Genomic DNA, 138,918 nt, shown 5'->3' on the forward strand with positions numbered 1-138,918 from the left:
GTTGATGCTAATATTGTTGTTGCTCTATTAGTGATTTAAGAAGTTCAGACAGAAGCTACTAAACTCGTAATCATTAGCATCATCATCATCAGTTTTTATTACAGCCAGAAGCTAAATTTTGTTGCTGTTGATGTTTGGAACAGGCCCATTATTTGCTTGGTTATAATACCACCTCACCTTTTGCCTAATATAAATTAATGAAAACATTTTCATTATTGATTTTTTTCTGGAGGTTTGAAATCTATTAAACTGACTTAAGTCAGCTGTGATTTTGTATAAAATTAAAATAATATTGTATTTTATACACAAATTATTAATTTATAATATTGTTTTAGTAATGTGTATTATTTAGTTGTTGTGATTTTGTTTGGTTTTTGAATTGTAAATTTTTTAGGACCCTATGAGAAATTTTGAGATATTCGGATATATATTTGTCCTATACGATGTCCAGCAAATTGCAACTTGGGAACTTAAAGTATTTTTAATGCGCAAAAAGTTAACGGAAAGTTTTGCATTTTCGTCACTATGCGGTTCAGACTTGGCTAGTTGGTTATTATCTTATAAGAAAAAGGATGTAACAGGTTACATGTCTTATTTCGTCTAGCCCTCCATGTAACCGCAACCCTCGTATCTTTATTTTATATGCTAAGTTTAAAATGATACTGCCAATTTTGTATCGAGCGGGCCTCATTTGACCCTAGGCCCAATACAAAAGTGTCCTTCAAAATTTCAAATTACATATATTCCAGAGCTTTTCCAATTTCTAATTATATTTCAGAAGTTCTAATTCTATCTCAGAATTTTCCAGTTAGTTAATTTGATAGTTAGTTAGTTAGTTAGTTAGTTAGTTAGTTATTAGTTAGTTAGTTAGTTAGTTAGTTAGTTAGTTAGTTAGTTAGTTAGTTAGTTAGTTGTTAATTTGTTAGTTAGTTAGTTAGTTAGTTACTTATTTAGTTATTAGTTCGTAGTTTAGTTAGTTAGTTAGTTTAGTTAGTTAGTTCGTTGTTCGTTCGTTTTCGTTCGTTTTTTTTCGTTAGTTAGTTCGTTCGTTAGTTAGTTAGTTAGCGTTGTTAGTTCGTTAGTTCGTTCGTTAGTTCGTTCGTTCGTTCGTTCGTTCGTTCGTTCGTTCGTTCGTTCGTTCTTCGTTCGTTCGTTAGTTCGTTCGTTCGTTCGTTCGTTCGTTCGTTCGTTCGTTCGTTCGTTCGTTCGTTCGTTCTTCGTTCGTTCGTTCGTTCGTTCGTTCTTCGTTCGTTCGTTCGTTCGTTCGTTCGTTCGTTCGTTCGTTCGTTCGTTCGTTCGTTCGTTCGTTCGTTCGTTCGTTCGTTCGTTCGTTTCTTCGTTTTCGTTCGTTCGTTCGTTCGTTAGTTCGTTCGTTCGTTCGTTCGTTCGTTGTTCGTTCGTTCGTTCTTCGTTCGTTGTTCTTCTTTCGTTCGTTCGTTCGTTCGTTCGTTTCGTTCGTTCGTTCGTTCGTTCGTTCGTTCTTCGTTCGTTCGTTCGTTCGTTCGTTCGTTCGTTCGTTCGTTCGTTCGTTCGTTGTTCGTTTCGTTCGTTCGTTCGTTCGTTCGTTCGTCGTTCGTTCGTTCGTTCGTTCGTTCTTCGTTCGTTCGTTCGTTCGTTCGTTCGTTCGTTCGTTCTTCGTTCTTCTTCGTTCGTTCGTTCGTTCGTTCGTTCGTTCGTTCGTCGTTCGTTCGTTCGTTTTCGTTCGTTCGTTTCGTTCTTCGTTCGTTCGTTCGTCTTCGTTCGTTCGTTCGTTCGTTCGTTCGTTCGTTCGTTCGTTCTTTTCGTTCGTTCGTTCGTTCGTTCGTTCGTTCGTTTCGTTTAGTTCGTTCGTTTTCGTTCGTTCGTTCGTTCGTTCGTTCGTTCGTTCGTTCGTTACGTTCGTTGTTCGTTCGTTCGTTTCGTTCGTTCGTTCGTTCGTTCGTTCGTTCGTTCGTTCGTTCGTTTCGTTCGTTCGTTCGTTTCGTTCGTTCGTTCGTTCGTTCGTTCGTTCGTTCGTTCGTTCGTTTCGTTCGTTCGTTTCGTTCTTCGTTTCGTTCGTTCTTTCGTTCGTTCGTTCGTTCGTTCGTTCGTTCGTTTTTGTTCGTTCGTTCTTCGTTCGTTCGTTCGTTCGTTCGTTCGTTCGTTCGTTCGTTCGTTTCGTTCGTTCGTTCGTTCGTTCGTTCGTTTCGTTCGTTCGTTCGTTCGTTCGTTCGTTCGTTCGTTTCGTTCGTTCGTTCGTTCGTTCGTTCGTTTCGTTCGTTCGTTCGTTCGTTCGTTCGTTCGTTCGTTTCGTTCGTTTCGTTCGCGTTCGTTCGTTCGTTGTTCGTTCTTGTTCGTTCGTTCGTTCGTTCGTTCGTTCGTTCGTTCGCGTTCGTTCGTTAGTTCGTTCGTTCGTTGTTCGTTCGTTCGTTCGTTCGTTCGTTCGTTCGTTCGTTCGTTCGTTTCGTTCGTTCGTTCTTTCGTTCGTTCGTTCGTTCGTTAGTTCGTTCGTTCGTTCGTTCGTTCGTTCGTTCGTTTGTGTTCGTTCGTTCGTTCGTTCGTTCGTTCGTTCGTTCTTTCGTTTTCGTTCGTTCGTTCGTTTCGTTTCGTTTTCTTCGGTTAGTTCGTTCGTTTCGTTCGTCGTTGTTGTTTGTTCTTTTGTTTTTCGTTTCGTTTTCTTTCGTTCGTTTTGTTTTACGATTTCGTGTTAGTTTTTTTGATTTCTCCTACCGTTTGTTGTGTTTTTTTGTTCGATTTTTCGTTTGGCTTGTTTTTTTTTTTTGTCTGATTTAGTTTGCAATATTAGAATTAATTTAATATTTATATTATTATTTCTCATACATTGTTGTTGCTATTTTTTTGTTCGATCGATCGTTTGTGTACACAAAGAAATATTTCAACAGTTTTGTTAAATGAAAATTAATTTCATTTAAAAACAACTACAACAAATACATATCTATAGTATATCGATATTTTATGCTTATTTTAATTTAAAATATTTTTTGGGCCACCAACTAACATTTTTCGTTTTTTATTATTGATTGAAAACTCATTTGAATTTCATATTTATTTTACTTTTGTACTTCTGTTTTATTTTTTCATCTCAAAATTCAATAAACAATAAAAATATTTATCATTTTATATAAATTTTATATTAAAAATGTCTGTTGTGTATGTAGTTGTTGGAAATAGTCAGTGTGTTGATATTTTATTACTTATGTTTTAAATTTAATGATTTAATTTACATTTACCACTAATAGAGTTGTCTTTCAAATTTACATTAGTTTCTCCTTAACAGACAAAACAACAATTTTATGAAAACATACATATATGGACAGACATTTTGGACAGTTAAAAGAGTTGCTTATAGAGTCATTAAGTTGTAAAATATTTATAAGTTTCCGCTGTTGTAAATCAGTTAAATACATTTTTTAAGAGCTGGTTTTCTGCTGCTGGATAAGAAGTGAGGGGCTTTGAAATGTAACACTAAAATTTATGGAGAGATTTTTACGATTTTTGATTTGAGTTTTAGTTGTTGTTTAGATTTTTTAGCAGATTATTTGATTTTTATCAGTTTTTTGGATTTTATTATAATTGTCAACTCATAATAATTTTATGTGTTAAGTATTATTAACAATACATCACTTTTAAAAGACATAAAATTATTATTATGGATATATGTTTTAGATTAGGAAACTGTAAAATCATTGATGGAAATCTATTTGGCAATAAAATATTATAATAAAAACATTTAATAATCCCAATTAATTATTTCACAATCACAGTAACAATATATGAAATATATTTGTAAGAACCTAAGGATCTAATATAATTTTTCAAGTAAGAACTTAGTAGATTATAAAACAGTGTATTGTGTATGAGAGAGAAATCGCTCTCCAATTGCTTTAGTGCTTATTCTCTCACTTACAGATATTATGATAATCGCATTTGAAAGCAAGAAAAAGCCGAATGATGGAATGGAAGAAGAGGCAAAATTGCATTCTTTAATTTAAATTTATAAATTTGTTTTATGCTAAATTTATATGTTATTATTTTCTCCTTTTCCCATCAATTCCATACTAACATAAGCGAAAATACTAATTTGTAACAATTGAAAACTACTCAAGTTTTTTTAAAGTATTTTTCAGGAAACAATGGAAAATGTGTTTGGCTTGTTTTAACCTCTAATTGGCAGTGTGTATTTTCAATAATTTCCTAATATTTTTCTATAGGTTTGTTAGTTTATAATTCTTTTTTTGGTTTTTAGCTGTTTTGGTACTTTATGGAAACAATTGTTTACTTGAAAATTGGCTACTAACAAGTACACGTGAAGAGAGACCCTTAAGACAAATCAAACTTTTACCCCCATCAATAACATCATCATGATGTTGCAGATGCTGATGTCGATGTCGATGCTGATGTTTGTTTTTTGTTTTATGAATAGCTTCAACAGCAACAACAATGCAACAGAACAATGCAAGTTTATACTGTGTTGCATTGTTCACTTTACAGCCTGGCTCTCTAATGCTTACATACAGCAACAACTTGCAACAACTACAATAATAACAACAACCAATCAAGCTGAAAATTCAAATACAAACAATACAATACAGACCGACATACATACATACATCCAGCCAACATTTACAAATAATGGAAACTGAAAAAAGCGCCTCAAGGAGAATAGAATACAGTGTGCAAAGGTACTTCACTAAATAAGAAGAGTTTGTTAAAAGTTCAGTTTTGGTAAAAACCTAAAGTACACCTATTCCACATAACTGCAACTACAACTACAGCTTCATGCAACATATCAATTGCATATAAATTTTAGCTTTAAAACTGTTGCCTTTTTCACAACCAACACTTCCCTCCCTCAACTAAAACAACAACCCACCACCAGCACTAACAACAACAAGATGAACAGCAACGACAACAACATAAATTGCTTTAACAGCAGGAGTAACTAACAACAACATCATCATCAACATTATGTTTTTCTAACAATCCACTTATGTCAAGAAATTTGTTAACACAAGAGCCTACGCATGTCAAAATTACAATATTTTATTTTGTGTTTTTCTTCGGACCACTTTTCACCCAAAATATACAAACAATTTACACATCCATTCCCCTCACTTAACTTTGCTGCTCCATCCAGGACACACACATTTATATTTTCTTCATTATTTTGTGAGGAATAAAAATATTGTATAATGACGTCTATAAATTGGCATTGTTTATAACATTTCTTCTCTTTCTCCTATAATTTTATACTTGCTGCCTTTTTTGTTGTGAAGATTGTTTAAGGAATATTTATAAAATGGTACTAAATTTGGTACTTTTTTAAAACAAAGCAACAAACAGAGATTGTATTTTTGCATATTAAATTGTTTTGATGGTCTGACTTAATGATTTGTGCAAATTATCATCCTCTTAGCGTTCGCGTTTTAATTAAATTTGCATGTCGGTTAAAGCGATATTATGTTCTGAAATATTCAAGGCCGAATTGGTCCATTCTTAATATCAACAAATAAAATTTGTTGGAAAACTTAGCTCAAAGTTCCTTTCAGCTGAACACTTCTATAAAAATCACGAAAAACTCGAATTTTAATATCTATCTATCTATCTATCTATCTATCTATCTATCTATCTATCTATCTATCTATCTATCTATCTATCTATCTATCTATCTATCTATCTATCTATCTATCTATCTATCTATCTATCTATCTATCTATCTATCATCTATCTATCTATCTATCTATCTATCTATCTATCTATCTATCTATCTATCTATCTATCTATCTATCTATCTATCTATCTATCTATCTATCTATCTATCTTTATTAAAAGTTTATCTTATATTCCGAAGGTACTATCTACGTTATCGGGTACGTTTTATTAACTATGTCTTCTGCTAAAAAACTCAACATTTATTTACCAACCACATACACACATTCATCCTTCCTCCCATCCCACAATGTAGACGTAAATACAATAATGAAAATTGTATTCATTGATGATGAAAATATTCATATTGTTATGAATGCAATGTATTGGCCTACGGCTCATTTCGCTTGGAATGTTGACGATGTGAGTTGTGTTGAGTTCAGTGCAGTTGAATTGAATTTGTGAAAATTGTGTTCTAGATGGATGGAATAAGGAAAGGGTATAAAGAATGGGTTTGGGTTCACTGCAGCATTAAGGTTTATAAACATGCAACTAAGAACAACAACAAATTTCAACAATTTTTATATTGTGAGAGTGTATTCATATGGCATGTATTTGTTGTTGTTGATGCTATTTGCTTTTGGGGTTGCAACTTTGTGCGTAGGAAACAAGTAAACATACCTACAGAAAAATAACAATAAAGCAGCACAATAGTATATTGCAACATATATTCATACAAACATACATACATTGTTAACTACGTACATATGTATATGCACATATGTTTGTAGCACATTATGAATGCCTGCCCATATTCTTCCCCAATTTGCTGCACAAATTGCATGATGGGGCTGCAGCACACTCATGTGTATTTACTTTTCAGCATTCTTAATCTACATACATACATTTGTACTAACACATATACATATGTATGTAAATTTTTATGTTTGTGAGTGTTTTTGCATCTGAGTAGATGTGACTGTTACAAAATTGCAATTGAATTCTATTCAAGCGTATGAATGTACCACATGCTGCATACTATTACTTACTCTGCCTCTCTATCTCAATTTAACAGAGAAAGATGCATTTTGCTAAAAGTTCATAAAGGTAGTTTGGGGGGCCTTAAGGTAACTAATTGTTTCCACGTACATGCCTTCTTCTTTTTTTGGTATTTCTTGCTATTTTTTATTCATTCAACATTTTGCGTGAAATAATAACAAACTGGGGGAGTTATTTATACTTGCAAAATATTAACACTGAAAGAAAATTATGGTGAAAATTTAAAGAACTAAAATCTAATATTATTGTCTTAATTTTATGGTTCCTGTTAGATTCCAGCTAAGATGATATGAAATGGTTGTCTCTCTGTATGTTTAAGACATGAGTTGGTCGAAAGTAATATTTATATTGCTTCATGAGAGCCTCACATCAAAAACGATACTTGCTTATTAAGTTAATAACTTAATAACTTACTAACTTACTAACTTACTAACTTACTAACTTACTAACTTACTAACTTACTAACTTCTAACTTCTAACTTACTAACTTACTAACTTACTAACTTACTAACTTACTAACTTACTAACTTACTAATTTACTAACTTACTAACTTACTAACTTACTAACTTACTAACTTACAAACTTACTAACTTACAAACTTACTAACTTACTAACTTACTAACTTACTAACTTACAAACTTACTAACTTACTAACTTAATAACTTACTAATTTACTAAATTACTAACTTACTAACTTACAAACTTACTAACTTACGATCTTACTTACTTACTAACTTACTAACTTACTAACTTACTAACTTACTAACTTACGAACTTACTAACTTACTAACTTACTAACTTACTAACTTACGAACTTACTAACTTACTAACTTACTTACTTACTAGCTTACTTATTAACTTCAGAAAATTACTTTTAAAATGGTTTTCATACAGATAAAAGTTCGATGACTCAAATTCACTACCAATTTTTTGTCAGTGTATTTAATGAAAAAATTCACGTATGTTGAGTTTTTATCGAAAAAAATTAAAACTGACGACCTTAAAGTACTACATATGCACTCACACAGAATGGCACAAAATCATACACACTTCCACCCACCCAACGTTAAACACAAGTGTTTTATGGGCACAGGCATCCTTAATAAACATTCCTTCAATTTTTTCCAACATATTCCTTAATACAAAAATGTAATTTACAAGCTTTAAGCTTAACAAACACACATACATACTATATACATACATATGTATGTATGTAGATACAAAATACTCATATACAAACATACAGATACTTTGCTTGCTTCTTAGTACAATGTTGTAGATATTTTGTATGCATACGTTTCAAGGCTCATTGAGCATGTTTATTAGCCAGCTTTTTGTGCTAATTAGCTACAGTACTTCATGGTTATTAAGATTGTGGCAAAGTGGTTGCAATTCAGCCAACAACAATAACCATATCTCTTCTCATTCTGTTTATCATTCTTTCTTTCTCTCTCTCTCTTTATGTTTATAAAATGTTTCTACGTTTTAATAAACTTTTTCTGTTTTTTTTTTTTTCATTCGACCTCCCAGTCATACTAGAAATATCGTATAAGTAGAAAAAGGAATAACTGACTGAATGAATGAATACTTACTCGTAGAGTCAGTCATAATCATAATAATATGTATAATAGTATAATAATTTAATACTAAAATTTTGTTCATAATATGTACAACAAATTATGATGATTACGATGATGTTGATGTGTTGCTGATGATAATGTTAAAAATTGCATCTCCCTTTTTTTATATATTCATACGTACGTTCGTTCAACAACAGCAGCAGCATGAGCAAAAAAAATCAGCATTCACAGTGTAAGGCACTTGATTTGTTTTGTATTATTACTGGGTTCGTTTTTTTAACAAGGTAAAAAAATACTTTAAATACTCTTCAGTATTTAAATTACTGCGGGAAGAAGGTTTCCCTAATAAACATTTTACATATTTTAAACCCAAAAATGTATAATTGATGTATACTAAAATGTCCATTTTTGCTATTTTGGAATTATATGAATCTTACTTTAACTCTTCCAAAAACAGGAATTACTAACTTAATGAGGCATCCTTCCCCTTCACGTGCTTATCTATTTTATTTACTTACTTTGCTACATCGCAAAAAACGCAAAAAAATCCTAATTATTTATATATACATTTATACAAATATTTATTTTACTTAAGTCTCATTCACGGATATTTGTGCAATAAGTGAAAGCGTTATGTCAATTCTATCTAATTACTTACTTTATAAAGTTATTAAATATTTAATTTTATTCTACAATTTATAATTTCATGAATTTCCTGTTTTATTAACTTAATTTTTTTCTTTGATATTTTATTGCAGTTTTATCAACACGGAAATGGGAAACAAGTTTATTTGTAACATGATAATAATTTTTTGCTGCCTTAAGGTATGTTATACTTTTGAATACTTTTATTTTATAATGAAGATCACTGCTGATTAACAGGGTGTTTAGGAGAAGATTTTAAATTGTCTCTGAGCTAAGATTATGTACATATTTTTTCTTTTCTCTTGACTGTAACTTTTCAATAAATTTTCTTTGACAGACATTTTTCAATCAATTTTCATTAACAGAAGTTTTTCAACAAATTTTTCTTTTATAGAAGACCTTCAATGAATTTACTCTGCTCAATCAATTTTATTTAATATAAATTTGTCGATAAAGTTTCTTTAATAGAAAATGTTCAAAAATTGTCTTTACTAACAATTTTCAATAAATTTGAATTGACAGAATTTTTTTCTTTAAAAGAACATTCTGAATAATTTTTTTTTTAAAGAACATTTGCAATAATTATTTTTAATAGATTTTCAATAAATTTTCTTTAATAGAAAATGTTCAATAAATTTTCTTTAATAAAAATTGTTCAAAATATTTTTTTTTAATAAAAAATTTTCAAGAAATTTCTTTAATAGAAAATATTCAAAAAATTTTCTTTAACAAAAAATTTTCAATAAAATTTCTTTAATAGAAAATTTTCAATAAATTTTCTTTAAAAGAAAATTTTCAATGAATTTTCTTTAATAGAAAATTTTCAATAAATTTTCTTCAATAGAAAATTTTCAATGAATTTTCTTTAATAGAAAATTTTCAATGAATTTTTTTTAATAGAAAATTTTCAATAAATTTTCTTTAATAGAAAATTGTTAATAAATTTTCCTTAATGGAAAATTGTCAATAAATTTTCTTTAATGAAAAATTTTCAATAAATTTTTTTAATGGAAAATTTTTAATAAATTTTCTTTAATAGAAAATTTTTAATAATTTTTTTTTAATAGAAAATTTTCCATAAATTTTCTTTAATAGAAAATTTTCAAAAAATTTTTTAATAGAAAATTTTCAAAAAATTTTTCTTAATGGAAAATTTTCAATAAATTTTTCTTAATGGAAAATTTTCAATAAATTTTCCTTAAAGAAAAATTTCAATAAATTTTCCTTAAAAGAAAATTTTCAATAAATTTTTCTTAATGGAAAATTTTCAATAAATTTTCCTTAAAGAAAAATTTCAATAAATTTTCCTTAAAAGAAAATTTTCAATAAATTTTCCTTAAAAGAAAATTTTCAATAAATTTTCCTTAACAAAAAATTTTCAATAAATTTTCCTTAAAAGAAAATTTTCAATAAATTTTCCTTAAAAGAAAATTTTCAATAAATTTTCTTTAATAGAAAATATTCAATAAATTTTCCTTAATAGAAAATATTCAATAAATTTTCTTTAATAGAAAATTTTATATTCTTAAAAGAAAATTTTCAATAAATTTTCTTTAATAGAAAATTTTCAATAAATTTTCTTTAATAGAAAATTTTCAATAAATTTTCTTTAATAGAAAATTTTCAATAAATTTTCTTTAAAATACAAAATTTTAATAAAATTTTTTTTTAAAGAAAATTTTCAAGAAATTTTCTTTAATAGAAAATTTTCAATAAATTTTCTTTAATAGAAAATTTTTAATAAATGTTCTTTAATAGAAAATTTTCAAAGAACTTTCTTTAATAGAAAATTTTCAATAAATTTTCTTTAATACAAAATGTTTAATAAGTTTTCTTTAATAGAAAATTTTCAATGAATTTTCTTTAATAGATAATTTTCATTGAATTTTCGTTAATAGAAAATTTTCAACATTTTAAAGAAATTTTCCTTAATAAAAATTTTCAATAAATTTTCCTTAATAAAGATTTTCAATAAATTTTCTTCAATAAATATTTTAAATTTTTAATAGAAAATTTTCAATACATTTTCGTTAATTTCTTTAATAGACAATTTTCAATAAATTTTCTTTTATAGAAAATTTTCAATAAATTTTCGTTAATAGAGAATTTTCAATAAAATTTTCAATAAATTTTCTTCAGTAGAACCTTTCAATATTTTTTTTTTTTTTTTTTCAATAAATTATCTTTAAAAAAAGTGTTCTCTAAATTTTATTCAATAGAAAATTTTCAATGAAATTACTTTGACAAATACTTTGTTTCTAAATTTGTTGAAATAATTAAAAAATCTTGAGTATCTTGCCTAAAAGTCCAGTAAGAATTTTTAAATTAACGGATCATTCATTCTAAACACCCTGTTATTTTTCACTTACCATTCCATATCAGCCGTAAATTTGATCATTTCCGCTTAGTACTGCCAGCATAAAATAAATCACTTTTAAACAACACAATCACACAGTTTTCCTCTACAACAACCGGATGTGTTGTCTTGCTACGCACAAACACACAACTGAACCATACATTAGCAGCGTCCTCGACACAAGACCGGAAATCTAATATGTTTCAAACACAAAATAGAAACAGGTTGCCTCCTATCGAACATGTTGCATGTTGCCTAACACCAAATTTAAGGCGAATTGTTAAAAGGACATATTTTTTAGGTTTAATACACGTGTACTAAGTGCAACATGTTGTAGAATTGCTAAAAGTAAAACGGGAGAAGAATTTCAAACATTTGTTTATTTAATTAAGTTAAATCTTTGCTTAGATTTGGTTGTGTGATGACTGGCTGTAAAAATTTCCAGAAAGTTGTTGGTCTAAAAACATTCACATCAAATTAAATTCAATGAACCATTGATGGCAAAAATAAGTTGTTTTCTTCTACGTCTATCTGTTGTTTTCTGTCTTTTTATATGAGTTTTTGTGTATTTTTCTACATTTATACGCTACATTACCCCCAAATTGTTTAAGCAAACGTTCTCATTATTATCCTTGTTGTAAGGAAAAACAACAACAACAATAAATGTTTTGTCTAGTTAGACAAACACTCGCACACACATTCGTTTAGTATTAAGGAACAAACATGTGATAGTTTTTATTTGTTTTTGTTATTTTTTATTATTGTTGTTGTTTTTTGTATATGTACCTTATTATTTGTATTTGTAAAATATTTGGAATCCTTATTATATTTGCAAATACTATGTTTATTACCATCAGCTTAACAATATCCAATGGAGATCCTCTTTGGACCTCCTTTAAAGAAATCTGTTGTTGCTGTTGTTTTTACAGTATTCAGCAAAAACATGGTGAATTCTAGTTATTGTAACCAATATCATTGCTACTTACCACTTGCCTTACCTAGAAGCAGTGTAGTAATAGAAGTACATATTGATTTACAAAAAAATCTGTGTGATTTGTTTGTAAATAAATTTTAAACATCAATTAAGTTTGGGATGGGCGAACAGTTATACATTCATTGGTAAAACTTTTACAAAATAATGAACCATCTCATCATGAACCAAATCACCATCTCGACATCGAACTTCTACTGTTAAAGACATGAGAAGTCCTTTCAAAGCAACTAGTTACTTCAGTGACCCCAAAATAATCTCATATAAAAAAATTTTGCCTTCCACTGTATCTAAATTGTACAAATCAAGTACTCACCTCTATTTGTATAAATATCTTCTCGTATTTGATATTTATATGTATGTCCTTTGTTATTCTCATACACATGAATAAGTCCTTCCTTTCTTATATATATATTTTTTTTCGTTTCGTTACCTTTAAGTAGTGCTATAAAAATGCTTCTTTTTCAGAGGATGTATTTATTTCCTTTTCTTATACAAGATAAATGTGTTGAAATATCTTTCGTCGATTTCGTTCGTTTATTTTTTTTTTTTTTTGCAAATAAAATAAAAATACTAATAAAAACGAAGAAACGGTATAATATAAATGTATTTTATTCGTCTGGCATGAGTTGAGGTATCATTGTACGCATAATTTTTAATCCAGCTGAGCCCTTTCTATGCTTCATCCATTCATTCATTCAAACGTTCTTTATTTCTTTTCACTTCATAGCAAAGTTTATTTTTCAAAAATACCTAAAAACAGTCAGAGATATATGTATGTATATAGATAGTAGTTGGAAAAAACATCTTTTAGTTTTGTTAACTATTTATTGGCCTTATAAAGATTCCTTTTAGATTTTGTGTAGTTTATTTTTCTTTCTCCTTTATTGATGCGATTAGAAGAGATACAATGGCATTTGACAATAAACATACGCTTGACATTTCATTTAAATCGGATCTTTTTTTCACTTTGCAAGACTTAAAGCTGATTTTTGTTTAAAGTGTTGTTAATAAATTAAAGTGCAATTTTATTAAGAAAAAGAAAAACAAGGAAATTTTTTTTAAATGATCCTAGATGGAGATCATCTTAGATGGCTTGATTTAAGATCTTCATAAATGTCTAAAAGGTGGAATGATTAGGAGATTCTAATATTGTATGAATTTTAGCTGGTTTTACTCATATATTTTATGTCCAAAGAATGTCGAGTGCTTTACGTGAACACCTGGCCTATATCACGGTGGTCTTTTTCAAGCACTGGATGAGCTTCTGTGAGGACTCACCCATTGCGTATCTTATACGCATTTGGCAATTTACGTATATGGAATTTCCGGTCCAGTATACGTGCACTTTGCTCAAGTATTTGAGCTATCTAATCTCTGACCATTACTGTTTAACTTCCGAGATGCAAAAACATCACTTCCGTTTACAACCACGCAGATGGGATGGCCTCTGTTGAGACGGCAACAACACCTAGAGAAGTAACCGTTAGACCGAAGTCAAATAAGCCGATACTATGTTTTTACTCACATAGATAGCGGAGTCGATTAAGCCATATCCGTCTGTCTATCTGTCCGTCTGTGTGTCTGTTAAAATCAATTTTCTGAAGACCCCAGATATCTTCGGGATTCAAATCTTCAATAATTCTGTAAGACATGCTTTCAAGAAGTTGCCTACTTAAAATCAGCAAAATCCGCCTATAAATAACAAGGATATAAGCAAAAGTCTGAGACAACCTCTGAAAAATTTATCAAAAAAGATAATGATATAGAAACCAACAACAACATAACTTAACGCTTATTGAAAAAACGTATGTGTGTTTGTATGTTGGTTTTATTGCTTTGCGTATTTTGTGGATTGTTGTGTGTTTTGTTTCGTTTGGCGTTAGTTGTTGTTGTATGTTTTATTATTGCTAAAGTAGAGTTGAAATATGTAAAATCAATTGAAATATTATAAAATTAAACTTATTTTAAGCACGCTATGCTGAAGGGTATATAAGATTCGGTAAAGGAGAATTTTGAACTCTTACTTATTTAATTTAAAAATTTGTTTAATGTTGTTATTGTTAGTTATTCCTTAAAAACTTTCACTCGGTCATTTATACCACTAGACTTGAGGGTGTTAGCAAATATGTCCAACAAATCATCATTATAATGTTCAACAATTTACACTAACAACATAATATGTAGTTATTTACAAGGACAAAAAAAAAACAAAAACAAAAGAAAACTTAAGGACTTGTGGCATGTGTGATTCATGCTAGACACGTGAATGGGTTAAAATACTCAAAACTAATTTAAAATGCCACAATAGACGATGGTAATAAAAATTCAAATTATTTTCTAATAGTTAAAGTGACTCATGACTTGATTTATTTCAATTCCAGTTAATTTCAAATAAATCACAAAGCCAGCCTAAAATAAAAAAAATAATTTCCTTTTCTTTTGCACTTTTTCCTTTCAAACATTAATTCGACCACGACAACGACGAGCCACAACAGGGGTTCATTGACTTTGTTTAATGTAGCAGAAAATTGCAACAAAATAAAATATAAATTTAGCTTTTATTAAAAGTTCCAGTTCTAAGCATATGAAACATTAATATTTCGATTTTTAACCCTTAACGAAATATGACAGTGCTTTCTAGTAACAAAAAATAAAAGAAAGCGGAAATATTTATATTTAAACTAAAGGAAAATGTTTAAATGGCACGCATTTAGAACATAATTTATAAAAAAAAAAACTAAATTAAAACAATCAAACCAAAATAACCAGAAAATATTTTTATAATGAGGTAACCAACAAAAGTCAATGTTAAATACCAGAAATGTCAAAATATATTAACAAAAAGAGAAAGAGAACTAGATGTTGTCTGTCATAAATGTCGAATACTTAAGATGACAACAATAAATTTCATTTTCAAAATGCCTAAATGGCGTGTTTAGCAAACGTTTAAAATCTCCATAAAGTCCACATTTACCAAAAAATTTCAATATAAATTGTACTTAATTTTGGGAAATTTTTGGTTACAAAATAAAAAAAGCCGCAATAAAAGAGAAATTTTCAGCTAGAAAATGTGTTAACATTTTATTTCAATTAAAAAAGAGTAAATATTTAACTAAGAAATTAAGAAAACAATCAACTAACAAAATCTGTATTCAGAGAATAGGAAGGGGTTAAGAGGAAGTGACCAAAATTTCCTCTTTAAAAAAATATTCATAAAAGTATAAAATAAATCTTAATGGTTGTATGATTGAAAATGCACTCAAGTGTCTAAATATTGTTACATACACCTGTCAGCATAAATGACAGATGTTTCTTTATTTAAAGAGTTACTTATTATACTCTTATTTACATTTCAATTTCTGGGAAAAGAAACAACTTTATAATCAAAATATTATGGCTAATTTTTGATTACAAGTTTGTATATTTGTGTGTGTGGTAAAAGAGACGCCTTTAAGTGTTTTAACCCAAAATGTTTTACTCTACGTAATGTAAATAAAAATAATTCATTAAAATTTTTCCTTTGATCATATTAGTGTATTTATGTAGTCTTTTCTTGTTGTGTATTTGTTAGTATATTGTAACTTATTTTCCTAATAATTTCTTATTCTTTATTATTGTTTGCTCCAATATCCCCAAAACAAATTATTTGTTTAAGAATTTAATGGTTTTTCTTAATATTTGACTCGTTTCGAATTCTGTTTTTATTGCTGTCCATTGGCTTGGAATATGGTAAAGAGTTCAAGCAAAATGAACTAAACTTATGCGTCTTAATGAATGAATGAATTAACTATGAATAAATATTATTTTATTATATTTACATACACTTATTTTATTGATACTCAAATTTGTTTAATTAATTTGTTTCATGGTTATTAAAATTTTAGAATTAATAGGTTATTTTTTAAGCTTTAAAGTCTATAGGCTAGTCAATAGTTTAGTCTGTAGTCAATAGTCTAGTCTATAGTCAACTGAGTAGTTCATGTAACAGTCAATACTCTAGTCTATGGACTGGCCTAGGAGTAGCCAATAGAATAGTCCATAGACAAGTCAATACTCTAGTCTATAGACAAGCCCATAGACTACTCAAAAGTCTAGTCTATAGATTAGTCAATAGTCTATAGACTAGTCAATAGTCTATAGACTAGTCAATAGTCTATAGACTAGTCAATAGTCTAGTCTATAGACTAGTCTAGTCTATAGACAATGCAATAGTTTAGTCTATAGACTAGTCGGTAGTCTTTTCTATAGACTAGTTAATAATCTAGTCTATGGGCTAGTCAATAGTCTAATCTATAGGCTAGGCAACAATAGTCTAGTCTATAGTCTAGTCTATAGTCTAGTCTATAGTCTAGTCTATAGTCTAGTCTATAGTCTAGTCTATAGTCTAGTCTATAGTCTAGTCTATAGTCTAGTCTATAGTCTAGTCTATAGTCTAGTCTATAGTCTAGTCTATAGTCTAGTCTATAGTCTAGTCTATAGTCTAGTCTATAGTCTAGTCTATAGTCTAGTCTATAGTCTAGTCTATAGTCTATTCTATAGTCTAGTCTATAGCCTAGTCTATAGTCTAGTCTATAGTCTAGTCTATAGTCTAGTCTATAGTCTAGTCTATAGTCTAGTCTATAGTCTAGTCTATAGTCTAGTCTATAGTCTAGTCTATAGTCTAGTCTATAGTCTAGTCTAGTCTAGTCTATAGTCTAGTCTATAGTCTAGTCTATAGTCTAGTCTATAGTCTAGTCTATAGTCTAGTCTATAGTCTAGTCTATAGTCTATAGTCTAGTCTAGTCTAGTCTATAGTCTAGTCTATAGTCTAGTCTATAGTCTAGTCTATTGTCTAGTCTATAGTCTAGTCTATAGTCTAGTCTATAGTCAAGTCTATAGTCTAGTCTATAGTCTAGTCTATAGTCTAGTCTATAGTCTAGTCTATAGACTATAGGACTTGGACTTGTCCAAGTCTTGTTAATGAAATAGTCACTAAACAAGTCCATGGACAAATCACGAGTCCATAGATTAGTCACATACTAAGCAGTCACTAGAACATAGCTAGAATAGTTCCTATTTAATAGATTAGATCCTTTTCAATAAACTAGTCCTTTCAAAATCTTAATAACGCATAATATAGTTTTATTATTAAAGCTACACAAACTTTCCTAGACTAAGACATTTATTCTTAAAATGCAATCAACTTTGGTTCTTAATTTTTGCTACACATCATTAATTTCAGGTACTTTTTCTGTTACGAGTTAAATGTACTTGTAAAAAAACAAGCGAAAATTTCTTTCGAAATTCATTAAACTTGCTGTTTGTTGGATTAAAATAAAATTAAACACATACATACAAACCCCCAGCCAATAAAAAGTTACGCATTTTCATTGGGTTTTCCACTTTTTTCCACTTTTCCCCATATCATACACTGCATTTAACATTGAAACCATTAAATGCAAGTAATTTTTGCCAAGTTTGTTGTGTACGACGTTACGTTCATACGAGTTTAAGAGTTTGAAATTTTGGTTTGAGTTTGTATGTGGAAAAAATTTGTATTTTTGCGTTATAAAATGTTGGATTTTATAACCCTCCCAAAAAGAAACATAAAAAAATCAAATAAGAAAAGTCGTTTCAAATCGATGGTTATAAATGTGTGAGTAATAAATACGTGTATGTGTGTGTGTGTGGAGTATTAAAAGTACATTAAGTTTTAATTAAAGATTTCATTTATACGATTTTTTTCCATTTCATTATTCAATCTATATTTTTATTATTTTATTATTATTATTATTTGGATCGTTATTTGTAGCGTAATGTTCATTATTTTTATTTTTTTACTCCTCATACGTTAATGTTTTAACAAATAATTGGAACTCTGACTGAGAAATGTATCTGGAGCTGAATGTATCTGAAACAGAGTGTTGAACGTATTCGTTGTTGTCGCATATTAAGTTTTTATTGCACTTTTTTTATTCATTTCTTCTGTAAATGATTCATTCATTTCGTTTTTTCCCTTGTCCTGGTTTTCAGTTCAGTTTTAGGTTTAGGGTTTGTTTTTATTGCTGCCAGTGTGTGTTGTATGTATTTAATATTTTAGTAGATGAATTGGATATTGAGTTGTAGACATTATTTATTTTTCTGTAATGAAAGGCAAAAAATACAAAAATACTCATGTGTATGAAAATAAAAATTTTTTATAATAAACATAAAAAATTATTATGATCCCGCATGTGCTGTCATCAATTTTGTAAAAAGGAATAGTAATAATAATAATCATGTCAATTGTGGCAGTATGGATTTTTCATAATATTTACGCTCATCATTATGGGGTTGATGTTCGTGATGACGACTGCAATGATGGTGATGAAGTCCATAAAGTTTGTCTGTCATAAAACACCCGCATTTATTTTGATTGCGTTTTCGAATTTCAAGAGCTGTCATAATTGTTTATAATAATTATGACATCTTTTACCACTAATTTTGGTTTTTAAGCATTCGTTAGTTTTTTTTTTTTTTTCTAAATAAATTCCACAGGTAATAAATGTTATTTGAGATGTTCTTTATGGTGTTTTTTTTTTTTCAAATTCAGGAATGTATGGTTTTAATTGCAGATTATTTTCAATCATATTGTGCAATTTTCCTTGGTACTGCACCAAGTTTATAGAGGTTGTAGCAGATATTATTCGGCTGCGACGAATCTTATGTATCCTTCAATATATTCATATCCCTGTCTACCGTTTATACCCTACACCACTATAGCGCTTGCAACATACAAAAATATTGGTGCTACACCCACCTTGATAATCACTTTATCACTTTATGAGTCGATTTAGTTATGTCCGTCTGTGTGTCTGTCCGTCTGTATGTCTGTCTGTCTGTCCGTCTGTGTGTCCATGTAAACCTTGTGCGCACTCTACAGGTCACAATTTTCAAGATAATTTGATGAAATTTGGACAGAACATGGTTCAAATCTGCCCATTATATAGCCCCCATACAACCGTACCTCCCGAATAGGGCTTTTGAGCTCAGAAATATGTTGTTTAATTGTTTTTAATTAGGAAACTTTTTGAAAGCATGACTGCTAGACTTGTATTAGATTTTGATCCCGGAGATATTAGGGGAATTCAGAAAATTGCTTTCAACAGACATACCTTCAGACGGACGGACATATGAACATAGCTTAATCGACACTGTTATTTATAGTGTCGGAAAATTTTATTGTGGAAATTATAAAAGGAGTGACCTTTACCTTCTCACGAAGGTGAAATTTATAAATATGGTTTTCACTAACAAAAAATTTTAATTAACTAGGAAACCAAATTTTCATTAAAAATTTAATTTTTATTCGAAAATTAACATTTCAATCAAATTTTCTTAAAAAATCGAGATTCATTAGAAAATCGAATTCTTACTAGAAAATCTAATTTCGACTAAAAAATTTAATATTTTTAGAAAATCGAAATTTTAATAGTTAACTCTTTTATCAATAAAAATTCCTCTGAAAAAAACGAAATCTCCAAAAATTTTGTTTTTCACTAAAAAAATTTTTCAAAATGAATCGGATATTTATTGAAACAATTAATTCCCTAACCTTACTTAACCTTGTTGTTTTGACAAATCAAATCAAAACTGAAATCTCAAAACATAATACCCGGCTTATTCATAACTAATAATCTGAACAATGAAACCTAAATCATCAATCATAAATAAATCTTTTCTAAACACGAATCAATTCTGCTGTTCAAAATCACAGATAAGGGAATTTTGTTAGAATTTTTTCTCTCCCCTCAAAAAGAAAAAAAAAGATTGTTTAAATAAGTGTTAATTGAGCCAAGCAGCTGTCACATAACAAAATGTCAAATATACATATAAAGACCCCAGTGGAGTGGCGTCTATATTCCCAATTCACACTCAAACATTTAAATACATACACATAATGTATCGATTTATTTGATTTAATCATGCTTTTTTTTAACCGTAAAATGCGGCATCTCTACGTCAACACCTTGACATCAAAAGAAGTCCTAGAACAGCTAGAACAACTACAACAACATTAGGAAAATGTACGTACAGATTAACAACAACATAATGACAACCATGTGACATGAATCATTAAATGAGGGAATCATACAACGAACACGGTTTACGAGCTGTAGAGGTGTTTTTTTTTTTTGGAGAAATTAAATTTATTTATATCTATTTTTTTTAATTTGTTAATTAACTATTAATGATTATAGATTTTTTATGATTCCTTGGGAGAGTTTTGGAAATAGAAATGTAAATGTTATCTTTATAATTCTACACATTAGTTCGTTTATCTCGTTAAATGTTATTGATTAAAATAGATAAAAGGAAAAATGAAATTTTAAGTATAAGAAGTTGTAATAAACATACGTGGCTGTATTGATAAGTTTTCAAAATTGCTTTCTCGTAGAAGACATTTTTTGAGGAAACAAGCGTCATACCTTGTAGAAGTCTCCGATCGATTAGGCATGAGTATATTTTCTTCTTATTTGTATTCCGTACGATCAAAAATATTGTTTTGGCTTCTTTTATTGAAATCAGGGCGCCACACATCTGAAAATTTCCATAAATATATCCCATTAGTTTGGTATTAAAAATGAGCAACATCGGTCCACGATTTCACGATCTAGACATGTCCGTTTGTCTGTATCTCTTTCAAAAATACGGGCCCACACGAGATTGTGAGCTGTCCATGGACGTTATGTCAATTCTTAAAAGTGTCATAATGACCATTGACATTGTGACACTTTAAAAACAGAAATGTATTGGAAATTTTTTTAGGATTTTAATAAAGGGACATTGTTATCCCGAAAAGAATTGCTCCTAAATTCGATGTATGTTGAGTTTTAGATTCCTTTAAAAAAGTGTCCTGGCTTTAACTCAGGCGCAGATCCACGGGGGGATCCGCGCCTTTACAAAATGTAAAAATGAGGAAAAAGGAAAAAAGAAAATAAGTAAAAAAAACTAAGTTTCCCCCCCTCCAAAATCTCGAGCTAGATCCGCGGCTGGACTATTTTAAATCCCTGCACTTATTATTATTATGCTCATAGACATTGTGACACTTTTGAAATTGTCATAACTTCCAAGAACACTATGACTCAATTTAGTTTGTCAGTGGACATTATGACACGCCACCAACTTTAAAGACCATAACCGGCTTATAACTAAGTCAATGAAATTTGACATTAACACGTTTTATGAAACCAAAATCTCTCCCCATACAACCCGTCTTACAGAATCATGTAGATCAAATTCTATAGAAATAATAATAATAAAATCCCATAATTGACCAAAGCCCCATAAAAGGCTTCCTGCCAAAAATCTCCTTAATGTTACTTCATGAAAGTATAATTGAACTGCTCTGTGAACCAAACCAATTTTCAAAAGTCGAATGGGGACTATAATGCGGATGAGGCAAAACTTCTAAATAGTTTTTAACAGGTCGCAATAGATATAATGTTATTATTTTTTGTCTGAAAGCATATTTCGGACATTTTAGCCCAATATTCGCTTGAAATGAACCACTTGCTATCGCTATAGGTGACCTGTAATGGTCTGGTCAGATTTCAGCAGCTTTTAATATATGGGAGCCTTTTGGTCCAACTAAATACGCAATGAATATTAGGCTATAGTGTCGATTCGGCTGATTGACAAGGCTTCACATACGATCTCAAGGCTTCACATACGATCTCTTATTAGGCTATAGTGTCGATTCGGCTGATTGACAAGGCTTCACATACGATCTCTTACACTTCGTGTTATCGTAATTGATCCATTTTTCTGAAATTCACTTTAAATTTACTGCGCATGTTCTGATGTTGAGTATTTCAGATTCGGCATAGTCAAATGAAACTCTCTTGTTCATCATAATATAAAAGTACCTTCTGGATCAAAGTACTACCTATTATTTTGTTTTTCCTATTAAAAACTATTTGTTACATAATAACGCTCATATACTTATAATACAAACAAATATTTTTTTAAAAATTCCTAGAATCGAACATGTATTGAACTTTTCCGATAACTGTTTACACAGTTTCTTTAGGCATTAAATTAAAAACACTTAATGAATTTGATATGCACTCTAATTTAAAAGACATCTTGACTTTAGTCCTTTTTCATAACTAATGAAGTATTAATTTAAGATCACATTTTAATGAGACTTCTCACCACATGAGTTCTTTAACAAGATACTTATCTTTACTACCACGTACTAAGTATTTCGTACAAAACGCACACATACACTCACTTAAAAGAAAAACTTACCCCAACACTTGTTGTAAATAGTAGTTCCCTGTTTACCGAGTGAGTTAGAACGTGCGATAGTGTAACTTTGTGGGTATTTAGATATCAGACAAGCAGTTAGTAATGCACAATTTTTTTCCATTACGATTTGGATAATTTCAAATTGTATGTCAACAATATGAAATTAAATTTTGAAAAAAATCTAAAAAACCATAAAAATAATACAAATATAAATTACCCAAAATAGTTTTCTTAACCTAATAGATACCAGATATTAGGCATAACGTTGACGACAACGATTATAAACCAAAAGTAAACAAATCAAAGAGTAAGGACCAAAAAAAAAATAAAAAGGTTTAAATATAGGAAAAGCCTACAGATTTGTCTACCAAATAAATATTTTCCCTTATAAACAAGAAAAAACATTAATAAAAATCTCATTTACAAAGAAAAATAAAAACGATTTTTCTTTAAATCTCTAACGACAATACAAAAACTCTTAAAAGTATTGTTTACTACAAACAATGAATGAAAAATTCCCAAAATAATACGCCTAAAACTCTTTTAATGATCGTCAGCTTGATCAGCGTCATCAAAACGAGATTATTGTCAAAGAGAAAAGTGAACGATCGCATATTAAATGATACAAAATTAAATCTTATTTCAAAAGTAGGAAAAACATTTTTTACTACTTACTCCTAAATAAAAAAGATACTTATTCCAAATAAAACTACAACTACTGACTTTATATCAATTATCACTCAAAGACTAGACAGCAAGACAATTTAGACAGCCAAGTTGAATAGAGTTGAACAAAACTGTCAGTGTAACATGAGCATAAATAAAATAAAAAAAATCCATTTAAATACAATTTCATAGATACAATGGATCATATTGTAGCGTGTGTTTGAAAGTGTATTTCTTAGTTTGATGATATCCAGAGCACTTTTTCGTCACTTTGTCAATCACTCTCCTCTGTGTTGTTTGTAGCAGATGGAAGAATGATTTCATCTGTTTAGGCATTCATGTCAAACAATTTCAATGTTTCTTTCTTTCTGTTGGCTATTGATCTATTATTGTTTATGCATTATTTAGCAAATGATCTCCTGCAATCATTTAGAAAATTGGCTTTCTTTTTCATTTGTTTTCTCTTAAAAATGTAATTTAAAATGAACAATTTTCACCCATAACTGGAGGGTTGTTTTCATTTTGTGAAAGTGATCTTTAGTGTTGTGATTACAAAAGTGAAAAATTGTAATTTAATGATAATCCTTAAGGGGGTTTTCAGTTTAATTGTTTTCTTTGATCTTTCCCGTTTAAAATGGGGTTTTGATCTACGTATTAGTTGTCTAATATTTGAGTAGAATTCTGATCTATTTTACTAATGTATCATAAAAAGCTGTACTCTAAATACACGCATAAGCTCAACTACCATTATGTTAGAAGTCTCTTTCTCCCACTGTTCTCGGTTCGCTTGACGCCTAAACTTTTCGTTAACGCAAATATGGAACCAAAATATCATCATCGATGCTAATGTTGTTTAATATATACTTTATAGATGTCGAGGTCTGATACATCACATCTAACTTTTTAAAAGTTGTTTGTCTTAAAACATCGGAAAAAAGATAATGCCGATGTAATTTTTCAGACAACTTCGAACAATCAGACTTGACATCCGTCTCAACTACATGTATCGTCCTTCTTTCAATTGAAAGTTGATAATATCAAATTTGTCTAGTCCGACTTTACCATCAGACCTATAATCACCGATTCCTCTATAGTTTCTAAAAGAGCTCTTTCCGACAATACTTTACTAACTTCAGTTTTATCCAAAATGTTGTTCTTTAGAATGTTTGAAGATCTGAAGCTCCTCTAATAGTAAAATATTTGGATTGCATTTTCAAAAAAGACATTTTTTACATGTAGGTCGAAGTTGGAAAATCAGAATGGACGCTTTCAGGTATCACATATTCGACGAGAGATATTCCTCCCCTGATAAGATACAGTCTTCCAGAGCCAGTTTAAAATCGCTTCTTTATCAAATTTATTGGGAATTTAAAATGCATTGGGTGGTCCCAGGCCGATATATTTTCTATTCGAAATATTGGTTAATGTCATACCTCAGTCAACCAAAATTTGTCCCTTTTCGCATGAACAACTTTATGAAAAATTGTAAACTTATTTTCAAAGTGTGTTTGTTTAAATAAAGGTTTGTCGGTGCGTATCGATGAGAATATGGCCGCTGTAGCCGAAAGTGTGGAACTCACTAATCAAAGAACATCGACCCGTCTTCGATTGTTACATCTCAAGCGTAACTGATAAGTGGCTGAAATGGAAGATATTCTTTGCTTTCAGTAGGATAACGGGCCATGACACACAGCTTATCAACTATTCAAACTATTGGGTAGGAAGTCTGAGTGATATAGATTGAAAGCCTCAGAACACCAATTTAGACTTCTTTATAATTTTTCTACGCTAATCCGAAAACAGTTCTAAAGCAGTTTACATTTTTTGAAATTTTTGAAGTTCTTAAATTTATTCTACTTAGATTTACGAGGTTATTCGGAATGAATGTTAATATTCGGGAGTTGCACAATGGTTTTCGTAGTTTTACTGTCGAACAATGAGATTCGGAAGAGGATCGTCGCACGGTGAAGTTGCACTGAGGTGATGTTGATGGTAAAATTAACGGCTGGGTTGAACAGTGAATTGGTTTGACGGAGCTAGCTGAGAATCTGGTGGAATTGGTTTTAGGAAGAAAATCAAAGAAAATTGCGGTCTCTTTGGTGGGATAATTTGGTAATTTATACTCGTCCGATTAGTATGACCTTTGCAAATACTTTTCTAACACGAAGAAGACTAAGAGAATTCGGAAGTCCTTAATTAACTGCACAAAGTCAAGAGGAATTCATTAGTTCTCAATTTCGACTAAAAGTAAGAATGAAATACAATCGGCAATATTGACAGAAAGTCAATAGGAATTCTGGAGTTTTTGATTTAATCTATGAATATGAATGTAATATAATCGACAATACTCCATCCGTCTATACAAACCTTCGAGTATAAAATCTCCTGCGATAATTTTAATATCAGTGAAGGGATGCTTTTTGATATATTCGTCAACTCGATGTACATAGCCACCCAAAAACATAATTATAACATTAGCTGAGTTTAATCATCCTCTTGCACTTCTCAGTAGTTCGACAAAGAGTCAATACATACGAAAAATACATTTTCACTAACGACAAACCACCAGGTTTGTCGTGGACCCTGAGTAAAGATACCAGCAGACTCTAACCTTAGAAGTTGTTGTAACAAGTAAATGGATCTTCGAGGAAAGTAGATTTCTAATTAGGCAAATAACGCACAAAGATATAAATGGTTTCTTTTGGATTGATATCTAAAGTGTTTTCCTAGAAATAAAAACAATTTCGAAGTTGCCAAAGGTTGTCTGTCCAAAATTTATGATCAAGTTCCAAAAATTTTTCTACGATTTAATTGAATATAAGAATCGTTTACATCAAACAAGTTGCACAACAACACACAGTCAATGCTAAAATAAAAGCAAACAATTGCGCATGCAACATACCGCAAACTAAACACAACAACAAGCCAAATGTAAACAAACAAAAACACAAAAATAAAAACAAAAAAGAAAACTGAAATGTAAACATCAACTAAATATTGAGACGAAAAAAAAACTAAAAAAACACAAAAACGAATAAAAGAAAAAAACAACAATTAAAAAAAACACCCACCCTCCCTCTACACATTTAGGAAAATTATATTCATTACAAATAACAGCGTTCTTTAAACACCTTAAAGGGTTAAATGCAGCAACAGTATTGTTTTTACAACACATTTGCTGCATGAAGCAAATGTTGTACAACGAATAAAGGAACATGGTCAAACCAGCAACAATCAAACATTTGTGTTGGAGTTCGATGTTAAAGAACATCATAATGATGTTGTTAGAAAATTAAACAACAACAAAACAAACAACAAAGAAACAAAAACGAAGTTTTTCATTCTAAAACGATTGTTGGCCCAATACGAAATTGTCAGTCGAGTTACGAACGAGCAACGCGATGAACGTGTTATGTGCCAAGCGCGGAGAATTTTAAATAGAAATTATTTGAAAATTTTGTGAATTCAAAAAAACATAAATTGCACTTAAACTATAAAATTATTTAAAAAAAACATAATTTTAAAAATTTGTTTAATATTTTCCAAAAAAAAAAACTTTTTAAAAAATCTACTCAAAACTCTTTATAGGGAAGTGCGTTTGAGAAATAAAATTAATTTGTATGGCATATAAACTGTTAAAACTTTGCCCCCAAAAGGGCCTGAAAAGTGATTTGTTTTTGAACTGATGGCTGGATTTATCATTTGATCGATTTAGACTTTATTTACGTTTATAAAAGTGATTGGTCGTCGGTGTGTGTTTCGATAGCAGTGTGGACGCGGTAAAGTGTGCGTAAAATTATTATTTTTTTTTTGTGAATTTAAAGAAAACAAAACAAAAGCCGCTTCTTGCCGGTCGGTCTAAATGGATTCACTGATAGTTGTTTTGTTGGTATTTTTATATTTAAACGTCTGTGACTGTGAGTTAGTTTTACCGCATTGAAGTTTTTTGTTGTTGCTAAAATACAACAACATACCACCGAGTCCAATATAGTAGCCGATAAACGGATAAATGTGGCATTACACTACTACGACATTGATGTCGACATTCAAACTCACTTAAATACTGTTGGTTTGTATCGTCATCATATCTATACAACGTCAGAGACGTAGTCAATGACGACACTGACTACACTGAGTTTCGTAGTTTCAAGATCGTAACGTGTTTCCCCTGGCTGCACAAGTTCTTTATTTGCCTGGATATTGTTGTCTTGCTGCTGTTGTTGTGCGTCCATTGCTTACATGCCTGGATGTGTTCGTGTGTTGGTGTGTTTAAACGTTTTAGTCAAGTTAATGCGCGCATATTGTCGGCCTTTTGATCTTCAAAAAGGCTTTTTTCCCTGCTGTTGTGTTTAGTTGTTGTTGTTGATATTGTGGTTGTTATTCTCCGATCAAGACCAAAACATCAGGCTGAAAAAGAAAACTGAGCAAAAAAAGTTAAACAACAACAACTGTGTGCAAATTGAGTATCTGTGAGTGCGTGTTATCTGTGTATGTGAGTTTTAATATCTATCTGTGTGTTCAGGGAAGTGATCATATTAGTTCGAACATTTGTCGGTTCGTTGGGTAACATTTTGCGAACAAGTGCCGCAAAAAAAAACCGAAAACTATAATAAAAAACATAAACACAATCAAACCGACCGACAGACGGACAAGCAGACAAGGCGGTAAAATGTAATACAGCCAACTAAATAAAAGAAAGAAAGACCTTCTGCTGTAGTACCACCATCCATGTCCGTTTCATAGGAAAACTAAACAACTTGAAATAGTGTAGAAGAAAAGTGCAATATATTTTGCCCGATTTATAAAAGAAATATACAAAGTATACAAAAAGAAAATCTTTGAAAAGCAATACAATCTAAATCCAAAGAGGCTTTTCTAAAGAAACAGGCCATCATCATCATCAGCAGCAACAATAATAATAAAATAAATGAAATATATATATAAAAAAACTGCACAACAAAAACAAGTTGAGGCAGATCATTAAAACCAGATAAAAAACAAACAAAAATCAGAAGCTAACAAAAATTGTGTCAAATTAATTAACTAGAAAGTATTAAAACAAAATCGCCACCAAAAACCAAACAAAACAAATTAATTCAATTAAACAAAAATCAAGTTTTTCTCTAAATAATATAAATAAAAATCTCAAATATATTTTAATCTAAAATAAGCTACCAATTTTTTACAAAGTCTAATAGAGTTTAAAATAAGTTTTTTTTTTGCCCTATAATAAGTAGTAATAATTTAATTAAATATAAAATTAAAAAATAATAACCGTTAAAATTAATCCTAAAACGAAAACGTGTACTTAAACAAATAACAATTTTGAAAATTAAAATAAAATAAATAACAAATATTCAAACTCTTTAACTTCCATAAAAATCCAAGAAATATAAACAAAATGCATTTATTGTGGATTATAACATTGGCCTCTATGGCCATTTGGCATTTGCAACTGATTAATTGTGATGATCTCTCCATGCACTCTCAAACACAAACCACCAATGGAGGCTTACCGAATATGGGTGTAGGCGTAGCCAGCCAAAGCTCTATCACCAATCCCTCTAATCCTTCTCTACACAATCAAAATCCCTCGGCCACAAATCTCAATCAATTAGCTGGTAATAGTTCACTTTTAAATACTCTTATGCAAACATCTGGCAATGTGGGTATGGTTGGTCTAAATGGTAATATTGGTGCCATGGGTGCTATTGGTGGCCTGGGTGCAGTAGGCAGTGGTTCGACTGGTTTAATGGGTCATTCTGCTGCTGGTGGCGCTACTCATGGTGTTGGTCAAAGTTCGGGTGTTCATCATCATGGTCATGCTTTGGCCGGTTTGGCTGGTTTGGGCATTATAGTGCCTGGTCATCGAGGCAGCAGTTCAGCGGATTCTGGCGGCCGTTATAATCCCCCTTATTTGGGTTCTAGCAACATGGATATGATGGGTGGCGGAAATGGTATGCAGCAAGGAGGTGTTGGCGCCGGTGGAGGTTCTCAATATTAGTAAGTACAAGTCAGAGATTTTTTATCTAATACTTTGTAATACATCTTTAAATAAGAAAAGTGTAATTGAATAGTAAACAGTTTTTGAAAGAAATAGTCTGATTTCCATTTCCGAAATATGAATAGAAACTTTTCATTAACGATTTATAAGGTTTCAGACTTATAATTTCTAAAAACTTCATAGCAAAAATCTGAAATTTTATTAAAATAATTGGAAAATTAAAGTTTCGAAAAACATTGCATGTGTTCAGTTTACAAAGTCGATATTCGAATCGAAGTATTTAAGTAAAATCCTTACCTTCTTTGCAATTGTCAATATGTTTAATTGTGGAACAAATTCTGTTTCAAAGTGTTTCCAGCCTGTAGCCCCGAGAAATCTCAGGATTTTATTAAGCTAAAACCCAGATATCTCATCAAGGTTAGAAGCATTTTCTCTTAACAGCTAGAGCAGGGCATTCGCAGAGAAGATGGAAGACCGGTTCTTCCTTTTCCCTGTTTTTGCAACTGCAACAGTGTTCATTGAAGGGGAGTCCAAGCCGATTTGCATGTCTCCTGTTTTTACTGCTATCAACCACGATATATCTCGTCTGCTCCGGTTTATAAGGTGTCATGTGCGTTTTTCATCAAAGTAGGGCCACAATAACTTGGCCCCTGATTATTCCACCTGTTTTCAGCCTTCTGAAGAAAGAATCTGAAAATACTACTCTTGATTAAACCTAACGGAGTTGTTACTGAAACGACGTTGGACATATGAAGAGCAGATCCCATTCTGGCAAGAACATCTTCCTGTTCATGTCAATAATAGTCCCTATGCGCAGGGTCCCAAACAAGGGTAATTTGTCTGATTAATAGGGAAGTGGTAGTATAAGAATTTAGTGAGAGAAGTGCCTCTTGACTATCGACCAACAGGCTGACATTATCGCAAATATTTCAGCCTGAAAGACACTACAGTTGTTGGGAAGACAGTTGTTGGGAAGACACCAGAACCGCAGACACCGCAGTTCACTTTAGAACCATCTGAAAAGATTCTGGTGGTACATTTGCTCTGTAGGTTACCCCTATACCACTCGCTCCTGGAAGGAACTCTGATTTTGAAAACTCTATCAAAGTCCGTGTGTGGGGTAATATTGACGGATGGTTGGTTCAAGATTGGAGCTAATAGGCTTGAGAGAGAGGCTGAGTGTAAATATGCTATGAAGCCAGGGGCAAAATACCATCTGGTCCTGGTGATTTGAATCAAGAAATTTGAAAATTTGATAAAAAATCTCAATGACTGTAAATATTTGTAACGGTATTCACATTCTTTTAAAACTTAATTTTCAATTTAATAAATGTTTAAACAAAAGTTGTTTATTGACCATTAATGTGCATTTACTGCGCTTATAATGTTTATAAAACTCATTCCTTCTTTTTTTTTGCATTTTTGTACTTTGTAAAAAGAGTAACAGCATTTTTTTGACATTTGATTGACAGATTGTGTTGATGTTGTGTTTACAAAGTCATTTTTAAATTTCCAACAATCACGCTCTCATGATTTTTAAGGAAGAAGAAAAGTTTTCATGATTAATGGTAATTTGTTTAAATTTTTTCGAAATTTTAATTATAAGAATAAGAAATCAAGATCAAATTGATCAAAAAGTCTTGGAATCTATGAAAATCAAATTTCATGCAAAATAATAAAATTTACTAATTTTGTAAACAAATTAAAAAGTCAAAATAGGATTTCCAACCACAACGATATTGAAAATGTTTGAAACGGAAAAATATTTTCTCATTTAATAAACACTTAAGTTTTCCATTTTGTCAAATGACAAATTTGCGCAAATTTTTCATGATTCTTAAAGCTTTTCTGCATCTTAAAGCTTTAATAATTTAAAATATTTAAAATTTGTCCAAAATATAAACAATTGTCATCCCTTGCGAAATCAAGAAAAAAAAATATTTATTACTTTCACCAAAAGTGACACACACAAAGACAAAGCGTTGTAACAAACAAAAAAATAATAAATATTCTGTAATGCATTAATTTTGATGTAATAAAAAACAATATGAATATTTAACATTAATAAAACAAAACACACAGACACATACAAAATAGCAACAAATCCATCCCCCTTTCCCAAATTATTAGAATCTGTGACTACTGCAGCCTTACAAGCAGTTATCTATTGTCTCAAGGGGAGGAGGAGGAGGAGAAGTTGAGGGGGCGGAAAATAAACGTTATAGTCTAACCAGAAAAATAGGAAAGTGGAGAGTAATAATTTATTTTCTTTGGGGAATTTTAACGTTTAATGCGTTTGTACGTTCGAACGTATGTACGTTTGGTTACACCGTCAATGTTGCAGTTTTATTACCATGATTATTCATAACAAAAAAACAACAACAACAAAACCAAAAGCTCTAGTTTTAAATCAACACTGCTGGCTGGCATCCACCCACACACATACACACGAAAAAGACACCGAAAGGAAAAACCACAAAATACAACAAAATGCGAAAATTTTTTATGATTATTATTGGTATGTTGTTGTTGTGGTTTAAGAAACAAACCAACAACCTAAAAGGGCGGGCGGTATGTAGTTGTATTTATTGTAAAAAAAATTTAATACGAAAAGTGCACATAATTTACATTTTACAATGACAACAACAGCAGCAACAGCAACATTAAATTGTCGGCTATAAAAGTGAGTCGTCGTCATCAGCAGCAGCCATCATCGTCATTGTTGTACTCATCAGGTTGAATAATAACAACTGGCAGTCAGACAAACTGCAGGTACAATATTGTTTTATTTCTTTCCTCTTCCGTAAGTTGGAATTTGAATGTAAATGGATCATTTGTTGGATTTAGAACACAGAATCAAACTGAATAGAAAGAACATCCCTGTTTTGTAAATAAGACAACTAGTTGTACTAGACTTGTTGTTATACATAGTAGTTGTTGTCTTTGGTAAACAAAAATGTTTGTATGAGTTTTTTTTTCCTGTTGTAGTACCATCATCATCATCATTATTTGTCATTACATTGTTGCAACAAATCTTCTACACAGATACAAAAAACATAAGCAAACAAACAACAAACCCAGTAACGCCACACACATTCAACAAACAAACTCATATACAATGTGAAAGAATGAATGAAATGCCACCCACTCTTTTTTTTATTGAACGCTGCTTTTTTCGATTTTTTTGTAAATAATTTTTTATTATCTGATGGATTAAATGACTGAAGAAAATAAATAAAACTAAACGCTTGCTAAAATACTTTTTTTCTGTTGAATACATCTTCTGCTTGTTGTTTTATGATTTTTCAATGTTCTTTTTTTTACAATTGAGCTTGTAGACAAAACTGATTTGTGTAAAAAAGAATTTGCACAGTGGATCTAGTATAAAATGAAGCTTTTAGGAAAGGTAAACTTAAAAGTTCATAGTTAGCTACTTAACTTGAAAGGTGGATGTATTTATAAACACATGTCCACAAAATCTTTAGAAATTTACCTAGGCCTCTAACGGCCCTATTGTGCGCTCCTTTATTTATTTGTTTTTATTGGACCAGCACTCAGGGAATGACCTGATTGATGAATGATGCGAAGCATAAGTAGGGGTCATACATGAGAGTTGGTGTAAATAGTAAGAAGATCAGATGGAGTGAAGTATGTCTTACACCGTTTCAAAAAACCGAGACACTTGAATGCTTCTTTCCACTTGAAAAATTTGTGCCTCAGGAGGGAATCGAATCCAGTCTAGAACACTAACCACTTATGTGGCTATCGAAGGATACACCTTAAAAACTTCGGCAGAGGAGAATTGAAAATTCTCATTCAATTTCCTTTCTGTTGGTATATAAATATAATGTTTTTTATTCCCCGGTAAATAAAAGAACCTAAAGATGTTCAAACTTTAAACACAGGCCAACAAATTTTTGACCCAAAGACCAAAGTTTACTTTTCTAAAAGACTAAACTGAGCTAATTCTGTCTACATAACATCTGGTTTTTGAGATATTGTGTCTTACATTTCTTAAGAAACCCTATTTTTATTCCTATATTGGAGGTGTTATAACAACGAGAAGATACCTGTATTTGTAATTTTTGTTATGTCATTCGAAAGTCCAATTTATCGTCTTCAACCTCTATAATATCTTCATTCGTTTTCGAGATATTTTAACTTAAAACCTCTATTTCGGATATCCTCTTCTGAAGTTAAGCGTGTCCCAAAAGGAGAATTCTGCAAAGTTCCAAACAAATATTATCGGGTCGAAGCAAAGTCTGGACTATAAGGAGGGTGTGATAAAATGTCCCAAACATTTCTTGTTAAATAGTTTTTAAGAGATATAGCAGCAAGTGACCGAGCTTTGTCATGATGCAATTTTATGCTTTCACGTCTGTTCGCATATTCTTGCCGTTTTTCTGCCGATCACTCATAGATGGCACTGCTTAAGGTATAATAGATCATCAGAAAGGAAATTGAGTCTACATTTGAAAGTAATTGAAAAGTAATGAGTTAAAAAATCAGCTTTTCACTGCTTCCTCATTAGCTTACTCATTATTTAACACGGTGATTGATTACATTGCTGGCAAATACTTATCATGCTCGCTTACAAATAACTACTCAAATAGGGAGTTAAAACATTTCTTAAAAATGTTCGTTCTGTGTGTGTGTAAAAAAGCAGTTCCTAGAACGACTAAACCCAAAATAAAGTTCTTACTCAGAGTGTACATACATATGTATATGTATGTATACTCAGATGAAGTACTTGCTTAGAAGTCATGTAAGCAGTAAGTAATAGTCATTGAAAATTAAGTGGTTGTGTAAAAACAAGCCAATACCAAGTTTTTACTGGATAGTTTTAATATCCAAAAATATGAAATTTAAAAAAATATCTTCAAACTTCTTTTTTCTTATATAAAATACTTTTATATTAAAGAAAAATTAACACAAACATTAATTAGACCATCTAATCAATTATTTACATAATATTTAAACAAATGAATGCATTTTTTTCTATTACTACATAATAACATATAGAATTACTTACATTTTCCTTTTGTCAACGATTTTTGACCTTTCCGACAACACACTCACTCTCTTTGTCACTTCGCACAAATGTAAAATACTCAACCAGTTACATATGTTTTTACACATTTTACACATTATGTCTCAGCAAATTACAAACTAATCACTGTTAATCAGCTTAAATACAAATTAGCAAAAGTTGCATTTTCATAAAAGAGAATATTTAAGTCAGTTTTTTTTACACACATAAAAAAGGTGTTGACATGACTAAGACGACAAGAAAAAGTATAAATAAAAACTCGGGGAACCAGAGGGTCAAAATAATCAAATAATTTTTTAAATAAATTAATTTTCAAATTTAACTAAATTTAATTGAATTTTTTTTTTAACAAATTTTATTTTGTCATTCCCCCTCAAAGAAAATTGTTTTTTTGTATAAAAAATTCTTGCCTTTTGAGTTTGTTTAAGTGTGTGTAGTAAAAGTATCTGTGATTTTATAAAATACCACAAAAAAGACATTGACTTGATTTAAATTGACACGCCTCAGACACATAAACTACTTTGGCGAATACAAAAGAAACGAAACTCTTTTCTTTTTTTTGTATTTTTTGCTTTCGAAGACATTGCACAGGAATATAAAAGAAGATTTTTGTATATTGATAACAAAACTATTAATGAAAATAATGTTGTTTTTTTTTTGGTTACTTTTTTGTTGTTGTTGCTTTCAAACATAAAAGCGTATGTACTTCTTTAGTTAGTTGTACTTGTGTTCTTAAAAGGGGGAAAATTTACATTTTTAGAGTATTACAAAAGATCTTTTAGAAAATTGTCTAGATAATAGAATTTAATTTATAGTTTCATTTTATTATGTTAAGAAGATAATTTTAAAGGCACGAAGGTATCATAATTTGTAAAGAAATTTTGATTGGATTTTAAAATTATTACTCGAGTTGGCAGCAATACGGTAATTGAAACAACTAGGAAAGTCTTTGGTATAAAAGTGACTTATTTTGCCAATATGTATGTATGTCTGGCAAAACTTTAACTTATCTTTCTACTTATGCATGAGTAAAGCACATATTCTTAACTAAATGAGAATTGTATGGTTTTCTTCTTTTTTAGTTGTTGTTTAGGTAAATTAAGGAAAAACTTGTATATTCATACTATAGACTAGACTAGACAATAGACTAGATTATAGAGTAGACTATAGACTAGACTATAGACAAGACTACAAACTAGACTATAGACTAGACTATAGACTAGACTATAGACTAAACTATAGACTAAATTATAGACTAGACTATAGACTAAACTATAGACTAGACTATAGACTAACTATAGACTAGACTATAGACTAAGACTATAGACTAGACTATAGACTAGACTATAGACTAGACTAGACTAGACTATGACTAGACTATAGACTAGACTATAGACTAGACTATAGACTAGACTATAGACTAGACTATAGACTAGACTATAGACTAGACTATAGACTAGACTATAGACTAGACTATAGACTAGACTATAGACTAGACTATAGACTAGACTATAGACTAGACTATAGACTAGACTATAGACTAGACTATAGACTAGACTATAGACTAGACTATAGACTAGACTATAGACTAGACTATAGACTAGACTATAGACTAGACTATAGACTAGACTATAGACTAGACTATACACTAGACTATAGACTAGACTATAGACTAGACTATAACTAGACTATAGACTAGACTATAGACTAGACTATAGACTAGACTATAGACTAGACTATAGACTAGACTATAGACTAGACTAGACTAGACTAGACTATAGACTAGAACTAGACTATAGACTAGACTATAGACTAGACTATAGACTAGACTATAGACTAGACTTATAGACTAGACTATAGACTAGACTATAGACTAGACTATAGACTAGACTATAGACTAGACTATAGACTAGACTATAGACTAGACTATAGACTAGACTAAATAGACTAGACTATAGACTAGACTATAGACGAGACCTATAGACTAGACTATAGACTAGACTATAGACTAGACTATAGACTAGACTATAGACTAGACTATAGACTAGACTATAGACTAACATAGACTAGACTATAGACTAGACTATAGACTAGACTATAGACTAGAAACTATAGACTAGACTATAGACTAGACTATAGCTAGACTATAGACTAGACTATAGACTAGACTATAGACTAGACTATAGACTAGACTATAGACTAGACTATAGACTAGACTATAGACTAGACTATAGACTAGACTATAGACTAGACTATAGACTAGACTATAGACTAGACTATAGACTAGACTATAGACTAGACTATAGACTAGACTATAGACTAGACTATAGACTAGACTATAGACTAGACTATAGACTAGACTATAGACTAGACTATAGACTAGACTATAGACTAGACTATAGACTAGACTATAGACTAGACTAGACTAGACTATAGACTAGACTATAGACTAGACTATAGACTAGACTATAGACTAGACTATAGACTAGACTATAGACTAGACTATAGACTAGACTATAGATTAGACTATAGACTAGACTACAGACTAGACTATAGACTAGACTATAGACTAACTATAGACTAGACTATAGACTAGACTATAGACTAGACTATAGACTAAACTATAGACTAGACTATAGACTAGACTATAGACTAGACTATAGACTAGACTATAGACTAGACTATAGACTAGACTATAGACTAGACTATAGACTAGACTATAGACTAGACTAGACTAGACTAGACTATAGACTAGACTATAGACTAGACTATAGACTAGACTATAGACTAAAGACTTGACTCGATTTGAGTTAAATATTTAGAACATTTCTATATGGTTTGGAAGTGCCCCATGCTTAAGAATATTTCCCTTTTAATTCTTGCTTCATATGCTCTATATAAACCGATGTTATATGTTGAAATATTTCTTAAAAGTTTTATAAATAAAATACAATACCAGTAAGTCAATCTGATGAATATGTTAAATATTTGTTTATTTATCTTAAATTCTACTGGAATTTTATTTGCTTTGATTAATCATCATCATCATTATTACGATAATATTTGTAAAGAATTGTGCTTTTAATATGGATTTTTGCTTATTACGCAAAAAATACGATTATAAACAAATTAAACGATTGCCAGTGAGTCAAACAAACAGTAGTTAAAATAAATAATTTATTACAATTATATTGATGATATTAATAGCATTTTAATATTTCAATATTGTATTCGATAATGTTGGGAAACCGGATTTGATGCCTCTAATGCGGGTATCGGTAGAAAGTGTCAAATAAACTTTTACTTTAGTTTAGTTTGTTTTCTTATGTGAAAGCTTACGTACGCGTGGGAGCAGTAAAGCTGTTATCTAGAGCAGATATCGGCAAAGGTCTCACTTGCCTTAACAGTTACGATCTTTAACCAATCCAAGGACATGTCTATTGACTTATATGTATGGCTTGGTTTTTTCTCTAGTCCATTGCCTATATATATATATTATTCAGAAACGATCTGGTTCGGTTTTAGAATAATCTGTTTCATAGCTGGGTTTCAAAATTGTGACTTGTTGTAATGAGAAGTCATGCAGTGTAAACGTTGCTTTCTTGTTTCATTTAACAATTTATTTTGAGCAAAAAATCTTTTCTGTGTCTACAGGTTCTTTTTGCACATACATATGTATTTGTGTAAAATTCTTTGGCATTTCAAAAATTTATTTAAATTACTAAAAGGCCAGTATGAATAAACTAAAAAAGTTTTCTTAAAAAAATTTCAATATTTTTTATATTCTTGTATTTTTTTTTCAAATGATAAGATATTTAATAATTTTCTTTTCTTTTAAGTTTTATGCACATAAAGAAAATAACAAGAAAAAATAAACATTTCTCAAAGGAGAAAAAAGTCTAATAAAAATCACAACAATACACATTTACAAAGAAAAAATTAAAAAAAAAAAAATAACCAAGAAACAGAAACACATCTAATAAGAAGTTTTTTTGTTTTATTTTTGTAAAACTCAAATTTCACAATTTAGGATTTTTTTTTACTTTTTGTATATTTATTTTATAAAGAAACACAAGCAAGAATAAAATAAAAAACGAACTTCTGAATTAAAATGAAATGTTCAAGTACTTTGATAAAGAACAAAAAAAAAATTAAAACACAAATACGAAAATATATAATTTTTTTCCTCGTTTTGGGAAGCTGATGATGATGAGTATTTTTTACTATTAAAGTTAGAAACTTTGGCTATAAATGTTAAGACAATAGACAAATACATACATACATACAGTCATCATGTACATATACATACATCCCCATAAGTACACAAAAACAGTCTGACTTTTTTGTTCGCCTTTAACTTAGGAATATAAAATTTAACGAGGTACCAAGAAGCATAAAGTTTTGTTGTTGTTGTTGTTGTTAGATATCAGTATCAAGATATTAACATTAAACGGGGGAACGAACTAAGCTAAAAATAAATAAATAAAATAAGGAAGAAAGGAGCCAATCCTGAAGTTTAAGGATTCGCCCTGAAGATAGCTTTTTTGTATTAGAAAAAATCAACAACAACAAGAAAAATTAAAATACTTAAATGAAAGAGTATGTTTGTATGTATGTACTTTTTAATAAATCAGTTGCTGCGTATCAATTACAATAGAAATTAGCTTTCTATTGAAATTTAAGATGTTTAGAATAGTAAAAGGTTTTTAAAAAAATGCAAAGAAACATTCTTTTCATTTTATATATTCACTCATTTATTGATGTTGTTTGTTTGTCTATGCAGAACTTTTAAATAATTGATTTTTCTCTTTCTTATTATATTATTCTTTTGTTGTTAAAAGCTGCTTAGGGGAATGAGAGTAAGAGGCTCAAATAAATAGTAACATGTACTTAAAAGTTATTATGAAGTTTTAAAGTCAATTAACCCATTAGGTAATAGTATATATGTTATGTTTTGTAACTATTTAAAGGTACTGATGTAAAAAGCTAATTTTAAAAGCTTTAAATTTTTAAAGCATATAGCAGGCATAGGCAGGGTGTAAAAAATTAGTTATATTTAACTGAATTTGTTTGCTTGAAACTAATTATTTTTGCATTTAAAGCCGTAATACCTTTGGACGTTCTTTTCGAAATGTCCCGATTTTAATTTGTCGAAACATTGTCAAGACAGCTGCATCCATCTACAATGTTTCCCAGAGAAGAACGTCTGGCGTTAGCAAAACTTTTATAAAAACAAATCAAAAATCAATTTAATTTAACGAGATTGGATGGGGTTTAAGGGGAGTTTAAAGTCTTGAACTCTTTTTTAGATTATAAATAATAAATTGAGTTTGTATACCATAATCGATTCGAAAAAAGAGACCGCTGTTGTGGGCTTCTTAAATGGAAATCTTTTTCGGAAGAAAAAACCTATATTGTACTCTATGAAAGTTCTTCGACATTAAAAAAACTCAAATTCCTGGAAGTAGTGCCCTAGAATTTTCCATTTAGTGTTCCTTATATGTATCTTCAGATCTTCAGATATTTGGGTCTACACCGTTGGCGCCATATGTATTTTAGTACTGTTATACATTCCGTTATTGCTAATGTGATTAGGTAGATGGTAGTGTACTTCTATTTCAGGATTCTCGATATAGAACCCAATGCTCGTTTTGTCCCGCAGTTTAGAGCAACGGAATCCTACGGATATTTGATGTAATGTTCATGATATTCTATCTGGCATCAGTGCCTTAAATATGTTCGACCAATGCGATCGGGGACGTCCGATCGCCTTCCAATGTATCCAGTATACATTGATTAATGTAGGACCCAAAGCTTGTTTTGTCCCCCATTTTAAATTCATTCGTATTGCAGCGGATTCCTTCAGGAATTTGTTCTAATGTTCCGCTTAACCATGATATTTTATCTGGCATCAGTGGCATGAAAACGTCCGACACATTATGTGCCTGATATGGGGGGACGTCCATCGTCTTCTAATGTGTCCGATATACATACATTACTGTCCTACAACCGCCAATGGTTAAATCCGCTAAAGTAGTTAGATTCTCTTTGGCCTATAATCTCCTGTAATCGCTAGATAGAACCAATACGATAGGGGACGTCCGATCGCCTTCCAATGTGTCGAGTAAACATTTATTAATGTACGACCCAAAGCTCGTTATTTCCCCCAGTTTAAATTCATTCGTATTGCAGCGGATTCCTACAGGTATTTGCTCTACTGTTTCACTTAACTATGATATTCTATATCAGTGACTTAAAAATTTCAAACTAATTATGTGCCTGATATGGGGGGACGTCCCATCGTCTTCTAATGTGTCCGATATATATTGATTACTATCCTACTATCTTAGACCCATAATCTCAATCTCCGGTAATCATGTAATCGCTAGATATTCTGCCGATCACGAATGCTGGATTTTAGTTCTTACGAAATAACTCCTTTCAAATCTGCCTTCAAAATATCGAAGACGATAATGACGATGTTGCAACATAATAATTTGATTAGTATGTATGAGTTGGTACAACATTTCAGCAACATATACATAAATACGTTGTCTGTCAAACATGATTATTACATTATTTGTTTAATATTGTTGTAGTTGTTGTTATTTGTTTGTTGCTTTCTCGTCAAGCCTTATTCTATATTTTACTCCGTATTTGTGTTTTTTTGTTGTTCTGCCTAAACCATGACTACTATTAGGTTTACGAAAAACAACAACTTCATTCTCTAATTAAAACTAATGTTTTTGTTGCTAAAATGTATGTAGTTCTTGTTGTTGTTATTGCTATTGTTATTATGTATTTTCTATTTGTATTTTGAATTTGAAATTGAAACCAACCCCTTTTGTTTGTGAAGAGGTCGTTCGTTCGTTCGTTTGTCGTAGTTGTTTGCATGAACGTAACCCCCCTTCTTAAAGGGCAATTATTAAATTTTCATTACATCCCTTAATCAGCTTTTGAACAAAGTGATTTTGTTCTCATTACATTACACATGTATGTATGTATAAATGTTTGTTTGTATGTAGATGTGTTGTATGTGTTTGTATTATTTCTTCAACTGTTATTTTCTGGTATTCAAATACTTTGTTTGCTTAAACTTAATAATGGTTGTTAAATTGTAATCGAACCCTGAGTTTTGTTTTTTTGTTTGTGAAACCAAGACAAATATTGATTTACAAAAAATACACACTCACACACTCATAGACAAAATAATGTAATGCATAAAATTCAATTATTTTATTTACGTTTTGTATGTGTTTGACAATCAAAAGGAGTTTGAACTTGAGCTGCTATAAAATATTAAGAAACAAAAGATTTCGTTATTGGGAATAGAAGGGAAATAAAATCTTTATGAATATTAATAGAGTCTTATGGGTAAAAACGATTCTTTATTATAATTATAAATTATGAGACAGTTAATGACTCGACTTTTTTTAGTAAAGGTGACAGATTTTAACATATTTAAACAGTTAAAGAAAAGGTCGGATTGTGTTATTCTCAGGGAATTTATAAGAGGCTTAGATAGTAGGGTGGTTAGGGCAAAAAACGTTTTTGCTGAAATATTTAAATATCTAATGGTAAGAAAAAGAAATGATATTAAGTCAACCGAAAAAGTATTATCCATTCTTTAAGTTAAGCATATGTATCTTCATCGATATTCAAAGTTTGGTGAATGGTTAACAAGGAAAGTAAATTAAAGTATTAATAAATAGATTAAATCTTTAAGAAATTGAAAGAAATCAGAAATCGTTTGCAAAAATCTTAAGTTCTTAATGTTGCTCGGGACCAGGAAATAAACCTTAACCCATTCAAAACCGATTGTCAATTAATGTTCGTGACGTGATGTGACAAAAAATATACTTTTCGCTGGAAATGCCCATATATCGAGAAACTTAAACCCTTTAAAAACCGGGGTCAAATTTCAACATTTGAAAGAATTTTAATGAAAATTAAAAAAATTCCCAAATTATATTTATATTATATATACTATTGGATAGTAGGCCAGACACAAGTTTTCAGCGCTATCGGTCCAGAACTGCCGGACATAGAGAGGGTCAAATTGGACATTTTGGTCACACAGGGTTTTATTTCACATATTGGTCCCAGCAAAAGTTGTCCAAAAGTGTTCTGATAGCTATTTCTTAAATGTTTCCATTTTTTTTTTAATTTTTGAAATTTTTTGTTAAACCCTGTTTAACAAAAAAAAGCGTGGACCGATATTGCCCTGAAAATGGGCAATATCGGTCCACGCTTTCGCCTATCACCCATATAATGTCCCCTTCAGAAAATGACTTTAACGCTCATAACTGATTAAAAGAAGCAGCTATAGCGATGAAATTCGACACGAACATATTTTATAGGAACCTTATTATCATTGTAAAATTTTATATGGATCGGTCCATAATTGACCCTATCCCCCATATAAGGTCCCCTTCAGAAAATGACTTTAACGCTCATAACTGACTAAAAGAAGCAGCTATAGCGTGAAATTCGACATAAACATATTTTATAGGAACCTTAATATCTTCGTAAAATTTTATAAGGATCGGACAATAATTGACCCTATTCCCCATATAAGGTCCCCTTCAGAAAATGACTTTAACGCTCATAACTGACTAAAAGAAGCAGCTATAGCGATGAAATTATGAACATATTTTATATGAACCTAAATCGCATTGTAAAATTTTATAAAAATTGGTTCATAATTGACCCTACCCCCATATAAGTTCCCCTTCAGAAAATGGCTTTAACGCTCATTACTAGCCTAAACTAAAATCGTTCTAGAAAATTTTACGAGCATCAGTCCATAATTGACCAAACCTCGGGTTCAACTCTTCTAACATAGACTGACGTTTCAAACTCTTAAAGATTTGCGGAGCTAACTGAGATAGTGGCGCAATCAGATGATAGTTTATAGAAGTTTAAAATTTGAAATAATTTTGTCATTAGGCCAATACTGAAGTTATTATTTAAAGCAAGCTAAATATTCGAACCATTACTGGATTTTCAAGAGATTTTCTATGTTAAGCCTTATAAAACCTATTCACTGTAAAAATTCGTTTTAAAACGAAACATTTTAACCAAGAGTTTTTTTATGTTTAAAAAAACAAGAATATCTTCTTTAAAAAAAATGTTAAACCCTTTAAACCATAAAAGAAGCGTACAAAATTACTTAGATAAAAGTCCATGATAATACAACAGCGTATCAAAATTTATTTTTTACTTAAACCTTATTTTTTTTAATGCACAACAAACTATTGTAATCTTTACGTATAACTTGTCTAAAAATAAACGAAAAAAACATTTTAAGTCAAGACAATTAGAGGTGTAAACTGTAATACAAACGTGACGAAAAAATTAAAAGTGCTAGTACCTACAGAGACAAGGAATCAGTTAAGAAAACCGGTAGAATTCAAAAAACAACAAATTTTTCAAAACAACATTCAAATGTTTTTTTTTTTTTTTTTGTACAAGTATTTTGTTACTTATTGAAATATAAATATGGATGGACTGGCTGGAATGACTATTTAAATGTAAGGTTGTTGCATTTTAAAAAGTCCCACCAATACTGGTATTCGTTTGCTTAGACAATTACCACATTTATTAGATTTGTAAAGATAAAGATAAAAAAAACACACCCACAGTGTAAATGTATTTATTTGTTTATAGGTATGTGTGTATATCAAATTCTCATTTCAATATAAAAATTGCCTTTGATCTTGACGAAAATATAAAACTGCCGGTGTTAACTCCGATAATGATGCATCATCATCATCAGAAGCAGCATCAACAGCAGCAGCAATGTTTTCATCATCATCATCAATGAACAAACGACCGACCGACCGACCGACCGAACGGCTTGAGCAGACAGACATTCAAATAATAATTTCTTCCATGATTTAAAACGTTTTTTTTTCATTATTTCTGTTGGTTTTTTTATATTGATTTTAATTTTAATACAATTTTCAACTTTTATTTATACTCTCATACACATATAAACTTATAAAAGTGTAGCTGTGTGTGTGTGTTGGTTGGAAATGAATGGAAAAATAAGAAAAATCATAAAATTAACGAAGAAGAAACAAAAAATGCTTTCAATCATAAACACCATAATAAAATCTTAAAACAAATATGTTTTTTTTTTCTGTAATTTTCTTCTCATTTCTTCAATTTAAACTTACAACCAACCAACCAACAACCAGCCAACCAAACTGAATGAATGAAAAGAAATAAAGTTGAAGTCGAAACAAAAAATATAAAGAAATTAAATGGAAAAAAGAAAATTTATAAAAAAAGTAAGAATTTCTTGGTTTAAATACTCCGTCTATCTGCCCGTCCGTCCGTCCCTCTGTCCGTCTGTCTGTTTATTTGCTAGTCAATATGCAGGTGCATTTTAGCACTCAAAATACAAATATTAAACGAGTAGATTGAGTTTTATTTGTACGTAACATTTTGTATTTATAAATTGAATATAAAAAAAATCACAATACAACTAAGTATGTGTAGGCTGTATAGGAAAGATGTAAGAAATGCATCAATGAAATTACAATTTCCATCTAGGAAATAAAAAACAATTTGCTGTAAATGGACTCCGACCCTAAAACAATGAGGCAGAGAAGACAGGAGTAATAAAATTTTGAAAATTATTTTATTCATTGTGATTTTCATAAATTATGAGACATTTCTTGCTGCGTCTTCACAGGTAACTGACGGATCCTTTTTTTATGAATGACTGCACTGCAGGTCCTTTGCTTTCATATGTTTTTGTTAATTTCAAGTATGTACTTCAATAATTGTCATTAAGGTTTTTGAGACAGTAGAAATATTTATGGTTATGCAATTCTACTTTAAATAATATATAGTTTTGGAAAACTGTCGCTAATATCAAAAGACTAATTTTCTAATAACAATGGAATGAAAATAAGTGAAATAATTTTCAAGTTTTTCCTAGAATTTTGAAGGCTCAGACCATTATAAATAACAAATTTTCTGAACAGTTTCTGCTATCTCAGTTCGATATGAATTTCATTGTGAGAAAAACAAATTTGGTATATGACAACACGGGACACTGCTTAACTACAGATCAAACAGTTCAAATCATTTCGATTTTAATTATAACTCAATATAGATTTGTCAATATTTTTCCAGAAATTTATTAAGTTCTGGTTTTTATCTTACAACTCTGGAATATTATTTCCAATAATTCCAGTTAAAATTTAAAAAATACAATTCATTTACACCAAATTAGTTTTTACCACACAAAATTCAAAAAATCAAACATCTGTTGTTTGTAAATTTTTATGCAGTAATGTATTTAACTTCTTACACTCATGAAAATAACTCAGAATAATTGAGTCGAGAGTTCGATTTAGCATATGCACATCTTCAAAGAGTTTTGTAATGATATTTTGGATATACTTTTAAATGATCGATTGGTATTTCGATCCTCCAAAGTCGCCAATCCACAAGTTGTTTACATTTTTTACAACTACTGTAGAAATCGGAATTTTTTTCAAATCATAACTTTTTATCGAGAGTTACTTTAAAGTTTTTTGATCGCGAATGCGATGATCTTAGATGGTTTGATTTATGATCTTCATAAATGGCTTAAAGGTGGAAAGCAGATTCTAATATTGTATGAATTTTAGCTGGTTTTACTTATATATTTCCTGCCCAACGAATGTCGAGTGCTTTACGTGTACATCTGCAGTGTTGGCCTATTTCACGGTGGCCTTTTTCAAGCGCTCGAAGAGGTTCTGTGACGACTCACCACCGCCCCATTGTGTATTTCATACGAAGATGGCAATTCAGTTATATGGAATGTTCGGTCCAGTATACGTGCACTTTGCTCAAGTTCTTGAGCTATCTAATCTCTGACCATTGCTGCCCCTTTGCTTAACTTCCGAGATGCAAAAACATCACATTCGTTTTAAACCACTAAGATGGGAATGATTTCTGTTGAGTCGACATCGAAGTGCGAATCCGTCAAAAAAGCCGAAAACTTTGTTCTTTCTCACAGATAACACACTGTGCTAAATCTGGTATGAGTATAGTTTTCACTGAACATATCTGAACAATGAAGAAAAATTCAATGGTATCACTTATGTAAGATACCTTTCATCCATCACCATTCAACCCTGCACACTTCTCATTCATCCGACACACTCATAAGAGAACAACATACGACAGACTCACTCTAGGTATACGGACGATTGAGATCCGTATACCCCTACATTCATCCTGTATCATATACATTTAACACCAACTCATTTCCAACGCTTAGTCCTACAGTCACTCCTCTGTGGGGTATCTCTTGACATTCGGCAACAGCACCGAACTTATCCGAACTTAGTCGTTTAATCGCAACATTTTCCTACCGCGAATTTGGGTTTAAACCACAGCCACTAGGTGGATCCCGAAGGAACCTCAATCAACTGACTAGCCAGGACAAGTCCTGCGGGCAACAATGTGGTTCTCTGGTTCGACCCCATGTTAAATCATTCCAAGGAAAGTCCGAGTAGTGAATTGACATCACCTGGCAGACTAGTGGTACTGGTATACACCAAGATGAGGGTCTGTCATCAAGGAATCATGCCCCTGGGGGATTTCCTATACAATGAAATAATTTACAGGCTTATATATCAGACGTTAGTAGAGACATGTTATATGGAATACGATTTCGTTTAAATGTCCGCCACTATGCGCTCTAACTAGTGAATGTCATGGAATCAATGTTCCATGACTACAGCAATATTATCAAAATCATATACCCAGACACCAAAGTATACTTTTCTAAAGGATTGAGCTGAACCCGAATCTGGCCTCAGAACTAACACTTCAGACTGTAAGTTCTTAAACTAAGGTCCAAGATTTTCCTTGAAAGTTTTTAACGTTTCGTTAACTTTAATATAAAAAAAAGCTTAAGTTGCAGAAACTGATCCGATCAGACCAGTGATCTTAATAGGTCCCTAATATGCGGATTCTTTTAAATAACATTTTCCTGGCGGTAATGTTTTGTGGAGATGAACGTTTTATTGTCTTTGGATTTGATCAGATTATTATTAGAGTTTTATTCCGAATATATTTTCTTCTGAAATAACAAGTCAAACCGGCAGCATCCATTTTTGGAACTGGCACATTTCTCTGGGTGTACTTTAAGTATTTATTTCATTCTTTTTCGTGATGTATTATGCGCATATTTCTTTTTATTTTAATTTTTGTTTTCTTACTGTGGCAGTAACACTTTCAGCTGTTTGCCAAGTCTTTATTGCATCGACACACACACAAACCATACAACACACATACTTTCGCACTAAAGCAGATAGACGACAGTAATAAAACAAATACATATGAGCAACATGCTAGAGAAAGAAAAACTTTGGCCACACGCCACAGTTAAAAAACAGAATGTTGCAAAAAAAGGCGGCAATTATTAATGAAATGAATGCAGAAGAAGAAAATGAGAAACAGACAAAAAAAACTCTAGCTTTGATGTTGACAGACAGACAAAATAGGCCTACAAGGCGGTCTTTGAAGTATGAAAATGTTGCTAGAATCACACACACACACACACACGTACATGCAACAAGCAACAACGAAAAATCTTACTTGAAGACTAGAGAGATTTTTTCATAATTTTGTATTTTTTTTTTTTTTTTTGTTTCTAAATACAAAAAAAAGTTGGTAAAATGCATTTTGCGGTACTTTATAGACCGTGCATAAAAGGCGTTTAGTAAAGTACTAGATGTTGTTAGACACACACACATACACACAAAAGACGTACAAGTGTTTGGTTCATATGGTGTTGTATGCAACAAAAGAAGGTACAATTTATGAGTATTTACAGTTGTAATTGTACAGATTTAGATGCTTATACATAAGTTGTTGTTGTTGGTGTTTGCTTATAAATTGCTAACTTAAGTCGAGCAGTTTTTGTGAAAAAAAAAAACAGCAACAGCTTGTTGTTTGTTGCCTTGGTTACTTAAAGCAACAGCTTGCTTCAAAGTCAGCGCAATGTAGGCTTTCCTGCCTGTTGCAGAATAACTGCATGGATGTTCGGTTGTTGCGCTTGTCAGTCAACTGACTGACTGGTTGGTTGTTTGGTTGTATTGTTTTCTGTTACAAGTGTGAGTCTTTAGTTGATCTTGAGTTGAGATGAAAGGTGCACTGGCTAAAATGCCGCTGCTGTTTTTAAGTCTTTGTATTATTATATGTGGAACATTTTATTTTATTGACTGATGTAGGTATAATCATACCTAGATGCCAACATACATACATACTTCACTGCAAGTGTGTGAACGAATAATACTTCACGTACACTTGTGTGCAGTAACAAAAAAAGGTGTGACTAAAAGCATAAAATGACACTTAAGTTAATTGTTGTCTAAAAATGCTTAAAATGTGTTAAAAGGCAATAAATTTTAATAATGAATAGGACAATAATAATCATGTATGTTTACAGATGTATTTCCTCATACCCCTACCTTTGCATTAAATAACCATTGGTATTCGAATATATTTTCTTAAGAAAAAGCAATACAAATTACTAATCCCCTTAGAATAAGAAGAAAAACTTTAGGTCGTATTTTTAAATTAAATTAATAATTTATAGTTCAATGGATTCCCCATAGATTTAGTTTAATGTTTTTTTTTTTTGGAATTATAACCGGTAGCCGGGAGATTAAGTGTTTTAAAGGTTTGTTCTTATAAATCATTAAGATTGATGGAGGAGGTTTCACTTTTAAGATATTTTAGAAATATTTCAAAAATTCACTACTAAAGGAAAAAAAATGTAACATTAATATCCGGAAACAAAACTTCTTCGAGATCACAATGTATCTCGTTTTTATATAACTTTATAATCTGAATTCGAAACTACCTCTGCCAAATGTCAATATTGGCTCATTACTATCTGCCCTTCCTTTATTTTCTAGTCAATGGTTTTTCTAGTCTATGTATTAGCCTAATGTCTATGTACTAGCCTATTGCTTATTATATGGACTAGTCTATGAACAAGTCAATTAATTAGTATATGCAATGATCTAATGGCTAGTCTATGGACTTGTTTATGAACTAGTCTATGGTCTAGTCTATTAACAATTCTTTGGGCTAGTCTATGGAACAAGTCTATGGTCTAATCTGTTAACAATTCAATGGGCAAGTCTATTGACTAGTCTATGGACAACCCTGCTGACTGGTCTATTCACTAGTCTAATGGACTAATCTATTGACTAGTTTATGGAATAGTGTGTGGACTAGTTTATTGACTAGTCCATCCACTATTCTATGAACTAGTCTATTGTCTAGTCTATGGACTGATCTATTATCTATTCTATGGACTAGTCGATTGACTATTCTATCGACTATTCTATGCACTATTCTATTGACTGGTTTATTGACTAGTCCATTGACTAGAGTATGGAGTACAGTTTGGACTAGTCTATGGTCTAGTCTATCGTCTATTCTATGGACTAGTCTACATACTAGTCTATGGACTAGTCTACATACTAGTCTATATACTAGTCTATGGACTAGTCTATTGAATAGTTTATGGATTAGTTTACTGGCTAGTTTATGGACTACTTCATAGACTAGTGCATGGACTAGTCTATACCCTAGTCTATTGATTAGTCTATGAACTAGTTTATTGACTAGTCCATTGTCTAGAGTATTGAGTAGAGTTTGGACTAGTCTATTGTCTAGTCTATCGACTATTCTATGGACTAGTCTATAACTAGTTTATATACTAGTCTATGGAGTTTATGGATTAGTTTACTGGCTAGTTTATGGACTACTTCATAGACTAGTGCATGGACTAGTATATTGACGAGTTTATTAGTTTATTGACTAGTTCATGGACTAGTCTATGGTATAGTCTATGGACTATATGGTCTAGTCTATGGACTAGTCTATGTACAAGTATGTGGTCTAGTCTATTGACTAGTCTATCGACTATTCTATGTACTAGTGTTTATACTATTCTATATACATGTCTATGGATTAGTCTATTGAATCATTTATGGATTAGTTTAATAACTAGTTCATGTACTATTTCATAGATTAGTTCCTGGTCTAGTCCATGGACCATTTAATTCACTTGTCTATGGATTAGTCTATTGATTAGTCTATAAATTAATTTACTCACTAATTTATGGACTTGGCTATTGACTATAGATACCCCTATGGACTGGTTTATGGACTAATCTATAGAATATCATGGAGTTTATGGAGTAATAAATGGGCTAGTCTATGGACAAGTTTATGCACTATTTAGTCTATTAATAATTCGATGAACTTGTCAATGGACTAGGCTTTTTATTGCTTAAGTATAATTGTTTTCGTTTTTCTTCCCATAGTGCAGATTAATGTGAAAATCTTTTATTCTTCATTCATTTGTACTACTTTTCTTTCACATATTTAAATTTGTCTCTCTTTCGATTGTCATTTTGCTCGCCTTTTTTCTGCTTTTTCTTAATCATTTTATAACATAAACATGTCAATTTAAATTTTTCAGTTGTACGACACAATGACAATAAAAATTTCTTAAATTACATCTTTTTTTATTTCCACGCCAATGACTTCTCTTACTGTACACTTTCAAACAGAACAGACGGAAATTTTAAACACCCATACGAGTTACAAAAAACAAAAAATACAACAATTCATTCCGTTGTCAGTCAGTGGTTGTATGGACAGATCAATACGAATTACGAAAATGACCCTGAATGTCCCCAAAATATGAATGAATGTCAAATAATATCAAAATCAACAACATCATTCAATCTTTTCTCAGTCTTAGTACTTTGTATAAAGAATTTATAAGGCCACTTACGTACACTTCTCGCTAAACGAAGCAGTATTTCTGTATATGCTAAAGAATTGAGATTTGTTGGACTGTAATGGACGGACGGCCGAACGCTCGTTGTATAGGAGTAGTTGAGAAAGAACAAAAAAAAACAACAACAACAGCTCCATATGTAGATTTAACTTATTTAATGTGAAATATTTGTTAAATGTTCTACACAAGATTTAATTTGCAAATCAAAACATACGACAAACGATTTATGTTCATGTTAAATATGTAAATGACAATCAAGCAAAGTCATATTACACTCACACATACTTATAAACATTTAATACAGAGTTTCTTAAGTGGGCTTTTTGAAATAGAAACATAATCTTCTTTCTATATGAAGAAACTAACTGAAACCCCATTATGAGGGAGATAAAAAATTTCGACAAGCAGTTTTATGAATTAATAAATTTTTCACGGGACTTTCATCAATATGATGACAAGAAAATGGTTTTCACCAAATAATTTAATTTTCATTGGAAAATCGAATTTTAATATTTATACATGAATTTTCACCCAAAATTTAAAATTTTTCTCCAATATTCACTAAAAAAACGAATTTCACATGTAAAATTTTTCACTAGAAAATCGAAATTTCACCTAAAATTTACTACAACATCGAATCGAATTTTCACTACAAAATCGAAATTTAACTAAAATATCGAAGTTTCACCAAAAAATCTAAATTTAACTTGAGTATCGAAGTTTCACCAGAAAATCGAAATTTCACAAGAAAATTTAAATTTCACCAGAAAATCGAAATTTGATCACAAAATCGAATGTTCACTACAAATTCGAAGTTTTACTAGAATATCGAAGTTTCACCAGAAAATCTATAATTAACAAAAAAATCGAAATTTCACCAGAATTTTCGAATTTTCACTACAAAATCGAAATTTAACTAGAATATCGAAATTTCACTAGAAAATCGAAATTTTACCACAAAATCAAATTTTCACTACAAAATCGAAATTTAACTAAAATATCGAAGTTTCACCAACAAATCGAAATTTCACCAGAAAATCGAAATTTCACAAGAAAATTTAAATTTAACCAGAAAAACGAATTTTCACTACAAAATCGAAATTTTACTAGAATATTGAAGTTTCACCAGAAAATCTAAATTTTACAAGAAAATCTAAATTTGACCAGAATTTTCGAATTTCACAAAAAATCAAAATTTCACCAGAAAATCGAATTTTCACTACAAAGTCGAAATTTTACTAGAATAACGAAGTTTCACCAGAAAACCGAAATTTCACAAGAAAATCGAAATTTCACCAGAATTTTCGAATTTTCACTACAAAATTTAAATTTTACTAGAATAACGAAATTTCACCAGAAAATCAAAATTTCACAAGAAAATCGAAATTTCACCAAAAATTTTATGTTTTCGCTACAAAATCGAAATTTTACTAGAATATAAAAGTTTCACCAGAAAATCGAAATTTCACTAGAAATTTAGAAAATGATAGTTTCTCTAGAATCGCTCGAAAATCGAAATTTCATAAAATATACGGTTTTTTTGATGTTTTCCCATTTAAGAATCACTGTAGAAAAAAACACAATAAATTTTCTGTTTAGGTAGCGCCAGTTAAATTGACTTTTTTGTCGGGTGTTCATTTCGAAGGAGACGTAAAAAAATTAAGCTGTAGAAAATAAAAGTGATTTAATAAAATTTATTAAAAAGAAACAAGCATACAAACACACACATAACACCATGTTAAATGTTTGATTATTATGCCAATGAAAAGAAAAATATATTCCTAATTTGATTTGATTTTTAACAATAACAACAAAATGAACATCAAGACAAATCTAACGCAGTTCTAATGAAAACAAAAGCAACACAACTCATCAACACAGACGGTCTTTAACTTGAAGAACTTGAGTGAGAATTGACAATTGCAGTCATTTGGGTATAGATTTCTGAGGAAACAATGTTTTGGCGTTTATTTGGTTGTCTAGTTTTTTAAGAACTGTTGATTGATATTCCATTTAGTTTTATTATCTTATTTAAGAAATTTCCTTTAAAAATGTTGAAACTTTTAAATTGTTTTCCTTTTTTTTGAAAAAAAACTGTCACTAAAATTGTAACACCTTTGAAACTTTTTTTCTCTAGAATGTAAGAATTCATTTTCTATCTAAAATAATTTTACATTAATTAGAAAACAGGAAATAAATCATAAATGAGAAAAACGTTTCACTTTTTTTCATTCGTTGTTGTTGTTGTAGAAATTTAATTGCCCTTGTTTATCGGGCCCCAAATACTGAAGCTAAAAAAAAGATCAGTGCAAGCCTAAAACTAAATACAAAAACACAAATTCATAGTCGAACATTTAGTCAATATATGTAGTATGAATGTATGTGTATGAGCGCCTGTAACTAGATTTAAAAGATATTTTTATACAGATATATGTATGTATGTATGTATGTAGAATATATATTTTAGTTGTATAGTTTTACATTACAACTCATCGTCAGTCATGTGTCGGCATTTAGTGATGTCATAAAAATTTGATTAAAGGCACCGACATATCCAAAACTCAGCAACAACTCATATGTATATAAATGATGTATGTGAAATGAAATTACCACCCTTTCAACATAAAGAGACACAGAGATTTCTCATTCATGGTATTTAGTACTATAGATACATTTGTAACTCCTTGCTGTGTATTAGACTTCTGGAAAAAGTGTTTGATGTGAGTGATTGTCATTTAGTAAATCATGTGTTTTTTTTTTTCGTAGTGATTTACTAAATTTAGTTTTAGATTTATTTTTGGGATATTTGTGTTAATGTCCTGGGTTTGTCTACAGTTTTGTGTTTAAAGTCTATTTATAATTTAATTTACTATTTAAATTTTGTAAACTATTTTAGTTTTTTCAATTATAATTTACCTTGATTAAAAGTTCATGTCACTTTAAACCGGAGCTGGAACATTAATAGGATTTTTGCACAAGAACATTATATTTTGAATGTAAACATCAACATTTAGTTGCTATCTTTATAACAGATTGTATACTTAGTTAAACTCTCTTTTAAAACGGTTATCAACTGATAGTGTTAAATGAGCTCTCTGACTGGTTTGGCTTGTTTCATAAGCTTGTTGTATGATCTTGAGTTCCATTCCCCTTAGCAACTACACTCGCTCTTTCGTTGCCGTGCGGCCTGCAACTAATTGCTGTGCGGCAAAGCAAAGAGAATTCGGTTTCTTCTTTCTTATATTACAATATGGTCTTAGATTAACATTATTACCTAATATCGCCTTAATTGCCATCTGGCTGTCGGTTAATATGTTAATATCTGTTGGCACTATATTTATTCCAAACCAGTTTACATATTCCATTATTGCACGGAGTTCTTTCTGAAAGCTAATGTTGTCATGAGGTTGACGGAAGTTTATTTCGGTCTCTGGGTTTTTATTGTAGATCACAAGACCCATTTTGTCTCTCAGTTCAGAGTCTTCCTTTCGGTTGAGCCCAGGTTAAGGTCTACCTCAGGACCTTCTCGCCATATCTATAGTATTTTGGATCGTTTTTCCTTACTAGTATTACAACATTGTCTGCATACCCAGAGTAAAGGGGAGGGACAAAAATACGTCCTATGGTGTACCACCAAATACCCTTTTCCTAACTATATAGTAGGTAACTTCATTCTGCGGGTATTCATTCCACAGATCTGCTTATATTTTAGTTATTTTTCTGTTATTCTGGTTTTATACATATTATCGTTTATGTGTTATAAAGTTTTAAGTAGGAAGGATGTAAGGAACTTTTATGGTTTTAAAAATCTTAAAACTATAGCGATTTCATCCATCAGAACATACGATTATCCGTTCTAAAGTTTGAAGTAGGAAGAATGAGAGGAATTTTTATGGTTTTAAAGTTCTTAAAACTATAGCGATTTAATCCATCAGAACATACGATCTAAAGTTTGACTACAAGATGTACATGGTTAAACAGACTGTCAGATAAATTGACTAGGAAAATAAGGCTGCGTCACCTCTATATAATAACAGCAAACTTTCATTTTCTTAAAGTTTTACAAGTGCAGTTAAAGTCCTCATATATCAGATAATAAACCAAGCATTACTATACTGTAATCAAGTAGTGCATACAGTTGTTAATCAACTATTTTATATTCATATTTCCCTGAACAAAGGGTATAGATCGGGACTATTTATTTTGTATTAAAACGAAAACAAAACATTAAAAAATACTATAGTTTAAATAAATATTTGTAATTTTTACAACGCCCAACAAGGTTAAATTAATTAAAGTTTATGTGTATTTTCTTTTTAATTAAAAAATATTTTTACAAAAATCAATTTTAATGGTTTTCTTTAATTGTAAGGCATTCAATCAACATTAATTGTAAATAAAGCTAAAAATAATAAAAATAAACATGTTATGTGTTAATTTGCCTTTAATTAAAATTCAGAAAAAAAAACTTTTTTTCCCAAATAATAAATTATGTAAAATTTATAGATTTGTTATAAAAATAAACAGCCCAAGATTGATTAAAGCCCAAACATTAATTAAGTTTTTTGTTAGTTAATATTTCTTTAACACTTTCCAAATTTAAACTATAATTTTCTTAAACACTTTATAAAAATTCAAACAAAATCATTTCAAAATTTTTTTACTCAAAATTTTGCCAAACATCCTCAAGTTGAATATTTTGCATGCTTCTTTTTATTAGTATTTTTTAAAATATTTCAGTTTTATTTGTATTTTGATAGTTTTACATGTGATTGAAAGCAACATGTGTTTAAAGTTCATGTTTTTGTATGCAAATTCTATATTCAAATAAACAAAAATGGGAGAAAAAACATATAATGTAAATAGGGTTTAAGGTATTTGAATTTTTTTAAAATTCCAAGTAAATAAATCTTTAACAGACAACAAAAATAAATAAAAGAAATATTAGCTTTAAAATAAGAAAAACAATTAGAGTTTTAGATTTCCTGTCAATATAAATTTTAAATAAATTGTTTATAGAATTTAAAAATAATTTTCTTGCTATAAACCCTAAGATTTTGGCAATGTTTGTGATTTGCAAGTCTCAAGTAGTTTACATTACAAAATACTCACACGTCAACAAGTCGGTGTGACAAAACAGAAAAAAACACAAAGACAAAAGCCATTTATTTTATTTGTTTGCTTGTTTTCTTTTACTCAATTTTGTTCACATTTTAAGCCTTAAATAGCCAAAAAATCAACCATTGTATTAAGCCGAAAAATCAGCATAAATAAATTTTTCTTTAAATACTAAATAAATCATTTCATAATTTGTTGTTTTCTTAACTTTTTCCCCTCTTGCAGAAGACTGCAATAAATCTTATTTGTTTTTTTCGGTATTTAGTTTTTGGTATTTTTTTAAATAGAAACTCATTTACCACCTTTTTGCCTACAAACAAAACATGCAGTAATAAATCGTTTGTAAAACATACTATATCTTGTTGTTGTTTTTTCTTCATTTCGTACAAGATAAAAAAACCACAAGTTTTAATATATTTATCCATCCATCTGCACTTTTTCAAACAGCCCCACGTTCCAAACAGTCTTGTGTTGATATTGGTTGATACTGATGAAGAATAAATGAAAACTCTTTAACACAGATGTTTAGAAATTTAAAAATTCCTTGTAAAGATAGAGAAAAGAAAAAAGCTAAAAATACTAAATTTTGGGTTAAAAAACACGAAAAAAATCAAGAAAAATGCATTTGTGGAGTAAAAGGTGCGAGTGTAACAAACAACTAATAAGTTTTGTTTAAGGAAAAATAATAAACAACTAGTACTGGATACCTATATAACAGTACCCTACACCAATTCGTTGGCAACGCATCAACTTAAAGTTTAATCATGCTCTTGGTCTGTCTATGTGCAAAATGCAGTTTTGAAAATAATTCGATGAAATTTCATGCACTATAAAAAAAGTTGAATATTTTTTCTATAGTCTAGTCTATAATCATGTCTATAGTCTAGTCTATAGTCAAGTCTATAGTCTAGTCTATAGTCAAGTCTATAGTCTAGTCTATAGTCTAGTCTATAGTCAAGTCTATAGTCTAGTCTATAGTCAAGTCTACAGTCAAGTCTATAGTCTAGTCTATAGTCTAGTCTATAGTCTAGTCTATATAGTCTATAGTCTAGTCTATAGTCTAGTCTATAGTCTAGTCTATAGTCTAGTCTATAGTCTAGTCTATAGTCTAGTCTATAGTCTAGTCTATAGTCTAGTCTATAGTCTAGTCTATAGTCTAGTCTATAGTCTAGTCTATAGTCTAGTCTATAGTCTAGTCTATAGTCTAGTCTATAGTCTAGTCTATAGTCTAGTCTATAGTCTAGTCTATAGTCTAGTCTATAGTCTAGTCTATAGTCTAGTCTATAGTCGTCTATAGTCTAGTCTATAGTCTAGTCTATAGTCTAGTCTATAGTCTAGTCTATAGTCTAGTCTATAGTCTAGTCTATAGTCTAGTCTATAGTCTAGTCTATAGTCTAGTCTATAGTCTAGTCTATAGTCTAGTCTATGTCTAGTCTATAGTCTAGTCTATAGTCTAGTCTATAGTCTAGTCTATAGTCCAGTCTATAGTCTAGTCTATAGTCTAGTCTATAGTCTAGTCTATAGTCTAGTCTATAGTCTAGTCTATAGTCTAGTCTATAGTCTAGTCTATCTCTAGTCTATAGTCTAGTCTATAGTCTAGTCTATAGTCTAGTCTATAGTCTAGTCTATAGTCTAGTCTATAGTCTAGTCTATAGTCTAGTCTATAGTCTAGTCTATAGTCTAGTCTATAGTCTAGTCTATAGTCTAGTCTATAGTCTAGTCTATAGTCTAGTCTATAGTCTAGTCTATAGTCTAGTCTATAGTCTAGTCTATAGTCTAGTCTATAGTCTAGTCTATAGTCTAGTCTATAGTCTAGTCTATAGTCTAGTCTATAGTCTAGTCTATAGTCTAGTCTATAGTCTAGTGTCTATAGTCTAGTCTATAGTCTAGTCTATAGTCTAGTCTATAGTCTAGTCTATAGTCTAGTCTATAGTCTAGTCTATAGTCTAGTCTATAGTCTAGTCTATAGTCTAGTCTATAGTCTAGTCTATAGTCTAGTCTATAGTCTAGTCTATAGTCTAGTCTATAGTCTAGTCTATAGTCTAGTCTATAGTCTAGTCTATAGTCTAGTCTATAGTCTAGTCTATAGTCTAGTCTATAGTCTAGTCTATAGTCTAGTCTATAGTCTAGTCTATAGTCTAGTCTATAGTCTAGTCTATAGTCTAGTCTATAGTCTAGTCTATAGTCTAGTCTATAGTCTAGTCTATAGTCTAGTCTATAGTCTAGTCTATAGTCTAGTCTATAGTCTAGTCTATAGTCTAGTCTATAGTCTAGTCTATAGTCTAGTCTATAGTCTAGTCTATAGTCTAGTCTATAGTCTAGTCTATAGTCTAGTCTATAGTCTAGTCTATAGTCTAGTCTATAGTCTAGTCTATAGTCTAGTCTATAGTCTAGTCTATAGTCTAGTCTATAGTCTAGTCTATAGTCTAGTCTATAGTCTAGTCTATAGTCTAGTCTATAGTCTAGTCTATAGTCTAGTCTATAGTCTAGTCTATAGTCTAGTCTATAGTCTAGTCTATAGTCTAGTCTATAGTCTAGTCTATAGTCTAGTCTATAGTCTAGTCTATAGTCTAGTCTATAGTCGTCTATAGTCTAGTCTATAGTCTAGTCTAGTCTATAGTCTAGTCTATAGTCTAGTCTATAGTCTAGTCTATAGTCTAGTCTATAGTCTAGTCTATAGTCTAGTCTATAGTCTAGTCTATAGTCTAGTCTATAGTCTAGTCTATAGTCTAGTCTATAGTCTAGTCTATAGTCTAGTCTATAGTCTAGTCTATAATCTAGTCTTTAGTCTTGTCTATTGTCTAGTCTATAGTCTAGTATATAGTCTAGTCTTTAGTCTTGTCTATTGTCTAGTCTATAGTCTAGTCTATGGTCTAGTCTATAGTCTAGTCTATAGTCTAGTCCATAGTCTAGTCTATAGTCTAGTCTATAGTCTAGTCTATAGTCTAGTCTATAGTCTAGTCTATAGTTTAGTCTCGGTACTGCTACCTTCAAAGTGAGAATTTGAGTAATAGTAAATAATGATGATATTAAAAAGGGAATATGGTTTAATGAGTATGGTTTCGTCATGGAGGATTTTATATTCGATGTCTCAATCTATGCAGAATCTATTAGCAGAACAGAGTAATACATTGTTATCCACGTACGGAAGGGCCTTAGTAGTTAACCCAGTTAATTTATGCAGCACTAACGATTAAATTACAGAGGTCACTGTATGAAAACTTCTTGTTAACCTTCCTGTAGGAAAGTAATTTGGAGATTGAGCGATAATTGAAATGTCAAAATATCTTGATCCAGGTATTTGAACATTTTGATTCTCTCCCAATTTATCAAAGATTTAATATGAAAATTTTAAAAGAAAATATAATTTTTTATAAATCTTTTCTACAAATTAACACTACAACACATATCCTCTTCAACACACTCAGTTCCTCTCAAGGGAAGGGAATGAACGAATGTACAACTTTATTGATTGAATGTGTGGGCATTTTCTTGATTTGTTTAGAAAACAACAATAAATTTCCATTAACTCATTAAATACATACAAAGTACGGGCTACAGAGAATAAAAGTATTATAATACTTATTGGATAATTCAACAACTTTCAAAGTACTACGCCTGATCATACTATATACATTTATAGTATTTAAGTATTTATGAAGTTTTGTAGGTCTTTTCTTTTGCGTTTAATATGGCGCCTGTTTGGCCTAATTATTAGGCGGGATTATCTTTAATTAACACTCGTTTAACACTTTTTGTTTCTAAAAGAAAAACAAATGTCCAACGATAAAAAAACTCTATCTAATAGATACAATTTTGTATAAATTTTATTTAATCTACAAATACAATTAAATTGAAAAACAAATACATGTGTGGGAATTTGTATTTTTTTTTTTTTTTTTTTTTTTTTTTTGTTAAAGGTTTGTTGTTGAAAAACATTTAAAACAATAATATTTTGTGTTTTCTTTATAAATATAATTTGTTATTGTTTTGTTTTGGGGGTGGGTGTGTTTTTTTTAAATGTATCTTTTTTTCTCTCTCTTATAAGTCAAGTGTTGGCAAAGTGTTGTGATAATGTTAAAAAGATAAAGTGAACAACAATGATCACCCATGTCGTTGATGGGTATTAAACTTGTATTTAAACTTGAAATTTTTTAAGTGTTTAATTGATTTCTCAATAATTTTTTATCTTTGAAGATGATGTTCACAAGAATTTTCTAAGAAAATATGATTTTTGTGAAATAATAAAATGTCAATAAATATTTAATTTTATTTATGATTAGAACTCTTATGCTGAAGTTGTAAAATTATTTAAATTGAAATAAATAAATTTTTGGTAGTGGTAGGAAAGTTCAGACTCACCCGCTGTATAGTCTAAACCTGGCCCCGTCGGATTACTATTTGTTTCGATCGATGCAGAGTGGTCTCTATGAGGAGCGCTTCATTTACATATATAAATGTTAAAGTCGCCCGTCTAAGGCCTTACAAGTAGGTAGTCTGGTAACTAGTATTAGCTGCAAATTAATGTCTAATGCATACTCCAATGAACGAAACTTTTAGTCCATTAAAAAAATATTTTCTTAATTGTTTTTTATTTTAAAAATTTATTTATTAGTTAAATGAACTTTTTCGCTTTTTACACCATTTTAATGTACATTTTACTCCTAAATCTGTTTTTATTTTGTGTGTTTTCTCAAAAAAATTTTTGTCTTTATAATAGATAAACATTTTCCAGCTAAGAAAATGTGTTAACAATACCATTACAGCAAGAAAAACAAAGAAAAACTAAATAAAAACTAAAACAATTTATTAAGAAATGTTGTAAAAAAACTCTATGTAGAACCCAAAAAATACATACAATTTAAGAAATACAATTTCGTGTTAAATGTCTGGCGCTAATAATAGACACACATACGAGTAGAAAATAGAAACTCAGACGTATTAAAATTGTTATAAATTCGCACATTGGGGCTAGAGTATTTAAAATGGAGTAATTTGTTTAGAAAATAAAGATTTTTAAAATGAAATTAAAATGGCAAATTAAGATTAAACAAAAAGTAAAGTTATTTATATGTTAAAAAATCTTACTTAGATCTTTCCTTCCATTAGACTTTTGCTTACAAAACCGCTTCCATGTAAGCAATTTTTCCCTCAACTTTCTAAAATCTAAATAAGTTTTTAAATGGCTTGACATTTGAACAATTTTAATATTTTTATAGATTTAATGTCTTTTCATCTACTGACGCCCCCTAATCAAAAACCAAAAAGACTTTATGAAGTAATCTGTCATGTAAACACCAAATACCTTTTACTTTTGAACGCCAATAAAAAGATTTGATTTATTAGAATATGGAAATAACAAACACAATCTTTCTATAGGAAGCAAAAGAATTTCATTTATCTCCCTTATGTCAGCTAAAAAAATTTTGCGTTTTTATGTCTGTAGAACATATAAATTTTTAAAAATTTTGTAAAATCAAGGGTCGTGCACACGTTGTTAGAACTAGAATGTTTGGCATGAGTTTAAAGATTATTTTGAAATATTACATGGCAACCACCACCAATTTAGATTAAAAGATTTTGTCTCCACATCAAAGGTTGTAAACTTATTCATATCATTTTTTTTCCACCAAAGAATGCAATTAATGTTAAATGCTTAAAGAATTTTTATTTCCTTTTTTTATTGTTATTAATTTTTAATGTTTAAACATTTTTCATAACCCAACAAAAATAATGTTTTAAAATTATTATTTTTATGATTTCTAACTTTTAAAACAGAATTTAAACGTGTATAAATTATCGCTCTGAAATCTTGAACGATAATTATACACGGACATAGCGAAATAAGAATGTTTTGGCTTTACTGTAGACTAGACTATAGACTAGACTAGACTAGACTATAGACTAGACTATAGACTAGACTATAGACTAGACTATAGACTAGACTATAGACTAGACTATAGACTAGACTATAGACTAGACTATAGACTAGACTATAGACTAGACTATAGACTAGACTATGACTAGACTATAGACTAGACTATAGACTAGACTATAGACTAGACTATAGACTAGACTATAGACTAGACTATAGACTAGACTATAGACTAGACTATAGACTAGACTATAGACTAGACTATAGACTAGACTATAGACTAGACTATAGACTAGACTATAGACTAGACTATATAGACTAGACTATAGACTAGACTATAGACTAGACTATAGACTAGACTATAGACTAGACTATAGACTAGACTATAGACTAGACTATAGACTAGACTATAGACTAGACTATAGACTAGACTATAGACTAGACTATAGACTAGACTATAGACTAGATAGACTAGACTAGACTAGACTATAGACTAGACTATAGACTAGACTATAGACTAGACTATAGACTAGACTAGACTAGACTAGACTATAGACTAGACTATAGACTAGACTATAGACTAGACTATAGATAGACTATAGACTAGACTATAGACTAGACTATAGACTAGACTATAGACTAGACTATAGACTAGACTATAGACTAGACTATAGACTAGACTATAGACTAGACTATAGACTAGACTATAGACTAGACTATAGACTAGACTATAGACTAGACTATAGACTAGACTATAGACTAGACTATAGACTAGACTATAGACTAGACTATAGACTAGACTATAGACTAGACTATAGACTAGACTATAGACTAGACTATAGACTAGACTATAGACTAGACTATAGACTAGACTATAGACTAGACTATAGACTAGACTATAGACTAGACTATAGACTAGACTATAGACTAGACTATAGACTAGACTATAGACTAGACTATAGACTAGACTATAGACTAGACTATAGACTAGACTATAGACTAGACTATAGACTAGACTATAGACTAGACTATAGACTAGACTATAGACTAGACTATAGACTAGACTATAGACTAGACTATAGACTAGACTATAGACTAGACTATAGACTAGACTATAGACTAGACTATAGACTAGGCTATAGACTAGACTAAAGACTAAAATATAGACTAGACTATAAACTAAACACTAGACTATTGACTAAGTTATTGAGACTAGACTATAGCCTAGACTATAGACTAGGCTATAGACTAGACTATAAACTAAACACTAGACTATTGACTAAGTTATTGACAAGACTATTGACTACAGTTACATTTGCGAGAATATAAAATGCATAAAAAGGTTAATGTGTTCACACTAAACAATTTTTAAGTACCTTTACCGCGATTAAGTTGACAACACTGTTTCATATATGGATTCTATTGCAAACAAGTGTTTTTTAGCGATAACGTTAAACATTTGCTATAAAAATATTAAATCAAAAAAATACTCTCCATCTCTCGCCCTATACTTTAGTCTACTTTTAGTATTACTTTGTTGCCTTTAATAAAGTAAATATATAATATTTCCGCCCTCTAAACCTACAAACAAACTCCCCCAGAAAACTTCGAGAGAAAAAAAAACAACATCAAGCTCATAATAATAAGATGTAGGAAATACATTGTAATCATAAAAATTAAGCTCAAACGCAATCATCATTAAACTTGTTCATTTTCTACATCATTTTTACGATTATTTTTCGTTTTTTTTTTTTTTTTTTTCAGTGGGGGTTTTCCCATTTTGCCATACAAAGTTTTACGTAGTTTAATTTTTCGCTTTATTTTTTTGTACTTATTTTTATAAATGCGGAACAAAAAAGTTAAAAAAAAAATAAGTTCAAGTATTTTTATTACCGCCTATAAATGTTTGTTGCTCGTTTTCGCCTGTTACATTAAATGCAACCCTGTTGTTTTTATACTTTTTCATGTCGTCGTATACTATTTACAACGAAATGCGTAAAGAACGCACTTTAAATGCAGTTTTTATGACCGTGACGAAAAATTTTCGCAAAAACACAAAAATAAGTTAAAGAAAAAAAAAAGTATAACAAAATGAGGGAGAAACTCCTTTTCTGGAGAACGGGGGAAACACATAAATGATGTATTAATATACGGTCACGTAATGCACATAAGATTTTTCTTCTTCATGTTTAGCACCTTCATCATTTCCCTTAACTTTAACAGTATTTGCCAGCCAGTCTGTCAGTCATCATGGCCAGCCACCAGCTTGTGAGGAATGATGGTGATAAATATGTTGCTGAATTTTGTAGTTAAGAGCGTTAAGAGAAGAGCTATTTTTATTACCAACTTTTTTTCTAGGTTGCAAACAAATTGTAAAACCAAAACGAAATTTGTTTTGTGGGAAAATATATTTGATTTTGTTGCGGTTGTCAGCAAATATTTTATTTTTTTCGTTTTCTGGTTTATTTTCGTACTATTTACTTACATTTTTATTTTTGTCTTAAATTGCGAAGCGAAAAGGAGAGAGATAAAAATTTTTTCTTTGTAAAACGTTTGGCAAATGAAGCGTTAATAGACTAAAGTTGTAAATTGTTGCTGAAACACTTTATAAAAGATACATACATATGTACATATATCATGGGAAATGTATGGTTAATAAAAATTTAGCTGGAAATGATATAGAAAGTCTGGTCTGGAACTTGTCAACAAGAATCCTTAGAGAAATTTTTTTTATATTTAGTAAAGATACGTTCACATCTTTCAAATATTTTTGTAGTTGCAAATAATAAAGTCTTTCTAAAGTAATAACTTTAAAGATATATTAAGTCGGTGTAAAGAAATATACATTAAAAGGAAGTCAAAATATCGATTTTTAGGCGTCACAACAATTTCATCAAATATTTGATAGGTATGAATCTAGCTTAACACTTTTCATTACTCTTTATATTAATAATAACTCTTTATAAAACAATAACTTGCGTGCCCCGTTAGGCAAGTTGTGAGTCTGGGGGTTGTGGGTTCGATTTCCACCAGAGACTCCGGTCTGTTGCACTACAACGGGCGTAGGGTCATCGTCACTCTGCTCGGCAAATTAGGTTAGAATATAATTTGTAATTATATTGTAATGGACAAATAAATAATAACTTTTCTAAAAAAATGTTTTTTATTCAAAGTATTCGCCATTGTAAGCTATGACCAGTTCCCATCTTTCTGTCTGATCTTAAGTGAAGCGTATTCCAGAAGGTATCAGTTCCATTGTGAGAGACTGGCTAGTTTTAAGCAGCTCATAATAGATAGAGATCTTTAAGTCCACCAAATGCAAACCATTACCTTTGTGTTCTGATTATTTGCCTTTGGTGTCGATTCTACAAGTTTACCGGAAGCGTAAAAACGCTTCAGGTTATCGAAATAGATCCATTTTTCATTTATAGCGTTTAAGCAGCGTTTCAAACTTCTCGTCCCTTTTGGTCCACCAAATGCAGACCTTAGTGTACTGAATATTTGGTTTTGGTGTCGATTTTTTACCGGAAGCGTAAGGACGCTTTGTGTTATCGAAATAGATCCATTTTTTCATTTATAGCGTTCATGCAGCATTTCAGACTTCTTGTCTTCAAATCGTATGGTATCAAATTTCCCCAACTATGGATGAATTCTGCCGTTTGCAAACGTTTTGAAATTGCTGTATAAAGCTCTTGTTAAATTTGACTACAATCTTCATGATTGATCTTCAGACTTGTGTGGCTGGTCTGGGTGATATTTGTGTTCGGTATCAAAATCATAATTTCTGAACCGATCAAACCATCTTCTGCTCGTTGAAATCCATGCAACATATTTAACATAAGCTTAGGTGATAAATGTGTTCGTTCCATCGGGAAAACAGCGAAATTTCAATAACTAAATATGATGACGGGAAGTGACAGATGTACATATGTATATCCTTCAAAAGGTAAAAATCGCTTTCAAAAGATACGCATTTTTAAGTTATACACCCAATATAATCTTAAAGTACTCTATTACAATTAAAATTTTCAATATAAACTCTTTTAAATTTAACTTAAAATAAAAAATCCTAACATTTGCTGTGTTCAATTTAATTTACATTTTTATGTTGGAGAACATAAAAATATGTATATTTTTGTCATATTTATGAACGTATGTATGTATGTAAATGTATTTCATGGCAAAAATCACCAATTGTTTTTATTCTCATGCCACATTTTCTATTTAAGCAATATAAGTTTTTTCTTTCTATTAAAACGACCTCGTGATACCAAAATTGATGACCATAATCTCTGATACTCATATTACAACGTCCATAAACAACAACAAAACAAACAAGAATAAGAGTGCAAAAGCAACAGAGGCAGTAGCAATAACGAGCAACTACAACAATAACAATAATATTCATTACATACCACACCATGTTGTTATGCGTTTTACAAATATTGCAGCTTATAATTCAACAGCAAATGAATATTATTTTTTTTTTTCTTTTATAGTCGTATTCAGCTGCCACACTTTTTTTGGTTTGTTGTCCCCTTGCTGTTGTTGTTTATAGTGTCACCCCCTTCCTAGTGTTATCCTTCCCTTATCTGTTGTTGGACTGTTTCTGTGTGTTGCTCATTATTCATAAGCCACATTTGCCATGCAGCATATTTTATGCTTTAATGTGTCAAATCATACATCAGCATTTGTTGTACGAATATTTTTTTTTGCTTCGCCGGTGTTGTATGTAATATTTATATTTCTTCTCCCACTACTCTTGGAACTCCCCCTCTAGTTGGGGATCCTTATATTCGTTCGTTCGTGCGTTCATTTGTTCCCTTCATCCTTGTTATGCTTGTTGATATGAGTTTATTTGTTTGTATTTTTTGTGATTGTTGTTGTTGTTGATGGAGTAGTATAAACCCAGTTATGATGCATGTTTGGTTGTATTTAGTAGTAAAATTTATCCAGAATACTTTTTTTATTATGATCACCCAGCTCTTTTGGTAATAACGTCTCATGTTGCGTGTTTTGGCCATCTATCAGTGTTGTTGGCTAAAAAAATAATCTCAATGTAAATATTAAACATATTTTGTTGTTGTTTTACTGTTGCTGCTGCAACAGCTTCTTTGTCTTCTTTTTACTTTAGCCCTGGTTGTTTTTGTAAAGAATTGTTAAGAATAGTTTATATTTAGTGTTTATTTTGATTAATTTAGGGAATTTAACAAAAACTCTCATATTTTTATAAATGTCATCTAAAAGCTTTGTTAAAAGTATTAACTATAATAAAACGTGTTTTTATTTAAATCTAAATACATACATTTAATGTTAATAAGATTAAAATTTTTAATAAAATTAAGTTTTTATTTATTTTACAAAACTACAAACTCTCTCTCTCTCAACTGTTTAATTTCAGTTGATAACACTCTGCCACCCATGTGGCTGGCAAATATTCCAATCTATTTCCATGTTTTTTTTTTTTCATTTATATTTATACACACATACATTCATTTAAATGATTATTTATAATTGTTAAAAAAGCGTGTATTTATCTAAACGACACACACAACACCAACAACAACATTTACAATATGGTATTAAAATGTTTGCACAATTCTCCAATAATATCTACAACATATGTATGTATTTATGTGTAGATCTGTTGCTGTTGCTGCTGTTGTTGTCGTTGAATGCTGCACAGGTTTTCTTGTTAAAACGAATTATCATCAACAAATAGTGGCAGATTGCCGGGCAAACTGCTGCTACTAAAGCTGGCAGCCAACACGCATCCATCTATCCAACCACTCACTCTTACAGTCACAGTACACGGTAGTCATCAGCAAGTTTTAGACAAATTAAGAAACACAATTTTTTTGTTTGTTGCTTCTTAATGTTGAACATGAAAAATAGCATTAGACTATAAACTGAATGTATTTTTGTGCTATTAAATGCAATTTATACAGTTAACAACATAAAATATTACAACCCAGGAAAACTTTTTGGACTTGTTCTAAAAAACAACTAGTTGTACAACGAATGCAAAGAGAACCACTTCAGATTCTTAAACAACAACTAGTGATGTCGCAACTACTACTGGCACCCGTTCCTCGGAACATTGTTGTGGTTCTAAAATACTTAGACTAAATCAAATTCTTATAAAAATCGCAGTCTTAATGGAAATATTGGGTGCATAACTTAAAAATGTGCAATTTTTTTTTTAAATTTAAGCTTTTGAAGCATTGATCTGTACTTTAAGGCGGTTGAGAGAGAAACTTCCTAACCACTTCTTTTAAAATAGGATTCTACGTCAAAAGAACTGTTCACCTTTTAAGGCCAAGAACGAATCAATACAATTTCTTATATCATTTTTTAAAGTGAAGCGTATCAAAGAGAGAAAGAGAGTAAGAGAGCGTTCCACATCGGTTAAGACAAAACTTCCCAACCACTTCTTTTGAAATAGTTTCTAACAGGTAATGCAACATGTGTCCGAGCATAATAATGAGAGTGAGAGCTTTAGAATCTGCTCGTTTTTCGAACAATGCATGCTTTAAACGAATCAGTTGGATTCTATAGAGGTTCCCTGTGATGGTCTAGCCCCTACATCGGCAGAGAGTAAAAAATAAGTTCTCCTACTGGTTTTTATCGTTTTTTATACATGTGTAAGCATACATGCTTGTGAAATTAAGAGTGCAAGAAAGTTTTTAACAAAGCTCCTTGCCGATCAGGGGTCTAGCCAGATTTAAGCAGATCATTATAGATAGTACCAAATGGTTAAAGATTTAACCAAGTACAGAGCATTACCATAGCACCATGGATATTTGGCTTTGGCTCCGATTCCGCTGATTGGTCGGGATTTACATACGATCTCTTACTCTTTACATTATAGTATTGGAACCATTTTCCATCGCCAGATGAATTTCTTTATCAACTTTATCAAGTTCGCATAGCGAAATCGTATGTCAAGAACTTTTTATTCAATTCGATTCAATGTCTACCTACCCAGTAAAAATTGGAGCTTACATGCAAGCAGGTTTGTAAGGGAACGAAGCTATTTTCTCCCTTACAAACCTGCTTCGATAAGGCATGATTTTTATATAGCGAATTCCCACTTGGAAGCATTCCCACTAGTAAGCTTAAATATTATTTAAATATTTCACTTACAATCTGCTTCTCTGTAAGGGATAGTAGTAAGCTTTTATTTTTTTTCAGCTTACATTATAAAATTACTCCTATCATTGGTATTCCCTTATTTCCTGCTTCTCAGTAAGGCTTAATAGTAAGCGAATACAGATGCAGTTACTTCCCTTTTTAGCTTCCTAAAGTCTAAAAATTTTTTACTGGGGATTTGCTGCTTGAGTAGATCTCAATGATGTCGCAAGCTCTTGTTGAGTTTGACAGCAATCTGCATGGAGTAATGCCTCCAATTCTTCAAACGTCTTTTGGCTAGCACGGGCAATCGTCAGAAAAGTTTCACTGACATCAATATTTTTCTCACAAGTGCTTTACATGTCCTACCATTCATAAGAAATTTATACAGATTTCTTCACTTTCTGCACTTCAAAGGTTAACTATCCCTGAAATGCACTGAGCAAGTTTTTGGAGTTCAAAGGTCACAAAAGATTATTTATAATTAGAATAGTTAAGGAGATATTTTTCATTCAAATAGTTTATATTTGCTACCATCTATAAGAAATTTTGGATATTTTCCTAAATGAAATTCAATCGTTTAAAAGTTTGACCTTTGACCTTTTTGTTAATGTTTACATTAAGTTAATAACATGTAAATTCCGAAAATTTCTTCATAAATTAATGAAACCTGTTTAAATCTGTTGTAAATTATACATTTGAACACTTTTTTTGTCACCAACTATATACCTATCCATCTACACAAATTCGCTTCGTCTATGTAAAATAGTCTTTATGTCTGACTGACAAACAAAACAAAATCATAAATATTTATTTTGATTATATTTTCTTACATTTAACAACTTGCTGACGATACAATTTGTTTGATTTTAATCTAAAGACAATACCTACTACTTCCACAAATAATTACAGTGGTCTAAACGAAATCATAAATTAAGTTATTATTAAAATTAAGAAGAGAAATTTACATCAAACAATTATTACCAAGATTTTTTTTTAGTTTAAAAGAAATCAAAAATTTTAGTTACACACATAATGCCAGATTCTTTAAATTCCTTTTTTAAACAAAAATTGCTACCCACTGTAACAATTATGACTAAAATGTTTAACATAAAGGTAGATAGATGGATGGATGGTGGAATTGCTTTGGATTGGGTTGGCTGAATGAATGAATGAATTGGATGCTGACTAAACATTTTAGACATTACTGAAATTCTTTATATCTATACGTTTTGGGATTTTTATTTCTTTTTGGGGAGCGAGTAAAAATTTTGTTGTTGTTTTTGTATTTTCTTGTTTGGGGTTTGCGTGTTGTCATAAAAATGTAAGAAAGCAACTGCAATAAAAATTATTTTACGACATTCTTATGGCCAGCAAGGAAAATGCTACTGATACCATAGCTGAAACCAACTGAGCGAATGAGTAGTGAGTAAATGAGGAGTGACTGACAGAGTCAGTGAGTGAGTGAGTTTATGCTGCAAAGCATAAAACTGTAATATATACACGCAATTGTTTAATGTTTTTACTCCTCGATACATATTTATGTATGTCTGGCTGTATATGATTTTGGTAAGATTAGCTTTCCAAACTGCATTATGCAGGGATATATAATACATTTTAATAAACAATTTCATAAGATAAACATTTTAACTACAAAATCTTTATAAACTTTATGGTCTTAATGGGTTTTCTCTCCAAAAAAAAGAAACTTTATGAAACAATAAAATTTTGAACACATGTGTTTAGAGGTGCACTCTATACTAATTATAATAATATATACAATACATATGTACATGTGTTACATTTAAAAAAAGTACTTCCGTTTTTTACAAAAAACTAAATACTTTTAAATTAAGATTTGAAATAGTTTGATAACATTTTCAGGAAGTTATTGAAGTATTCTAAAAATTGAGCTATCAAAAGTAAAATGTTTGACAGATAATTTTAAAAAATTTTGACAGCTTAAGACCCTATAAGCAGAGATCTAACATCAAACACACTAAACTCCATTGGTGGAGGGTCTGCTAAAGTCCACTTAACATTTGTTTATCTAAATGTCAATATTTTGTTATAATTCCTTATATGTTATGGATAATAACATGGCGCCTATTTGGTTTACCCCTACATTTTCTTTACTTAATTGCTTAGAATATAATTTTCCATTTCAATTATCTTCATTAAAACCTGAAATCGGTAATATTAGATGGATAAATTTATGTTTGTTTAGTCTGTTTTAATGTTATGCCCAATAATTCTTAATTGTTTCTCAAAGAATCATGTTAAATGTCATAAAATATTAAATTCTCATTTTTGTAATTTTAATGCAACTGTATAATTTTGTCGTAAAGTTTTTGTTTTGTAACCATTTTTTTTTTTTGCAAAATCAAGTCATCATGTTGGTGAAAATTAACTCTTAAAGTACTAAAACATTTTCAAACAGTTTATTACTATTCTTTTTTTGCAACCAATGTGTACTGTAGTAAAAATGCAAGCACCTGTTTTAAAAGTTCTGCTGATGATGTTGCTGATAATGATAAAGGAGTGTTTTCACTAAATTATAATAATATTAATTAATTTTGCAAGAATCGTATTGTTCATTCCTTTAAAACAATATTCCAAAAAACTAATAAAACTAACTACTTATTCATGGCATATTTACAAGGGTGGCAAATATGCCTTACTGTTTTTCCTATACCACAAAAATATTTTTCAATCGTTAATTTTATTTTAAAATTTAGCATTTTTTTGGGAAATTTATGTTATATTTATGTGTTGCATATTTACAACTCCTTTTTGCAATTGTTTGAAATATTGCAAACTAACTCGAGTATAGTAAATCAAAATATTATTTACATTAGAAAACTTTAGCGCATATAAATAAAAGCTTTAAAGTATAATTGCAAAAGTTGCAAATAAACTATATTTATAAAAATTATATATGTGTTGCATTTTTACAAGCCCTATTGGCAATGCTTTAAAGTCTTGCAGAATGAGCTTAGCAACGTAAATTACCGATTTATGTAATCTATTAAAATATAAAAACTTCACAGCTTATTTTTATAAGAAATTAAACCTGTACTCCTAGTATATTTACAAGAGTAGCAAAAGTAACTTAATTTGTTGCTTTAAAACGGGAAATATACTGTAATCAGCAATGTTATATATATTTTATATAATTTGATGTAAAAACACTTACATGTTGTTTATTTACCAGTCCTGCTTAAAAAATCATAGTACATTTACAAGAGTAGCAAAAGTAACTCAATTTGTTGCTTTTAAACGAGAAAAATATATTGCAATCAGCAATGTTATAAACATTTTATATTTTGATGTAAAAACACTGTCATGTTGTTTATTTACCAGTCTTACTTAAAAGAGATTTGCAACCTTGCAAAGTTTTTCCACAAACAAAAACGTCATTAGTTGTTGCATTTTTGCAATGCTATAAAAACTGGCATATTAACATACATTAGTATAGTAAATTATAGTTTTATTTAGTTTAATTTTATTACTAAAATTGAAAACATTTTCTCATAGTATATTTGCAAGAGTAACAAAATTATCATAATTTCTTACTATAAAACTTAAAAATATATTTTAATTAAAAAATTAATATTTTTATGTGACACACTAATTTGTTGCTTATTTAACAGCCCTGCTTGAAAAAGGTTTTTTAAGTTTGCAATAAAAGTTATCACTTTTTCATAGTAAATTTACAAGAGTAGCAAATTTTACCCTATCAACAGAAAATTAGTTTTAATTCCCAAATTATATAAAAATAATTATTTCTTGCAAATTTACCACATCTATTTACCATCTTGAAAATTGTAAAAAGTATGGTATATTTACAAGACTAACACATTTTTGTGGGAAAATCGATTTTAATTCTCAATTTTATTGTTATATGGAAAGTATTATATTTTAGAGTAAAAATACTTATTTTTTGTAAATTTAACACTTCAATTTAACATTCTGCACATTGCTACAAGTGTAGTAAAACTCAATTTTACATAATTTAGTATTTAGTTTAAAAAAAGTTTTGCGTTTTTTTGCACAAAATCCAAAATTAATGTTGACATACTAATATCTTTATGTGTTGCATATTTACAAGACCTCATGGCTGCATATTAAAACACTCATTTTTTATAGGTTGAATATTTACTAAAGTAGATCACAGTTTTAAGTAATTAAGTTTTTCACTATTGCAAACTAAAGCATTTTGGCTAACATTGTACATTTACAAGCTTTGCAAGAGAATATGTTTATACACTGTTTCCTAAACATTTGAAATCTTTCAAACAACTGTCTAGTTATTGGCAGCTATTGAGTAGTCGTCATTATTTTTTGTTTTTTTGCAATTTTGTTTGCAAAGTAAGAGTGTGTGTGGTATTTTTCGTAGTGGCATAATGATGTAGATGAGTGTTGAAAAAAAGTGTTCAGCATTTTTATGGTACATTGATGATGGTTGAGGTATATCGGTTGTTGTGCTGTTTATTATCTGCATCATTCAGATGCTCTTGATGCGGCTTTAAGCACTCGACCAACCAACCAACCAATCGGCCACTTACATACATTGACCACGAAATTAAGTTGTTTGTAATGATCTTTAAATGCTCATCAGAGTATTTGCTAATTTAAATGCCACTCGTATAAGTTTCAAATTTTCAACACAACAACAACAACAGCAAAATATAAATAACGGCAATAATATGACAGATAAAGATTAAAATCTTTATTTAACTTTAATGGAAGAACACAGAATGTATGTTAATCACTGAAGTTGCATTTTCTTTCATTTTATTTCGTACTTTCGTTCGTTCTTTCTTTCGTCTAATCTTTAAACAATTCAACATTCTACTACTACTACTATGTCTGTGTCTATGTAAACTTCTATCGTAAAAATTTTAATTTATGCTTTTAAAACGCCTCATAATGCAAGTTTTTCAGTTTTTCCATCCATCTAAAGGCAAGAAGAGATTTTTTGTTTTCCTGCTGCAGACATAAATAGCAAACGAAATAAACCACTTGCCATTAAAATGAAACAAAATGCTACTCTGATGCCTCCATGTGGCTGTTTGTTGAAGATGAGTATCGCAATAGTAACCATTTCCCTTCCCTGTACTAAAATTCAGTACTCATTCGCTCGTTTACTACATTTTGCAATCAATTCAAATGTTCTACCACAGAAAAAAAAAAAACAATTTATTGAAATGTAATAAAAATTGTAATTAATTGAAATAGAAGAAAAAATTCATAATAAATATGAAAAACAAATATGCGTATTTTTTTATACACATTCAAGTATTTTAGATGATTGCAAATAAATGATTGTAGTTAGTATTTATTTACTTACTTAACAGCACCCACCCCCATCATGTTGCAACATAGAAAGAGCAAAAAAAACAAATATGATTACTTTTCAGTTTTGTTCCTAGTCTGAAGGAAAATATTGAATGCTTTTTTAAATAGTTTGGGTCACAAGAGAATGGAAAAGCCAAAAGCTACAATTAAACAATAAGTCTAGATTTTTTTTCTACAAAACAATACAATGATTAATACAGTTAAGTTCAATATTGCAGCAATGTTGCATTGTGTAATTGAATTGTAAAAATCTTTAAGTTTTTAAAGGAAATATGTGACAAGCCTTTACAAAGTTGTACTTCAATCATAAAGAAATTAGCCAGTTTTAAAACCATAGCAGTTAGGGCTTGTAAATATGCAACATCTAAAATGTTGACAAGCTTAACTTCAGAGCAAAGTATAAAAAAAGATTTTCGGGGTTATGGCTCAAAAATGTATATTATATTTAATATGTCTATATTTACTACTATTGCAAATATACAACGACTAGTATTTTCTAAAACAATATTTACATTTTTATCTTAATATACTGATAATAGCAATTAGCTTCAATAAGTTATGCAATGAAAAAACCTGTAGCCAATTAACATACAGCCTTTCAAATTCGTTGTAAATTTACTACAAATAATTTCTACTTGTAAAACTGTCATCTTTATGAAAATATCAATCAAAATCAATTAACATTTTTATGTTTATTTCTTAATTTTTTTCTTTCTGTTCTCTTGGCAATTCTATAACTTTATTTATTTAAAGTCGTAAATCATTATTAACAGTATATTAAGAGAAAAAGTCATTTAAATCATTTTATTATTAAACAGATGCTCATTTTTTATAACGATTAAAGAAATGTCTTTTTTCTTGTTTCCAAACCAACTTATTTAAAGAAATTTGAAATCAATTTTGAAATAAAAAATTTAGAACTGATAACAAATTTAAAGAAAACAGAACAATTGTTTTGCTTAATAATTTCTTAAATTTATTACATGTTCTGTGTAATGCAACATGTTGCAAGAGTTAAGTGCTTAAGTACTATAATTTTGCAGTTATATAAATTGTAATAAAATATGGTTTCTTAATTCTAGAAAAATAAATATTGTAGAAAGATTGTAAAATTTCATAAAAAATTTTGAAATCGAAAGAAGTTTACCAGGTGTGCTTTTTGTACTTTCCTACATCAATTACAATGGTAGCATTATCGCTAGTTTGCTATGACTAGACTATAGACTAGACTATGGACTAGATTATAGACTAGACTATAGACTAGACTATAGACTAGACTATAGACTAGACTATAGACTAGACTATAGACTAGACTATAGACTAGACTATAGACTAGACTATAGACTAGACTATAGACTAGACTATAGACTAGACTATAGACTAGACTATAGACTAGACTATAGACTAGACTATAGACTAGACTATAGACTAGACTATAGACTAGACTATAGACTAGACTATAGACTAGACTATAGACTAGACTGACTAGACTATAGACTAGACTATAGACTAGACTATAGACAGACTATAGACTAGACTATAGACTAGACTATAGACTAGACTACAGACTCGACTATAGACTAGACTATAGACTAGACTACAGACTAGATTATAGACTAGACTATAGATTAGATTATAGACCAGACTATAGACTACACTATAGACTATACTATAGACTATAGACTAGACTATAGACTAGACTATAGACTAGACTATAGACTAGACTATAGACTAGACTATAGACTAGACTATAGACTAGACTATAGACTAGACTATAGACTAGACTATAGACTAGACTGTAGACTAGACTATAGACTAGACTATAGACTAGACTATAGACTAGACTATAGACTAGACTATAAACTAGACTATAGACTAGACTATAGACTAGACTATAGACTAGACTACAGACTAGACTATAGACTAGACTATAGACTAGACTATAGACTAGACTATAGACTAGACTACAGACTAGACTATAGATAAGACTTTAAACAAAACTATAGACAAGACTTTAAACAAAACTATAGACTAGACTTTAGATTAGAGTTCAGATTACACTTTAGATTAGAGTTCAGATTACACTTTAGTCCAGACTATATGATATACTTAAGACTAGACTACACTAGAATTAGTTCTAGATTAAAACTGGACTCTAGACTATACAATAAAATATCCTTTGAACTAGACTTTAGTCTACACTTTTAACTAGACTTTAGCCTTGAATATACTTCAGACTAGACAATAGACAATACTATTGACAAGGATATAGACTATATACTATACCTAGCCTTTAGACTATATAATATACTTTAGACTAGACTATAGAATGTACTTTAGACTAGACTCAAGACTACACTCTAAACTAGACTTTAGTCTGGAATGTACTTTAGGCCAAACTATAGATTAGACTTTGGACTAGATCACAGAATAGAAAATCGATTATATGGAAGACTATACTACAGTTAGTGTAAAGTAAACTAAACTGGAAAGAGACAACGTTTTCCTAATTTTTAATTTATATCTTGATTTTTTGAGTCTTTAATAACATACGGTTTCATTAATGTTTGTCGTGAGTACTTTTTGACAGCTTCTGTTTTAGTAATCTATTCATATATTTATTCTACCTATGACTGAAACCATTAACTGTCAATTTATAAACACTATCATTAAAAATAAAAAAAACCTCTTAAACTAGTTTAAAACCTTTGTCTCGAAATTCCCCCATGAAAAAATGTGGTAATTACACTTATATATTTAGACACGAAGCCATCATTTTTTATTGCAGAGTTATTATGCGTTTATGTATTTCTTGTATTGATTTCAATACATCATCCAACCATTCATTGAACCATCCATCCATCTATCTATCGATCATCTTGAAAAAGTCAATCAACACCTTCTCATCATCAATAGCACATTAACGAAAACATTAAATAAATGCAATGGAAAAGACCAACACAAATAACAAAAAAAGAATTTCTAATGAGTTCATTTAAATACAAATATCTATACATTTTACAATTTCCTTTTTAACAAATTTTAAAGAAGAAAATTCAAGGAATTTATACATCAAGTGATAATACATCAAATCAAATCATTTTACTTAACAATTTTGATACTTTTCTCATTGTAAGAATTGAAATACTTAAGTAAAGATATGTATAATGCATTTGCTTTCGTTTATATTATTTGGTAGATTGATATATTTGTAGATTTGATTGACTAATTGTATTGCATTTCATTTGTGCCCATAAAGTAAGTCTTTTTAATTTATCTTGAAGTATGTATGAGTAGGTATTACTTATTCATACTCACACACACACACTCATTTGTTAGAATGTGTGAATATATTTGTTAGAGAAGAAGTCTATTTTGTCAAAAGGATTAACTTTTTGTTTAACAGTTTGTCTCTTATGTCCGTTTGTAGGTCTGTTTGTCTGCCAGTCTTTGTAAATGTTATTCTGTGGCTATTATTACAATTAGTCTGTTTGTATTTGAATGGACATAAAGAATCTAAAATAGCTATTATTTCATAGATACATAAACATACTTATAGACATACAACATACATACATACATACATAGGTATGTACTAACATAAGTACATATTTGTTTGTAGCTTACATTGAGTATTATTGCAAGTTTAGTTTTAGTTGTTTAATACCTTAAGTATTTTGCTTTTAGCCAAACTAATATCATCAACATCAATATCAATGAAAACGAAAAATACGAACCAAGAAAAAAAAACATAATACTTTCTATAGTTTAATATCTCAAAGAGTAGGTGTGTTTATTACATGAGTATTTTATACCGATTAAGGTTTGTTCTTTTCACCAGTTTATTGTATTATTTTACTTTATTTGTACATTATTACCCTAATTAAATAAATGGCCCAAACGACAAATTTATTTAAACGTCTGTTGGGTCTTTATTTATTTCTCAAGAAGTTGTAAAGTAATAAATTAAAGTTGAGAATTATTAGAATTGCTATATTAAAATAATTAATTAAAACTGGACTAGATACTAGACTATAGTTATACTAGACTGCAGACCATATTATAAACTAGCCTATATATTAGACTGTAGACTAGACTACTCACTAGTTTATAGACTAGACTGTAGACTAGACAATAGACTAGGCTAAAGACTAGATTATATACTAGACTATAGACTGGAATAAATCATAGACTTGACCATAGACTGGAATAAATCATAGACTAGACTATAGAGTGGATTATAGACTAGAGCGTAGACTAGACTATAAACTAGATTATAGACTAGACTAAAGACTGAACTATAAACAAGGCTATATAATAACCTAAAGACTAGGCTATAGACTAGATTAAAGACTAGACCATAGACAAGACTATAGACTGGACTATAGGCTAGACTAAATAGTAGACTAGAGACTAGACTGCAGACTAGACTACAGACTAGACTACAGACTAGACTATTGACTAGTCTGTAGGCTTGACTACAAACCAAACTATAGACTAGATTATATACAAGACTATATACAAGTCTAAAGACTAGACTAAAGACTAGGCTAAAGACTAGACTATAAACTATACTATAAAATAGACTATGGACTAGTCTATGGTCTAGACTATGTACTATACTACAGACTAAACTATAGACTTGACTATAGACTAAACTATAGACTTGACTATAGACTAGACTATGGAATATACTAAAGACTAGACTATAGATTATACTGTAGACTAGACTATAGATTAGACTATAGACCAGACTATAGACTAGACTATAGACTAGGCTATAGACTAGACTATAGACTAGGCTATAGACTAGACTATAGACTAGACTATAGACTAGACTATAGACTAGACTATAGACTAGACTATAGACTAGACTATAGACTAGACTATAGACTAGACTATAGACTAGGCTATAGACTAGACTATAGACTAGGCTATAGACTAGACTATAGACTAGACAATAGACTAGACTATAGACTAGACTATAGACTAGACTATAAGACTAGACTATAGACTAGACTATAGACTAGGCTATAGACTAGGCTATAGACTAGACTATAGACTAGGCTGTAGACTAGACTATAGACTAGACTATAGACTAGACTATAGACTAGACTATAGACTAGACTATAGACTAGGCTATAGACTAGACTATAGACTAGACTATAGACTAGAATATAGACTAGACTATAAACTAGACTATAGACTAGACTATAGACTAGACTATAAACTAGACTATAGAATAGTATATAGACTGGACTATAGACTAGACTAGACTACAGACTAGCCTGTAGACTCGAATACAGACTAGAGTATATATTAGACTGAAGACTAGACTATACTAGTATCTAAAATTGTCATATAAGACCTTTTCCACTTCGAAATTCCAAAAAAAAAAGTACAAAATAAGAGCAAAATAAAATGTCCATAATCATTTCATTCATTGAGTGTTGTTGTATTTTTTGTAACTTTTTTTTTGTTGCCTCTAGCGGTCAGTAGTTTTTCAATTGGTATTAAAATTCTATTACATTTGCGCTTAAATATATTCTGTCATTTGTTATTTTGTCGTTTTGTTGTTCAATTTTTATTTATGGGTACTTGTAGGGGTTTACATGAAGATTTGCTACTTTAAGGGAAATTTGATCAGTGTAATGTGTCAGAGTTCTATAATATTGATTAGATGCAATGTGTATACGGTTAATAAAATTCAACATTTATATTTTTTTATTTTCTAAATTTGTTCTTAGCTAAATACTTACTTGATGGTTTTTTTTCTTAAGACTCATCTAAACATTTTAAAATAAATATTTATTTTTCTTTATTTGATTAGGTTGTTTTTTTGCAAAATTAAGTAAAAATTTAAAATAATAAACAAAAAATTTGTTAAATGTTTAGAAAGAAAAAATAATAATCAATTAAATAAAACAGGAGAAAGAGAAACATATATAAAAATTAAGGAATATAAAAAGATCTGCTCATTAGTGGGAAAATAATCTAAATGAAAAGTTTGGACAATAAATAAACTAAAACTAAATGCTTATTTATATAACCATTATCTAGTTAGTTTGAAGATTTTAAATGGTTCTCCACTAAGAACCCAATAGAGTTAGAGCACAAACAAAACTTTGTCTTGCCAAACACCCAGTTTTTCAACCATCAATCTCAAAATGTTTTTCAAACATAATTCATTTTCTTTTGCTAAATTTCTCTACAATTGCAAAAGAATTGTTTGGATACTTAAAACAAATTATAACCGAAAAACAATTAATTTCTTTAGTTTTTACTAAGAAAAACACAAACCCATCATAATTTTTAAACCACATTATATTGGACAAGAACAAATAAACATAACAAAAGTTTTCTTTTCTTTTTTTTTTCTCAGTCATTTCTATTTATTTTGTGATTAAATTGAAAAACATCGGAAAACTTTTTTTTCGAAATTTATTTGAATATTTCTTGTTCTTCTACGTTTGTTAAATGTGTAAAAGATTTCTTAACATTTCCCCTCCACATTTGACCGCTGAAGAAACAGACATAAATTAAATTTATTTAATACTTTTTCTTCTTCCATTGATGTTTGTATCTAGGGATGATCTGTTGAAAAAGTATATTTCATGTTATCTGTTTGGCCTGCGTTTTTGGTATTTATAATAATTTATTAACAATTTATTGGTTTTATTTAAATAAATAACATTCACGAGTTGTTGTTTATTATAATAATTCTTTATGATCTTGTAAAGCATTTTAAATGACTATAAATAAACCATTAATTAGTGGTTTTTCTGTTGGAAGGTGGGTATTTCAAAAGTTTGAGAAAATTATAACAGTTTTCGCAATGTTTATTTTTTAAGATTTTTTTAATATTGTCAACATTTTAACAAAATTTTGATTAAAAAAAAACATAAAATTCATGTTTTATCAAGTTTTTACATGATGTTATTTAGGAAATATCACTATGAGTTGAATTCAGAAGTCTTTTTTAAGGTACGTTAACACCTATCAAATATTTGGCGAAAGTTACGTGACCCCTAAACATTCGACATTTTCCCTACCAGCGATTGAAAATCCTGATCTCAGTTCATTATGTTCAGAAATGATTTTCTAAATTTTTTTCGAAATTGGTCTTAAAAATTCCGTAATTTTTTACTCTATCATATGATATCGCCTCAATCGTTTAAGAATTCAGAGACATCCGTGTAACAACAGATCCCTTCGGGGTTTTTCTCTAATGTTCCACTTAAACATGCTATGGTCATCATAATGCTCATGGCTCCATCCTTCATGTGATTGCAGAAGCTTAAGCTAGAATTGATTTTATTACGTTTTCCTAAAGTCAGTGTGTCATAAGTATGTAGTTGGACTGAGATCCCATATCGAGCATATAGATCTCGTACATAGCGCCCAGCATTGATTTGCTTTGTTGGTTCTATTCTCTACGAATTATTTTAATTTCAGTTTTCTTACATAGATTATGCTATCGATCTGACCAAGAACCGATCCCCCGGGGCATTGGACCTTCTTGGTGTTATTGCAATACACACTGGTAGCCCCAGTACCTGCCTGCCGGGACTATAAACTGATAATGATCAAATGTATCCTTGGTCTTTCCTTGGAATTATTTGAACCACATAATCTTGTACCACGGTAACCGATAGCCCGCAGGGCACAGTTTCGGACTTTGTCTTGTCCCGGTTATTGGAGATGTACCTACCTTCGTAGTGCACATCGTGGCTATGGTTTAAACCCAAATTCGCGAGAATGTCGCTTGAAAGGTAAAGTCTATGATTCGGCATAAGTTCGGTTCTGTTCCCAAGACAGCCGATAACCCAAAGTTGAGTGACTATGGGATTAATTGTTGGAAATGAGTTGGTGTTAAGTGCATATGATATGGGATAGATGGGTATACGGTACTTACCCACCCTTATACGAAGAGTGAGTGTGCTGGATGATGTTCTCTATGAGTGTGTTGAATGAATGAGAAGTTGTTACGGATGAAAGGTATCTTATATAAATGATACCATTGAATTTTTCTTCCTTAACCAGGTATGTTCAGGGTTTACTCTGTTCATACCAGATTTACTACAATGTGTGTTCTCTGTAAGTATGAACAGGTCCTCGGCTTATTTGATTGACTAGTGTTTCGATCCACCAAATACGTCTCTAGGTGGTGTTGCAGACTCAACATCTGCGTGGTTGTAAACGGAAGTGATGTTTTTACATCTCGGGATAGCTCAAGTACTTGAGCAAAGTGCTTGAACATCGACGGGCAGAACCGTCTAATCAGCTCATCCAGTGGTTGAAAAAGTACCACCAATACGGCAGGATCATGTCCAAGGACCGAGTTTCAGTGTTCGATTTAAAATATCGTTTTTTAATCATACTAGTAATAATTGTTTAATAAATTTTAATTTTCATTCGTTCTGGAAACTTAAAACATGTTTGATCTTCAAGTTTGAGGTTGGAGCATATTTTAAACCAAAAATTTAAAAATTTTAGAAATATTTCTTTTTTATGATATTTTACTATTTTTTTCTCAATTATCTCTTAAAATGTATAATATTTTCCAACCAAAATTTTTATTTTGTTTATCTAATTTTTGATCGATTATAGCTTGTATTTTTAAATTTTTATGCGTTTTGTTTCACGCTGTTAAATGTTTTCAATAAAATGATTTCGTTTAGTTTTTTTGTTTATAAACATTTTTATTGAAACAATTACAACAAAAAATCTTTCTAAGTGCATGCTTGTTAATAAACAATTAATTAAGTTATTAATAATAAAATTAAACAGTGGGGGTTGTGGTGTTGTTTGTTGTTTTATAAAAATCGATCATTTAGAACCAATTTCATGAAATTTGATTAGATTTTGATTTAAATATAAATGTTTATACCCCGCCTCTCAGTTGCTTTGCTCAGTTCATATAAAAATAATAAATTTTCAATTTTAAAAATTGGAAATTGGTTTTTGTCTAGACTAAATGACACGTAACAGTGGCGGCACCGTATGTTGAAAATTAAAATTTTCACCTCCAAACTGGTGAGTTTTGTTACAAACAAAACTCTGCTAAACAAACGGGGCAAACAAATGTAGTAAAGACACAAACCTTAAAAGAATTAAACATAAAATCAGTGTTGCCAGAAAAATTTTGACTCATGTCCACAATCTTAAACTTGTTGTCTCCAAAAAATCCCCATTTTTAAATTGAATTCCCTATAATTTTCTCCAAAATTTGTTCATGAAAAGGCACTGTTTTATTTTTAAAAAGAGAAATTTCGGAATTTGCTTCCAAATGGGCCGCCCGCAATACAGTTAAAACAGCCATGCATATATTAATTAAGCAGAAATCGTAAACATGATGAAATTTTCAGAGGTTGTCTGTGATTTTTGCTCATATCTCCGTTATTTATGGAGGGATTTTTTTGATTTTAAATAGGAAACTTCTCGAAAGCATGTTTGACAGAATTATTTGAATCCCGAAGATATCTGGGGTCTTCAGAAAATTTCAACAGTCGCACAGATGGACATGGCAAAGATAACATTTAACAAAAAAGGTTTGTTCTAGGAAATTAATTAAAAGACCTATTCCGAAAATCTTCCTGATGTTGGATAATTTTTAAAAACTTTTTGGTACTTTTTCGTTCTACAAAAGGTACTTTTTGAATTTTTTATATTATTGAACCTAGAAACATGAAATTAAGTATGTGAGTCGGAATTAGGTGAGAACCGGAAAAAAGTGAACTTTTTGGTAACTTTTTTTGTTTTTTAAAAGGTACTTTTTGAATTTTCTATAATATTGAACCTAGAAATATAAAAATAAGTATGTAGAGTCTTAATTAGGTGAGAACCTATAAAAGGGAACTTTTTGGTACTTTTTCATTTTTCAAAAGGTACTTTTTGAATATTATATAATATTAAACCTAGGAACATGAAATTAAGTACGTAGATTCGGAATTAGGTGAGAACACATAAAAGGGAGTTTTTTGGTACTTTTTCGTTTTTCAAAAGGTATTTTTTAAGTTTTCTATAATAAGGAACCCAGAACCATGAAATTAAGTATGTAGAGCCCGGATTAGGCAAGAACACATAAAAAGGGACTTTTTGGTACTTTTTCGTTCTGCAAAAAATACTTTTTGAATTATCTATAATATTGAAGCTAGAAATATGAAATTAAGTATGTAGAGTCTGAAATAGGTGAGAACCCATAAAGGGAACTTTTGGGTACTTTTTCGTTTTTCAAAAGGTACTCTTTTGATTTTTCCATAATATTGAATCTATAAACATGAAATAACGCATGTTGAGCCCGCAGTAAGTTATGTAAAAGAGGACTTTTTGATACTGACTGTTTTTGTTTAACACACCGTGGTGAAGGGTATATAAGATTCGGCATAGCTGAATATAAAACTCTTACTTGTTTTTTTATTAATTTTTACAAAATTTTTCAATAAAAATCGATTTAATGAATCATTACATTAACATTACAATTTTTTACTTCCTTTCATTACAGCGAACAGGAAAATTTCATTTCCGAACATACCGTTATGGCCGTATTCACCTCACAGGGTCAGGTGGGTGGACCCTGTCGTTATATGCCCGCAACACGACGACAAAATCATCAATGCCGCAAAGAATTCGGTTTACCGGACACCATACGTGAGGCTAGACGTTTAGCAACGACACATTGTGAGGATCAGTTTCGTTATGATCGCTGGAATTGTTCTATAGAAATTCGAGGAAAAAGAAATATTTTCAAAAAACTTTATAAAGAAACAGCCTTTGTACATGCTCTGACCGCTGCAGCAATGACACATTCCATCGCCAGGGCCTGTGCTGAGGGTAGAATGACGAAATGTAGTTGTGGTCCGAGAAAACAAAATCGTGCTGATCAAACATTTCAATGGGGTGGCTGTAATGATAATTTAAAACATGGCAAACGAGTGACAAGAAGTTTTCTCGATCTGCGTGGTGGAGATAGTGATGAAGTCACCGAAATATTGCGACATGATTCAGAGGTAACACAATCATAAACTTTTCAAATATCGGGTTTTAACTAAATTTTTTCGAAAATTTTCTTTAGGTCGGCATCGAAGCTGTATCCACTTTAATGAAGGATAAATGTAAATGTCATGGTGTTTCTGGTTCTTGTTCGATGAAAACCTGTTGGAAGAAATTATCAGATTTTAATGCCACAGCCACGCTACTAAGACAGAAATACAATCAGGCCATACGAAAGGCACCAAATGCACGCACAATGCGCAGAGAGGCTCCCTCAAGTCGAGTGAAAAAACCCAAACAACGACGGAAGAAAGTATGTTCTAACTACAATCCAAATATCATAAAAAGATCATGTTTAATTTTCATTTAATTATTCTAATTACAGCAACAACAATCACAGTATACAACGTTATACTATTTGGAAACCTCACCCACTTATTGTTCCGTTACTAAGGATCGTCAATGTCTGAATCCAGACAACTGTGCGAATCTCTGCTGTGGGCGTGGCTATACGACACGCGTTTTCAAGCAAGTGGAAAAATGTCGCTGTCGCTTTAACAATGGACGCTGTTGCCAATTGATCTGCGATTATTGTCAACGCTACGAAGATAGATATTTTTGTAAATAGATTTCTTTTTGTGTTAGTTTTTCTATTTTAAATATTTAATTTAATTTTAACTTAACTCATCTACTTCTTTATTTTATTTTTGTATTGTATTTTATTTCATTCCTATTTATAATAAATGTATGTGTGTGTATGTTGAAGTAATAAGTAGTAGCGTAGAGACATGATAAGGACAGACTCCCAAAGTTCTTTATTATTATTATAATTTTTTTTATTAATTTTTAATTTTACTCAATTTTTTTTATAAATATACAAAATATATAAATATATATATTGTCCGGCGACATCACCACCAAGATGGCATAACTGTATTAAAAATCGAAATATTTTTTATTTAATTGTATGATAAAATAAAGGAAACAGAAAAAAAACACTGAAAAGAAAATGAGAAAAAAAAATCGAAAAAATAAACGAAAAAAAAAACAAACTTATTTAAAAATCAGTCACAAAAAATATTTAAATAATAATTATAATAATTATAATTTTATTAATAATAATATCGTAACTTTAAATATTTTTAATTTATAAAATATACAATAAGAACAACCAACAACAACAAAACCAAAAAATAAATAAATAAAAAAAAATTTCAAATAAAATAGAAAAAAATCCAGCAACTGATACGATTAATTTAAAACCAAAATATAAACATCAAACGAAAAAAAAAACAAATCATGTTATTAATTTTTAATTGGAAAATGGGTTGGAGACAAACCATTCTTGAGTCTTCCTCTTACAAATGAATAAAGGTGGGCGTGGCAGGGGGCCGAAACAAAAATACGTTTCAGCATTAATTAAAGCATACTTTAAATAGCCATAAAATGTCTATAACTTAATGAGAAAGTTCTTCCAAAAGTTCCAAAAGCGATTTGATTGAAATCTCTCTTGGCAACACAGGAATTGTTAGTTTAAGAATAGTGTAAAAGAAAAGTATTTTCAAAGTCCTTATTCTTCTATTTATAAGAGTTTTTTCATCTTAGTGGGCGTGTCAGTGGGCTGAAAAACTAAGTCTGTCAGATAGACCAATTATAAAGCTATCAAATAGAAAAAAGTAAGAGTTCTATATTCGGCTGTACCGAATCTTATATACCCTTCACCATGATGTGTTAAAAAAAAATAGTCAGTACAAAAATTTATTTAAAAAAATCAAAAAATACCAGTTGTAAATAAAAAAAGTACCAAAAAGTCCCCTTTTATAGATTTTCGTTCAAACAGGGTGTTGCGTATGTACATAAAAAACAAAGACTGTCATAGAACATAAAAGTATTAACTTAAAAGTACCATAAAGTCCCTTTTTATAGGTTCTCACTTAATCAAGACTCTACATGCTTGATTTTTTCTAGGTTCCATATTAATGAAAATTCAAAAAGTATCTTTTGTAGAACAAATGTATTATGTGTTCTCACTTAATCCGGTCCCAACATGCCAAATTTCATGTTTCTAGGTTCAATATTATAGAAAATTCAAAAAGTACCTTTTGTAGAACGAAAAAGTACCAAAAAGTCCTCTTTTAGAGGTTCTCACATAATCCGTATCTACATGCTTAATTTCATGTCTCCGGGTTCAATATTAAAGAAAATTCAAAAAAACGAAAAAGTACCAAAAATTCGCCTTTTATAGGTACTCACTTAATCCGGGCTAAACATACTTAATTTGATGTTTCTAGGTTCAATATTATAGAAAATTCAAAAAGTCCTCTTTTAGAGGTTCTAACCTAATTCTGTCCCCGCATGCACGAATAATCTAAATTTTTGAAGAAATTTTCAGAGGTTGTCTCGGATTTTTGCTCATATCTCTGTTATTTATGAACCGATTTTGCTGATTTTAAATAGCGATCTACCCGAAAGCATGTCTGATATCTTCAGAAAATTGATTTTAACAAACAGACAGACGGACAATTTAATCGGCTCCACTATCTATAAGGATAAGTTAGCTTTAAATGGAGCTACTGTTCACCTAAAATTTAAAATTTTTATATCATTGAAATTCTAAATAAAAAGTCGCCATATGTCGCTTATTTATAAACAAGTTTTAATAAAACATCATATTCCGCTAGAAAAAGTTGTCGTCTGTAATCTGGTAGAAAATTTTTATTGGACTCTTACCGATGTCGAATTGGGAGCTTTTTTAATAAATGATTCATGTTTTAAAATAGTTACCAAGTCATGTAATGGGAAAGCAATCGATTTCCTTTGCCAGTTTCGGAGATATAGGGTTTAAAAGAAGTTCTTTCAAAAACTCTTGTAGAAGCGACAAAACGATTTCAGTTATTCTCATAATGCTTCTGTCATTGCAAGCGTTGCGAAATTAATTCTTGAAATTTTGATTTCTTTACAATTTTATCATTGATTGAAAATATTATGAAAAAATGCAGTTTTTTTTCACAGGTTCATCTTCTTTATCTTTGCTAATAATTAGTTCAAGCTCTAAAATATTGATTTAATATCTTTGTATTAAGTATTATTGACTTGACTTACTTTTCACGGCATTATTACATAATCTTATCTCTGAACAAAAGAGTTCAAAGTAAATACGTTTCATAAAAATAACTGATTCAGATATAAAACAAACTCCTCTTTTAATAAGCTAACGAGGTCAGATAGAAACTTGTTAAATGGGAAATTTTTTTAAACATTCTTATACATCCATATGTATATGAAAATTTAAACTTAATTTATAAACATGTAGAAAAATTTAGTGGAAATAGAGTTAAAACAATTAAATTCTATAATTAATTACATCACTTTTGTTAACATTGACATAATCTGGCACAAATATAACTCCCCGATACAAATTTGGATTATTCTCTAAATTATTAAAATTGAGATAAAATTATATACATATTTAAAAGTGTTTAATAAATGTAATATACACATATAACAATTACAAATCAATAATTATTTAATATTCATCTGAAACACTCAGTCTGTAACTTTCTCTGGCATTATATTATTCTTGCATAAATTTCAACACGTGTACAAATATTTTATAAATTCATGATGATATCAGCAACATCATTAGGACAATTATTTTATAAAAAATTCATGTATTTGTTGTTGCTGCTGAACAATTGTTATCATTGTTAGGCTGCTTAAAATGTTTATGCTGTTTATGCAATTTTCTATAGTTTGCTTACTGTCATTGTCGTCGTCGTCATCGTCGTAGTTGTTGTTGACATTAAAAAGCAGCATTCAATGGCAACTTATAACATTTTATAGGACCTTTCTAAAACCACAACTACAAGGGTATTTAATGTCACATTAGGATACAAGTCTTTAAAACACTCGAAAACAAAATATTGTGTAAAAAACAGATGAAACTAAGAAGGAAAAGAAAAGTGTAGTAGTAGTGTCTTTCTTGAGCAGACAAGATGGTTTCCTAAAATAGACTATGATGATGTCGTCAAGTAGTGCAATGTTTTCATAATGCAGCAATAACAATAAGGTACAGGAGGGGACGGGAGGGGGAGGGGGGCCGAGAAAGGAAGGGGGAGGAAGGGGGAAAGGGAAAAACAGAAAAAGAAAGGGGGAGGAAGAGGGGCGGGAGGGAAGGAAAACGGGGGCGAAAAGAAGGAAAGAGGGGAAGGGGCGAGCGAGCGAGCAGCAGCGAGCGAGCGAGCGAGCGAGCGAGCGAGCGAGCGAGAGAGCGAGCGAGCGAGCGAGCGAGCGAGCGAGCGAGCGAGCGAGACCGAGCGACCGAGCGAGCGAGCGAGAGAGCGAGCGAGCGAGCGAGGAGCGAGCGAGAGCGAGCGAGCGAGCGAGCGAGGAGCGAGCGAGCGAGCGAGCAGCGAGCGAGCGAGCGAGCGAGGCGAGCGAGCGAGCGAGCGAGAGAGCGAGCGAGAGAGCGAGCGAGAGCGAGCGAGCGAGCGAGCGAGCGAGCGAGCGAGCGAGCGAGCGAGCGAGCGAGCGAGCGAGCGAGCGAGCGAGCGAGCGAGCGAGCGAGCAGCGAGCGAGCGAGAGAGCGAGAGAGCGAGCGAGAGCGAGCGAGCGAGCGAGCGAGCGAGAGCGAGCGAGGAGCGAGCGAGCGAGCGAGCGAGAGAGCGAGCGAGCGAGCGAGCGACGAGAGAGCGAGCGAGCGAGCGAGCGAGCGAGCGAGCGAGCGAGCGAGCTAGCGAGCGAGCAGCGAGCGAGCGAGCGAGGAGGAGCGAGCGAGGAGCGAGCGAGCGAGCGAGCGAGCGAGCGAGCGAGCGAGCGAGAGAGAGCGAGCGAGCTAGCGAGCGAGCGAGCGAGCGATCGAGCGAGCGAGCGAGCCGAGATAGCGAGCGAGCGAGCGAGCTAGCGAGCGAGAGATCTATCGATCTAGTCGATCTCGATCTATCTATCTATCTAGCGTCTATCGATCTATCTATCTCTATCTATCATCTATCTATCTATCTATCTATCTATCTATCTATCTATCTATCTATCTATCTATCTATCTATGCAGGCAATAAACCATGCCTTTTTAAAAACACGCTCTCTTACAAGTATGTAGTTAAATAATTACTTAACACGATCGCTCGCTAATAAGGATTTAAGTCAGTTGCCGCCCACTTGAAACTCGAAAACAAAATGTCAAGGCTAAAAAGTAACTACTTACATATATCGTTATTTGCAAGACATTATTAGACTCCATTAAAGTAATGCAGAAGGTATGAAGTAGTCATTGATAAGTAAGTTGTTGAGTAAGTACAAGCAATGACCATTCTTTTGCTGGGTTACTTTTGACCGAGTGTTTTCTAAAAATATAATAATTATTTTCCCATATTGGAAAGTTTACTTTTGTTCTCATATATAACTTTTGACATCACAATGAAATTTGTTATCAAAACAAAACCAAAAGAATTGTAAAATCATATCGAAAAAAAAACAACTCAACAATTGAATAAGAAACAAAACATAAAGAAAACCTACATTTTTACTTAATAAATGAACATGATTAATTTCAAACAAAAAAAATCACGTTTTCAAAACATAAACATGAACCCATTGAGGAAAATTACACTAAAAAACACAGAAAAGTGCATTAAACCAAAGAAACTTTAAACAATTAGACTTAAAATTAAAGAAAAATACAAAAAATTAATGAAAATAAACACTTTTGTAATTAGATGACCGTAGTTTTTATAATTTTGTTATAAAAATGGTATTTATATGAAAATGACATCGGAGACATTGAGAAAACATTTTATACAAAACTTAAAACATGAATAGAACCAGTAAGAGTAGAATGTCTTAGAAATGGTTTAGTGTCACAAGTATTTAAACAGAAACCTTTAATATAAATTAATTAATATAATGATTTTAACTGGTAATTAAAGAAGTGAAAGTGAAGTTGTGACGAATTACATTTTTAATACAAGAAATGTTTATCATTGTTTTTCTCTTAACATTGTTAAGTATACCAAGAGTATTGTTAAAGCCCACCCTGGTTGAAAGGTAATTTGATAAAAAAAATTTCCAGAAATTTTATATATAATTCTCAATAACTAACATTTGCAGCGGCGAATTTGATGATACTGTACTGGATGACGAGACAAGAGCTAAACGTCAAGCACAATTTTTTGAACTTTTACATCAAGCCATTGAAAAATATGCCAATTGTGCCAATGAACATTTGGCTCCATTAAGAGCTTTGGCTAATTACAAACAATATGAGACTTTTGTATATCCTGAGGGTTATAGCCAATCATCACAGCCCATAGTGGGGGCTACAAATAATCGTAACAAACCCAAGGTAAAGTGTACAAAAGTTAATTTGTGTTCTATACAACAACCACAAGCTCACTCCAAGCTAAAGTATAATTCAAAGAGTCCCACATTGTTGGGCAGACCTCAGGAACCAAAAACGCAGGTTGCCCAAGCAAATCGTCGATATTTTCCTTATAATCCAAATGTTAGATTACCTTCATATGGAAGTAACCGTCCAAGGAATATGCCACCTGCATATAGCCCCGTTAGTAAGAATTTCACTTACTTTCCATTTAATCGCACTCTTTTCAACCAATTATTATATGGACCTTCACTTGCCAATAGAAAAGGAATTATTATAACTCCTACACAAAACCCCAAAGATGAAACGATAAATACAAAACCTGGAACAGAAAATAAAAGCTGTGATTGTACCAAAAGAACCACAGAAAACCCACCAACTACCCACGACAATTTAAAGCAAGAAACCCCAATAAATAGTGAAAATAAACAGGGAACTGAAAAATCGTCTACCACAACAACAACAACAGAAGCGGGACCTATTGTGGGCAGTATTCAGGATCAGTCAGCAAAAACTATAAAACCTAAAAGCTGTGGTTGTTTGAAAAAGACTACATCAATAGCACAAACCCAACCGATTTTAACTCTAACATCAACAGAACGAGATCCTCTCCTAGGAAAATCAAATGATAAAATAAGTGCTTCGAAGCAGATTCATAACTTTTTCAACACAAAACTTGCCACAGATAAACTCGCCCATATAGGAATGAAAGATCCTTACTCAAATCAAAATTTAAATTTATTATTTTTACAATTGGATATTATGGCTCACAATGAGAGTAAAGAGGATCTAAAGCAGATTCTACAAAAATTAAATGCTTTGAAATCAGCCTTAAAAATAACAGAATCTACTGATGACAAAACGAAAACAACTAAAGCTTTTTCCACCAGCACCATGGCGCCCATAAGTACAACCAGTCCTACAACTTTAAAATCAACAAGATCGACATTAACAACAACTAAAGTACACGATTCACCATTAGTGGGGGCTAAAGAGCCTGAACTTACTGCAACAACAATTAAAGTTCAAGAATCATCTGTAGTTACACACACAGAACCAGAATTACTGTCAACAACAGTTCAAGCTCAACAGCCCTCTCTTTTGACCACTAAAGATCCCGATGTTTTTAGCACAACAATGAAAATACAGGAATCGACTCAAACATCAACTAAAGAACCTGAAATTGTTACAAAAATTGTGGAAGATTTAAATAAAATTGAGAACCAAAATAACGTTAAAACACTTAAAGAAGCCCCAAATTTGCAACTCCATAAACCGAGTAATTTAAATAATGCCCAAACCAAACAAACAGAAGCCATTTTAAAAACAGAAAATTCTAAGAAAGAATCCAACGAAAACATCGTCAATAACACTCCCAGTACACCCCCAATAAAGACCACCCTGAAATCGGAAAAGAACTCCTCTCCACTGCTAAAAGCAATAGAAGATTTCTCCCAGAAATTAAATCTCAACCAGGATGAGGACATTACCGCAGTGACCAGTTCACCTCCCCTACAATTGAATATAACAAGTTCCAAAGATTTAGCACGCATAACCAATCAAATGCATACTATAGTGACCTCCACGGCTAATAAAACAAGTCAGGGAAGTACCCAACAACAACATAATAAATCGGGGGATGTAATGATTATTAAAAAAACTATTACAAATAAGAAAACTTTTAGCACTAATAATGCGAATATTACTATACCACATGTAGTTCCAAATACTCTTAAACACACGAACAATGGTTCCTTTTCTAATTCCACAATAACCATTTCCATCTCCAGTAATGGCAGTTTTAAGAAAGTACAAGTAGAGCAGCAGACACCGAGTGATAAAAATTTGGAAATTAATGAAAAGGAAAATATGAATATGGGTAAGTTAGAGAAATCGCACATTGGGAACATTATATATGTTATATTATATATATTATATAAAATTCATTGCTTATGGACTTTTAATCTGTATCAAAATCAAAAAATTGCATCCCCTCCGCTCCCTTCGATCAGAACGACAAGGTCAGAACCATTTAATGCTTAATATATGTATGGGAAATCTTCAATATATCCATAATCACTCACATATTTATATCAAAAATAAGTTTTTATTATAAAGAATCAAATAATTTAATCAATTCTTCTATACTTTTAAAGGTAATTCCAAAATTCATTCTATTGATATGAAGGCAACTGACAGTCGTTATGTAAAATATATTCAAAATCCACAAAGAAAAGGTAAAAACGTATAAAACTCCCAATTCTTAAATATTAATAATATTATTTTAACTTTAGATTCTTATACCGAACCCATTTTATCAGAAATATATCCCGTTAATTCTAAATCAAAAACTAAACCTCCTTTAAGTCTTTACTGGCATAAAATTGAAGAGAAACCTTTGAAGGCAAAGCAAGTTCCCAATAAGGTTTTTAAGATATTTCAATCAGATGATTATGATGACGATGAAGACGAAAACGAAGACAACGACAGTGAGGCCGAAGAGAATCTATCCATATTGTTAAAAGAATGTAACGATTTCGATGACATAACCGATTATGATGAAAGTGATAGTGAGGAGGATGATCATAAAACACGATTTCGAGATTTATGCAGGCATATTACTTATCTTACGTGATTTTGTTATTGATTTAAGGAATACTATTTTGAAAATTTTTAAAACTTAATTTGAATTTATTTAAAAGCATTTAAATTTTGAAAAATGTCGATGACTCAATAAATGGTGGCCTTATCAAGTTTATTCAACTTCTTTTTTATATTAAATTACTTCGCAGCGTAAAAATTTTGCTATTTCATTTCCTAACGTATTTCAATCATCAATCAAACTTAAAACGTGTAGATTGGAACTTAATATAATTGAATGTTGATTTTATAGTCTAAATATAAGCAAAATTTGTAAAACAATTTAAATCCTTTAACCTTGAAAATACACATTTTAATAAGTAGTAACTATTCATAGAAAATTATATAATATATGTTGTTATAGTAGGCAGAACATTCTTTTCGATTTAATTGACTAAACAATTATAATTTTTCCGATATTTTTATTCCACGTAACAAATGATTAATGTTCGTTTATAACTTAATATTTCCCATGACATTGATTATTTTTAGCGGTAAATGAGGGACACAAGTGGTTAATTTTGCAGTGAATTATTCAATACAATAAATACTTTCAATAAATGTAAACGAGACGATATGCAAAAGATATACATCCTCGGGATATAACTAAGATATAAGACAATGAACACCACATGTACCTAAAAATGTGGCACGAAAATCGGTTTTTAATATAAAAGACACACGAACTCTCTAAAGTAAAAAAGTTTTGATTTTTTTAAGGTATCCATACATTAGTCAATAGATTACTCTATGAACATAGTCAATAGTTTACTCTATGGACCTTTCTGTCTATATTCTAGTCAATTTAGTCCATAGACTAAAGATCATTAACTAGTTTTTAGATTTGAAAATAGATTAGTCCCCAGGCTCCTCAATACTCTAGTCCGTAGAATATTCAATCTATTAGTGCATTAGTTAATCAATAGACTCCAGAGAATAGCAAATCGTAGTCCTAGGTTAAAGACTAGCAGTAATGCTAATACGATAGACTGGACTCTAGACAAGACCAAAGTAGACTAGACTATAGACTAGACTATAGACTAGACTATAGACTAGACTATAGACTAGACTATAGACTAGACTATAGACTAGACTATAGACTAGACTATAGACTAGACTATAGACTAGACTATAGACTAGACTATAGACTAGACTATAGACTAGACTATAGACTAGACTATAGACTAGACTATAGACTAGACTATAGACTAGACTATAGACTAGACTATAGACTAGACTATAGACTAGACTATAGACTAGACTATAGACTAGACTATAGACTAGACTATAGACTAGACTATAGACTAGACTATAGACTAGACTATAGACTAGACTATAGACTAGACTATAGACTAGACTATAGACTAGACTATAGACGAGACTATAGACTAGACTATAGACTAGACTATAGACTAGACTATAGACTAGATAGACTAGACTATAGACTAGACTATAGACTAGACTATAGACTAGACTATAGACTAGACTATAGACTAGACTATAGACTAGACTATAGACTAGACTATAGACTAGACTATAGACTAGACTATAGACTAGACTATAGACTAGACTATAGACTAGACTATAGACTAGACTATAGACTAGACTATAGACTAGACTATAGACTAGACTATAGACTAGACTATAGACTAGACTATAGACTAGACTATAGACTAGACTATAGACTAGACTATAGACTAGACTATAGACTAGACTATAGACTAGACTATAGACTAGACTATAGACTAGACTATAGACTAGACTATAGACTAGACTATAGACTAGACTATAGACTAGACTATAGACTAGACTATAGACTAGACTATAGACTAGACTATAGACTAGACTATAGACTAGACTATAGACTAGACTATAGACTAGACTATAGACTAGACTATAGACTAGACTATAGACTAGACTAGACTAGACTATAGACTAGACTATAGACTAGACTATAGACTAGACTATAGACTAGACTATAGACTAGACTATAGACTAGACTATAGACTAGACTATAGACTAGACTATAGACTAGACTATAGACTAGACTATAGACTAGACTATAGACTAGACTATAGACTAGACTATAGACTAGACTATAGACTAGACTATAGACTAGACTATAGACTAGACTATAGACTAGACTATAGACTAGACTATAGACTAGACTATAGACTAGACTATAGACTAGACTATAGACTAGACTATAGACTAGACTATAGACTAGACTATAGACTAGACTACTCTATAGACTAGACTATAGACTAGACTATAGACTACTCTATAGACTAGACTATAGACTACTCTATAGACTAGACTATAGACTAGACTATAGACTACTCTATAGACTAGACTATAGACTAGACTATAGACTAGACTGTAGACTAGACTATAGACTAGACTATAGACTAGACTATAGACTAGACTATAGACTAGGACTATAGACTAGACTATAGACTAGACTATAGACTAGACTATAGACTAGACCTATAGACTAGACTATAGACTAGACTATAGACTAGACTATAGACTAGACTATAGACTAGACTATAGACTAGACTATAGACTAGACGAATAGACTACTAGACTAGACTATAGACTAGACTATAGACTAGACTATAGACTAAACTATAGAATAGCAAAAACGTTAGATTGACGGGAATACCCTTAGTAATACTACTCCATAGACTATTTAGTTTTTAGGTAGTGCATCGAAAAATAGACTAGTAGTTTAGTACTTTTTGACATAAAGAGTTATTTTTTAAAATATTAGTACTTTTACTATTCCATAGACTAGTCAATAGTCTAGCCCATAGACTAGTCAATAGTCTAGCCCATAGAATAGTGAATAGTTTGTTCTTTACTTTATACTTTCGAATGCAAACTTTTACAAAAACTTTTTTTCAAATATTATTCACCAAGTGTAGTCCATAGACTAGTCAATAGTTTGGTCTCTACTTACCACTTTCGAAAATAAAACTTTTACTATAACTTTTTCTAAATATTGACCACCATTTACTAACCTTTTTAATACGGAAGTTTTTTCTTTCTAAATCATTAAGGTCAAATAAATCATTTCATTAAATTTTGAAAGGTGGGTGAGTGACATTTATCGTAATATACATATGAGTAAATGGGAAACTAAGCTGATTCATTTTCAACTCATTACTATATTAAAAACAACAAATTACATACCCCAATTACTTACTCGTATTTCATTTACATTTTGTTTTTTTCTGCATTCCTAAAAATCTATTTAGTTGCTAAGCCTACTAAAAGGTAACACAAAAAAATTGTTACGGTCTCTTTTCCCATTATAAATATTTTTTATCGTAAAATAATTCCATTTTATATGAACATAATAATTGATATTGGCGTAATTCAATTATAATTAGTTACAGAAATAACAAAAACAAAAAAAAACTAAAAGAAAAATACTCAATGATAGACTTTAGACATTTATCAGTCAATTTGTAGAAGACTGGACGGGACAATAGCAACAATAATTGTCAAGTGTAAGTAGTAGACCAAATAACAATAACAAAACTCCAAAGACAAAAAGAATATAGACAATAAAGAGGCACGCGTTCCAATTATGATTCTATAATGATACATACATACCTACTTAGTATTTAAAAAAAAAGACATATGTGCAAAAAATTTATAAAAAATAAATAGCTAAAGTAAAACGAAATAAAAACATATGACTCTTTAAAAATGAATTAAAACTGAAAGGAAAAATTGTTATTATTAGCAGAGCTGTAAGGAGAGGAATGTATTTTTAAGAATTTTTTAAATAGATGTACACAATGTTTAATTTAATGAAACTAAACTAAATCTAGTCTATAGTCTAGTCTATAGTCTAGTCTATAGTCTAGTCTATAGTCTAGTCTATAGTCTAGTCTATAGTCTAGTCTATAGTCTAGTCTATAGTCTAGTCTATAGTCTAGTCTATAGGCTAGTCTATAGTCTAGTCTATAGTCTAGTCTATAGTCTAGTCTATAGTCTAGTCTATAGTCTAGTCTATAGTCTAGTCTATAGTCTAGTCTATAGTCTAGTCTATAGTCTAGTCTATATCTAGTCCCTATAGTCTAGTCTATAGTCTAGTCATAGTCTAGTCTATAGTCTAGTCTATAGTCTAGTCTATAGTCTAGTCTATAGTCCTAGTCTATAGTCCTAGTCTATAGTCTAGTCTATAGTCTAGTCTATAGTCTAGTCTATAGTCTAGTCTATAGTCTAGTCTATAGTCTAGTCTATAGTCTAGTCTATAGTCTAGTCCTATAGTCTAGTCTATGTAGTCTAGTCATAGTCTAGTCTATAGTCTAGTCCATAGTCTAGTCTATAGTCTAGTCTATAGTCTAGTCTATAGTCTAGTCTATAGTCTAGTCTATAGTCTAGTCTATAGTCTAGTCTATAGTCTAGTCTATAGTCTAGTCTATAGTCTAGTCTATAGTCTAGTCTATAGTCTAGTCTATAGTCTAGTCTATAGTCTAGTCTATAGTCTAGCCTATAGTCTAGCCTATAGTCTAGTCTATAGTCTAGTCTAGTCTAGTCTAGTCTATAGTCTAGTCTATAGTCTAGTCTATAGTCTAGTCTATAGTCTAGTCTATAGTCTAGTCTATAGTCTAGTCTAGTCTATAGTCTAGTCTATAGTCTAGCCTATAGTCTAGTATATAGTCTAGTCTATAGTCTAGTCTATAGTCTAGAGTCTAGTCTATAGTCTAGTCTATAGTCTAGTCTATAGTCTAGTCTATAGTCTAGTCTATAGTCTAGTCTATAGTCTAGTCTATAGTCTAGTCTATAGTCTAGTCTATAGTCTAGTCTATAGTCTAGTCTATAGTCTAGTCTATAGTCTAGTCTATAGTCTAGTCTATAGTCTAGTCTATAGTCTAGTCTATAGTCTAGTCTATAGTCTAGTCTATAGTCTAGTCTATAGTCTAGTCTATAGTCTAGTCTATAGTCTAGTCTATAGTCTAGTCTATAGTCTAGTCTATAGTCTAGTCTATAGTCTAGTCTATAGTCTAGTCTATAGTCTAGTCTATAGTCTAGTCTATAGTCTAGTCTATAGTCTAGTCTATAGTCTAGTCTATAGTCTAGTCTATAGTCTAGTCTATAGTCTAGTCTATAGTCTAGTCTATAGTCTAGTCTATAGTCTAGTCTATAGTCTAGTCTATAGTCTAGTCTATAGTCTAGTCTATAGTCTAGTCTATAGTCTAGTCTATAGTCTAGTCTATAGTCTAGTCTATAGTCTAGTCTATATTCTAGTCTATAGTTTAGTCTATAGTCTAGTCTATAGTCTAGTCTATAGTCTAGTCTATAGTCTAGTCTATAGTCTAGTCTATGTCTATAGTCTAGTCTATAGTCTAGTCTAGTCTAGTCTATAGTCTAGTCTATAGTCTAGTCTATAGTCTAGTTTATAGTCTAGTTATAGTCTAGTCTATAGTCTAGTCTATAGTCTAGTCTATAGTCTAGTCTATAGTCTAGTCTATAGTCTAGTCTATAGTCTAGTCTATAGTCTTGTCTATAGTCTAGTCTATAGTCTAGTCTATAGTCTAGTCTATAGTCTAGTCTATAGTCTAGTCTATAGTCTAGTCTATAGTCTAGTCTATAGTCTAGTCTATAGTCTAGTCTATAGTCTAGTCTATAGTCTAGTCTATAGTCTAGTCTATAGTCTAGTCTATAGTCTAGTCTATAGTCTAGTCTATAGTCTAGTCTATAGTCTAGTCTATAGTCTAGTCTATAGTCTAGTCTATAGTCTAGTCTATAGTCTAGTCTATAGTCTAGTCTATAGTCTAGTCTATAGTCTAGTCTTTAGTCTAGTCTATAGTCTAGTCTATAGTCTAGTCTATAGTCTAGTCTATAGTCTAGTCTATAGTCTAGTCTATAGTCTAGTCTATAGTCTAGTCTATAGTCTAGTCTATAGTCTAGTCTATAGTCTAGTCTATAGTCTAGTCTATAGTCTAGTCTATAGTCTAGTCTATAGTCTAGTCTATAGTCTAGTCTATAGTCTAGTCTATAGTCTAGTCTATAGTCTAGTCTATAGTCTAGTCTATAGTCTAGTCAGTCTAGTATAGTCTAGTCTATAGTCTAGTCTATAGTCTAGTCTATAGTCTAGTCTATAGTCTAGTCTATAGTCTAGTCTATAGTCTAGTCTATAGTCTAGTCTATAGTCTAGTCTATAGTCTAGTCTATAGTCTAGTCTATAGTCTAGTCTATAGTCTAGTCTATAGTCTAGTCTATAGTCTAGTCTAGTCTAGTCTATAGTCTAGTCTATAGTCTAGTCTATAGTCTAGTCTATAGTCTAGTCTATAGTCTAGTCTATAGTCTAGTCTATAGTCTAGTCTATAGTCTAGTCTATAGTCTAGTCTATAGTCTAGTCTATAGTCTAGTCTATAGTCTAGTCTATAGTCTAGTCTATAGTCTAGTCTATAGTCTAGTCTATAGTCTAGTCTAGAGTCTAGTCTATAGTCTAGTCTATAGTCTAGCCTATAGTCTAGTCTATAGTCTAGTCTATAGTCTAGCCTATAGTCTAGCCTATAGTCTAGTCTATAGTCTAGTCTATAGTCTAGTCTATAGTCTAGTCTATAGTCTAGTCTATAGTCTAGTCTATAGTCTAGTCTATAGTCTAGTCTATAGTCTAGCCTATAGTCTAGTCTATAGTCTAGTCTATAGTCTAGCCTATAGTCTAGCCTATAGTCTAGTCTATAGTCTAGTCTATAGTCTAGTCTATAGTCTAGTCTATAGTCTAGTCTATAGTCTAGTCTATAGTCTAGTCTATAGTCTAGTCTATAGTCTAGTCTATAGTCTAGTCTATAGTCTAGTCTATAGTCTAGTCTATAGTCTAGTCTATAGTCTAGTCTATAGTCTAGTCTATAGTCTAGTCTATAGTCTAGTCTATAGTCTAGTCTATAGTCTAGTCTATAGTCTAGTCTATAGTCTAGTCTATAGTCTATAGTCTAGTCTATAGTCTAGTCTGTAGTCTAGTCTAGAGTCTAGTCTATAGTCTAGTCTATAGTCTAGTCTATAGTCTAGTCTATAGTCTAATCTATAGTCTAGCCTATAGTCTAGTCTATAGTCTAGTCTATAGTCTAGTCTAGAGTCTAGTCTATAGTCTAGTATATAGTCTAGTCTATAGTCTAGTCTATAGTCTAGTCTATAGTCTAGTCTATAGTCTAGTCTATAGTCTAGTCTATAGTCTAGTCTATAGTCTAGTCTATAGTCTAGTCTATAGTCTAGTCTATAGTCTCGTTTATTGTCTAGTCTATAGTCTAGTCTATAGTCAAGTCTATAGTCTAGTCTATAGGCTAGTCTATAGTCTAGTCTATAGTCAAGTCTATAGTCTAGTCTATAGTCTAGTCTATAGTCTAGTCTATAGCCTAGACTACAGTCTATATAATTGAATTAAAAACGGCTGTAGTGAACATTTTAAAAACGAAAAATAGAATAAAATTCATACAGATTTCTGTTCTAAACTTGAACCCACAAAATATTCCTTATACTATCAGAAGAATGCATTCCTTTACACTCCTGTTTATTATTAAGAATGAAATTTACAAAAACAAACCAAACAAAAATATAATTTCATATTTTGTAAATACTGAAAACAACAATTTGACAAGCCACACCGAATGATATGACCGACTGACAGTTGCGAAAAAGAAAACCGTTAGACTTCTATAACATTATATATCATAACAGAGAGCAACAGCTGGAGAGAAAGAAAACCTGCGCGGTATGTCCAAAATTGTCTAAAGGAACTAAGAGCGTAATACAGGGAGTGATTGTGAGACAACTTTACAGTATAAGGGGTACATTTTTACGCTGCTAACATATAAATCACAAGTTTTCTTCTACTGGCTCTGACTTTTAACTGACATTATATTATAGGGAAGAAAAGAAAAATTCTGTATTTTAGATATCAGGCAGTATTTAGGCGCTGCTGGTATATACGAATAAACGGACGTGTTTTGCAAAAGCCCGCATGTTAAAAATAATTATAAAAATATATATTGAAAAAAAAAATGAAATTTCTTACATAAATCTAGTAAATTAGAAATAATTCTTATAAATTAGCAAATTTTAAATAAAAAATTAAGTTAAACGAAAATTAAACCAATTATTGTGTATTTGTTATTGAAACCTAAAAAGTGTTAAATGTTTTAGTCAAATTTATAGTTCAACATTATTAATATTAAAAAATTAAGTAAAATTGAAATTTTGTTAATCTGTTGTTAAATTAAAATTAAAACATAATTTTAAAAGTTATAAAACTAAACAGAAAAAATAAAAGCATTTATTTTAAAGTATTTTATTAAAACCATCTAAATTGTGGTACCTTTAATGTGAAAGAAAATTAATGTATGTGGTTTTTTTATACGGATCAAGTATATATGTATGTATATTGGAGTAGGTGACATGTCCCACAAAAAATAAATCATTCAATAACAATTACAACACTACCGCAACCACTACCAAAGAGAACTAAAACCAAATGTGAAACAAAAATGCCAAGAACCTCGGCACAGTATTAATCGATATATTTAAAAATAAAAAATATACAAAAAACAACAAACACCGCATTATACCAAAAAAAAATCAATTCATCTATAATTAAAGCAAAAAAAAAAACTAGAAGAAGCAGAAAAAACAAACTAACGAAAGCCGAAAAGCCCCCAAGGAAACGATGAAAATGAATTAACCAGGAAAATATTAAACCCACTATCAAAAAATCTAAGTTTTTCTTTTCATTTTTTGTTGTTGTGTTTTTCACTTTCTTCAAATCCTCTTGTAAAGGACAAAAACAGGTTAAATTTCAAACCACTGCCATTTAATAACAAAAAAACCAAACCAAAAAATTTGTCTTGAATACTATATAACAAATATATCGAAAAAAAATCCTGACACCTTAAAAAAACTAAAAATGAGAGTCATTTAACTCTTAGTTGGAATTTGTTTACAGCAAAATAATGTACGTATCTGCCAGCAAATTTTTATATACATATTTAAAGGAATGAATTCTTTGTTTTTTGGGGGGGTCTCGAAATTCAACTGTATTTCATAATTTATGAATAAAATTGGGAGGTGGACGAACTAACAACTAACTAATAGTTCCATATATTTTTGTTCAAAATATTTCATCGGTTTAATCGTTTTGATCAAAATTTTGCACATAATGTTGCAAATATACCCTACACCGTTTATGTTGCAGTTTTTAAAGAGCAAAAATATTGATCCTACACTCATATATCGACTCAGAATGACTTGCTAGGTCCATGAGGCCATGTCCGTCCATCCGTACATATGTATATGTTTTTCGGCCTGATGGAAATGGTTAAAATCCGTTCATTATTTCGCCTGGACCCCATACAATCGAACGTTTCGATTTGGACTTATTAGCTCATAGCTACCTAGCAAAAACTATGTAATGGCTTTCAATTGTAATTACTTGCCTAACAACATACTTTTCAATGACTACTACATATTGTCTGGATTACATAGAAGTAGTCTAATAAGTTAGTTAGTTAGTTAGTTAGTTAGTTAGTTAGTTAGTTAGTTAGTTAGTTAGTTAGTTAGTTAGTTAAGTTAGTTAGTAGTTAGTTAGTTAGTTAGTTAGTTAGTAGTTAGTTAGTTAGTTAGTTAGTTAGTTAGTTAGTTAGTTAGTAGTTAGTTAGTTAGTTAGTTAGTTAGTTAGTTAGTTAGTTGAGTTAGTTAGTTAGTTAGTTAGTTAGTTAGTTAGTTAGTAGTTAGTTAGTTAGTTTAGTTAGTTAGTTAGTTAGTTAGTTAGTTAGTTAGTTAGTTAGTTAGTTAGTAGTTAGTAGTTAGTTAGTTAGTTAGTTAGTTAGTTAGTTAGTTAGTTAGTTAGTTAGTAGTTAGTTAGTTAGTTAGTTAGTTAGTTAGTTAGTTAGTAGTAGTTAGTTAGTTAGTTAGTTAGTTAGTTAGTTAGTAGTTAGTTAGTTAGTTAGTTAGTTAGTTAGTTAGTTAGTAGTTAGTTAGTTAGTTAGTTAGTTAGTTAGTAGTTAGTTAGTTAGTTAGTTAGTGTTAGTTAGTTAGTTAGTTAGTTAGTTAGTTAGTTAGTTAGTTAGTTAGTTAGTTAGTTAGTTAGTTAGTTAGTTAGTTAGTTAGTTAGTTAGTTAGTTAGTTAGTTAGTTAGTTAGTTAGTTAGTAGTTAGTTAGTTAGTTAGTTAGTAGTTAGTTAGTTAGTTAGTTAGTTAGTTAGTTAGTTAGTTAGTAGTTAGTAGTTAGTTAGTAGTTAGTTAGTTAGTTAGTTAGTTAGTTAGTTAGTTAGTTAGTTAGTTAGTTAGTTAGTTAGTTAGTTAGTTAGTTAGTTAGTTAGTTAGTTAGTTAGTTAGTTAGTTAGTTAGTTAGTTAGTTAGTGTTAGTTAGTTAGTTAGTTAGTTAGTTAGTTAGTTAGTTAGTTAGTTAGTTGTTAGTTAGTTAGTTAGTAGTTAGTTAGTTAGTTAGTTAGTTAGTTAGTAGTTAGTTAGTTAGTTAGTTAGTAGTTAGTTAGTTAGTTAGTTAGTTAGTTAGTTAGTTAGTTAGTTAGTTAGTTAGTTAGTAGTTAGTTAGTTAGTTAGTTAGTTAGTTAGTTAGTTAGTTAGTTAGTTAGTTAGTAGTTAGTTAGTTAGTTAGTTAGTTAGTTAGTTAGTTAGTTAGTTAGTTAGTTAGTTAGTTAGTTAGTTAGGTTAGTTAGTTAGTTAGTTAGTTAGTTAGTTAGTTAGTTAGTTAGTTAGTTAGTTAGTTAGTTAGTTAGTTAGTTAGTTAGTTAGTTAGTTAGTTAGTTAGTTTGAAAGGAGGATGTATATACATCAAATCCGAAGAAATACACCTAGGCCTCTATCGGGCCTGTTGTGCGCTCCTTAACCAGTGCCTCAGGTGGGAATCGAACCCACCACCTCCGGTCTACCAGACTAGAACACTAACCACTAACCTACCGGAGGCCACAGTAGTCTAATAAAGTCTTACAAATAATGTGCTATATAAATACTTTCAAATTCATTAGTCATCTTGCCAGTAAAGAAATAGAAGCTGTATACGTTCTTTCATGCGATTTACAATGACTACTAATTACTTGTAATCGTTTGTGGTAAGTACTTGCCTCCAATGACATCACCGTGTTAAAATAATGACTTAAAATGCTATTGTGTAAGTGAATTTTAGCTTTTTAACTCCTGATTTCTGTAATAATCGGGCCTCACTTGACCCTAGCCCCCTAAAAAAAACTATAGACTAGACTATAGACTAGACTATAGACTAGACTATAGACTAGACTATAGACTAGACTATAGACTAGACTATAGACTAGACTAGACTATAGACTAGACTATAGACTGACTAGACTAGACTATAGACTAGACTATAGACTAGACTATAGACTAGACTATAGACTAGACTATAGACTAGACTATAGACTAGACTATAGACTAGACTATAGACTAGACTATAGACTAGACTATAGACTAGACTAGACTAGACTATAGACTAGACTATAGACTAGACTATAGACTAGACTATAGACTAGACTATAGACTAGACTATAGACTAGACTATAGACTAGACTATAGACTAGCTATAGACTAGACTATAGACTAGACTATAGACTAGACTATAGACTAGACTATAGACTAGACTAGACTATAGACTAGACTATAGACTAGACTATAGACTAGACTATAGACTAGACTATAGACTAGACTATAGACTAGACTATAGACTAGACTATAGACTAGACTATAGACTAGACTAAATCACGACAATTAGCAATTTGCTTACATTCAACCATAACCGAAATTTACAAATTTCTAGAAATAAAAATAACAAAGAATTCATTCTTTTAAAGCTCTAACAAATGTAGTATACAGGCATATAGTAAACTGTAATAATAAAATGCAGTACAATACCCTATTTACAGAATATAATAGCAACAACTACAACAGCAATAATAACAAGCAACAGCAGAAATAAACAACAGCAACAAAACTCGTAGAAAAAGAAAAACTATTTCGTATCTAAACTAGGCCGTATCATTGGCACACTCTTGTTGGGTATATAGCTGTGTGTGTGTGTGTCTAATTTCTGTTGTAACAATTTTCTTTTGTTGGGGATAAATGTGAGCGAGTATTTGTTTTGTTTAGATATTCCAACGAAAGAAACTTTTTTTTTTGTAACAGCAAACAGTAGCATCCTTTTGATTTTAACTTTTCAACAAGAAAACGGAGACAAGCAGCTATTTTCAACAAAACGCGTGTGCTGTCTATTTTATTTTAATCCTTTGGATATCGTAATCTTCTTGCTAGTGCTGCTGCTACAGTTTTTGCTATTTTTATAGTGGGAGTTGAATACTTGGAAAACCAGCCACAACCAGCAAAAGTAGAAGAAGCAACAAAACGTAAGTAAAAGTTTGTTTTAAATTTATTTTTTCAACATTTAAACTGTGAATCCTTTGTAAATTTTAGATAATTTAATGGATAAGATTTTTACTCTCTATTTATGTTTGTACTTAAAAAAAGGTCACTTTAAGAGAAAAGTATTTTTTTTTAACAATTTAAATGTTTTCGTTGTTTTTGAGAAGTTTAAATAAAATATTTATAAATGAGTTTACTTAGAAAACAAGAAGGACTTTTGAAAAATTTGTTCAAAAAATTTATCTCTAAGATTTTAATAGATTTGACATTCACATTCATTTCTCATTGACATCAAAAAAACATTTATATTTGCGTGACCACTTGAGATTTTGTTTAAATTTAGAAGAGAATGAAAATAACTATAAAATTTATTGAATTCCAAAAAAAACAGATGTTTTAATTTAATCGCCAAAAATCATTAATATCTTCGAAAATGTATTCTCAGCAGACATTGAAAATTTTAAGTTTGAAATAGTATGTATAATCTATGAATAAGTCTATTGATTTGTTTGTAGACTACACTTTGAATCAGTCCATTGGCTGCTCAGTGGACCAGTCTAATAACTAGTTTACGGACTACTCTATGGACTAGTTTATGAACTATTCTATGGATTAGTCTATTGACTATCTTACGGACTACTCCATGGATTAGTTTATAGAGAGTAGAATATTTGAACTTTGAATAACACCAACTTTTTTTAGTCAATAGACTAATTATGAGCTAGTCTGTGGAATAGCCTATGAATTAGTCTCTAGTCAGCTCTATAAACTAGTTTAGTAAGTAATCTATGAACTCGTCTATTGACATGACAATGGACTGGTCTATGGATTAGTCTATTGACTATTCTACGGATCTATTGATTTGTCTATGTCTATGGACTACTATATGAACTAGTCTATGAAATCGTCTATGACTTATTCTCTGAACTAGTCTAGTAACAAGCCTATGGACTAATCTATGAAATAGTTTATGTATTAGTGTATCGAAATGTCTATGGACTACTTTATGCATTAGTCTATTGACTAGTCTATGGACTAGTTTATTGATTAGCTTACGAACTAGTCTATTGATTTGTCTATGGGATTAGTTTATTGACTGCTCTATTGACTTATCTATAGACTACTGAATGAATTAGTCTATGAACTAGTGTATGGATTAGTCTATGGACAAATCTATGGATTGGTCTAGTGCCTAGTCTTTGGACTTGTCCTATGACAAGTCTATAGAGAGAAGAAAAATTTAGTATTGAATTACACAACATTTTCTGGTTAATCGACTAGTTATGGACTAGTCTACTGACTAATCTATGGACAAGGTAAATAGACTTGTCTAGTATATGGACTAGTCTATGATTAAATCTATTGGCTTCAGTATGGACTAGTCTATTAATTATGGATGATTCCAAAGATTAGTCTATTGACTAATGGGTTAGTCTATATAGTAGTCTATGTACTAGTCTTTTTTTTTTTTTTTTTTGTTTGAGCGTTATATTAACGTCAAGAAAAAACTCCCTTTTATTTATTATTTACAGAAACAATTCTTTTAAGTTATTATTTAAATAAAAATGTAAACCTAAAATTTAATTTTATATTCATAAAAATAAAATAACTTCTAACATTTCGTAGAAGATTATTTTACCAAAAATAATATTAAGCATATTACAACAACAACAACTATTCATACAAAAATAAGAAGAAACATTTAATTTTATATTGTTTCAAATATTTCCCCTAAGAAAATCTATCTATTTCTCTGCATTTATGGCAAAAAGAATTGTAATTGAATTACACATACATATTTTCAAAATAATATTTGACAATTGAAGTATGTATACTTAAAGTCAGCTTAATGTTTTTTTTTTTTTTTTTGTTTTTATAAATAATTTAATATTCTTATACAATTTAGGTCTATATTGCATTAGCATTTGACGTTAAAAGATCCTTATTGTCTCCCTCAAAGTCTTTGGGGCAATATCTAATACACATACATACATACATATGTATGTATGTATGGTATAAGTATGAATTGTTGAAAGTGTACATAAGTTGAAGATTATGTTCAAAATAAATGTTTAAATATTCATATATAAATGTAAATAATTTTGTATGCCATTAAAGAAACATAGAATTATTTAATTAAGATTGAGGTTCTAAGACAAAAAAAAAAATTTAGTACAGACAATATGTTAAAGTACATAGTAGAAATGTCTTTTGTATCCTTAAATTTGCATTAACAGGCATGAGCTTCACACGTGTGTATAAATTAATTTCATTATTAAATAAATATACATACACAAGTTTATAGAGCATACATACATGTATATGTACACATGATATCATACCCTACACCACTGTTACGTTTGTGTTTTTGGAGCAATAGTTTTCAAAACAAATAACAAATTTTTAATGAAAATTTCAGATTAAATATTTCGATAAAATGCTTCTTTCTTTTTCTTAAACCTCACAATTTATCAAGATAGTAGACCCTGTATAAGATTCCCTTCACAGATTGACTATCATAATTTAAGGACTTCGAATTGGAGGTTTATTGTTGATCCAAGCCCCCATAGAAAGAGAACCAGCTACCGATCGTTGTTCTGGATTCTATGGGAATCGATCTACAACTGACTCAAGACTTGACTTTAAAAGTATTCATAACTCAAGTGGGGGTATTCCTTGAAGGGCCATAACCCACTATAATTTATTTAGTATGTTTAAATATATACATACATTTTATTTTGGTTAAACCAATAACTCTTCATGTAGAATATCCTTGAAACACTTGTAGGGTTTTATTTGTATAAAACTTTATCAATCAAAATCATTGATTTTCTTGTCAATTCAAGAAAATGGTAAAACATGTATTTTATACTTTAGCTTAAGACCCTTTAATTATAGAAATTTTTTTGGGGAAAAACACTCTTAAAAACCAATATAACTTTGAACAATTTTCCACATAAAGATGCATTTCCACTATAGAAAACTTTTAATAAAAAACTTTTTTCAGTACAATTTTGTTTACAACTGTATCTTGTAACAATATTTGTTTACCCTACATCACTATAGTGGGAAGGGTATTATGCGTTTGTCCTGATGTTTATAATACATAAAAATATTGGTCCTTATACCGATACTCACAGTCGATTAATCCGTCCGTCCGACCGTCTGTCTGTCCGACTGGCTGTCCATTTAAACCTTGTGCGCAAGGTACAGGCCGGAATTTTCCAGATATTTTGATAAAATATGGAGCAAACATGTTCTCCGGCTAGAACGAAGCCTATTGAAAATTGTTGAAATTGGTCCACTATTTCACCTAGCCCCCATACATCTGGACCTTCCGATATATTTAGGCTTATACGTCAACGTCAAATATACTACTATATATCTCCTAAAACCTGCTCAACTAAGTCCAAAATTGACTTTTAACCATTAGTATCGTGTTGAAATTCAGCATAACTGGCTTTTATATCAAAATACACAACTCCTCCAAATTTTATGAAGATCGGCAAATATGTATTTGGCCTTAATTCCTATATAAAGAGTACTTTAGAATATCAGTTTTTCATCAATAAATTACTTAAGCACATCGGAATTAGTATAAAAATCAACCTGGTTTTTTTTTAAATAGATATTATTTAAAATATACTCATGGTGTAGTGTATCATATGGTCGCCTATGCTCTACTATACTTTCCTATTTGTTTATTGAAATTTGTGTGAATAACAGGTTTATTAACAATAATAGAAAAATTTGTGTATAACAGTATTTTTACAGAAAATTTTATGAATAACAATATTTTCTGTAAATAATATTGTGTATAACAGTATTTTCTATAAAAATTGTGTGTATGACAGCTTAGAAAATTTGTATAAAACAGTTATTTGTATAAAATTTTGTGTATAACAATATTTTGATAGAAAATGATGGGTATACTTTATTCTATAATTTCCTGCAGTAGTATTAGTGCATTAGTATTCATAGTAACTGTGAAGTGTCTTCTTAATTAGTATAAAATTCTATTTGTATCCTTAAAATAAATTCTTCAGAATAAAAATTCTTTTCAATTTCATTTCAATATTAAAAAATATTGAAAAAGAAGTGTAATATTATATATTTTAAATAAATAAAAACTGTTAACAATCTCAACAAGTATCATTGCTAACGATTGATTGTATCAATTTCCGACATTCTCTATACTTTCATACATTCAACAATAATAATGTCTATTACTATACGATTGGTTATTGTGTGAAAATACAGAAATAAGGGAAAAAAATACATAAAATCTACAAATTGTATAAAATCTAGTGTATTTATATATAGGTACGTAACTATGTATGTGTATTTGGTATGAAACAAATCAATGATGGTTCGATTGTTATTGAATCTTTATTTACTTTTTCCCTAACGCTTTCCTCTAACGGCTACAATACCAACAATCTTTTGAAACAAAATATTGATTTTCTTTATTATTGGAGGCACAACACAATCGTGTTGCAACAAATTCATTAAAATTTCCCATTGAGAAGCAGATTTTACTACAGAAGAAGCCCATTTATGTTTGACATACGTTCACACTTACATATTTACTTGGTTCTAGGTGGAAATGTATTTTTAGCCAATATCATTACCATAACCACAAATTTTTAAATAAAATTCGCGCTTAACTAAAAAACATTAGAAAACGTTTCCCCATAACTTAAATGATTGACTCAACAATTTTATAACATTTCCGAATACATAGTGCATATGTATGTACAATGTACATGCTTTCATTTCTTTGATTGCAGAATTTTGATTATTGCTATAATAAATTCAACTTTTCCTTTTCGTTTCCTCAGGAATCACTTTTTTGCTGGGTAATAAAAACATCATCAGCATGAACTTATGTATGTGTAAACAAAATTACCCAGCAGTTCGGTCGGACAGTCCCGAATTACCTATTTAACCTACCACTTAAGGTTACCCCTAGCCAACAACTGTCCAGGTGATTAGCTTACATGTGCTACGAGGAAGTCAATAGATTATGAAGAGACAGACCAAAAGTTATGAAAAGACAAACCAAAAGTTTGTTATTTTGAGTGTCCACTCTCTCTCTTACAAAGGGGACACTAATGTGACTATAATCTTCCCCTCATTTACAAAATATCCGTGACAAAATACAAATTAGAACCAACCAAGTGGTTAGACGTTAGTGGAACTCACTGTCTTTTTCAAATGTATTGACTCTTTGTCGAACTGCAGGGTATATAAGTTTATTTAAACGAGTTTGGTGTATGTGTCAGCATTTACTTTTTTATTTTTTGACAGCATGTAAAACTTTACACATGTATTTATTTCGCTTAATATTCACCAAATATTAAAGACAGTGAACTTAGAAAATTACTAATATTTTTAAGGTTACCAGCATAAGCTAATTTCGATCGATTTAATTTGAATACCAAATGTATGCAAGCACAATCATGCCTTTTATAGTATTTTCCATAAAAATTTCGTGTATAAGAGTATAACAGTTTTATACAATTTAAATATTGTGTATAACAGTCTTTCTCTTTTCTGTAGAAAATTTTGTGTGTAACAGTATTTTTATAGAAAATTATGTGTATAACAATATTTTCTACAGAAAATTTTGTGTATAACACCATTTTCTATAAAATATTTTGTGTATAACAGTATTTTTTATAGAAAATTTTGTCTATAACAGTATTTTCTATAGAAAATTTTGTGTATAACAGTATTTTCTATAGTAAATTTTGTGTATAACAGTATTTTCTACAGAAAATTTTGTGTATAACAGTATTTACTGTAGAAAATTTTTTGTATAACAGTATTTTCTATAGAAAATTTTGTGTTTAACAGTATTTTCTATAGAAAATTTTGTATATAACTGTTTTTCTACAGACATTTTTGTGTATAACAGTATGTTTTTTAGACATTTTTGGGTATAACAGTATTTTCTATAGAAAATTTTGTGTATAATAGTATTTTCTATAAAAAATGTTGCACATAACATCATTTTCTATAAAAGATTTTGTATATAACAGTATTTTCTATCTAAAATTTTGTGTATAACAGTATTTTCTATGGAAAATTTTGTGTATAACAGTATTTTCTATGGAAAATTTTGTGTATAACAGTATTTTCTATAGAAAATTTTGTGTATAACAGTATATTCTATAGAAAATTTTGTGTATAACAGTATTTTCTATAGAAAATTTTGTGTTTAACTGTATTTTCTATAAAAAAAAATTGTGTATAACAGTATTTTCTATAGAATATTTTGTGCATAACAGCATTTTATACAAAAAAAATTATGTGTAACTGTATTTTCTGAAGAAAATTGTGTGTATAACAGTATTTTCTGTGGAAAACGTTGTGTATAAAAGTGTTTTTTATAGAAATTCTATAGACAATTTTGTATATAACTGTATTTTCTACAGAAAATTTTGTGTATAACAGTATTTTCTATAGAAAATGTTGTGTATAACACTATTGTGTATAATGGTTCTATAAAGAACATTTAGCTTATAGAAGTATTTTATAGAAATTTTGTGTATAACAATATTTTCTCTAAAAATTAACCTGGCTTTTTATAGAAAGTGTTGTGTATAACAATCATTTGAAACTATTATGAATAACAATATTTTCTATAGAAAATATTAGGTATAACAATTAACATTTTCTATACAAAATCATTGTTAACAGTAATCACAAGGCATATGCACATAATTTAAACAAAATATCTTACTTACCAATCTTCTGTTTTTGTCATAATTAATAATGCTGGTCACTTGATTACAAACAGCTATAGTCATGTTGAATGTCATCAAGGCGCCTAAAATTATAATGTGTTTCTTTCTTGTTCGCAGTAACAAAACCACACACACACAAACTCTTCCTTACAGTTATTCCTAACTTATGTATTTGGTTGGCGTGTTTTGTACTTAAATTTTTCGCACACACGAAGAATTTTTTTATGACCCACATTTGTGATAAATACTTTGCCATCACCATCAGAAAAACATCATCATCACAGCTAGTATAGTATAGAATGTTGTACTACAATAAAAAGAAAATAAAGGGAAATGGAAATGAAGGAAACTAAACAAAAAAAAAAAATAATCCAAGTTTATTTTAAGGTTAGCAACAAAAAAAGTTTTAGATACATTTTTTTATTCGCAGACATTGAAAATTATACATATTTATATACATTACATATGTATGAATAAGTAGTACGTATTTATAATAAATTTCACTTTCTTTATTGACAAAGATTTGTAATTCCATTCATGCAAATTACCATCATTTCACTCTCAATAAAAAAAGGGAAAATCATATTAAACTATACAATAATAAAAATATGTTTGAATAGAAGGATTTATTCAATGCAATTTCATGCTTGTAATTTAGTTTCAAGTACAATGTTACAAATTTGATAAAGGAAATAATAAGAATATAAACTATAATTTTATGTAAATAGTTATAAATTTAATTTCTTCATATGTTGTGTAATTTGTGTAAAATTATATTGATGACAGTCAAAGTTAATAGAATTTTCAAGTTTATATTAAAGCTTCTTTTTCTTAACTAGAGATTAAAATTAATTCGTTCAAATTTCCTATGTGTTAGAGATTCAAAATGAATTTTAGAAGAAAAACAATTTCTTGTTGTAACAGTTTATTGTAAAAAGAATTTGTTTATAACAGTATTCTATAGATAATTTAGTATTTCGCTATATTTTCTATAGAAAATTATGTATATTCTAGAGAAAATATATAGCATAACAGTTTTCCCTATGGAAATTTTGTCTATAACAGTAGCTTCTAAATGAAACTTTGTATACGTCTTTACACTTTACTTATAACAAGAAAATTGTGTGTATAACAGTTTTTTATAAAAAAATATTGCGTATGACAGTATTTTCTGTCAACATTTGTCTATAACTGTATTTTCTATATACAATTTTTTGTATAACACTTTCACTACACTTTACAACAGTATTTTCTTTAGAATATATTTTGTATAACAGTTTAATCAACATTTGTGTGTAACTATATCATCTATATACAATTTTTTGTATAACACTTTCACTACAAACATTTTTTTTGTGTATAACAGTATTTTCTATAGAAAATTGTTTTTATAACAGTATTTTCTGTAGAAAAATGTGTGTATAACAACATTTTCTCTATAAAATATTATGTATAACAACATTTTCTATAAAAAATATTATGTATAACAGTTTTTCTGCAGATATATAACTGCAGTGTATAACAGTTTTTTATTAAATAAACAGCTTTTTATACTAATTTTTGTGTATAACACTTTTTTAATAAAAATATTTGTGTATAACTGTATTTTCTTTTCGAATAACAGTTTTTATATAGAAGATTTTGTTAATAATATTTTTACTATAGAACATTTTGTGTATAATATTATTTTTTTAATTTTGTGTAATAAAAATATTTTTTATAACAGTTTTTTATTTAAAATTTTACGTGTGTGTATAACAGTATAGACAATTTTGAGAACTTTGTAATTATACTATGGACTCTAAATTTTAAATAAATTTTATGACTTTTTCTCAAAAGTACGTTAAAACTTAACATTTCCCAAAATGTTAATCTCTTTAATAATTGCCACCAATTTAGCCTATATCCACACAAACATATCTGGCACCTTAAAATGAACAGCATAGCGGCGCGGCGCTATGATTTTTCCGGCTTAATAGATACATTTTCATCTTTTTAATGTTAACATAACATATTTAGGTGGGTGTTTGAGAGTGCATTTCACCTAAAATAAAATTGTTTTTAACATTTAAGTAAAAACGTCTTCATGCAAGAGAAAATTGCATTTATACCGCATTTAAGAGAATAATTTTCTATGACAAAAGAGTTCTTTCCACTCTTCTTTGTAGCATAATAAGCCGGTAAACAAATTTAAAATGCAAGAAATTTTTTTGGGTGCAGTAGGAAAATAAATGCATATTCAAGATTTATTATTGTTTACAATTATCAATATTTCTCGAAAGCAATAAACTCGTCAAACAAAAATTACGAGGTATCTCAGTTTAGGGACTGAACAGTGAAGAACAAAAGTATATTGATTATATAAATAAGAAACTAAAAAAACATTTTACGATTTTTTTCTTGGAATCTAGTGTTAACTAATTGGTGAAAATTCGTAAACAAAAAGTAAATTTTGTGAGTTTAGGAATATAATTCCTTACCGTATTTTCGGGCCAAAGTACAAAAATTTTTTAGAAATTATATTCCAATTACAAAATTGTTGTGAAATGCAAAAAAAAAATATAAATTTCTTAATAAATAAATCGATCTAATCCCTTAATACTCACAAGAGATACATACATATGCATCAATATATTGAATACAAAATGTATCACTATTTCTCATCTCCACTGTTATTATTTCAAAAGAAACCAACAATAACATTCAACCACAAAGAATTGTAAACAAGATAATGAACATTTTGTATGCATACACTGTTAAGAGCGAAAAAAAACAACAACTAAATCACAAAATTCCAGAATAATTATTGTCTCCTACAACTACTTTACACTGATACGACGATAATTCTAAATAACGCACGTTTTACCCTGCTTCCCATTTTAAGAGATAAAAATTTTAATTTTATTTATTCTAAACACAAACAAATCACAGCAACAAAAGGGATTGAAAAAAAAATAACATTAGTTTTTCCCACTTTTTTCTGTGATTGTCTATCATCTATCACTCTAAGGAAAAACTATACGAATTGCAGGTCATTCTAAAATGTCAAGAGAGTCGATAGACAGAGTGAGTGCTTTTGAGAGAGCAAGTGTGATATAAATTTGTTTTGAAAAAGAAAGAGATGTGGAAAAACTGCACTAACACAATGTTATAGAAACCAAATAGTAATGGCAGCATGATTGTTTTTCGGTATAGTCTAGACTATAGTCTAGTCTATAGTCTAGACTATAGTCTAGTCTATAGTCTAGTCCAACGGTTCCCAAAAGGGGGTCCGCGGACCCCTAGTGGTCCGTAGCAAAATCCTAGGGGGTCCGCGAAGAAGAACGAAAAAAATCATGAATAAAAAATATTCTCTATATGTTAGAAAATATTAAAAATATCTCCAAATTTTTCATAAATACTAAAATACACAATTTTTATTCAATAATCCCAGATTTGTTGGTGACTTTTTGAATTTTATTGTTTCGGTCGTTTATCAGGATGAAGCTAGGCCCTACAAATTTATTGTTTCACTTTTATAAAGTAAAGTATTACGTGATTTGTAATTTTTATAAATGTATATGTATCGAAATAAATGTTTTTATATCAGACGGATAATTATTTGCCTTAGAATTAAATACTGATACTGGTATCCCGGAATATGAAGTTAGGTCACATTTCATATTTTTTTAAATTGTAAGCAAAAGTGTTAATCTAGTTAATTTTAAATATAAATATTCCATTCCAACGTGATACACAGATTTTAACATCATTTTGTTGTCCAATATTATTAAATCAACATCAGAAAATTCATAGCGTTTTGCGTAAATAGTCAAAACCACGCAGTAAAATAATTCGTAGGTATTTTAAAATTCAAATTTAAGATCCAAATTCACAGTACATTCGCAAAGAGTTCAGGTCATATTTTATGTGGGTAACGCATTACGCAACAACATCGAAGAAGTCTAACTTTCACATATTTTCCCGAAAACTTAGCTTACATACTCAGCTCACTCCTATGAAATCGCAAAAAAAATTAGAAACATGACTCTTTAAGCACATATCGACAATACTTGATAAAGAAACCATTTCGCTACCTTGGCGAGAAATGAACATGAAAGCTCTGACGATCATAAAATTAAACATCATGTTAGAAGTTATTCTATATTTAAAACCATGCAATTGAAAACATCTCCGAAATACTAAATATTCTCAATGTACGGGAATATTTTATAGGGTTTATGGACCAGGACTAAGACAATTTTCGGATGAAAAATTATTTATAACAATAAGATATCAAAATATGTATGGGGGTCCGTGAAATTAAATAAATTCCTCAAGGGGTCCGCGAAGTAAAAAATGGTGGGAACCGCTGGTCTAGTCTATAGTCTAGTCTATAGTCTAGTCTATAGTCTAGTCTATAGTCTAGTCTATAGTCTAGTCTATAGTCTAGTCTATAGTCTAGTCTATAGTCTAGTCTATAGTCTAGTCTATAGTCTAGTCTATAGTCTAGTCTATAGTCTAGTCTATAGAAAAAACTACATACAAATCCTCCCTATAGTCAACTCCACTATTTTGATTATCTATATTCTTGCCTGCAACCCACGCTATACTCTTCACTATATTTTTTTACCTGTACTAAGTCGAAAAAACCTCCACATTAGCCACACTAAATGCATCCATCTTTGGGTTTTCCCTAGCAAACATCATCAGTGTTTATAGACTTTAAGGGAAGAAAACTAATAAAAAGCAACAAAAAATAAGAGACACATAAATTAGAGTTTTTCATAACGATTTTATTGAATGAGAGATGAAAATACAAAAAAAGAAAGAGTCTTTTACTTTAGACACAAAATAATAAAGTCGATGCATACAACGATTTGCAACTTCAGTTCAACGCGCGACCTACGGAAACGAACAACGACAAGATAAAAAAACTAGAAAAAAAAGAAGGAAAAACTATTTAGAAAATAAAATTTTATTCAACACAAAGAAGGAAATAAATAAAACGGAACAGGAAGTTTTTGTTGAACAGAGTGTATGTAAAGTTTTTAAAAGAATTATTATATTTGAATATTTTAAGAAAAAAAAGAAACAAAAAATTTTTATATACAACTACTGGTTGTTGGGGTTTTTTTGCATTAAACAAAGTGTTATTGAACTCGGAGACTGAACAAAGACTGAACAAAGTCAGTGAACGCAAAATAACAAAGTAAATTAAACCGCTAATGCTGGTCTATAACAAATAGTTAAAAAGTGCAGAATACAAAGTGCTTTTTAAATTCTTAAAAAATACAAAATAATAACAAGGCATATCATTATATTGTGTGTATATGTATATATTTTTGTAAAAAAACAAAACCTATAAACAAAATATATATTTTTGTATAAAAGTAGCTGCTTTTTAATTATACTCCCACGTGAAATAAAGAAGAAAAAAAGTAATTTTGCTCTCAATTTCAAAAGAGCAATCAAACATTGATCTATAAATTTAAGATCACAGAACAAAGAAAAGAAAAATGAAAACACAAGAACTCCCGCAACATGTCAATAATGACAGTTCTTGCAACAGCAGAGGAAGTAACAGCAACTACACGGCCTCAAACAAAACTACAAACGCCGGAGAAGGTGAAGAGGCAAAAGAACTGATAAATTATAGTTCGAGCAGTATAGAGGGTTCAACTGCATCGGCCGATTCCACAACAGCGCCTCAGTTTGTCTTTCGCTTGACAACAACAACAAATATTATCGCCCAACCACCACCACTACTACTTTCACAAATGCCGCTAAATAATCATAATAATGCCAACAACAATGATAATCGGTGCGTATTATTTTGAACAAAAGAATCGTTTTTTTTTTTTTCTCTCACTTTATTCCAGATATTTTTCTTTGTCTGTTAAACTATAGGATACATAGTACTTAAGTGCAGTTGCATAGATACCAGATATTTATTTAGTCAAGTTTTTATATCGGAATTTTTCTTGGCTTTTTACTTACTACTTGTTATTAAGTGAAAACTTTGAGTTTGTTTTGATAAAACTTTTAGTTTACATTTATTTGGTTTTTTTGATTAAAACTTTAGCAATTTTCCAGAAATTGTCTTGAATTACGTTGTTGTTATTTGTTTATTTTGTTTTTACGCAGAATATCGTGTTAAGTTATTGGCAAATAATTTAGGTGTTAAGTGTAATTTTATGTGATTTGCTGACAAGTTTTGTTATTAGCAAATTATAGGCCTAAAATTTCCTTTAACACTTTAATTACAATATTTTTGATTTATCAACGTAAATGTAATTTAAATATAAAAGTTAAGTGCTAAATAGTAATAATTAATATTAGATCGTTAAATGGGTGCTGAAATTTAATTTAGAAACCCAACCCTTTAGTTAATCTCTGAACCGTTTAGTACCAAATAGACGATTTTTATAGCTATAAGGCACTGAGAATGTTCTTGGAAAGTGTAAATCAGGAAATCGAGAGTCTTTAATATATAGCTAATAGCAGTTTAGTCCAACCAAAGATTCCAAAATTCCAATCACATTCCAATTGTAATTCAATCATTATACATATATGGAAATCTTACGTAGAATGTCTTTTGAAAATTCCTGATATTTTGTCAAAATCTCTCTCTATGTATTCTATTTAAGAATTCGAAGTTGTTCCGTTTAAACTCGGTCTAGAACCAGTTTTTTAAGAACCGATTCTAAAAGTTTTCATGGGTTAACTCCAAGGTTGCCAACCGTTATCGCTTAGCTTTCGTTAACGCTAAAATGACTTTTCAACACTACTAAGTAAACCGATTACCCTAAGATACTGTTATATAGCCTGTTATAAGCCTAAATACCAATACCATTTAAAAACCGTTACAGTTATTATATTCAAAATTACAAAAAGGAAAATAATGTTGAAAAACGGTAGTGAATTCCCAGGTTGGCAACAGTTATCGCTAAGCTATCGATACCGCTAAAATACCTTTTCGGCACTACTACCGTTATCGAAATAAGTCAAAATACCAATAACGCTAAATCAAAAATCAATACCAAAATACATAAGCCTAACACAAAGATACCGTTACCGAAGTAATCCAAAATACTGTTATCGAAATAGGTTTTAATACCGATAACGTTATCCTTTCACCGTTTCGAAACGGTTGTTAACCAGTACCCCGTTTCTGTAACTTTTAGTGAGAAGTTCTCACATCGAGAAGTGTGAAACAAAAAATTCCATCGTTTCTCGATTTGGGAGTAAAAAGTGTTTCTGTAACTTAAAGTGAGAAGAGGCAACACGAATTACGTTTTTATTGGATATTTCCAATAAAACAGCTGTCAAAAACATAAAAATAAAAAGAAGAAAACAAAAATTGCCAGACAAATTTATAAACAATGATTAAATTAACAAAAAATATAGGAATTAAATAAAATGTGTTCAAAAAATTATCCCAATAAATTCTCCCCTAGCCAATTCTAAGTTTATTCCCACATACTTTTTCTGCTTTTGCTTCTGTATATCGAAAATTCCTCCAATTGTCTAAAAATTAGTGGACAATATTAATTTTAATGTTAATTAATTATAAAAATATCATTACTTTTTCATTATTTTATAGAATTTATGTTTAAATTAAACTTTTTTTCCTTAAAATTTTACTTTCCGCACCGTTTTAAAATGTGAGTTTTTTTGACAGTTCATGTGAGAAACTTCTCACAAAATTTTCTTACAGAAACACTTTTACTCACAAATTTCCAATAACTTACGTCAAAAAACTTAAATGACAGATAGTTCTCACAAAAAGAAATTACAGAAACACTTGCATGTGAGAAATGATATTTTGTTCCAATTCACATTGTTTTTTCTTCAATTTCACTGTTTCATGCGAGAAATTTCTCGATGCGAGAGTTACAGAAACGAGGCACAGGTTAATTCATAAAATTAAAATTTACGATGATTTCTCTTGAAAAATTAAATTTTTCACTAAAAATTCTTTTTTCAATTGAAATTCGATTTTTCACTAAAAATTGGGGTTTTCACTAAAAATTTGATTTTTCACTAAAAATTCGATTTTTCACTAAAGATTCGGCTTTTTACTAAAAATTTTTTTTTCAGTTGAAATTCGATTTTTCACTAAAAATTCGATTTTTCACTAAAAATTGGGTTTTTCACTAAAAATTCGATTTTTCACTAAAAATTTAGATTTTTCACTGAAAATTAGATTTTTTCGCTAAAAATTCGAATTTTCACTAAAAATTTTGTTTTTTCCCTAAAAATTCGTTTTTCCGATTTAGCACTAAAAATTCAACTTTTCACTAAAAATTCAACTTTTCACTAAAAATTTAGATTTTTTTAACTAAAAATTCGATTTTTCACTATAAATTCGGGGTTTCACTGAAAATTCGACTTTTCACTAAAAATGCGATTTTTACTGCAAGTTACATTTTTTACTTAAAATTCGATTTTTAACTATACCCAGCAAAAATTTTCATTACCTAGTAATCTAGAAAGTAATATTGGATTCACGTGGAAACTAATTACTTTTGGGGTGAATAACTAATTATTTTTGTTCGACGAGGTTCAAATAATATGTACCTACCTTAAACAAATTAATAAATGGTTACCAATTTGATTACAAAAACTTTGCGAAATAACTAGTTACAAATAAACCTACAAATATGTTATGTGATAGCTAGTTATTTTGGGCCTACTTTGTATGTAGAAAACAAAATATAAAAAAATTCCTCGGCCGGGATTTGAACCCAGGCATTCTGTTGTTTTCTATGTTTCTCACTCCAGCTGCTTACTCGATGCTCCATTAACATGTTGCTTTTTATAATTTTGTGAACGGCTTTTTACAAAAATATATAAATGAATGTCATTTTGAAAAAATAAACAGTATCCAGCAGGGCTCGAACCACGAACCCCCTGTTTGTTAAATGAACGACTTAGACAATTGAGCCATAACAAATCCAAATTGTTTTGTTCTTTACCAGTAATAACCTATTCAACTAAATGAAATAATGTGGATGATAATGAATACTCATTACCAAGTAATGTATGAAATAACTACTGGCTATTACCAAAAATTTCAGATTTTTTGCTGGGTAAATTCGAAAATTTTGTTTTTTCACTAAAAACTCGCTTTTCCGATTTAGCACAAAATATTTTTCATTATAAATTCGTTTTGTCCTTTTTCGCTAAAAATCAAGATTTTCACTTATATTTCGATTTTGCTCAAAAAGTCCGATTTTTCACTTAGATTAGATTTTCCAATGAATTGTTTAACAAAAAATACTTTAAACGATGAGAAATAATTTAAACGATGTATCGAGCCCAAATTGAATGAGCTCTTTTAACGAGGCAATTATGGACCGATTCTAATTAATTTAGAATGGGAACAGAACTAATTTACAATCACCTTAAACTTAATGAATCAATTAAAGACTTTAAAGATATTTTCTGTGATTCTATGATTGATAATAAACTTCTATTTATGAGCTTTTAAACGATATAGCGTATTGACATTAGATAAACTATCATAACGGTTAATTTTATTATTAATTACCCAGCAAAAACTTACATTGAAAAGTAAAGAGTTAAAAAGCTAAAAAGGCCGCTTTTCACTACTTATTTATTAGCGTTTTAACTCATTATTTTATCACGGCAATAACAGTGGAGGCACTCTTGCTTACAAATCATTAATTATATAAGCACTTACAGCAAATCGCAAAATAAAGTACTTACTTATCTGATTATGTGTAAGTCATTATAAGTAGTAGTCATTGATAAGTAGTGTTTATGTAAGTACAAGCCATTACCGTGTTATTGCTGGGTATGTTGGGAAATGGTACCATCAAATAAAACCAAGTCTTGTTTAACTAAGAAGCCACCCTACTGAACATACAAACATAAATAGTTTCTATTATACCCAAAGAAAACATAAACTTCCTATTTGTTCTAAACAAAATCCCAGATAATAATTCATGCAAAAATTACAGCCGTGAACTAGACACAATGAAACAATTTAACACTGAATATTTAAGATAAATAGCACAAGCAATTAGCACACAGAAACAAACATTTGGTCAAAATAACATTTAAGGTGAATTGTACTTTTATTAACAACGAAATCTTTCCAATAGACACAAACAAATAATAAACGTTTGTATTTATCTTTTGCGTAGTAATTAGCAGTTATTAAAATAAAACGTATAAACACAAATATTATTTTATTTAAACAAATATTTAAACTTTTTATTTTGTTATAATGATATAAAATAGCTATTTTTTTTTTTTTGACAAATAAAAAACAATTTTAGACATTTTCAATGAATATTAACATCCGAAAGTACTGAATTATGATTTCACATAAATTATCTACTAATTACCTAAAATACTAGGTAATGAGTAGGAAAAAATATTACGTTACATTTTTTTTTTCAAATTTAAAATTATAACCTTCCTGTCCAATTAGTATTCATACAAAACATTTCCCTTTTTTAAATTTTTCGTTATTGCCATTTGTTATTGTTGTTATTTTGTTGCAAAATTTGCTTTTACTATTTAAGTTTTCGATAGAAATCTGTGTAAAATATCTAATTGATTGTAAACTAACAATACAAATAGTTGAAATTAAATCGAATAGAGATTGTAATTTTATTGTATTTATTATAATAACTATGGACAATAATAAAACTTTTTAGATTTTTGTGATTTTATTTTTGTTTAAATTATAAACAAATTTACACGCCTGCATTGAATTAAAAACAAAATTAAATTAAAATTAATAACGAAAATTGATAATACACATGCAATTTTACAAAAAATACAAAATATATAATGTTTCTGCTTTTTTCTTCATAAACTCACATAAATAATCATGAGGATAAAAAAGCATTTGTTTGGTTGATTATGGGACAACAAAGAAAAAAATTATTTTTGCCCTCACTATGAAAGATACACTTAAAGAAAAATTTGTTTAGATTTTCCACCATCCGTTAATACAAATAAGGAATTTTAGTCTGGGTTACCCGACCACAGGTTTCCTTACATCTAGCCTGTAGTAAAATCTGTAGACTAGTCTATAGTCTAGTATAAAGTCTAGTCTATAGTCTAGTATAAAGTCTAGTCTATAGTCTAGTATAAAGTCTAGTCAATAGTCTAGTCTATAGTCTAGTCTATAGTCTAGTCTATAGTCTAGTCTATAGTCTAGTCTATAGTCTAGTCTAGTCTATAGTCTAGTCTATAGTCTAGTCTATAGTCTAGTCTATAGTCTAGTCTATAGTCTAGTCTATAGTCTAGTCTATAGTCTAGTCTATAGTCTAGTCTATAGTCTAGTCTATAGTCTAGTCTATAGTCCTAGTCTATAGTCTAGTCATAGTCTAGTCTATAGTCTAGTCTATAGTCTAGTCTATAGTCTAGTCTATAGTCTAGTCTATAGTCTAGTCTATAGTCTAGTATAGTCTATCTATAGTCTAGTCTATAGTCTAGTCTATAGTCTAGTCTATAGTCTAGTCTATAGTCTAGCTATAGTCTAGTCTATAGTCTAGTCTATAGTCTAGTCTATAGTCTAGTCTAATAGTCTAGTCTATAGTCTAGTCTATAGTCTAGTCTATAGTCTAGTCTATAGTCTAGTCTATAGTCTAGTCTATAGTCTAGTCTATAGTCTAGTCTATAGTCTAGTCTATTAGTCTAGTCTATAGTCTAGTCTATAGTCTAGTCTATAGTCTAGTCTATAGTCTAGTCTATAGTCTAGTCTATAGTCTAGTCTATAGTCTAGTCTATAGTCTAGTCTATAGTCTAGTCTATAGTCTAGTCTATAGTCTAGTCTATAGTCTAGTCTATAGTCTAGTCTATAGTCTAGTCTATAGTCTAGTCTATAGTCTAGTCTATAGTCTAGTCTATAGTCTAGTCTATAGTCTAGTCTATAGTCTAGTCTATAGTCTAGTCTATAGTCTAGTCTATAGTCTAGTCTATAGTCTAGTCTATAGTCTAGTCTATAGTCTAGTCTATAGTCTAGTCTATAGTCTAGTCTATAGTCTAGTCTATAGTCTAGTCTATAGTCTAGTCTATAGTCTAGTCTATAGTCTAGTCTATAGTTTAGTCTATAGTCTAGTCTATAGTCTAGTCTATAGTCTAGTCTATAGTCTAGTCTATAATCTAGTCTATAGTCTAGTCTATAGTCTAGTCTATAGTCTAGTCTATAGTCTAGTCTATAGTCTAGTCTATAGTCTAGTCTATAGTCTAGTCTATAGTCTAGTCTATAGTCTAGTCTATAGTCTAGTCTATAGTCTAGTCTATAGTCTAGTCTATAGTCTAGTCTATAGTCTAGTCTATAGTCTAGTCTATAGTCTAGTCTATAGTCTAGTCTATAGTCTAGTCTATATCTAGTCTATAGTCTAGTCTATAGTCTAGTCTAGAGTCTAGTCTATATCTAGTCTATAGTCTAGTCTATAGTCTAGTCTATAGTCTAGTCTATAGTCTAGTCTATAGTCCTAGTCTATAGTCTAGTCTATAGTCTAGTACTATAGTCTAGTCTATAGTCTAGTCTATAGTCTAGTCTATAGTCTAGTCTATAGTCTAGTCTATAGTCTAGTCTAGTCTATAGTCTAGTCTATAGTCTAGTCTATAGTCTAGTCTATAGTCTAGTCTATAGTCTAGTCTAATAGTCTAGTCTATAGTCCTAGTCTATAGTCTAGTCTATAGTCTAGTCTATAGTCTAGTCTATAGTCCTAGTCTATAGTCGAGTCTATAGTCTAGTCTATGTCTAGTCTATAGTCTAGTCTATAGTCTAGTCTATAGTCTAGTCGATAGTCTAGTCTATAGTCTAGTCTATAGTCTAGTCTATAGTCTAGTCTATAGTCTAGTCGATAGTCCTAGTCTATAGTCTAGTCTATAGTCTAGTCTATAGTCTAGTCTATAGTCTAGTCTATAGTCTAGTCTATAGTCTAGTCTATAGTCTAGTCTATAGTCTAGTCTATAGTCTAGTCTATAGTCTAGTCTATAGTCTAGTCTATAGTCTAGTCTATAGTCTAGTCTATAGTCTAGTCTATAGTCTAGTCTATAGTCTAGTCTATAGTCTAGTCTATAGTCTAGTCTATAGTCTAGTCTATAGTCTAGTCTATAGTCTAGTCTATAGTCTAGTCTATAGTCTAGTCTATAGTCTAGTCTATAGTCTAGTCTATAGTCTAGTCTATAGTCTAGTCTATAGTCTAGTCTATAGTCTAGTCTATAGTCTAGTCTATAGTCTAGTCTATAGTCTAGTCTATAGTCTAGTCTATAGTCTAGTCTATAGTCCTAGTCTATAGTCTAGTCTATAGTCTAGTCTATAGTCTAGTCTATAGTCTAGTCTATAGTCTAGTCTATAGTCTAGTCTATAGTCTAGTCTATAGTCTAGTCTATAGTCTAGTCTATAGTCTAGTCTATAGTCTAGTCTATAGTCTAGTCTATAGTCTAGTCTATAGTCTAGTTATAGTTCTAGTCTATAGTCTAGTCTATAGTCTAGTCTATAGTCTAGTCTATAGTCTAGTCTATAGTTAGTCTATAGTCTAGTCTATAGTCTAGTCTATAGTCTAGTCTATAGTCTAGTCTATAGTCTAGTCTATAGTTGTCATAGTCTAGTCTATAGTCTAGTCTATAGTCTAGTATATAGTCTAGTCTATAGTCTTAGTCTATAGTCTAGTCTATAGTCTAGTCTATAGTCTAGTCTATAGTCTAGTCTATAGTCTTTCATAGTCTAGTCTATAGTCTAGTCTATAAGTCTAGTCTATAGTCTAGTCTATAGTCTAGTCTATAGTCTAGTCTATAGTCTAGTCTATAGTCTAGTCTATAGTCTAGTCTATAGTCTAGTCTATAGTCTAGTCTATAGTCTAGTCTATAGTCTAGTCTACTAGTCTAGTCTATAGTCTAGTCTATAGTCTAGTCTATAGTCTAGTCATAGTCTAGTCTATAGTCTAGTCTATAGTCTAGTCTATAGTCTAGTCTATAGTCTGTCTATAGTCTAGTCTATAGTCTAGTCTATAGTCTAGTCTATAGTGTAGTCTATAGTCTATAGTCTAGTCTATAGTCTAGTCTATAGTCTAGTCTATAGTCTAGCTATAGTCTAGTCTATAGTCTAGTCTATAGGTCTAGTCTATAGTTCAGTCTATAGTCTAGTCTCTAGTCTAGTCTATAGTCTAGTCTATAGTCTAGTCTTAGTCTAGTCTATAGTCTAGTCTATAGTCTAGTCTATAGTCTAGTCTATAGTCTAGTCTATGTCTAGTCTATAGTCTAGTCTATAGTCTAGTCTATAGTCTAGTCTATAGTCTAGTTATAGTCTAGTCTATAGTCTAGTCTATAGTCTAGTCTATAGTCTAGTCTATAGTCTAGTCTATAGTCTAGTCTATAGTCTAGTCTATAGTCTAGTCTATAGTCTAGTCTATAGTCTAGTCTATAGTCTAGTCTATAGTCCAAAGAACCCATCCCGTTCCGGTTACTAACAAGTTTCTCTGAGTGCATTATACTTAAACTACGCGATTACTAAACACAAAAATAATCCCCCAATTAAATTGAAATATTATTTCAAAATATACGATATCAGTTAGATAGTATTCATCGATGACAGTTCAATTAGTGAATTTTTTTGCAATTGACAATTGTTTAAAACAAAACACACAAGAACAACAAAAACTTTTAAATAAAAACAAAATTAGTAAAACAAAACTGTTTGCAATTATTATTGCGATTGCAGTGCTACGAAACGTAAAAACCAACCAAAGTTTATATCACCCAAATAGATGCATATATCATCCATTTAATTATACAATAATTGCAACACATTTAAACTCACATAAATATAAATAAATTTTGTTTTAGTTAGTAATAATATTTTTGCAGAAAGTGGGTGGTAGGTTAGGGGGGCAGGTTTAATTAAAATGTGCACTGTTGTTTGTTTTTACTTTTGTTTTTGGCGACTCACAATGACCTTTAGGTCAATAACCACTAAAGTCATAACATTCATTTGTAAAACGAGTACCCACACTCTGGTATAAAAGTAATAGAACTTTTTATTTGCTGTTGTTTTCGGTCTTTTTATCAAAGAGTAATTGTTGTTGTTGAGTATATAAAAAACAAAAACAAGTGGAATATGTATTACAAAAGAGAAACGCAATACAATATTAAGAGCAAAATTTCTTAAATAGAGTGTGAAATTTAGTTCAAAATTGTATAATGCCTGTAACTATGCAGAATGTATTTTTTTGATAAAAGAATATCCTTTTCTTTTGTTTTTGATTTTTTTAGAAAATGTTTGTGAAAACAAATCCTTTTCAGAGTAGTTTGAAAACTGATTCATTTAAGCAATAATCTTAATTGCAGTAAATCAAGGTCATATTAGGGCAATAGAATATTTGAAAAAAAATTTGACTGTAGACTAGACTATAGACCAGACTGTAGACTAGACTATAGACTAGACTATAGACTAGACTATAGACTAGACTATAGACTAGACTAGACTGTAGACTAGACTATAGACTAGACTAGACTGTAGACTAGACTATAGACTAGACAGTAGACTAGACAATAGACTACACTATAGACTAGACTATAGACTAGACTATAGACTAGACTATAGACTAGACTATAGACTAGACTATAGACTAGACTATAGACTAGACTATAGACTAGACTATAGACTAGACTATAGACTAGACTATAGACTAGACTATAGACTAGACTATAGACTAGACTATAGACTAGACTATAGACTAGACTATAGACTAGACTATAGACTAGACTATACTAGACTATAGACTAGACTATAGACTAGACTATAGACAGACTATAGACTAGACTATAGACTAGACTATAGACTAGACTATAGACTAGACTATAGACTAGACTATAGACTAGACTATAGACTAGACTATAGACTAGACTATAGACTAGACTATAGACTAGACTATAGACTAGACTATAGACTAGACTATAGACTAGACTATAGACTAGACTATAGACTAGACTATAGACTAGACTATAGACTAGACTATAGACTAGACTATAGACTAGACTATAGACTAGACTATAGACTAGACTATAGACTAGACTATAGACTAGACTATAGACTAGACTATAGACTAGACTATAGACTAGACTATAGACTAGACTATAGACTAGACTATAGACTAGACTATAGACTAGACTTTAGACTAGACTATAGACTAGACTATAGACTAGACTATAGACTAGACTATAGACTAGACTATAGACTAGACTATAGACTAGACTATAGACTAGACTATAGACTAGACTATAGACTAGACTATAGACTAGACTATAGACTAGACTAGACTATAGACTAGACTATAGACTAGACTATAGACTAGACTATAGACTAGACTATAGACTAGACTATAGACTAGACTATAGACTAGACTATAGACTAGACTATAGACTAGACTATAGACTAGACTATAGACTAGACTATAGACTAGACTATAGACTAGACTATAGACTAGACTTTTGACTAGACTATAGACTAGACTATAGACTAGACTATAGACTAGACTATAGACTAGACTATAGACTAGACTATAGACTAGACTATAGACTAGACTATAGACTAGACTATAGACTAGACTATAGACTAGACTATAGACTAGACTATAGACTAGACTATAGACTAGACTAGACTATAGACTAGACTATAGACTAGACTAGACTATAGACTAGACTAGACTATAGACTAGACTATAGACTAGACTATAGACTATAGACTAGACTAGACTATAGACTAGACTATAGACTAGACTATAGACTAGACTATAGACTAGACTATAGACTAGACTATAGACTAGACTATAGACTAGACTATAGACTAGACTATAGACTAGACTATAGACTAGACTATAGACTAGACTATAGACTAGACTATAGACTAGACTATAGACTAGACTAGACTAGACTATAGACTAGACTATAGACTAGACTATAGACTAGACTATAGACTAGACTATAGACTAGACTATAGACTAGACTATAGACTAGACTATAGACTAGACTATAGACTAGACTATAGACTAGACTATAGACTAGACTATAGACTAGACTATAGACTAGACTATAGACTAGACATAGACAGACTATAGACTAGACTATAGACTAGACTATAGACTAGACTATAGACTAGCCTATAGACTAGACTATAGACTAGACTATAGACTAGACTATAGACTAGACTATAGACTAGACTATAGACTAGACTATAGACTAGACTATAGACTAGACTATAGACTAGACTATAGACTAGACTATAGACTAGACTATAGACTAGACTATAGACTAGACTATAGCTAGATATAGACTAGACTATAGACTACTATAGACTAGACTATAGACTAGACTATAGACTAGACTATACTAGACTATAGACTAGACTATAGACTAGACTATAGACTAGACATAGACTAGACTATAGACTAGACTATAGACTAGACTATAGACTAGACTATAGACTAGACTATAGAGACTATAGACTAGACTATAGACTAGACTATAGACTAGACTATAGACGACTAGACTATAGACTAGACTATAGACTAGACTATAGACTAGACTATAGACTAGACTATAGACTAGACTATAGACTAGACTATGACTAGACTATAGACTAGACTATAGACTAGACTATAGACTAGACTATAGACTAGACTATAGACTAGACTATAGACTAGACTATAGACTAGACTATAGACTAGACTATAGACTAGACTATAGACTAGATAGACTAGACTATAGACTAGACTATAGACTAGACTATAGACTAGACTATAGACTAGACTATAGACTAGACTATACTAGACTATAGACTAGACTATAGACTAGACTATAGACTAGACTATAGACTAGACTATAGACTAGACTATAGACTAGACTATAGACTAGACTATAGACTAGACTATAGACTAGACTATAGACTAGACTAGACTAGACTATAGACTAGACTATAGACTAGACTATAGACTAGACTATAGACTAGACTATAGACTAGACTATAGACTAGACTATAGACTAGACTATACTAGACTAGCAGACTATAGACTAGACTATAGACTAGACTATAGACTAGACTATAGACTAGACTATAGACTAGACTATAGACTAGACTATAGACTAGACTATAGACTAGACTATAGACTAGACTATAGACTAGACTATAGACTAGACTATAGACTAGACTATAGACTAGACTATAGACTAGACTATAGACTAGACTAGACTAGACTATAGACTAGACTATAGACTAGACTATAGACTAGACTATAGACTAGACTATAGACTAGACTATAGACTAGACTATAGACTAGACTATAGACTAGACTATGACTAGACTATAGACTAGACTATAGACTAGACTATAGACTAGACTATAGACTAGACTATAGACTAGACTATAGACTAGACTATAGACTAGACTATAGACTAGACTATAGACTAGACTATAGACTAGACTATAGACTAGACTATAGACTAGACTACTACTAAACTATAGCCTACACTATAGACTAGACTATAGACTAAAACTATAGCCTACACTATAGACTATAACTAGACTAGATACAGCCTACTATTTCCTCAGTTTAGGTATTTGCTTTAGTCCCCTTATTATAACAATAATTGGAATAAAAGCTTGCGATATTAATGAGACAACAAGAAAAAATTAATGGAAAATTATTGAGTTAACATCAGAGATGGTAAATTTAATACTATTGTACATTTTTTAGAATGTAATTTTTCTTTTGTTAAAAGTTTCACAGAGCTAACCAGCATCCATTGTATTTCAAAAAGTAACAGAAACGCATTAACGAAGCAATAAAATAACGTAATGCCGGCAAATAAAATGTAATAAAATTACAATTGTAAATATTTAAATTATTTACATTTATGGAATTTTTTTTTTTTATAATATTACAGAATTTTTCCACTTATCTATTACTTACTACAACTTGCCGGAGTTGTGTAAGTGCCACACACAACTTTCATGGCACCTACAGACATCAATTGTATAAAATAGTTTTCTAAAAAGAAGATTAAAGAATAAAAGTAACTTGCTGTTACTAAATAAATTGACCTGAGATAGTTAGTAAAACTAAGTAACTTTTATTTTTTAAGAAGTTTTATATTTTGACCTTTTTTTATTTTCCACCCACTTTGTTAAACTTTTTCTTTTGGAATTAAACTTATATAAATACCAACTACATTACTTGTCAGCAGCTGCGAAATGTCGCATACTTATAGTGTTTACTTGTACATAAATAATAAATTTATTTTTTATTTGTCATTAAAATTTAAAGATTTTAAAAATTTGCAACACAAAACCATAAAAGCATGTTCATGCGTGTTTAATCAAGACAAAAGTCACATACTTTATGGTTTTTGTTTATGAAGCCTTTAAATATGTATATTAATTATTTTTTATTTATTTTTAAGCTTAATGTCTAATTTTATGAGACCGCGCCAAATGTTTGCAATTATTTGGAAATTGTTAATCAGCTATAAATAATTTTGTTTTTTTTTTTTTGGGAATTTCCAAATGTTTAATCATAAATATTTTTTTTTTTTTTTTAAATTCAAAATTTCCAACGAAGCGTTAAAGATTTTTCTTTCAGAAAATTATTTGTGGAATAAGAAGAGATTCCTTAATCATAAAGAGATGAAAGCAGTTAGATTTAAAACAGTATTTAATTTTTATTAAAAGAAAATTTAACTGAAATTTCTTTTTAGATTTAATAGAGTGTTAAATCTCTTTTAATGGGAGTTATTTGCCTGAACGAAGTGTTAAAGTAATTAGCATATTTTGTATGTAATTAAATGAGCAGAATGTGGGAACTTAATTGAGCTTTTGTACTTTTTTCATTGGTATAAATAGACTAATCCTTTGACTAGTCAGTACAGTAGACAAGAGACTGGTCTATAGATTAGTTTATAGATAAATCAATAGACTAGTCAAAATACTATTACATAGGCTAGTCAATAAACAAACAATGACTAATGAATAACTAATGAATAATAACTAGTCCATAAAGCAGTCTAGTCAACATATCCATAGACTAATTATAAATTAATAGACTAGACAATAAACTAGTGAATTGACTAATGAAGAATAACTAGTCCATATAGTACTCATTAGACTACAATTCTATAGAATAGTTAACAGACTACTTCGTGGAGTAGACTAGTCAATACATAGTCCAAAGACTAGAGGACTAGTCAATAGACTAGGTCATAGAGAAGTCAATGACAATTGACAACAGACTGGTGAATTGATTAGTGAATAAAACAGTCAATATAGTAGTCAAATAAGTAGTAAACTAGTCAATATAGTAATCGATAGAGTAGTCAATAGACTAGATGCAATTCTAGTCAACAAACTAATCCATAGACTAGTTCCAAATCAATAGACAAGACAACAGACTAGTGAATTGACTAATGAATAATAAGTAGTCCATAGAGTAGTCATTAGACTACAATTCTATAGAGTAGTTAACAGACTACTTCATGTAGTAGACTAGTCAATACATAGTCCAAATACTAGAGGACTAGCCAATAGACTAGTTCATAGAGAAGTCAATAGACTTGACAATAGACTGGTGAATTGATTAGAGAATAAAATAGTCAATATACTAGTCAACAGACTAATCTACAGATTAGTGAATAAACTAGTCGATATAGTAGTAGTCAATAGACTAGACAGACTACTTCATGTAGTAGACTAGTCAATTCATAGTCCAAAGACTAAATGACTAGTCAATAAACTAGTTCATAGAGAAGTCAAAAGACTTGCAACAGATTAGTGAATTTATTAGTGAATAAAACAATCAATATACTAGTCAACAGACTAATCTGTAAGTTAGTGAATAAACTAGTCAATATAGTAGTCGATAGAGTAGTCAATATAGTAGTCGATAGAGTAGTCAATAGACTAGATGAAATTCTAGTCAACAAACTAATCCATAGACTAGTTACAAGTGAATAGACTAGACAACAGACTAGTGAATTGACTAATGAATAATAACTAGTCCATAGAGTACTCATTAGACTACTTTTCTATAGAATAGTTAACAGACTACATCATGGAGTAGACTAGTCAATACATAGTCCAAAGACTAGAGAACTAGTCAATAGACTAGTTCATAGAGAAGTCAATAACAATTGACAACAGACTGATGAATTGATTAGTGAATAAAAAAGTCAATATACTAGTCAACAGACTAATCTACAGATTATATATATTCAATATAGTAGTCAATAGACCAGATGAAATTCTAGTCAACAAACTAATCCATAGACTAGTTACAAGTCAATAGACTAGACATGACTAATGAATAATAACTAGTCCATAGAATACTTATTATACTACAATTCTATAGAATAGTTAACATACTACTTCATGGAGTAGACTAGTCAATACATAGTCCAATGATTAGAGGACTAGTCAATAGACTACACACAGAAAACAGAGCGATAGGAAATCGGTTTCCATTATAAATATTTGGTAAAGTTAATTAAAATTCTATCGCGCATATTAAAAAACTATAAATATGAGTGATTTTCTATGTTAAGAACCGAAAAATCATGATTGTAATCAAATTATGGCTATAAAAATTTCCGAATTGGTAATTTCAACCGAATTGTATCTTTTGTGAAATGGTTTTTATTAATTCAGTAAATACAGCAGAATTTTATTTAGCATTCAAACTTTAGAATTCTAAATATTAATAGTTGTAACCGAAAAATTTGTTAAAGCGAAAATGTTGAGTCAAATAAACTACATACCATCATTGCAACTAAATATCAATTATAAATACTTAAAAATTCGATTGTGGTTAAAGAACATAAATAAATTCGATGTTTCCAACCGATTGTTGACATTCACAAAAATAATTATTAAAGAAAATAAAAGAATTGTGAATTATGTAAAAATATTTTAAAAAATAAACGGAATTGCGGCTTAATTTTAAAGGATTTAGGTGAAAAGGTAATGTTCAACATAAAATAAAGTTTGTACTTAGTTGCTTTTAAGATTTTTAATGCGTTTGCAGGAATAAAAGCAAGGAATCCAAATCTCCAATGAAATTCAAATCATCCAAAGGAATGTTTTGCAAAAACTAAAGGAAAATCTTTTTTTACGACAAAAATAAAGGTCAGGCATGTAATGTATCCCAAAATCTGATGCAAGAAGTGTTTTATAATTATTTTTATCTGTAAACATTTATATTTTATAAAATTTTATTATATACAAATAGAATCCACAAATATGTGTATAATAAATAATATTTCAAGTAGTAATACTGTTAGTTTCTATTTATATTACCGAATTTCATTTTAAAACTATTATGATTTCCATATATTCTATATTGCCAATCGAATTTTTCAGTCATCCCAATAGAATTATGGGATAGTTGTGGGAACCGACTAAATTCGATTGGAAACAAATTCGGTTACCACAACGAATCTGTTTTCTCTGTGTATGTATTTCATAGAGAAGTCAATAGACTAGTTCATAGAGAATTCAAAAGACTTGCCTATATAGTAGTCCATAGAGGAATCAATAGACTAGTACATAGACTAGCCATTAAACTAGTCATTGACTAGTTAATAGAATAGTCCATAGACGATGTGTACAGGGTAGTCAATAGGCTAATTTATAGAATAGACTAATCCAATAGTTCATAGGCTAGGTAGCATACTAGTTAATAGATTAGTCCATTGATTTTGTCATAAGAACTGGGAAAAGTACTTTTGGATGAATAAGTTTGTTTATCAATAAATGAAACTGAATTAAAAAAAACTCATCCCTTTATCAACTACTTAATACTGATGCCTTTATTCACTTAAACAACCAAACATTTTTCTTTATTAAAAAAACACAAGCACTACACTCCTTGTAAGTTCTGTTTGGTGCGTGTCTTTCATTTGTACCCAAGAAGGTCATATAAATCGTAAAGTATGAGTAAATATGTAAACTTGGATAGCAATTGCTGATGGTGTATAATGTTGTGATTAAAGTAAAGAAAAATATAAATAAATTGTAATATACATCTAATTTTAACAGAAAAAAAGGACACTTTACAAAAATAATTAAAATATGACCACTTAGGCGGCTTCATTCTTTACTTGCGACTGATTTAATTAAGTTAAATGTTACATTAAGTAATATATTTAGGTGTCAAATCAAGTAACCAGTAACTACATATTACAAACATGACATTTGAATTGTTTTATTAGGAGCAAATGCAATATTTGTGTATTCTTTTTTTTTCCTAAATTTATTAAGTCCAATTATAATTCATTTAAATAAAAATTTGAAATTAGAAAAAAATCCCCTTTGGTTTTTTTTGATAATTTTAAATTAAACATTAACAGCGCATTGACGTCAAAAACCATTTAATTATTAAACCAAAAACGTAAATCTGTCAAAGAATAAAAACATAAAAATTAATGAATGCAATCAAAAGAAAATAAACGTGATAATGAAACGTGTTTAAATATTGTATAAAAAAATAAATAATATACATACATACTTAAATAAGTAAAGAAATGTGCCAAAAAAAAATTAAACAAAAAATAAACTATAATAATAGAAGGTATTAGAAGTAAAAGTAACAAACTACAGTTTTGTAATTTTTTTGAAAATAAGACAGAAGAAATTGGTTTCTGAAGATGGCAATATGATAGTAGATAAATAGGAGAAAGATAATGAAAATGTTTCTATGTCATCAAAACAAAAGTAGTTATCTCCAATATATAGCAAAAGCAGTAATCTCCAATTCAGATTGCTGACTTTGTTCTAATCGATAGACTTTGGCCTTAGATTATTATGGACTCAAACGAAATTAACAAATGTAACCAGATAAATGAACATGGAGTTTGCTGCTTTTGCTTATAATTACTCTTAAATGTAAATACTTTAACTATTTATTTATTTGCTTTTTAAATGCGTCACTATTAATTTTATTGAAAAAATAAAATAATATAAAATATCTATGGTCAGTACTTAAATATGTAAAGAACACTTATACATTTGATTGTATTAAAAACAACTAGTCCGAGACTGTTATCAAAGAATAAAAGATTCCATTGCAGTGGTGTCATTGTGTTTACTACCATCACAGCTGGGAGTATTTAATTACTAAAACTTACAATTGAAATCATAAAAAAAAAATTGTCTCCTACAAGTAATTAGTTTTTGTTCAGGATGTTTTAAATGAAAAAGAAATTTATAGAAATTACTTGGGAAGGACTTGGATAAGTCGTGACTAGAACCCATGTCAACTCAGCTTGATGTATACACAAAATCGCATTTAAAAGTCTGGAATTGTTTGTTTTTAGAATTAGAAAAATATTCTTTCTAATCCTAAAATTCCTAAAATGTTCAAACAATTTTTTAAACATCCCTCATACACACTATAAAATCTATAAAATTTATATATTTATACTAAAGAAAATCTTAAAATGAATAGAAATCTTCCACTATCTATAGAATATATTAGCAAAAATTTTCCAAACCAATCCACAAAAATAACAAAATTTTCCCAATATAAATACTTATTTGAATATGAAAATAAGAAAGAATGTATAAACAAACAAAAATTTCATGATAACGGTATTAAAAATATATAAATGAGAAATAAATGTTTAATTTAAATACAAATATTTACAAAAAGAATTATTGTTGTTTTTTTTTGCTCATTATATGTAGCAGCATTATCTATTTATATTGCAATTATATAATTAAAATAATTTTGTTTATTTTAATAATTTTTTGTATCTATTATTTAAAAAAAATTATATGGATGACAAATAAATTAGATTTGAAAAAATTATAATAAAGAGTTTAAAATAGAAGCGAAAGTGGGGGTAAAAAAATCTAGTCTAAAGTCTACCATATAGCCTAGTGTATAATATAATTTAAAGTTTAGTCCTAGTCTAGTCTATAGTCTAGTCTATAGTCTAGTCTATAGTCTAGTCTATAGTCTAGTCTATAGTCTAGTCTATAGTCTAGTCTATAGTCTAGTCTATAGTCTAGTCTATAGTCTAGTCTATAGTCTAGTCTATAGTCTAGTCTATAGTCTAGTCTATAGTCTAGTCTATGTCTAGTCTATAGTCTAGTCCTATAGTCTAGTCTATAGTCTAGTCTATAGTCTAGTCTATAGTCTAGTCTATAGTCTAGTCT

At 30.2% G+C, this 138,918-nt stretch overlaps 2 protein-coding genes across 2 annotated transcripts; both read left to right on the forward strand.

Annotated features, from left to right (window-relative positions):
• The first annotated feature begins 28,489 nt into the window (after positions 1-28,489).
• On the forward strand, positions 28,490-86,590 carry LOC119610343 (protein Wnt-4-like). Its single transcript, XM_037965506.1, has 4 exons — positions 28,490-29,204; positions 85,082-85,586; positions 85,652-85,882; positions 85,955-86,590. The coding sequence occupies exons 1-4, from the start codon at positions 28,603-28,605 to the stop codon at positions 86,195-86,197; spliced, it is 1,581 nt and encodes a 526-aa protein (XP_037821434.1). The 5' UTR covers positions 28,490-28,602; the 3' UTR covers positions 86,198-86,590.
• A 4,504-nt stretch (positions 86,591-91,094) lies between these two features.
• Positions 91,095-94,687, forward strand: LOC119610342 (FK506-binding protein 5-like). Its single transcript, XM_037965505.1, has 4 exons — positions 91,095-91,611; positions 91,675-93,824; positions 94,102-94,182; positions 94,240-94,687. The coding sequence occupies exons 1-4, from the start codon at positions 91,538-91,540 to the stop codon at positions 94,578-94,580; spliced, it is 2,646 nt and encodes an 881-aa protein (XP_037821433.1). The 5' UTR covers positions 91,095-91,537; the 3' UTR covers positions 94,581-94,687.
• The last annotated feature ends 44,231 nt before the right edge of the window (positions 94,688-138,918 follow it).

The sequence above is a fragment of the Lucilia sericata genome, unplaced genomic scaffold (genome assembly GCF_015586225.1).
Source record: "Lucilia sericata isolate MDLA Ls3-8-SP2 unplaced genomic scaffold, ASM1558622v1 Contig001163F_arrow, whole genome shotgun sequence".
NCBI classification, from domain to species: domain Eukaryota; kingdom Metazoa; phylum Arthropoda; class Insecta; order Diptera; family Calliphoridae; genus Lucilia; species Lucilia sericata.

Excerpts from the sequence above, each read along its gene's own strand:
- LOC119610343 (XM_037965506.1), top strand. The coding sequence starts at position 28,603 with ATGCATTTATTGTGGATTATAACATTGGCCTCTATGGCCATTTGGCAT. Across the intron at positions 85,587-85,651 it reads TATTGCGACATGATTCAGAG|GTCGGCATCGAAGCTGTATC; the intron begins GTAACACAATCA and ends AATTTTCTTTAG. Across the intron at positions 85,883-85,954 it reads CCAAACAACGACGGAAGAAA|CAACAACAATCACAGTATAC; the intron begins GTATGTTCTAAC and ends TTCTAATTACAG.
- LOC119610342 (XM_037965505.1), top strand. The coding sequence starts at position 91,538 with ATGTTTATCATTGTTTTTCTCTTAACATTGTTAAGTATACCAAGAGTA. Across the intron at positions 91,612-91,674 it reads AAGCCCACCCTGGTTGAAAG|CGGCGAATTTGATGATACTG; the intron begins GTAATTTGATAA and ends TAACATTTGCAG. Across the intron at positions 94,183-94,239 it reads TCAAAATCCACAAAGAAAAG|ATTCTTATACCGAACCCATT; the intron begins GTAAAAACGTAT and ends TTTTAACTTTAG.